The 116,777-nt window shown below is 46.3% G+C and overlaps 6 protein-coding genes and 2 long non-coding RNA genes across 19 annotated transcripts; 4 read left to right on the top strand and 4 right to left on the bottom strand.

Annotated features, from left to right (window-relative positions):
- Positions 1–9,810: 9,810 nt before the first annotated feature.
- LOC308470015 (uncharacterized protein) lies at positions 9,811–19,389 on the bottom strand. Its single transcript, XM_080993226.1, has 5 exons — positions 19,183–19,389; positions 15,355–15,481; positions 14,898–14,975; positions 14,386–14,469; positions 9,811–11,830 (listed from the first exon to the last, which is right to left on the bottom strand). The coding sequence occupies exons 2-5, from the start codon at positions 15,425–15,427 to the stop codon at positions 11,157–11,159; spliced, it is 909 nt and encodes a 302-aa protein (XP_080849352.1). The 5' UTR covers positions 15,428–15,481; positions 19,183–19,389; the 3' UTR covers positions 9,811–11,156.
- Positions 19,390–22,101: 2,712 nt separating this feature from the next.
- On the bottom strand, positions 22,102–24,101 carry LOC308470201. The gene is made up of 2 exons (XR_013982252.1): positions 23,967–24,101; positions 22,102–22,607 (listed from the first exon to the last, which is right to left on the bottom strand). It is a non-coding gene; the product is annotated as an uncharacterized lncRNA (long non-coding RNA).
- Positions 24,102–24,318: 217 nt separating this feature from the next.
- LOC308470236 lies at positions 24,319–27,917 on the top strand. The gene is made up of 3 exons (XR_013982289.1): positions 24,319–24,418; positions 27,185–27,404; positions 27,878–27,917. It is a non-coding gene; the product is annotated as an uncharacterized lncRNA (long non-coding RNA).
- A 4,063-nt stretch (positions 27,918–31,980) lies between these two features.
- Positions 31,981–36,724, top strand: LOC308470056 (uncharacterized protein; the record flags this gene model as incomplete). Its single annotated transcript, XM_080993302.1, has 2 exons — positions 31,981–32,014; positions 34,676–36,724. The coding sequence occupies 2 exons, from the start codon at positions 31,981–31,983 to the stop codon at positions 35,533–35,535; spliced, it is 894 nt and encodes a 297-aa protein (XP_080849428.1). The 3' UTR covers positions 35,536–36,724.
- Positions 36,725–40,297: 3,573 nt separating this feature from the next.
- On the bottom strand, positions 40,298–54,548 carry LOC308469677 (vomeronasal type-2 receptor 26-like). 4 transcript variants are annotated; one of them, XM_080992476.1, is made up of 6 exons: positions 53,369–54,548; positions 49,619–49,858; positions 47,837–48,646; positions 45,015–45,242; positions 41,296–41,422; positions 40,298–40,657 (listed from the first exon to the last, which is right to left on the bottom strand). In XM_080992476.1, exons 2-6 carry the CDS (start codon positions 49,778–49,780, stop codon positions 40,332–40,334), a joined length of 1,653 nt encoding a protein of 550 aa, XP_080848602.1. In that variant the 5' UTR covers positions 49,781–49,858; positions 53,369–54,548; the 3' UTR covers positions 40,298–40,331. The 4 variants fall into 4 exon arrangements, with proteins under 4 accessions (XP_080848602.1, XP_080848601.1, XP_080848604.1 ...); XM_080992475.1 differs by lacking the exon at positions 53,369–54,548 and having other exon boundaries at positions 49,619–50,407; XM_080992478.1 differs by lacking the exon at positions 53,369–54,548 and having other exon boundaries at positions 47,837–48,088; positions 49,619–50,407.
- A 129-nt stretch (positions 54,549–54,677) lies between these two features.
- LOC308469377 (uncharacterized protein) lies at positions 54,678–109,641 on the bottom strand. 8 transcript variants are annotated; one of them, XM_080991728.1, is made up of 7 exons: positions 70,352–70,400; positions 69,949–70,049; positions 68,501–68,729; positions 67,584–67,776; positions 65,611–65,737; positions 63,691–63,762; positions 54,678–61,258 (listed from the first exon to the last, which is right to left on the bottom strand). In XM_080991728.1, the coding sequence occupies exons 4-7, from the start codon at positions 67,686–67,688 to the stop codon at positions 59,265–59,267; spliced, it is 2,298 nt and encodes a 765-aa protein (XP_080847854.1). In that variant the 5' UTR covers positions 67,689–67,776; positions 68,501–68,729; positions 69,949–70,049; positions 70,352–70,400; the 3' UTR covers positions 54,678–59,264. The 8 variants fall into 8 exon arrangements, with proteins under 8 accessions (XP_080847854.1, XP_080847850.1, XP_080847856.1 ...); XM_080991724.1 differs by lacking the exons at positions 65,611–65,737; positions 67,584–67,776; positions 68,501–68,729; positions 69,949–70,049; positions 70,352–70,400 and adding exons at positions 84,704–84,848; positions 86,051–86,231; positions 108,490–108,606; positions 109,389–109,641; XM_080991730.1 differs by lacking the exons at positions 69,949–70,049; positions 70,352–70,400 and adding an exon at positions 74,178–74,539.
- LOC308469863 (uncharacterized protein) lies at positions 92,063–99,483 on the top strand. The gene is made up of 3 exons (XM_080992909.1): positions 92,063–92,208; positions 95,722–95,857; positions 97,477–99,483. Exons 2-3 carry the CDS (start codon positions 95,794–95,796, stop codon positions 98,742–98,744), a joined length of 1,332 nt encoding a protein of 443 aa, XP_080849035.1. The 5' UTR covers positions 92,063–92,208; positions 95,722–95,793; the 3' UTR covers positions 98,745–99,483.
- Positions 109,642–110,217: 576 nt separating the features above from the next.
- LOC308469725 (uncharacterized protein) lies at positions 110,218–116,315 on the top strand. Of its 2 annotated transcripts, XR_013982139.1 has the most exons (4): positions 110,218–110,388; positions 112,424–112,524; positions 113,306–114,920; positions 114,988–116,315. XR_013982139.1 is itself a non-coding variant. In XM_080992598.1 (3 exons), the coding sequence occupies exons 1-3, from the start codon at positions 110,333–110,335 to the stop codon at positions 114,691–114,693; spliced, it is 1,545 nt and encodes a 514-aa protein (XP_080848724.1). In that variant the 5' UTR covers positions 110,218–110,332; the 3' UTR covers positions 114,694–116,315. The 2 variants fall into 2 exon arrangements, 1 of the variants encoding a protein (XP_080848724.1); XM_080992598.1 differs by having other exon boundaries at positions 113,306–116,315.
- Positions 116,316–116,777: the final 462 nt, after the last annotated feature.

Raw genomic sequence — 116,777 nt, 5'->3', positions numbered from 1 at the left:
TAGGGTCTCAGCCTGCGTACCAGGTGGAGTTGGTAGACAGCTGCCAAGAGGAAGATCTCCACACTCACTGCCCAGGCTTGTCCCCAGGAGGTGCTAACTTGACTTCACACACCCCCAAGGCACACTTCATTGTTTTTCGAGACAGATGATGCCAACAATGGTTCTCACATACTCATTTTCTTCAGCCTTTCCACTGAAGTGCTAACTTTTATTAAGAAGAACCTTAATAAAGTCCCATACGACCAGAGAATTTGCGCCTGTCCATTGGGAGATATAGGAAGCCCTGAACACATATTTTTTTGATGTCCCTTTTACGAAGTAGAGAAACCATTGACCCCCTGCTGGTGAGGCTTGCTGACCTCCAAATTCGATCTTCTCCTGTTAGGCAAAGACGACAAGACGACCAGGATTGTCGCCAGATTCTGCGCACAGATCTGTAGGCGCAGACACCCCCCCCCCCGATTCAATCTAGTTTGTTAAGAAAATTCCCAAACTCAGATCCATGGGCGACTCTGGGTCATTTCTCTTAAGGTTGTCTATCAAAGTTTTTATGTGTTTATATGCCTATCGCACTTTTAAACTTAAAATCCATTGTTGTATATTGTTTTAAATGTTTGTTTTGCTATTGGGATTGTAGGTCCATTTGTGTTTCTCAAGCTGGTCTCTGACCGTAATAAATTTCATGTTTCATAAGAAGAACCGCAACTAACTTGGGCTCTACATAAAAGCACAGCCCTCTGCTCTTTTCGTCATATGGCATTTCATTGGAGCTGCCTCTGATCTTTCACATATAAAACACACACAAACCTCAAGCAGGACATTACCGTATTTTTCGCCCTATAGGACGTACTTTTCCCCCTCCAAAAATGAAGGGGAAATGCGTGTGCGTCCTATGGGGCGAATGCCGGCTTCGCGCCCGGCTCCCGATGGCCGCGCAGAGCTGCCTGCAGTCCCGGGCTCAGCGCACTTCTCCCCATCGCCAGCCCCACAAGCTCGGGGGACAGCGGGGAGGCAGAGCGCGCCTTCCCGCTGTTCCCCGACCTGGTTCTTCCAGCACCGCACCTGGGGGGGAAATAATTTTTTTTTCTTTATTTCCCCCCCAAAAAACTAGGTGCGTCCTATGGGCCGGTGCGTCCTATGGGGCGCAAAATACGGTATATCTGAAGGGCACCCAAATGTAGAAATGTCTGCAATGTCCTTGACAAGAGGCTTTAACTGCAATGTTCCACTTTCCTCATTTTGTTCTTAAATGCACAGGATCTGAAGTATAGCAACAGATGAGAATTGGTAGTTTAATAAGTTAGACTGAATGTATATAATGGGTGAAAAATAAGTAATATAACAGCTTTATGCGGTAAGAAAAGAACAGCATGGAAGGTTGGATGGGAAGTCAGTGGACAGGAGAGATTTATTCTGAGTGTTGTCTAAAAGAATTTCTAAAATCTGAAAATTTAATGAAAAGGTTATGCCTCTTCATATCTCAGCTGGTTAGCTGCAGTAATAAATGAAAATCTGCCCTTATTCTCTTATGGGGGACACAAGAGCCCTTATAGAGTCCTTTGCAGGTTCTCCATCGGTCGGAGAAAATAACAGAGGCCAACCAGAGAATATTGAGAAGCAAAGCAGCTAGTAAGCCTGATCTTTATTGAACTGTTGCAACAGGGTGCCCCCTTGACACGCAGAAGAAGGAGGACCCCAAACCCAGGTCTGCCCGCCCTTATAGAGACATTTTAAATTGCCCGCCCTGGAGTCAAGACCACCGCCAGAAACATCATACATGCATCACAGAAAGGGTGGTCTACAACAGAAATCTGAGTGCGTTGTTTAATCTCCTGTCTGGCAGGTTACCTGTTAATGCTTACTTGATTGGATACCCTGGGGAGCCTGGCCAGTCTTTTGTAATGATAAATACTTAGTTCCTGAGCCGGGTCACAGGCTCACCCTATTCATACACAGACATACCCTTAATACAGGATTTGTGAAGGAAAAGACAATGGGGAGGCTTTTCCATTTTCTTTTGACTCTGCAGAGAAATCATTTGGTCAGTTTGGGAGCCAACATGGTTCCAGGGCTGTTTTCCTGTGCTGCTTCAGACATGTGGTTTATAGATTTATGTACCTGTTTGCTTGGTACATTTATGAACATTTATTATATATCTAAGACCTTAATTTTTTTATTTTACTGCTGATAACACCGAGGTTGCAGGTTCGATCCCCGTAAGGGGCAGCTGCAGATTCTTGCATTGCAGGGGGTTGGGCTGGATGACCCTCAGGGTCCCTTCCCAACACTATGATCTTGGCACCCCCACAAGGGCTGCTGCAGCTCCCTTTGGGGACCTCTGCTGAAGCCAGACCCCAAGCAAATGGGTGGTGGGTGGGTAAGGGGGGGGGAGTGAGGGGGGCGAACACCCAGCTGATGTCATTCAGCCCTCCAGGAAAGGAACCGAGCTCTGGTTTCCTAGAGAGGTAGGACGCTGCAATACGAAGGAGGGGAGAGAATTGGGGTGGGGTGGGGGTTCTCTGCATATTCCAAGAGGAGACACCGAATTGCAGAGAAGGATATCGGAGCGTGCAGAGACAAAGAGGTGCAATGCACAGAATTAAGAATTTGCTTTTTTGCAAGGGGGGGGGGGGAGAGAGAGATCTTGAAGGATAATGGAGGAGGGAACTTCAGCTTCCCCTCTCGGCTTTCTCCTAATCCATGTGCGTGTGTGCGCGCTGACCCATGCAACGCAGCCGCAGGATGCGTCCCGAACCGCTGCACCGTCTCCCTTGCAAAATGCTCTCTGAAGCCTCCCCAGGGAATGTGCAATTGGGGGAGGGGGGAAGGGGGGTTGCTGGAGGGGAAGATCAAAGCGCACATGCACACCCCGCCCACTGTTTATCTGGGGAGAGATTTTCTCTTCCCCCTGGTGCTGAACTGACTTCAAAGCAATCCATTGCAACCTAACAAATTCCCAATCAATCAATAAAGCCAACCGCTTTATGCCAGCTGCTCAGCCAGGAACAGCCTCCGGCGACCCAGGTGCAGTTGGACTACAACTCCCATCCAGTTCCAGCCACTTTGCGCAATGGCCAAGGATTATGGGAGGTTAGTCTGGGATGTTTGGCTGGCGCCAAGTTTCAGAAGGCTGGCTTAGGTCAACTGTGCCAATCTTGTGCCAATAACTCAGGGTCTTTGTGGTGTAGTGGTTAAGAGCGATAGACTCGTAATCTGGGGAACTGGGTTCGCGTCTCTGCTCCTCCACCTGCAGCTGCTGGGTGACCTTGGGCTAGTCACACTTCTCTGAAGTCTCTCAGCCTCATTTACATCACAGAGTGTTTGTTGTGGGGGAGGAAGGGAAAGGAGAATGTCAGCCGCTTTGAGACTCCTTCGGGTAGTGATAAAGCGGGATATCAAATCCAAACTCTTCTTCTTCTATTATAAATTATTTCGGGAAAGGGCTCAGTGGTAGATAATTCGCTCTGCAGGTCCAATCCCTGACAGCATCTTTTCACCATACTCGTTTTATTTGAATGCTGCTGTTCCATAGTTGAAACCATGCTCAGAGCAGAAGTTGGATGGCCCATCTGTCATGGACGCTTTAGTTGAGATTCCTGCATTGGGTGGGGGGTGGACTAGATGACCCTAGCGGGGGTTGGGGTCCCTTCCAGCCCTACGATTCTATGATGAAAAGATTTGCGTAATTGCAAACAGGAAAAGTAGTTGTGAGCAGTAAATAAAACACAAACAGTGCACCGCCAGATTGAAAAATTTCCATATGAATCATAATAAGAACTAAAAAAACAAAGATACAAAAAAAAATACAGTCAAATCTCATTTGTCGAACGTAACCCATTCCGGAAGACTGTTTGACTTCCGAAACCAGGGCCGGATTTAGGTTTGATGAGGCCCTAAGCTACTGAAAGTGATGGGGCCCTTTATATGTCCAGCTTTCCTTTGTCAACAACAAATTATCACTGTTTTTTGTGTTGAGTATGTGCTATATGGTAATTTGGGACTCAAAATTAAGAAAATGCACTATGCGCTATCCATGTATAAGACGACCCCTTGTTTTAAACTTCAAAAATTTAGGAAAAAATATAGTCTTATGGACCTAATAGGTATCTAAAGCCATTTGCACATAACAAAACATGTATTTTATCAACGTGATTGTTGAACTGAAATACAATTGAGAAGTATATTAATATTGGAAATGTACACCCAGTTTTTATTTCCTTTAAATTTGGGGGGGGCACCAAGAGAGTGGGGCCCTAAGCTATAATAGCTTGCTTAGCTTACCATATTTTTCGCTCTATAAGACGCACCAGACCACAAGACGCACCTAGTTTTTGGAGGAGGAAAACAAGAAAACTTACTCCTGTAACTTAATCGCTTCTTTGGGACACAGAGAGAGATCAGAAAACATTGCTTTTAGATTTCATGGCTAATTTCCTGTTTGGATCGTAGATCCCAAACACATGCATCTAAGACCACAGAAGCCTGCTCCCTAGAATTCCTCTCTGGGTTGCTAGTTATGTACTTCCGTTAAATTAAAATGCCACACACAACTGGGTATGCAGGAAGCTTTAAATAAGAGGACTCTTCAGAGTTTAGCTGGGGGAATGTATGCATTTATCAACTGTTAAATTTGCATGCTATAAAACTTTTGCATGCAATGCTGACTTTACCAGATGGTTTCATGTCGTTTGTTTTGCAGATTACAGTATGTTCTAATGTAATCAAGTCCTACTATGAGTAGACCCATTGGATTTAATGAATCTAGGTTAGTCAGGTAGACTGGCCATTCTTACGTTCTTATGAATATTACCCTCCTAATGCTTCTTACAGTGGTTCCCTAAGGTGTGATATTCCTTCCCCAGATATTTATCTTGTACCTTCCTTGTACAGTTTTGGGCGAACGCTGAAGACGCCCCTTTTTCCCCTGGCCTTTTGACACTTGAGATGTCTATTTTCAGCACCCATTCTATTCCCGTGACTGTAATATAACTTAATTTTTAATGCTGAATTTTAACTTGTTGTGCCCCTCCTTTGGACCTGCTGGCGCAAGGCAGGTAATAAATTTAGTAGTGTAGTAGTAACATGTGGTTTTGAATTTTCCTTTTGTGGCTGTAGCCATGGACATGCTATGTGAATAATAAGAGAACCCATATACGGTAAATATTACAAATTGATTTTAGCCTCTGGTCACAACCCTGGGAGGCAAATTTAGGACCTCACTAGTACTGAAAGCAATGTTCTGTACATTTTACTGGGAAATACTAGCATTGAACATTTCCAAGAACCACAACACTCTGCCTATGTTCACTGTCAAATGCTGCCCTGCTCCCCTGTCTCCCTCCTCTGAAAATCCATTTACAGGTTAGCTTTATAATAATCTCCTGGCTCAGTGACCCTCTTATTAGTGATGAAGAAGCAGGGAACGCTGGTCTAATCAGACGGGCACTGGAGAGAGCCAATGAAAGAGAGTGCTGAGAGGAGAGAGCCAATCAGGAAGCAGGGCCCCTAAGGCCCGTCCTCCGTGCTCTGAGGAGAATTTTTGGAGGGAAAATCCTGAGGGAAGGGTTCAGTTCTCCCTACACTGAGCTGGGCCTGGCCTGAAGGAACTGAACTGAATTGAACAGACAACAACTGTGTATTTTACTGTGAAATACCAACACTTTTAATACAAGACCTTGAAAAGAATGTCTTTCATGATCTTGAAAGAACATCTCCAGTGATCGTAACACAAGGAGATTGTATAGAAATGGCCTGCCCCCACCCCCACACGGACCAACTATTTCAATGTCTCCATGCCATGTCTGCTATTTGCACTCTAGGGTCCATGTCCAATTTGACAGGACTCGCTCTGGATTAGGCTGACAGAGGGAGTTGAGGGGGGGGCAGCTATGGAAAAGGTTAGCCCCTGGTGTGTGGTGGGTCTGGATGCTTTTGTGGCTGCTCTGGGGGATTCATTTCTCACTTCAGCAGGTATCACTGCCACATGAAAGTATGGGAATCTGTCCTTCTAGAAAAATGGACATATAAACAAGAGCTTCTGGGGTTCGAAAATGTTCGGCACGGGGCTTCTGGTCCCACCTGCCTTAATGGAGGCTGCCCCCATGACAGCGGGGGATCGTCAGTGAATGAAAGAAAAACAAGGATGACAGAGGGCAAATCATCATTGCAAATTCCTTCCAGGGACGGGGGTAACGGGCTTCACTCGCAGTTCATCCTGGTACCCGGCTCTCGCTCTGGCATGGAATTTGGCTGCTATTGGGGGTATATTGGAAAAGTAATTTTAAAAAATATTTTTTGAAAAAATCTTCAGTATGATTTTGTTGTTTATGTTAAAAATGCAGAACATAACCAATTCCCCGCTCCCTGGGCTGTAAATTCCTACAATAAAATAGGAAAACATGCACAGATTTGTGAGAGAAAGTTCAGTGGAAATGCAGCTATTCCCTCTGGAAATGGTGGTCTTGTATTTTTATAGTGAATGAGGCCATTGATATATCTGGCTCTGGACTCTCCACCCCTCAGGTATCTGGTTGGCCACTGTGAGAACAGGATGCTAGACAAGACGGGCCATTGGCCTAATCCAGAAGGCTGTTCTTGTGCTATTATGCTGTTAAATCTCTGAGAAATTATTATTAAATTTGTATACCACCCTTCATCTGTAGATCTCAGGACAGTAGATCTCAGAAAGAGCCTCTAAACGTACATTTGAATTCCTGTGTCCAGTGTTTTGTTTTTGGGGGGACATGAAATCAACCCATATTTTAGGGCTCTTCAAATATGAGGCTTAGGTCACTGAAATGTCTGGAGTTGGTATTATGGAAGGAGTGACCTTTCAGGAGAATCTCTTGGATTAACACTTCCAGAAAGCATGTGATATTCTTTTGTTTTGCTTCAAATTTACAAGTGATTGTAGAACTGTAGAGTTGGAAGGGACCCTGAGGGTCATCTAGTCCAGCCCCCTGCAATGCAGGAATATGCATGTAGCCTGTACAGGGATCAAACCCACAACCTTGCTGTTATCAACACCACGCTCTAAGCAACTGATCTGGGAAGAAATCCAGAAGGGAAGTTAGCATCAGTGAAGGAGTCAGCAGTCAATGGGCTTAGCAAGTGTTGTTGCAAAGTGGACCTTTTCCTTACCTTTCCGGACCCAAATGGAACTTCCTTTCTTCAGTGCAGGCTACCATTCTGATAGCAAAAGCTGTGTTTAAGAGGGGTGCTTCGTAACTCATGTTAAATGAAGCGTGATGGGTTTTTGTTTTCCTTTGAATGCATGATTTTGGATTTGTGCAAGCCTGAATTGTTTTATCATATTCTGGAGCACCTAGCAAACCACTGGCAACACTATCAGCAAAGACTTCAAGATTCAAATGTGAGTGGCAGCTGGAATTACCACTCACCATACAAAGTGATGAGCAGACTGAGTTTTTGTTTGTATGTACTTGATTGCACAAGTGGAGCCTCCAGCAAAAAGGTTGCAGTAGAGTGCTCCTCTTCCTGGTTCCAGACAGCCATGCCCCTTTCCAGTATGCTCCATTCCATTTCCCTCCCAATTACCCTAAACCACTCAGTGTTCTGTGGGCAGCAAGTGCATTCCTTGGCGCCAATTAGGACCTTTCCTTTACTTCTTTGTGTGTTTTACCCACAGAAAGATCACTTTCTGGCAAGAGTTCCCTTGGTACGCTGCATATTTTTTAGGACTCACCTTATTTCTGTCATTTTAAGTTGTTTCAAACTGTTTTTAATATTGTACCCCAGAGTTGTCCGCGACTGGACTTAACTGTTAGGGGTCATTTACCTGTACCTTAATATTGTATCTTAGTACAGTGGTAGCTCTGGATGCGAACGGGATCCATTCCGGAGCCCCGTTCGCATCCTGAAGCACACATAACACGTGACAGCGTATCTGCGCATGTTGCGTTTTGCCATTTCCGGGCATGCGTGACGTCATTTTGAGCGTCTGCACATGCGAGAGCGGTGAAACCCAGAAGCAACGCATTCCATATTTCCGGGTCGCCGCAGAGCGCAACCCGAAAACGCTCAACCTGAAGCATATTCATCCCAAGGTATGACTGTACAGTGTAACCTTGGTTCTCAAACTTAATCCGTTCCGGAAGTCCGTTCGACTCCCGAAACCCTTTGAAAAGCAAGGCGCAGTTTCCGATTGGCTGCAGGACCTTCCTGCACTCAAGCAGAAACTGCGTCGGACGTTTGGCTTCTGAAAAACGTTCAAACAGTGGAACACTTTTGGGTTTTCGGCATTCGGGAGCCGATCAACTAAGCCGTTCGAGAACCAAGGTACCACTGTATCAGTGTGGTGTTTTAATCGATGTTGCCTGCCCAGGAACCTTAGGGTGAAGGACAAGTTAAATAAACTGCAACAATGCAAGAAAAGATTACCTGTGATAGCAAACTTTTAAGGAAAACGTTTCCAGCAGTCGCTTCACCACCTCGTTTTCTAAAAGTGGTATGTGCCAGAACCTTGTTGTGGGTGAAACATGTGTAAACTGAAATGACCATCTTCCCAGAGTTTGAAAGGATTGCTGTTTCACAACCTCTGGCAAACAGGATTTACTGAAATCTTGAGAGCAGCTACTTGGCTTCTCCTAGTACCTTTGTTACACACAACCCGATGCGTCCTACAGAGAGTAGAAGTCTTGGGTTTAAAACGTTTGTCCATCATATATGGCCAGCTTGGGTGAGTCCCATTATTATAGCAGATTAATCTGCACATGATATTAATCTGCACATAATGACACTCTGGAACCCCATTTGCAAAATTTAACAGTTCTAAAATACAGATGCTCTTTCACTTTCGCAAGATTAAACATACAGCCTTCAGCTGTACTTGAGGGTCAACTGCAAAGAATTCTGCTGGAAAAACGGTTATGTATCTGTGAAGATGGAAGTATTGAGTCAGTGGCTTGCACTTTATAAAGATTTGAGGAGTGAGGTTATTATGCCTCTATTATTGTCCATGCTGGATTGCTCAACCACTGCTACTGTGTCCTTTCTTTTAGCAGATCAAGATGATCAAGTGACAGCAAAAACTGCAAGGATTTTAGCAGGAGCAATTAGAATAAGATCTATTATTTGATTATTGACATAAACCCCCAAAATGTATTTTCTATAGTTAAGCTTTTACCTCTATCTTCAGTACATTTTATCTTATTTTATTGCTATGGCTAGTGGCTGATGCAAATAAAGTTTCTTCTTCTGAGACAGAACTATTAGTCTTACCTGCAAAGGGGATTATCTGTGTGTATGTATCTCTGCTGTCATACTTCTCCCATTTTAATTTTTACCCGTCTGCCTACAGGTCCATTGTTAGGCCACACACAGTTCTTGTCATCCGAGTCTGTCATTGTTTTCCCTCCTGGCTTTCCCTTCTCTTTGTGTCGTGTCTTCCTTTAATGTCTCGACGTGCAATCCAACAAGTCCTTATGGGGGAGTGTGGCAAAAACCTTCAACTGAGCAGCAATTTTGTAAGTCCCACTGCTTTTTTGCCACAAAATTTGTCTTGAATGCTGCAGAGTGTTTGCAACAGAGGATGGTGACTAGAGAGAAATTTCAGGACCAGCTAATGGAATGGGGTGGGGGAAGCAATCTGCAAGGTTCTCAATCATGCAGGAAGCTGCCACAGATACACAAGGACCTTTTGTGTGGTGGCCCTTCCGTTACCTATTAGACAGGTACTACTGTCTCTGTTACAGTCTTCCCGGCATCTACCAAACACTTTCCATCGTAAACAAACCTTTTAAATTGGAGATTTTTATTCCCAGCCCGCCCCTGTATTGCAACTGTTAAAACTCTTTTTAATATATATTTATTTATTTTATTTACATCTCGCCTTTCTCCCAGTGCAGGACCCAAGGCGTCTCACAGCGGAAATTGAAACAGATACAACAAAAAGCACACTATATGGATATTTAAAAGCAATTCAGTAAGTGACCCGATTAAAAACAGCGATGAAAACCATTTAAAAGCATTGCTTTCCTCCAAAGGTCTGTTTCTTCTTAAAACATGGAATTGGTTTTAATTGTTTTATATATAACGTGTGTGTTTTTTACACTTTTCATGTTTGATAGTTGAAAACTTTTATATTGGTCTGTTTTATTGTTGTAATTATTGTTTTGTTGTTGTTTTCTGTAACCCTGCCTGGGAGCTTATGGTAAAAGGTGGGTAAGAAATCTAACGAATAAACAAATGAAACAAAGCCCCTCCCCCAACCTTGTAGAAGAAACCCCGTTACGTCCAAGAGGAGCTTTTGCCACGCTCCAGGCATTTACATCATTTGTCCTTTGCAGGCTCTTTGATGTGAAGCTCTTTTCATATTCTAGGCAATTTCAATCCCGACGTGAAATCCAGTTGTGGATTCTTTCATGGGAAGGAAGGTTGCAACTCCAAGACTTTTTCCACACTCCGTGCACTTAAAATGGCTTCTCCCCTGTGTGCCTTCTTTGGTGTACTATAAAGGCAGTCACTTACAGTACAACTCACACTGAAGCTTTTTCCCCACACTAAATACATTTAAAATGGTTCCACCCCTTTGTGAGTTCTTTGATGTACATTAAGGGCGGTGGTGCAGCTGAAGCTATTCTTGGGGTTGGTTCAGAGGATGCAGCCAACTTCAAGGTGTTGGTACTTAACATATAAGACCCAAACAATTCGGGACCAGGTTACTCAAGAGACCGCCTTATCCCTTACACACCCAGCAGATATTGCTGTGGTCTGCAGGAGTTTCTCCTGTCGAGTCCCAAAAATCTCAGAAGCCTGCTCTGCAATAACTCAGAGATGGGCTTTTAGTGTGGCTGCCTCCGTCCTGTGGAATAGCATTCCCGTTGAGATATGACAGGCACCCACAGTCTGCACTTTCTGAAAACAGCTGAAGACATTTTTGCTCCAATAGAGTTTTGCCAGCTGGATAAATGGGGTCCTTGCCACGACTGTCCAGTTGGTAAAGGTTTTAGTCTTGTTTTAAATGTATTTGGGTTTTTTTGGTGGTTTTAACTGTTTGCCATTATCTTATGTGTAAATTGCCTTGAGACGGTGGTTTAGAAAGCGATTAATAAATCAACAGTGGCAGCAGTAATAATAATACTAAGAAGAATAAGAAGAATAAGCGTAATTAAATGCTTTCTCCCCTGTGTGGATTCTTAGATGGCCAGTAAGGCCACCACTCTGGCTGAAGCTTTTTCGCTCTCCATGCATTTAAATGGTTTCTCTCCCGTGTGGGTTCTTTGATGTACTGTAAGGCTGCTGCGCACGCTGAAGCTCTTCCCACACTCCATACACTTGAACGGCTTCTCCCCCGTGTGGGTTCTTCGATGTTTGGTAAGGTGATGACTCCGCCTGAAGTTCTTCCCACACTCCAGGCATTTGAACGGTTTCTCCCCTGTGTGAGTTCTTTGATGAGAGGCAAGGTTACCGCACTGGCTAAAGCACATCCCGCACTCCATGCACTTGAACGGCTTCTCCCCTGTGTGAGTTCTCCGATGAGCAGTAAGGTTGCCGCTTTGACTGAAGGTCTTCCCGCATTCCATGCATTTAAAGGGCTTCTTGCCGGTGTGTGTCCTTTCGTGCAAAGCAAGGCTGCTGCTCACTCTAAACCCCTTTCCACACTGCATGCATTTAAAGGATTTCTCCCCACTGTGCGTTCTTTGATGCAAACCCTGAGAAGTAGAGGGTTTCTTCATCCCGTGCTTTGACAGGTTTCTTTCTGGCGTTTTTGGCCCCTCAGTTTCCCCACACATCTCTTTTTCTGCTTCACACTTGATAGTTGCTGCCATCTGTTGTTCCCTGTAAATTTCATTGGCCTGCCCGGCGTCTGCTGGGGGTGGGAAGGGGAAGGGAAACACATGTGAAAAGCAAAGCATCTCATCATTCATCAAGTCCAATTAGATGTTGCTTAAGATTTTTTGGCATCTCTGCAATTTTCCCTCTTTCTCTTCTTTTCCCCTGCTGAAATCAAGGCTGCTTTCCTTACATGCTACAGTCTCAGACAACCACTTCAATTCCTTTCTCATCCGAAGATCACTTGATGTCACTCATCTGCCTGCCCTCGACCCCTTCCGCACTGCAGGAGTGGTATACTGATACTCTGGATTTTGTGTAGTCCGGCAAAGCCAAATTTCAAACCCTCATAACTCAAAAAATGGGATAAGATAAAAAAATTGAAATTTCAGATTTAAACTTAGTTTTGATCATTCAACAAGTGTACAAAATATTAAGGAAACTGGATGACACGGGGTTAAAAAAATTGGATCACTTGATATTCATATAAAACATCAGAGTGGTTTACAATTGTACATAGGTAAAGGTAAAGGGACCCCTGACCGTTGGGTCCAGTCGTGACCGACTCTGGGGTTGCAGCGCTCATCTGCTTTATTGGATGAGGGAGCCGGCATACAGCTTCCAGCATGACTAAGTGAACCAGAGCAGCGCACGGAAATGCCATTTACCTTTCCGCTGGAGCGGTACCTATTTATCTACTTGCACTTTGACGTGCTTTCGAACTGCTACGTTGGCAGGAGCAGCGACCGAGCAATGGAAGCTCACACCGTCGCAGGGATTCGAACCACTGACCTTCTGATCGGCAAGCCCTAGGCTCTGTGGTTTAACCCACAGTGCTACCCATGTCCCTACAATTGTACATAAAATCAGGCAATTAAAAAGAAATAAATAAATTAAAAACAGACATCAATCATTTTGCGAAGATGTATTCTTAATCACTTGCCTAGGCCTGGTGGAATAGAAAAGTTTTCAGCAGGCATTTAAAAGCTGAAACAGAAGGCACCTGCTGAATCTCTATTGGCAGAGTATTTCACAATAAAGGCTCGGATTCTTTTTGTTGTCATGTGACCCTCGCTAATTTGAGGAATGACTAATGACACTTCTGTTGATGATCTCAGCGATCAAGGTGAGATACAAGGGTTCAAGTGGTCCCTGAGGTAACCGGGACTTAAGTTGTTTTGGGTTTTGTAAAATAATACAAGGACCTTGAACCTGGCTCAGCAGCAGATGGGCAGCCACTGCTGATGTTTTAACCATGGTGCCACATGTTAAAACTTCTAAACCACATGTTAAAATCTTCTAAACCAGTCTCAAAGCAAGCCCCATATAGGGCACATTGCAGTAATCTAGCCTTGAGGCTATCTAAGCACACACCACAGTGGTCAGACTACTCCTGTCCAAGACTGGCTGCAGTCGGCAAACCGGATGGATCTGGCAAAAGGCCCTCCTAGCCACAAAGGGCACTAGGGCGTCTAGTGACAGAAATACAATAAGAAGAGGATTTGAGGGGAAATATGAATTGCAGCAAGGCTGTGGAAGAGGCCATAGCGGGCACAGCTCACTGCTCCGTGGTTCCTATAAATTTCGGCTGCGGTCAAAACAGCTGGCCGGATACAAATAAAGGAACGCAGAAGCTGATTTGCATGGTCCAGGGAACTCAGTACAGTGATACCTCTAGTTGCAGACTTAATCCGTTTCGGGGTGCCGTTTGCACCCCGCAAAGTCCGCAACTAGTGCACGTCTTCTGCGCGTGCGCAAAGCGCACAGATCGCTTCTCTGCATGCATGGGCGGTGAACCCGGAAGTAAACACTTCCAGGTGTGCTGAATTCATAAGCTGAAAGTCCGTAACCAGAGCGGAACGCAACATGAGGTATGACTGTACTGTCTACCCTGACTGGCAGCTGCTCTGAAGGGTTTCAGACAAACACCCTTCCCAGCTCTACCTGAAGATTATAGGGATGAATCCTAGGAACATCATGCAAATATTCATGCTTTACCATTGAGATAGGGCCTTGCCCCCAGGGCAAGGATGGTCCAAGACAAACACTGCAGATTTACAATGTTGCTCTAAACCAGGCATAGGCAAACTCGGCCACCAGATGTTTTGGGACTACAACTCCCATGATCCCTAGCTAACAGAACCAGTGGTCAAGGATGATGGGAATTGTAGTCCCAAAACATCTGGAGGGCTGAGTTTGCCTATGCCTGCTCTAAACTACAGTGGTACCTCGGGTTAAGAACTTAATTCGTTCTGGAGGTCCGTTCTTAACCTAAAACTGTTCTTAACCTGAAGCACCACTTTAGCTAATGGGGCCTCCTGATGCTGCTGCTGCGCCGCTGCTGCGTGATTTCTGTTCTCATCCTGAAGCAAAGTTCTTAACCCGAGGTAATATTTCTGGGTTAGCGGAGTCTGTAACCTGAAACATCTGTAATCTGAAGCGTGTGTAACCCAAGGTACCACTGTATATGGGGAATTCCTCACTGGTTAACTAACAGCTGGCTTTGCATTTCACTGGCAACCTTTGAACTTAGCCACAGATATGGAATCACGGTTTTGTTCCCAAGATATCTCCTGTTTTCAAAATCCGTACCTGCAGACCTTTCCCCTTCATTAGAGCCCCGTCCGAGTGGATCTCGTCCTTGCAGCCAGGAGATGAAGTGCGGCTTGGAAATTTCTTTAAAATAAACAGACAGGCTTGTTGGTCCACCCCACACTTCTAACAGGTGCTCCCTATACATCCGTGGCACTGTGGAAGCCAATCTAGCTAGTTTAATTTTGGGAATATCTCAGCAGGTGGAGGGGAAACGTCAGCCTGGAGACTATCCCTTCTCCTTTATCCAAAGAGCCCTGCTGGATTAGACCAAAGGCCTATAGCCCAGCTTCCTCATCACCCCTCTGTAACTTTTGCTCCCTTGGTTCCAAAGACAGCGTATAGCCATCATGGCACCCTGGGAGAAAGGATGGGATTGAAATTTAATCAATGAACGGTAGCCGCCATTGAGAACTTTGTTCTTAAACCCCTTTTAAAGAAATCCACTTGGAGAACACGCAGCCTGATGGGACAATCTCTCCTGGATGATTATTACACAGCTAAGTATCTACCTGCTGATGTCTCCCTGTTTTTGGGATCCTGGATAAATGGATATTCTCCTCCTCCCCAACAGGAAGTGAAGTTTGGTTCTACCAAGGAAACAGACAAGACTAGTTAGTTTGGTTCGCACTCAGCCATTCCAGATCGAGCCTTCTGAAGGTTACGAAGGGTTATAATTCTTCACCACCTGAATTGAAGAGGCCTGCATGGTCCCAGCAGCACCGGTCAGGCACGGACTGTCTCAAGACAGACGGATGCCAACAAAATCACACTAGGATTAAATCACAGAGTATTGTTATGTTATCTAGGGCCCATCGGGCATGAATCAATAGCACCACCAGTTTAGAGGGGTCACTCAGATTCTGCAAGCTGAGATGATAACCGAAAAGAGAGCACGGGGACGAATGGAACAATAGTAAATTCGTACCTTCGCCATCAATGGGTCAAGAGGGAAAACGGTGCCCTTACCTAGAGAGGCCACCGTCTCATAATTCCTCTCCATGACTTCCCGCTGCAGAGCTCTTTGGCTGGGATCCATCATAGCCCATTCCCCCACCGTGAAGCACACAGCCACCTCCCTGAAGGTCGCCAGACCCTGGAGGAAGAGGAGGAAAAAATGTACAGCATTCGTCAACGTGCACAATTCTCCCAATTCAAATAGCAGTTTGGAAGGGGCTGCGGCTCATTAGAAACCTGCAGTTCCCCAAACCACGAGCAGGCATGGCAACTGGACTCTCAGCAGATGGATGTAGATGGAGGCATTTTACTGGTTAGTGCGGTGGGGGTGGGGGTGGAATTGCCAAACACCTAGAAATGCAAGGAAAAAGAAGGCACCTTTTATCATATGTGGTGGAAGTGTAAGGTAATAAAAGAATTTTGGGAAATGATATACAATGAGTTGAAAAGATGTTTAAAATAACCTTTTCTATAAAACTCCAAAGCCTCCCTTTTAGGTGCCAAAATCCCAAGGGAGCAGAAAAGACTATTTATGTATGCAACCACGGCTGGGCAGTTGTTATTGGCCCAAAGATGGAAGGAAGATAAATTCCCTACCAGAGAAGAATGGCAGATCAAATTGATGGATTATGCCGAAATGGCTAAAAAGACCGGAAGAATCAGAAATCAGGAAGACCAAAATGTTAACAAGGAATGGGGAAAATTTATAATCTATCTTAAAAACCATTGTAAACAGTTAAAACCATTACCAAGATTGGAATAACACTTGCTATAATGGTGAATTTTGGACACAATGGAGGGGTAAAAGATTTGGATTATTTAAAAAATATGCAGGAGGAAAGGACTAACAACAGGACCCACAAAGGGGAGGAAGGAGATTCTTTGGAATCTTGTTTCTATGTTGGATGTGTGACTTTAAAATTTTAATCTGAAAAACCAAATAAATAAATAAATCAGCAAACAGCCTTCTCACAGCGCACATTTAAAAGTATGGAAGATACTCCCCCAGGAGGCAGAGATGGGTACCAACTTGGACATCTTTAAAAGAGGATTAGATCAATTCATGGAGGTTAAAGTAGATAAAGTAGATGGCTATGGTCTGCCCCCTTCATGGAAGGCAGTAATGTTCTGAATAGCATTTGCTGGGAGCTGCAGGAGGGGAAAGAGAATGCTCATAGGAAGGCGTCCTACTTGCAGGTTTCCCACAGGCCTCTGATCGGCCACTGTGAGAAGAGGATGCCGGACTAGAGGGGCCACTGGGCAGATCCTGTTCCAGGGATCCTGGAAACTTACAGGTTCGATATTTCAAAACTCTGAAGGTGGGACTCAAAAGAGAAGACATCTTCTTGTGCTTAAGACATGTCATTTATAGGTTCAAAACTCTTTTAGATCCAGCCTCTATACTGTCAAGCTTTTAGGCTTTGTGACTGATTGATTATTATTTATTATTATTATTACAGTGGTACCTCTGGTTGCGAACGGGATCCGTTCTCAACATGAGCAGATCACAACCCACGTCTGTGCGTGCGCAGGTCACAATTCACATGAGCAGATCACAACCCACGTCTGTGCATGTGCGGGTCACAATTCACCGCTTCTGCGCATGACATCATTTTGCGCATCTGTGCATGCGCGAGCGGTAAAACCCGGAAGTAACCCTTTCCGGTACTTCCGGGTCGCTGCAGGACGCAACCTGAAGCAAACGTAACATGAGGTTTGACTGTATTATTAATTGAATTTATATACCACCCTATACCTGGGGGTCTCAGGGCAGTTCAAAGAATAAAATCCATATCTATGAAGTCATGTAAACCCTCATTTCTCATTATGTCAGCTAAGTCAATGTTTCCTAGATCCTACTCCTGGTGTGAAACTAGTTCTCTGACACCTGAATTTCATTTTTAAGCTATTTTACCTTATTCATCCCAGGAGGAAGATTTGTTCAGAACCAGACCCACTACAGCTCCTCTTGACTCTCCCCCCCCCCCTTTACCACCTGTTTGAAAACCACCTTTTTATTTTAAGTGCCAACCGTCTGGTTCAAGTGGATAATTCATGAAAACTGCTTAGAGGCTTTTACACAGCAATTCTGTTTTAAAAAATAAAATGGAATTGTTTCACCCAGGCCTGTGGTCTGACCCTCTCCCTCCACCAGTACCTTTTCCTTCACACGTCCATAAATGGGCCCAGATCACCGACAGATCTATTCCCAAAGCAGGGACACACACATTTAAGAGGCCCTCCTGCAAACATGGCTATGCCCAAAGGAGAGGCTGGCAGCACCAGCAGAGAAAGAAGCTCAGCCCCCCTCTGCTGGGCCAATCCTGCAAGAATAAGCCAAGGTCCACCCTGCGGCTTTGATCCCCCACCCCAAACAAATATCATAGTTGACACCTAGAAAAAATGCCCCTTCCCTCCACCAAATCCAACTGCGGAGGAGGCATTTCATAGATCACTGAATCGCACAGTTGGATGGGAAACCAAGGGCCATCTAGCCCAGGGGTCAGCAAACTTTTTCAGCAGGGGGCCGGTCCACTGTCCCTCAGACCTTGTCGGGGGCCGGACTATATGGGGGGGGGGGGAATGAATGAATTCCTGTGCCCCACAAATAACCCAGAGATGCATTTTAAATAAAAGCACACATTCTACTCATGTAAAAACACGCTGATTCCCAGACCGTGCGTGGACCGGATTTAGAAGTTGATTGGGCAGGATCCGGCCCCCAGGCCTTAGTTTGCCTACCCATGCTCTAGCCCAACCCATAGCTGTCAACTTTTCCCTTTTCTTGTGAGGAATCCTATTCGGAATAGGGGAATTTCCCTTATAAAAAGAGGAACGTTGACAGCTATGGCCCAGCCCCCTGCGATGCAAGTGTCCCAGCTAAATAATCCCAGGCAGACAGCTATCCAACCTCTGTTTAAAAACCTCCAGTGTGGCAGAGTCCACAACCTCTGGAGGGAGAATTTGATGTTGGAGGAGGATACAGAGAAATGCTGGAGCCACAGCTGTCAACCTTCCCTTTTTTTGCGGGAAATTCCCTCATTCCAGCGCTGTTTCCCGCTGCTATTCCGGATTGTTAGATATCCCGTAGACTGTCCCCGGGACAGGTGAGGCTGCTGATCCCTTATTTTCAAATCTGAAAGTCGACAGCTATAGCTGGAGCAGTTATTGCTGTCAGAAAGTCCTTCCCAATGTTATTTATCTACTTCCTCCAGCCTCCGCTGGGAAGAGCTAGTTTCAAATCCAGGCAGAGGGAAACAGACCAGGCACTTTTTCAGCTCTTGGGGGGGGGGGGAGCCGGAAGGCACCTCCCCCCCACCCTCTCCTCCTCTCTTTGGGGTGCAAACAAAACCAGCCCTGCCCTTCCCCTCAACCTGCAAACCTGCCCACCTCCTGAAAGGCTGTTTCCTAGGAAAAACAGGAAGCTGTTTGTTGGGCCATGGGTCCATTTTGCCCAGGGCTGTCAACAGCTGCAGCAGCCCCGGGTTTTAGGAAGCGAGTCTCCCCCACCCCTAAGGAGCCTCCTGAAAGCAAAAGTCTTGCCCCCCCCACGTCCCCTCATCCTTACCCTTTGAGGAATCTGGCGCCGCCGCCTTCCTCCCCCCGCTGCCTATCCTATCCGAACCTCCCCCGCCTTTTTAGCAACCTCCTTCCTCTCCCTAGGAGCCCATAGGCGTCTGCCTCTCCGCAGCTGGCAAAACCAGCACAGCAACACACACACACGCACGCACTGTGCACAACCCCACCCACCGCAAAGCTGCTTCCTCTGCACCAAGAGCTTCCCCGCCCCCGCCCGAAATAAAATAAAACAGCCCCGGCTGCACGTCCCCTTGTTTCGACCTGCAAGCTTGCAAAGGCGCTTTTGCAACCCGGCCAGATGCGCTTTTGCAAAGGGATCGACGCCGCGGATCCGGCCTGCCTGGCTGCCTGCGGGTTCCCGGGGAGGAGGAAGCGGGCAGGGCGGATCTCTTCCTCTCCTCGACGCCCCCGCACCCGAAAGCAGATCCCCACCCGCAGCAAGATAACCTGCCCCCCCCCCCCCAAGATTTTGCACCTCTTTGTCCTCCCGACTCTCCAGGACTGTTTCTCTTCCCGGAATATGCAAGGGAAATGGGGGTGCCCTCTTCCCCCTTCGAGGCTGCCTGTCCTCCTCCTCCTCCTTTTTTTTATATATATAAAAAATAATTTTTAAAAAAATCCCAACTTCCTGCCTCTCTAGGAAGCACAGCGCGACTCGTTTTTACCGTTTGGAGGACTGAGTGGCAGAAGGCGCCTCCCTCCCCCTTCCCTTCCCTCCCCCGCCAGTTCTTGCAAGGGAAGGGGGTGCCCAAAGGTTTCTTTCTCCGCACCCCATTGTTAAACGCATAGAATCACAGAACTGGAAGGGTTCCCTGAGGATCATGTGGTCCAACCCCCTGCAATGCAAAAAGATGCAGCTTTCTCATATGGGGTTCAAACCCAGGACCCTGGTGTTGTCAGCACCAGGCGCTAACCAGCTGAGCTATCCAGCAGGCACCCTTATCTGTGCTGCTGTTGTTTCTGTTTTTTTTAAAAAATATATCTATATGAAGCCGCTGAGAGAGATCATCAAGGGGATTGGGCTGGGTGTTCATCAGTATGCGGATGATACCCAGCTCTGCCTCTCTTTTAAATCAGAACCAGTGAAGGTCCTATGTGAGTGCCTGGAGGCAGTTGGAGGATGGATGGCAGCTAACAGATTGAGGTTGAATCCTGACAAGACAGAAGCACTGTTTTGGGGGGACAGGGGGCAGGCGGGTGTGGGGGATTCCCTGGTTCTGAATGGGGTAACTGTGCCCCTGAAGGACCAGGTGCGCAGCCTGGGAGTCATTTTGGACTCACAGCTGTCCATGGAGGTACAGCTTAATTCTGTGTCCAGGGCGGCTGTCTACCAGCTCCCTCTGGTACGCAGGCTAGGACCCTACCTGCCCGCAGACTGTCTCGCCAGTGGTGCATGCTCTGTTTATCTCCTGCTTGGACTACTGTAACGTGCTCTACGTGGGGCTGCCTTTGAAGGTAACCCAGAAACTACAACTGATCCAGAATGCAGCAGCTAGACTTGTGGCTGGGGGCGGCCGCCAGGACCACATAACACCGGTCCTGAGAGATCTGCATTGGCTCCCAGTACGTTTCCGAGCACAATTCAAAGTGTTGGTGCTGACCTTTAAAGCCCTAAACGGACTCAGTCCTGTATACCTGAAGGAGCATCTCCACCCCCATCGTTCAGCCCGGACACTGAGGTGCAGCGCCGAGGGTCTTCTGGCGGTTACAGGGAACCAGACAGAGGGCCTTCTCGGTAGTGGCACCCGCCCTGTGGAATGCCCTCCCTTCAGATGTGAAGGAAATAAGTAGCTATCTTGTCTTTAAAAGACATCTGAAGGAAGCCCTGTTTAGGGAAGTTTTTAATATTTAATGCTGTACAGTGGTGCCTCGCAAGACGAAATTAATTCGTTCCGCAAGTTTTTTCTTCTTGCGAGTTTTTCGTCTTGCGAAGCACGGTTTCCCATAGGAATGCATTGAAAATCAATCAATGCGTTCCTATGGAAACCGCCTTCAGACCAGGTCCGGGGACAGTCTGTCCCCCGACCTCTTCTGAAGGCTGGGGGGGGGGGGGGACAAGGGCTTTTCTTCCCACCGCCAGCCTTCAGAAGGCTGTTCTGAAGGCTGGCGGTGGGAAGAAAAGCCCTTCTCCCCACCTCCCGCCCCGCAAGCTCCGGGGACAGGAGGGCTTTGCTGCCGACCGCCAGCATTTTAAAAGCCCCCGCTGTCCCGGGGCGATTTTAAAATGCTGGCAGGCGGCAGCGAAGCCCCCGCTGTCCCGGGGCGATTTTAAAATGCTGGCGGGCGGCAGCGAAGCCTCCACTGTCCAGGGGCGATTTTAAAATGCTGGCGGGCGGCAGCGAAGGGTTCGCTGCCGCCTGCCAGCATTTTAAAAGCCCCCGGGGCAGCGGAGACTTCTCCGCTGTCCCGGGCGATACTATTATTATTATTATTATTAAAATACCCCCCCCAAATGGTTTTCAGTTTGTCCCACGATTCCTTGGCATCGGTCCGAGTGGCTTTGCCCTTGCCCTTCCACTTTCCCCAGGAAAACCTGCTCTTTAGTGGTAAATCGGAACAACAAATATCCATCATGATTGACATTGGCTCCAATTCAGCAGTAAAGATTAGGTTTCCCCAGGGGGAAGGCAAGTCTGGAGATGAGTAACCAGGGTTTCCCAAACTTGGGTCTCCAGCTGTTTTGGGACTACAATTCCCATCATCCCTTACCACTGGTCCTGCTAGCTAGGGATGATGGGAGTTGTAGTCCAAAAAAGCAGCAGAAGTGTAAAAATACTGAGCTAGATGGACCAAAGTTATAAGGCAGCTCCCTAAGTCCGTTGAAGTCAAATAAACAATAAATAAAGCAACTATATACTGTAATATGGATCCTCCCCAAATCCAGCGTGGGTAGTTGGGAGGCTGCGAACTGAGCAGATGTGATGTGGCCCCCCCACTTTCCACATACTGTGCATTACAGTGGTACCTCGGGTTAAGAACTTAATTCGTTCTGGAGGTCCGTTCTTAGCCTGAAACTGTGCTTAACCTGAAGCACCACTTTAGCTAATGCCGCCCCCCCCAAAAAAAACTTTTTCCAGCCTCCAGCTATTGACCTGGCTCCAACCAAGAGGAAATTAATAAGACCTTTCTTTACGGAGGAGTTTTTGGGCGAGTGAAAACAGAGAGAAGAACTAAGGGGTCTACTTTTGGGAATGATGCGGTTATTTATTTATATTTAAATTTGCATAATTTTGCCCCTTCATCCGCAGATCTCGGGGCAGTTTGCAGCGTGAAAATACACAGCATAAACCACAAAATACAGGAACAAACCAATAACCCCGCTCCCCACACCCCATCGTATTTTAGAAACGCAACCAAAGTTCAAATCCCAAACGCTAGCGACGCGTGGAAGTGGGAACATCGTTCTGAGCTTCTCTTTGGGGCCTCTGGAAGCTGGGGCCCCTCCCACAAATTTGGCCATACCTGATCAGTCTGGCATTTCCAGCTTTTCCTGTTCTGGGGGTCCCCCATGCAAACCCCTTTCCCTGGGGAAAGAGGGGCTCTGGCAAGGGGTCCTAAGAAGAGCCTTGTAGATCAATCCAATGGCCCATTTTGTCTAGCATCCTGTGTCACAGCTGTCAACCGGATTCCCCAAAGGGAATCCCATGAGCAGGACATGCTATCTCTTCTCCTTTGGTTTCCAGCATCTGAAATAGGGAAGCATGAGTATCAACAAGGTTGGCAGCCATTGCTAGGCCTCTCCTCCACGTATCTCTCCAATCCTCTTTTAAAGCCCACCATTTTCACCTCCTGCCAAAGCGAGTTCCACCATTAAACCACGCACTGCATGAAACAGTCCTTTATATTTTTATCTGTCCTCCATCTGGCTCCCAGTACGTTTCCGAGCACAATTCAAAGTGTTGGTGCTAACCTTTAAAGCCCTGAACGGCCTTGCTCCTGTATACCTGAAGGAGCGTCTCCACGCCCATCATTCTGCCCGGACACTGAGGTCCAGTGCTGAGGGCCTTCTGGTGGTTCCCTCACTGCGAGAAGCCAAGTTACAGGGAACCAGGCAGAGGGCCTTCTCTGGTGCCTGCCCTGTGGAACGCCCTCCCACCAGATGTCAAAGAGCACAACAACAACCAGACTTTTAGAAGACATCTGAAGGCAGCCCTGTTTAGGGAAGCTTTTAATATTTGATGCATTACACTGGTACCTCTGGTTGCGAACAGGATCCGTTCCGGAGCCCCGTTCACAACGTGAGCAGAACGCAACCTGCGTTTGCACGTGCGCGGGTCGCGATTCGCCGCTTCTGCACATGACATCATTTTGAGCATCTGCGCATGCGCAAGCGGCAAAACCCGGAAGTAACACTTTCCGGTACTTCTGGATCGCCGCAGGATGCAACCTGAAAAGATTTAACCTGAAGCAAACATAATAAGAGGTATGACTGTACAGTGGTACCTCGGGTTAAGTACTTAATTCGTTCTGGAGGTCCGTTCTTAACCTGAAACTGTTCTTAACCTGAAGCACCACTTCAGCTAATGGGGCCTCCTGCTGCCGCCGCGCCGCCAGAGCATGATTTCTGTTCTCATCCTGAAGCAAAGTTCTTAACCTGAAGCACCATTTCTGGGTTAGCAGTCTGTAACCTGAAGCGTATGTAACCCGAGGTACCACTGTACTGTATTTTAATATTTTGTTGGAAGCCGCCCAGAGTGGCTGGGGAAGCCCAGCCAGATGGGTGGGGTATAAATAAATTATTATTATTATTATTATTATTATTATTATTATCTCCCAGCATCCAGCTTCGTTGGTGGTCCACGAATCATGGAATTGGAAGGGACCTTACAGGTCATCTAGTCCAACCCCCTGCGACGCAGGAATCTTTTGCCCGACACGGGGCTCGCACCCACGACCCTGAGATTAAGAGTCTCCTTGCTTGACCCGCGGATCTCTCTAGTGTTAGGAAGAAGAGGGCAGGGAAACGGTGCTGCGCCTTGCACCCACTTTCCCCGCGCCACGACGCGTGATTCTGCAAACTTCCACCCAGTCGCCTCTTCACTCACCTTTCCTCTGAACTGCAAAGTCCCAAGCGTTGCAAACCTTTCTTCGCAGGGGAGTCCCGCGTCTGCAAAAGCTCGGCCTGCCCTCCGCGCAGCGGCTGGGGGAGAGAGAGGGGTGTCCCCCCTTGCAGAAGGGAATAAAGAGGGTGGGAATCCGGGAGACCCCGGCCCCACAAATCCCGCAGCCCCTTCCCTGGAGCTGAGGACCAAGCGGAGGAAAAGCTTGCAAAAGGAGGAGGAGGAGGAGGAGAAACCTTCAGGCTTGCAGAGGGTGGCGGCTCAGCTCCTGCCACTCAGTCCTCCGGGGTGGGGGGCAAAGGAACCGAGCCCTGGTTCCTAGAGAGGCAGGAAGCTGTCGTCAAAGTCAGGGAGGGTGGCATTCCCTCCATGTTCCCCGGAAGAGATAGGCAATAGGCGAGGAGAGGAGGAGGCTGGACCGGGCAGAGGTCAAAGAGGTGACTACAGGGCGGGGTGGGTGTGCTCAGCATAGGGAGAAAGAGTTGCTGGGGCGGGGGGAGGATCGATAGGGGAAAGTCCCCCACCTCCTGCTCCAAAATAGGATGCTGGATCCACATATATATTGGACTATTCCAACCTCTTTTCCTTAATGGCTCCTGTTGATGCTCAGGCTCCACAGAAAAAGCAATTTGGCTCCAGAAATTCATTTTGGTTCTGCAGATAAGATATAATTATTATAATTATAATTATTATTATTATTATATTTATACCCTGCCCTCCCCGGCCAGAGCCGGGCTCAGGGCGGCTAACACCAGTAAAATTACAGTAAAATCATAATGGGGGGGGGGGGGAACCAATTTAAAATACAATGGTACCTCGGGTTAAGAACTTAATTCGTTCCGGAGGTCTGTTCTTAACCTGAAACTGTTCTTAACCTGAAGCACCACTTTAGCTAATGGGGCCTCGTGCTGCCACTGCACAATTTCTGTTCTCGTCCTGAAGCAAAGTTCTTAACCTGAGGTACTATTTCTGGGTTAGTGGAGTCTGTAACCTGAAGCATCTGTAACCTGAAGCGTATGTAACCTGAAGCATATGTAACCCGAGGTACCACTGTACAATGCAGCCTCATTTAAAAAGTAGCCCATAGATCAAAGGGGAGGGAAACATAAAGGTCAGGCTGAGTCCAAACCAAAGACCAGGCGGAACAGCTCCATCTTGCAGGCCCTGCAGACAGATGTCAAGTCCCGCAGGGCCCTAGTCTCTAGTGACAGAGCGTTCCACCAAGTCGGGGCCAGTACTGAAAAGGCCCTGGCCCTAGTTGAGACCAATCTAACCACCTTGCAACCTGGGACCTCCAAAATGCTGTCATTTGTGGACCTTAAGGTCCTCCGCGGGGCATACCAGGAGTGCTGGAAAGAAGATAAAGTCCCTACCAGAGAAGATTGGCAGATCAAATTGATGGATTAGGCCAAAATGGCTAAAATGACCAGAAGACTCAGAAATCAGGAAGACCAAAATGTTAACAAGGAATGGGGGAAATTGATAACTTATCTTAAAAACCATTGTAAACAGTTAAAATCCATTAGTAGGATTGGAAAAACACTTGTAGTTGCGAGCAATCTAACTGATAGAATTCTACAAGATGCGGTGTTTGTGTGTGAAAACAGCCCAGATCCATTGATTCCCAGATGGAGACGTCAGGCGCCAATCTGGCACCAAAGTATCTTCACTTTGCGCCATCCTTGGTGCCAGGATGGCACTCTCCACTTGGTCGCAAGTGGTTGAAAGCCAGGTGCAAAGTGTGCCTGGCACCTGGTTAATTTCAAACACTGGGAAGGGGCAGTCTCTCCTCCCCTGCCTCTGGTACACTGTTTTCCAGATCCCCCAGAGCGGATTTGGGCAGAGCACAAGGACAATGTGGGGAGAAGGTGAGAGAAGCCCCCTTGCGCCTGTGCTGGGTTTTACTAGCGCAACTGGACAATAGATTGCCTCCCATATTTTTTAAAGTTATGTCCTAGACTTGACAAAAAGGGTTCACTTACAAAGCCTTAAATTGTTGACAAGCTGGAGGAGAAGGAAAGGCTTTGTGGAAGCAGGAAGTGGAGATGAGATGGAAGGGGAATTGAGATGGTTGGACTTTGCTGCGTTGGCGAAGAAGGAAGGACATTCCCAAGAATGCAGGACAGTCTAGAACTACTGTTTGATCGCGGGCCGTCCCTGGTCAATCTTAGGACCCTTAGCAATTTCTAAGCATAAAATAAAATAAAGTTCAACAACTCTGGCTCCCTAAAAAAAGCCCAACAACTCTGGTCAATCACAGTCTCTGGTATTATCTGAAGAAGTGTGCATGCACACAAAAGCTCACACCAATAACTAACTTAAAGGTAAAGGGATCCCTGATCATTAGGTCCAGTCGTGACCAACTCTGGGGTTGCGACGCTCATCTCGCTTTATTGGCCGAGGGAGCTGGCGTACAGCTTCTGGGTCATGTGGCCACCATGACTAAGCTGCTTCTGCCGAACCAGAGCAGCGCACGGAAACGCCGTTTACCTTCCCGCAGAAGCAGTACCTATTTATCTACTTACACTTTGACGTGCTTTTGAACTGCTAGGTTGGCAGGAGCAGGGACCGAGCAACGGGAGCTCACCCCGTCGCGGGGATTTGAACCGCCAACCTTCTGATCGGCAAGTCCTAGGCTCTGTGGTTTAACCCACAGCACCACCCGCGTCCCATAATACAGTGGTACCTCGGGTTAAGTACTTAATTCTTTCCGGAGGTCCATACTTAACCTGAAACTGTTCTTAATCTGAAGCACCACTTTAGCTAATGGGGCATCCTGCTGCCGCCGTGCCGCCAGAGCACGATTTCTGTTCTCATCCTGAAGCAAAGTTCTTAACCTAAAGCACTATTTCTGGGTTAGCGGAGTCTGTAACTTGAAGCGTACGTAACCTGAAACGTATGTAACCTGAGGTACCACTGTAACTAACTTAGTTGGTCTCTAAGGTGCTACTGGAAGGAATTTTAAAATTTATTTTATTTTATTTAGTCTCTTGGGAGTTGGACATGCCTAGCCTAGAATAAACAGGGGAGGGGTATGAAAGAGATTTAGGTCGTAGATGTTAAGGGAGGTCAACCACCCTGAAGTCACATGCCATCTATTTATTTAAAGCAGTTACCCCAAAAATTGAGGCAGGTTTTGATATTTAAACTCCTGGAACCCCAAGCTGAACGAATTCTTCCCATGCCCTTTCTGCCCTCTGCAGGCAGTGCAGTGACCCCGCTTGAGAGCTACCCCTGCTTTCAAGTTCATTGTGAGAACCCCAGATGTAGCTGAGATTACATTTCCTTGTTCCGAAGCTGGCACAATGGCCTCAGAGGCAATACCTGGGTCTTCTCTTCTCTTGGGTGGAGTAGAAACACCTGCCAGGCATCTGCCTCAAGAAAGAGGCGGAGAATCAGTCTGCATACCTCCCTCTCTGTTAGGTGATTACTTGTTTTGCATTTGGCCTTGCAAGATGTCAAAATCATCTAATACAGTGGTGCCTCGCAAGACGAAAAGAATCCGTTCTGTGATTCTCTTCGTCTAGTGGTTTTTTTGTCTTGCGAAGCAAGCCCATTGACGGATTAGCGGATTAGCGCTATTAGCGGCTTTTAGCGGCTTATCGGATCAGCTGATAAGCGGCTTAGCGGCTTAGAAAAAGGGGGGGGGGAAGGGGAAAAAACCCGCAGGAACTCACAAGACATTTTCGTCTTGCGAAGCAAGCCCATAGGAGATTCGTTTTGCGAAGCACCTCCAAAACAGAAAACTCCTTCGTCTAGCGAGTTTTCCGTCTTGTGAGGCATTCGTCTTGCGGGGCACCACTGTAAATGAAACCACACATATGACTACCCTGCTATTCTGCTTTCAAATCGGGAGAATCACACATTTTGGATAAATCGTTTTCTTCTTCTTCCAGGATCTGTTGACCGTCCAGGTTCTCTTGACCTTTGAGGAGGAAGTCATTGTTGGAATTCTGCCTGGGTCAGAGGAATGTGCCACAAGCGTAGGCACCGGCAGATATTCCTGTCGACCTCCCCGCGTCTCCCAACCTCTGCTGATAAGCAGGCGAGGTCCGGCGATTCTTCTCAGATGTATGAGAGGAACACACCGTTCTTCCTCTCTCCCCTTTGGTGTCCCCAGGGAGGGGAAAGAAGCAGACAGAAAACTATTTACATCATTTATTTCTGCCTCTTACATCAGTACAGAGAATCATGTCTGCACTTAACAACAGCAAGGAGAAAACTCCTCCCAAGTACATCCAGTACGGGTCATATGACACACACACACTGAGCTAACATCCGGTGCTCAGTACAGAATGGACTGCCCCCTTTGTTCCCATGGCAACAGTCACAAACATCCTGTCTGGCTTTCCAGCCACAAGCAGCTGGCTGAGCTGCTAGAACCTTTGCTTGCTGCAGCATTGGTGCTTTATGGTAACATACTCCCCCTAAAGTATCAATGTGTGCTGCGAGCAAAGCGTCATCCAGAGAAGAAAACAAACAGTTGTTATATTTATAACATTCCCCTGTTGTTTCAGTTCCACCCTTGGAACTCCCCGCCACTGGTTTAACCAATGTACCTCTCTGGTTGTGTGACTTCGCATTACCTCGGTTAACAACTCTCTGTTGTGCCTTTGTCTCTGACTCAGACACAGCTTCAATCTGTCCTTGGTCGTTTACAATAGCAACATATGCAAGGTTAGCAAACTCCTTTGAATACCTCTTGGGTGGTACACCCTTCGTTGCTCTCTCAGACCTGCGTATGAGGTTCTGATCCTCTGTGCTCACCGGTTCAACCTTTGAACTCTCTGGAGAACCAGTACTAAGCTTAATCAATGGTTCATCCTCCTCTTCTGAGGGTCTAGTCATTATGTGAGATTTCCTCTCAATGACTGTGACAACTGAGCTGTCTGAGCTATCGCTGTCATCATCAGTACTACTGAACTCAATAAGATCAAACTCATCATCATCATCATCCTCTGAATCGTTTCCTGTGGGAAATGTCTGTTCTACAACCCGCTCTTGCTTTGGAGCACTCTCTAGGAACTTTGTGAGAATCACCTGACCAGATTCAGACAAAATTACTCTGTAGAGACCCTTTTCATAACCCACAAAAATGCCTCTGGCATTCTTTACTCCACCTGGAGCTTCTGTTCTCACATGAGACCCGAAAACCTTAAAATAGACAACAGAAGGTTTTCTATTGAACAGCTTCTCAAAAGGAGAACATCCCAACTCTGTTGAGACCTTTCTCAACCACACATGAAGATAGGACGCTAGCGATTCGGCCCAATATTCATGTGGCAAATGTGAACTCAGCAATTGCGCATTCATCCCCTTTTGCAATTCTTTGTTCACTTTTACACAAACCCCCCTGTTCCACGCTTCTTGCGAGACTGCCACTTTGTGGTCTATCCCTTTTCCATCCAGGAACTTCTGAAACTTCTGCAACAGAAAAATTTGCTTCTCATCTGTGAAAAGACAATCAATGTTAGCATCATGCATATTTTTAACCTTGTCACAAAACTCCTGAAACTTTTCTAAAGTTTCTTGCGGTTTCTCCATCATATAAACCCAAGAATAATTAGTGAAACAATCCACACACAAAAGGTAAAATCGTGCACCGCCTCTAGATGGTTCTAGAGGACCAATCACATCAGCATACACCCGCTGAAATGCTCTGTCGACCTTCTTGGTCTTAGTGCTCACACTGGTCATGCCTGCAAGAGAGATTTCGTTAAAAACAGAGGAATTACATTTCATGTAATCACTTTGATCAAAAGTCAACAAATACAGTCCATCTTTCTCTTTGGCAGTAAGAAACAGTTCTCCATCTTTGTAGATCTTGCAGCTTTTAGCATCATAGGACAGTTTCAGTCCTTTCTTTGCAATCTGCGACACGCTCAGCAGATTAAATCTCAGTTCTGGAACCAGGTAAACATTGCTTATAGTCAGGTTCAGACTCTCAAGATACACAGTTCCAATTCCAGTTGCTTCCAACTCCTGACCGTTGGCCTGTTTCACAGTGAAGCTTTGCTTCTTCAACGTCGAAAATAGTCCTCTGTGCGGGCACAAATGTTTTGTACAGCCCGTGTCGATTATGAATGCGTTCCCAACATCTGGCGTGGTTCCTTTCGCCATCATAGCCTTTGCAGGTTTCACCTGGCACTTGGTACGGCTTTTGCCTGACGCCTCAGGCTTCGTAGAGCTGCTCTTTGCTCCTCTTGACTGGCGCGGCTTCTTACAGTTTCGCTGTAGATGCCCAGTCTGTCCACAATTGTAGCATCGGACAGCACTCAATGCTACACCATGCTCTCCAGTAGCATCAGCAGTGGGGGAATTAGAACTCTGTTCTTCCCTCCCTCTGTCTTTTTCTTCCAGTGCAGCAAGTCTGTCGTGTTCATTCAGGACCACAGCACAAACTCTCTCCGCGGTCAGCTGCGCGGCCGGTAGGGAACCAAGCTGACTGGCAACAACCTTGTAGGTGCGGCTAAGGCTGTTTATCATCATGAAGCAAAACACTTCCTCCTGAAGACGGAAATTGCGTTCCACCATCTGTTGACGCAGAAACTTCATTTCTGTCAGGTGCGCTTGAACATCTCCATCAGGCGCAAGTCTCAGATTGGTCAATTTCTCAAAATACAGCAACGCTGAAGAACCAGCATCTCTCTGATGCGTTGTACGCAGCGTGTCCCATACCTCTTTCGCATTTTCTAAATGCTGAACATGCACCAACTGATCATCTGAGACACACAGAATTATAGCAGTCCTGGCCCTTACATTCTGTGACTCCCAACCTCTGGTTGGTGCTGCAGGGATGGGGTTTTCAATTACATCAAAAAGCCTCTGATTCTGCAGCAGGGCCTTCATCTTTACAGACCAAGATGAATAATTGTCATTGGTTAAGCAAGGAGGGCAAGGCAAACCTCCCCCTTTCTTGGCATCCATCTTGAAGCCAAGCCTCTTTCACGCTGTCAAACAAACTGTAAAATCCAACAGTCGTTTTTTTCTTTCTCACGCAGCAAACTGCAAATTGTTTACGCTCTTTGCACCTGGCAGCTAAACTCAGGCTGCTATTGAAAAGTCCCTTCCAAGAGCTCGTAAACCTTGTAGCCAAAACATTCTCTGGTTTTGTTTCGCTTTCCCACGCTTACACTCAGAGTCCAGCCCCTTTGCCAGTAACTTTCCAGGACCGTTACCTAGCAACAATGCATTCCAATAGGACTTCTTATCTACCACAAAAATTTGTGGAATGCAGGCTGAGCTTCCAAGCTGCAGGCCTCTTCCTCCGGAGCTTTTGTTTTCTTTGAAACGCAGCTCCGTGAACCAGGGAATTAATCTTCCTGCGTTCACACTTTTAGCCCGAAATGCAGCATACCTTGAACTTTGTTGCTCTGGAAAACACCTCTTCTTTCCATCAGCTGTCTGTGGAGCCTCTGGCTGCTTTCAGACGCTTCTCTTCCTCCTTGGAGTAGAGGAGGACAATCCACCAGCCTCTCATGCAGATGTCCGATGAATCGCAACCATCCGAAGGCTGCCACTGTTGGAATTCTGCCTGGGTCAGAGGAATGTGCCACAAGCGTAGGCACCGGCAGATATTCCTGTCGACCTCCCCGCGTCTCCCAACCTCTGCTGATAAGCAGGCGAGGTCCGGCGATTCTTCTCAGATGTATGAGAGGAACACACCGTTCTTCCTCTCTCCCCTTTGGTGTCCCCAGGGAGGGGAAAGAAGCAGACAGAAAACTATTTACATCATTTATTTCTGCCTCTTACATCAGTACAGAGAATCATGTCTGCACTTAACAACAGCAAGGAGAAAACTCCTCCCAAGTACATCCAGTACGGGTCATATGACACACACACACTGAGCTAACATCCGGTGCTCAGTACAGAATGGACTGCCCCCTTTGTTCCCATGGCAACAGTCACAAACATCCTGTCTGGCTTTCCAGCCACAAGCAGCTGGCTGAGCTGCTAGAACCTTTGCTTGCTGCAGCATTGGTGCTTTATGGTAACAGTCATGGAGGAAAATTATGAGACCGTTGCCTCTCTTGGTAAGGACATACTGGTATTTGTTTGACTGGTAAATGTCAAAGGTATGAATTTAGTGCAGGTGACTCCCCACTTCTATGGGGGTTTATATTCCCTGGTACCACACATATATGTGAAATCGTGTATAGCGTTGGGTTCAAAGAGACTGATTTGGAATGGAAATGTTTTATTGAATATATGAAAACTGATCGTATACATTTATAATTAGCAGGATTGAAGTAAAAATGCAGTGAGTTAAGCTATACAGTGGTACCTCGGGTTACAGACGCTACAGGTTACAGACGCTTCAGGTTACAAACTCCGCTAACCCAGAATTAGTACCTTGGGTTAAGAACTTTGCTTCAGGATGAGAACAGAAATCGTGCGGCGGCAGTGGGAGGCCCCATTAGCTGAAGTGGTGCTTCAGGTTAAGAACAGTTTCAGGTTAAGAACGGACCTCTGGAACGGATTAAGTTCTTAACCCGAGGTACCACTGTATAGAATTATAATAGAATTATAATATAATTATCTTATTGACTTGGAGAGGATCTGCAAAGAGGAGTGGAACAAAATACCTCCTGAGATGTGTACAAACCTGGTGGCCACCTACAAGAAACGTCTGACCTCTGCAATTGCCAACAAGGGTTTTGCCACCAAGTACTAAGTCATCTTTTGCAAAGGGATCAAATACTTATTTCACTCATTATAATGCACATCAATCTCTGACTTTTGTCTTCTGGGTTTCTGGGGGTTTTCCTGTTGTTATTTTGTCTCTCACAGCTACAATAAACCTACCATTAAAATTATGGACTGGTCGGTTCTTCGTCAGAGAGCAAACGGGCAAATTTAGCAAATACTTCCCCCCCCCCTCACTGTAAGTTCTGCAGTATAACCCCCAGGAGATGGTTCAAGCCAAGCTCCATATCCAGTGAGTGGGCTCATATTTACAAGTACAAGGCTAAACCTCCTTGGGGCCACAGAGCTGTCTCCTTTTTCTCTGGTGCAGAAGTTTACAAAATCAGAACAACTCTACTCATTATCCTTGAGGTCATAGAAATGACTCAGTCTGAAGAGGCTGAATATTTTGTGGTCAAAAGTAGCCAGGCTTGTCTGTTTCCTTCAAAGAATCCGCCCTGAATTACTGTTCAGAAAATCCCAAAGAAGCAGAAAGTGCAGCAGATAAATGCTTAGCTGTGTTGTGGAGCTCCTTTTGGTCTGGGAGTAGTAAGAATTTGTCCATTCCTGTGTAAAATCATCTGGGGCAAGGGGTGGGTGGGATTTGACCCATCAGGATGCAAGTTCTCCTGGTTGACATCTTCAAGGGTTTATAAAAGAGAATGGACAAATTCATGTAAGATCTGAATGCAAGTACAGTGGTACCGTAGTTCTCAAACTTAATCCGTTCTGGAATTCTGTTCCAAAACCAAAGCGTTCCAAAACCAAGGCGTGCTTTCCCATAGAAAGTAATGCAAAATAGATTAATCCGTTCCAGACTTTTAAAAACAACCCCTAAAACAGCAATTTAACTACCAACATTAGAAGAATGGAGGATGAAATTGATGGACTACGCAGAATTAGACAAACTAACAGGAAGAATCCGAGACCGGCAGGACCAGAGGTTTACCGAAAACTGGACTAAATTTGCTGAGTATCTGAAAAGTATTTGTGATGATCAGGTTATGTTTGTAGGACTACAAGAAGTTCTGTGAGGAGTAATTTAAGAAATATTGTAAAAATGGAAAGGGAGAAATGATTTGTTAGAAAAGGTAAAGGCAATATTAAGAATTGCAAGAGAAATAATCAAGATGGAAGGCTATCAGAGATGCTGAAGGAAGTCTAAACAAGGACATATGTATAATAATTTGTGTGGTATGTCTTAAAAAAATTGTATGCTAAAAAGAATAAAAAATATTATATAAAAAAATAAAACAGCAATTTAACATGAATTTTGCTATCTAACGAGACCATTGATCCATAAAATGAAAGCAATAAACAATGTACTGCAGTCACACACTCAATCAATCAATCAATCAATCCATCAGTAGCTGAACTGGGTTCCACACAGTCACAAAAACAAAACAAAAAAGAACTGCAAAAACGCAAAATAAATAGCAAAGACAGACAGACCTCAACGTAACACTCAAAACAGGCGTGGCACTCAAATCGGAAACGTAACGCTCAAATCGGAAGCATAACACTCAAATCGTCAGCGTAACACTCAAAACGGAGCACGTTCAGCTTCTGAAAAAAGTTCGCAAACCAGGACACACACTTCCGGGTTTGCAGTGTTTGGGTTCCAAGGCGTTTGAGAACCAAGGTACCACTGTAGTTCTGGTTGACATCTTCAGGAGTTTATAAAAGAAATTGGACAAAATCATGTAAGATCTTAATGGCTATTAGTTATGATGACTATGTGCTAAGCTCTGGAATCAAGGGAGCAGAAGAAGTCGTCTCCTGCTTTTATGTTCTGCTAGCAGGGTAGGCTACTGTGGGGATCCTGCACTTGGTCTGATCCAGATGGGCTTTTGTTAAAAAGAGGAGGGATGGCTTCCACGTTCAACATTTCCCTTCAATGTGGTAAGGTATACCCTAAATTAAAATAGCTCACTAGGCATCCAAAGTGCCCCTGAACTTGACTTAATATACATTGAGTTCATTATTTTCTTCTCCCTCCCCTCTACCAGATGATGAGCAGAACACCGGGAATTATAGAGTGCCACCTGTGGTGTCGTTGGAAACATCTGTGCGTGAAGCAGGAAGAGAAATGTTTGGGAAGCTAAGAGGACAAAAAAGGGACGAAGGAAAACAATCACAGAATGGGAAGAAGAAATCTGCAGGTTCTCAGGGTATTGATGTCTGTAAATTCCTGATCCTACAAAAAGATCCCAAAGGAAACAACGCAGGGGGAAATAGCTATAAATCAACATTAAAGACATGTAGCAGAATCCACACAGGGACAAAGCCATTTAAATGCATGAAGTGTGGAAAGAGCTTCAGTAGGAGCTATAGCCTTACTTTGCATCGAAGAACCCACACAGGGGAGAAGCCCTTTAAATGCAAGGAGTGCGGAAAGAGCTTCAGTCAGAGCAGTAGCCTTAATACACATCAGAGAACACACACAGGAGAAAAACCATTCAAATGCATGGAATGTGGAAAGAGCTTCAGTGTTAGCAATAGGCTTTCTTTGCATCAAAGAACACACACAGGGGAGAAGCCATATACATGCACCGAGTGCGGAAAGAGCTTCAGTGACAGCTGTAGCCTTAGTAGACATCAGAGAACACACACAGGGGAGAAACCATTCAAATGCATGGAATGTGGAAAGAGCTTCAGTGATAGCAATAGTCTTTCCTTACATCAAAGAACACATACAGGAGAGAAAGCATTTAAATGTAAGGAGTGTGGAAAGAGCTTCAGTGAGAACAGGACTCGTATTGTGCATGAAAGAATACACACGGGGGAGAAACCACTTAAATGCAAGGAGTGTGGAAAGCGCTTTCGGTCTCACAGTAACCTTACTGTACATCGAAGAACCCATATGTGAGAGAGGCCGTTCTGGATATAGCCTCCATAAAAGCTCAACAACGCCCTTTTTTTTGGTGCGATTTTGCCAAAAACTTTGGCCAAAAAGGAAAAAGGAAAGCTCAACAATGTTGCCCAAAAAAATCTCAACAACTTTTCTGTTCAGATTTTCACAGTTTGAAATATGGCAACCCTAGAGGGGCACAAACATCAGAGAGGTTTAAATGTATGCAATGTGGAAAGAGCTTTAATGTGAAGTGTTAACTTCACATTTAATTGCAGCTTAATAGAAAAGCTCAATTAATGCATGGAGTTTGGAAAGAGCTTCAGTTACAGTGGACTACTTACTGAATTTCAGATAACTCACATAAGGCAATTTGAGGGGTGATGTTAGAGTGGGTTTTAGGGTGTCACTTGAAGGAGGGGAGAGATCTGCGGGCAGGAGGCAATGTGCTCAGGGAAAGGAGGGATAGTGAGAACAAGTAAGTCTCCTCTCAGTAACTTTATAGAGTTCTTTGAAAGCTTCAGTAAACAAATGCAGGAAATAGAATACCTGGAAGTTAGGACAATTAGGACAGCCGGGAATGTAGGAAGCTTTAACTAAAGGGTTTGTGGAAGCCAATCAAGGATTTGGCAATGGGAAAGTATCGTACTTACTTTTAATCTTTCTATGTCATTGGGTCCTTGCCAGATATTTTCATACAGCTTCACAATTTATTTTCCCATACAAATCAATAAATCCCAATGTTATTTATGTATAAAGTGCTTTTGATTTTCCTTTCAAATTCTCTGTGGATTATGCCTTCCTCTTCAATAAATTAAAATGAGTTCACTGTCTTCAGCTCCTGCATTTTAAATAAATGATCAAAATAGGCTTCAGCCTCCAGTCATATCTAGCTGCAACCTTCTTGCTCCTCTGGGGCAAATTGAGGACCACGCTTACATTTGGTAGGCAGGAGGGGAATGAGAACCAGGTTTTGCTAGCGGCCAGATAGCAAGTCTGGCTTCTCCAGGAAGCAGAGGGGTTTTGGGGAAAAGAGGCAGGACATTTGGGGAGTCACTGCTTGCAGAATGGACCGTCCTGGGCCAGACATGCCAGTGGCCTGATTCACAAGAAGGCAACTTTGGACAAGCATGTTTTTCAGAAGCAACCAATCCATGTTGCATGATTGTTAATTATTCTCTTTCCTAGTGTCAAATTTTGTGCCCTTTGCTGACTTGGGGGTCAGTGAAATGGATGTCATGCACAGAAGCACACAGATCACACACAGGGTTCTTTAAGAGTAATTTTTTTAATGTTGCTGCATTCCTAGATCCAAATGCGGGGCAGAATACTCTCCAGGAAGAGAGAGCCTCAGCAGAGGTTTTAAAAAACAAAACATGAAGCAAAGTGTAGTGTGAGAATAAAGGCTGTTAGACCTTTTAAATATCCCAGTGAGTCGCTTACATCAACTTCCCCTTTCTACCCCTGTAGCACACAGTTTGGTAAGTTTTGTTGAAAAATTACTTACAAACTTCAAAGATCAGATTCACGTGCTTTTTCATGCAGCAGCAAGGAAAACACAGGTGGAAAGACTTAGTTACAGAACTTGGTAAAAAATGTTTCTGAACATTCTCCTTTCCCTTCCTCCCCCACAACAAACACTCTGTGAGGTGAGTAGGGCTGAGAGACTTCAAAGAAGTGTGACTAGCTCAAGGTCACCCAGGAGCTGCATGTGGAGGAGCGGAGATGCGAACCCGGTTCACCAGATTACGAGTCTACCGCTCTTAACCACTACACCACACTGGCTCTCTGAAAGAGGATGAACAGTGGAAAGAAGGTGAACAAAAGAACTTTCCTTAACTGTCCGTCACCAGAAGTGAGGAGGTGTGACCTGGTCAAGTCTAGGAACGACGACTTACTCTATGGTCTTAACCCCTTCATGCATTAACTAGAGCTACTCATGCTGGTTATATGAGACTGCATTTCCCGCAGTGCCATCTTTAGTTTTTGTTGAGAGGTGTTCCTTTGTATTCAGATCAGGCCTCAGTACAAGAATGTAGCATTTGGGGATGAAGATGCAGCCCAGAAGCCCAGCACTGGAGGCCAACATAGAGAAGACCTGCACGGCTACCATGTATTTCCCCTTGGTGCTCAGGTAGGTGGGCACAAAGGACACCCAAACACTGCAGAAGACCAGCATGCTGAAAGTGATCAGCTTGGCCTCATTGAAGGCCCCAGGTAGCTTCTTGGCCAGGAAAGCCACTGTGAAGCAGATGGCAGCCAGGAAGCCCATGTAGCCAAGGGCAGCATAAAACATGGCCACAGACCCTTCATTGCACTGCAGGATGATTTCTCCAGGATCAACATGCATGTTAAAGTCTGGGAATGGTGGGGAGATCAACAACCAGGCAGTGCAGAGGAGAACTTGGACACTGGAGCAGGAAAGGACAATAGAGGTGGCCAGATTCCTCCCTAGCCATCTGCTCACCCTGTTCCCTGGCTTTGTGGCCAGGAAGGCCAGCACCACAGTGATGGTTTTTGCCAAGACGGAAGAGACGGCAACCGAGAAGATGATGCTGAATGATGTTCGTTGGAGAAGGCAGGTCACTTTCCCTGGCCGGCCAATGAACAGGAAGGAGCACAAAAAGGAGAACAGAAGAGAGAGGAGGAGAATGTAGGAGAGATCCCGGTTGTTGGCTTTGACTATTGGAGTTTTCAGGAATCTTATGAAAAGTCCTAACACAAAGCATGTGGTTAAAGACAAGAAGAGGGCAAAGGAAGCCAGGAGGATTCCCAAGGGTTCTTCATAAGCGAGGAAGGTAATAATCTTGGGGACACATTTGTCTCTGGCCTCGTTTGGATGCTGATCTTCTGGGCATCTGGTGCAAAGGTTTGCATCTGAGAAGGAGAATGGTGTTAGTATCATTCACACCTATAACTGTCCATATTCCAATATATTAGGGAAAATATGGGAGAGGCTAAAGGCAAGGATGTATAGTAGGGATGGAGAGAGGAAAAAGTTCATCTGAAGAGGTCGTGCTTTGCATACAGAAGCTTACATGCAGAGAGCCAGTGTCGTGCAGTGGTTAAGAGCGGTAGACTCGTAATCTGGTGAACTGGGTTCGCGTTTCCGCTCCTCCACATGCAGCTGCTGGGTGACCTTGAGCTAGTCACACTTCTCTGAAGTCTCTCAGCTCCACTCACCTCACAGAGTGTTTGTTGTGGGGGCAGAAGGGAAAGGAGAATGTTAGCCGCTTTGAGACTCCTTAGGGTAGTGATAAAGCGGAATATCAAATCCAAACTCTTCTTCTTACATCCTACAGAGACTTAGGCACAATTACATCCCTCTGAAATTCTGTACCCTGAACTTTGCATTATCTGATTTTCTGCCCAGGAACCTACACACATCCGTTACAGAATCGTGGCATATTACAGTGGAGTCTCTTGTATCGTGAGGGTTAGCACATGCCTTTGAAAGCAGGAACATTCGAAGAAAGAGCATGATATAAGCCACAAAAAGGGTGGATTGTGGGCAGAATATGCAAAGCCCTCCCCCTGCTCTCTGCAAGGTACCCCAAAGATTGCTTCCCCAAGGTCATTTATTTCAAATCAAAATAAACCGAGTTAATGATAGGGAGTAAAAAAAATTTTTTTACAGAAGCTTCAAGTTAAAAAAAACCACCTTCTTTGCAGCAAATGCCGGAATGAAAATTTAATTTATTTAAATACATATTTTTTAAAAACTTGCCTATCAATAAAACTGTCAGGGCAACATAGAAAACAGAATAAAGGTAAAAAAAACTCCAATGAGAAGAAGATACAGAGAAATATCATCAACATTCAGGAGAGTCAATAAAACTATCGTGAAAACGAGGGTGCTGATTTGGTGCTGACCCAAAAGAATGGTCCCCCCACCCCAAATTTTTTTTTTGCGTGTAGGAAGTTTTTAAACTGTAACTTATTTTATATATTTTTTTATTGTGATTTATCCGGAAGAGAGCCTTTGATTATGAATATACTGGTAGGAACGTACGTATTTGCCTTATTCCCCTGACAACTGGTGGTGCTTGGAGATTTCCAAAAGGAGCGTCTGAAAAGACAGGATGCTGAACGAGATGGACTTTTAGCCGATCCAGCAGCCAGCCTCTTGATCAGGGGCTGATCCACTGTCCCTTAGACCTTGTGGGGGGCCAGACTATATTTTCTGGGGGATGAATGAATTCCTATGTCCCACAAATAACCCACAGATGCATTTCAAATAAAAGGGCACATTCTACTCATGTAAAAACATGCTGATTTGCGGACAGTCCGTGGGCCGGTTTTAGAAGGCAATTGGGCCAGATCCGGCCTCCGGGCCTTAATTTGCCTACCCATGCTCTTTATTATTATTTCTTTATTTGTTGGCCTCCATCTTTTTCACAAGACACTGGGGGATAGGGCGTCTTTGGAGGTGAAGTCCAACTGTTGGAAGGCTGCCGCGCCTCCTGTGGCTGTAGCGACTGACAGGGGAGAGACATCTTTTGTTGCAGCTGGGGCAGAGGAAGGTGTGAGGCTGTGGTCGTGCAGACGCACCATGGGGTTTCTCCTCTCGGCGGTCATTCCTCCTCTGGTCATTGCAATGGATACAAAACACGACTGTTTCCAGGCACTATGGTATTCTAAAATAGATACCCACAGGGCAGTGTTGATGTCCAAAGGGAGGATGGACGCGTGCGGAGCAATGAGCCAAAGAAAAATTATTTGTTGTTTAGTCGTCTAGTCGTGTCCGACTCTTCATGACCCCATGTACCAGAGCGCACTCCTGGCTTCCACTGCCTCCCGCAGTTTGGTCAGACTCATGTTGGTAGCTTCGAGAACGCTGTCCCACCATCTTGTCCTCTGTCATCCCCTTCTCCTTGTGCCCTCCATCTTTCCCAACACCAGGGGTTTTTTTCCAGGGAGTCTTCTCTTCTCATGAGGTGACCAAAGTATTGGAGCCTCAGCTTCAGGATCTGTCCTTCCAGTGAGCACTCAGGGCTGATTTCCTTAAGAATGGATAGGTTTGATCTTCTTGCCGTCCATGGGACTCTCAAGAGTCTCCTCCAGCACCATAATTCAAAAGCATCAATTCTCTGGTGATCAGCCTTCTTTATGGTCCAGCTCTCACTTCCATACATCACTACTGGGAAAACCATAGCTTTAACTATATGGACCTTTGTCAGCAAGGTGGTGTCTCTGCTTTTTAAGATGCTGTCTAGGTTTGTCATTGCTTTTCTCCCAAGAAGCAGGTGTCTTTTAATTTCGTGGCTGCTGTCACCATCTGCAGTGATCATGGAGCCCAAGAAAGTAAAATCTCTCACTGCCTCCATTTCTTCCCCTTCTATTTGCCAGGAGGTGATGGGACAAGTGGCCATGATACCCACAGGGCAGTGTTGATGTCGCCAGCCTTTGTGTCATCTTTGTAACACAGAGTTGAGCCAGCTTCCCGAAGAGCACATCTTTCTGGATTCAGCCAGCTTCCATGCTGTGGATGTGACTGAGCCAGCGTAGACATCGCTGAGAAAGGAGTGCAAACTTACATTTGTGTCCCCCCCTTTTTTCCAGCAGCTGAAGGTGGCATTACATGGGTTCTTCCCCTCTTCATTTAATCCCCACAACAACCCTATATGTAAGGTAGGTTAGGAAGAGAGGCAGTGAATAGCCCACAGTCACCCAGTGAGCCTTATTTTTAGTGACGATCTGAACCCTTGTGTCCCAGGTTTGAATCCAGCATTCTAACCTCTACACCACACAGACTCTTCTTCTTAAGAGTTCACCCACCTTCCTGAGTGGAGATGGTCCCCTCTGTACATTGAACACAAGTGTAACAGCAGACCGGCTGCCCTTCCTGGATCTCCTTGGCAAACCCAGGGTAGCAGCTTTCAGTGCACCTGGAAATGGGCACAGTCTAAAGAGAGAGAGAAAAGGAGCGTTAAGCGGGAAGCCTAAGAAGTATTTGTGTCCATAGGATTTGTTAATGTGGTTTAAAAATGTGTATACCTGAAGGAGCATCTCCACCCCGATCATTCAGCCCAGACACTGAGGTCCAGCGCCGAGGGCCTTCTGATGCTTCCCTCGCTGCGAGAAGTGAGGTTACAGGGAACCAGGCAGAGGGCCTTCTCAGTAGTGGCACCCGCCCTGTGGAACGCCCTCCCACCAGATGTCAAGGGAATAAACAACTATTTTACTTTTAAAATACAACTGAAGGCAGCCCTGTTTAGGGAAGTTTTTAATGTCTGACGCTGTACAGTGGTACCTCAGGTTAAGAACTTAATTCGTTCCGGAGTTCCGTTCTTAACCTGAAACTGTTCTTAACTTGAGGTACCACTTTAGCTAATGGGGCCTTCCGCTGCCGCCAAGCGATTTCTGTTCTCATCCTGAAGCAAAGTTCTTAACCTGAGGTACTATTTCTGGGTTAGCGGTGTCTGTAATCTGAAGCGTCTGTAACCCGAGGTATCACTGTATTGTTTTTAATATTCGGCTGGAATATTAAATATCCTAACTGTACATAATATACATAATGGGATGCAGGTGGTGCTGTGGGTTAAACCACAGAGCCTAGGACTTGCCAATCAGAAGGTCGCTGGTTTGAATCCCCGCGATGGGGTGAGCTCCCGTTGCTCAGTCCCTGCTCCTGCCAACCTAACAGTTCGAAAGCTGACAAGTAGTGCAAGTAGATAAATAGGTACCGCTCCGGCAGGAAGGTAAACCGTATTTCCGTTTGCTGCTCTGGTTTGCCAGAAGGAGCTTAGTCATGCTGGCCACATGACCCGGAAGCTGTACGCCGGCTCCCTTGACCAATAAAGCGAGATGAGCGCCGCAACCCCAGAGTCGGCCACGACTGGACCTAATGGCCAGGGGTTCCTTTACCCTTTACCTTTAACTATACATAATATCAGGTGTGCTAACTCTATGGGGCTGAGGCCTCTACAGGGCCCTCCCCAATGTCTTCTGGGGTGGGGCTCAGCTCCTCCAATCTTGAAGGAGTAGAGGAGGCTTGGCGACATGTTGCCCTGACATGGCATGGCCGGGCAGGAAGTCGCCCCGGGCTGACAAGTGCAGCCACGCGTACAAATGTCACATCAGAAAGATGCCAGACTCTCCAAAGGCCCCTATTTTCCAGGGATGTCCCTGATTTAGAGAAGCTGTCCCGGCTTCAAATTTGATCCCGGGATGTCCTGCTTTTCCTTAGGACGTCCCTATTTTCATTGGATGTTGGTGGTTCTCAGACCCCCGAGTCATCTGAAGGTAATCCTGCATAGGGAAGGTTTTGTTTTTTTAATTGTTTAATGTTTTATTATGTTTTTATATATGTTGGAAGCTGCCCAGAGTGGCTGGGGCAACCCAGTCAGATGTGTGGGGTATAAATAGTAAAATTATCATTATGAAATGGGACGTCCCGATTCTCATCGGATAAATGCTGGAGGGTATGGGAGGCGTCTCCCAATGCAACAGTCATCAGAGGCAATGTGCATGACATCACACCCAGCCGCCCCCCCCCCCCCGGATGTTGGGCGCAACTCTGTGTTTGTGTATAATACCAAAGGCAGAGTGCAAGACTGAAAGAAACCAGACATGATAGCAAAAATAAGCAAAATTTAAGTTCTAGAATAACAGTAATAACAAACAGTAACTGTGAAAAATCAACCTAGAAATGCACAGATTATCAGCAGAAATTAAACATATCAGCAGAAGGTCCTGAACAAAAAACACCCCTAAGGTAAAAGGTAAAGGACCCCTGGACGGTTAAGTCCAGTCAAAGGCGACGATGGGTTGCAGTGCTCATCTCACTTCAAGGCGAGGGAGTCGCCGTTTGTCCACAGACAGCTTTCTGGGTCTTGTGGCCAGCATGACTAAACTGCTTCTGGCGCAATGGGACGGAAGCCGTAGAGCGTACGGAAATGCCATTTACCTTCCCATCACAGTTGTACCTATTTATCTACTTGCACCGGCATGCTTTTGAACTGCTAGGTTGGCAGGAGCTGGGACAGAGCAACAGGAGCTCACTCCGTCGCAGGGATTCGAACTGCCGACCTTCCAACTGGCAAGCCCAAGAGGCTCTGTGATTTAGACCACAGCGCTACCCACGTCCCACCTATATATTGTGGTTTGTGGTGGCTGTGTGGTATAAATGGAGAGGGCAAGGAAATGAGCAGTGTCAAAATCACTAAAGAGGAAGTGGGGAGCTCACCCACCAAAGGTTAGGGTTAGTAGGGGCCCAAAACTCAGAGACAGGGAATTATCAGAACTTAACCAAGTCACACCAAGGGAACGATGCAAAGCATTTCCTGTAGCTCAGTGGAAGAGCAGGTGCCTTGCATGCAGAAGGTCACGGGTTCAATCCCTGCAGGAAGCATTGCCTGGAATTTTGCAGAGTCACTGCCAGTTAGTGTATAATAGATAATACTGTGTTTGAGGGACTTGACTCAGCATAAGGCAGGTTCTTAGGAAAGCTTCTAGCTTGTTAGACTCCCATGGAAGCATGGAAACGATTGTGGAATATGGATATAAAATTTACAGCATGCTATGGTTTAAAGGGAAATTACCGTATTTTTCGCTCTATAAGACGCAACAGACCACAAGACGCACCTAGTTTTTGGAGGAGGAAAACAAGAAAAAAAATATATTCTGAATCTCAGAAGCCAGAACAGCAAGAGGGGTCACTGCGCAGTGAAAGCAGCAATCCCTCTTGCTGTTCTGGCTTCTGTGATAGCTGCGAAGCCTGCATTCACTCCATAAGACACACACACATTTCCCCTTACTTTTTAGGAGGGAAAAAGTGAGTCTTATAGAGCAAAAAATGTGGTATATTAAAAAATGTTATAATGATGGTATCTAACACCGAGTAAATTGGCAAAAATGTATAAATCAAAATCAAACAAGTGTTGGAAATGTAAAGAGAAAGAATGTTCTTTTTATCATATGTGGTAGTCTTGAAGTAAGATTAAAGCTTACTGGGAAATGATACAGAATGAATTGAAAAAGATGTTTGGAATAAAGTTTGTTAAAAAAAAAACCCCAGAAGCTTTCCTTTAGGGAATTATAGGGACAGAACAACCCAAACTGTATAGAAATTTATTCGTGTATGCGACTACAACAGCAAGAATGTTACTTGCCCAAAAATGGAAAGAAGAAGTAGTCCCAGCGAAAGAAGAATGGCTACAAAAACTTTCGGAATATGCAGAAATGGCGAAACTTGCCACGGGGAAAAAGATAACAATCTTTTAATAAAAGAGTGGAAATGGCTTATTTAATAAACAGTAAACAGATAAGAACATAGGCGGGATTATTGTAATAACCTGCAGTTTTATACGAGTTTATATTTACAGTAGATGAATAAATGAGCAAATTAAGTCAATTTGGAATATCCAGAAAATATTAAAAAATAGATTTAAGGAATAGCAGAAAGAGAGGAAAGGAAGTCGAGTTTCAAAATGTTAAGACAATTGTAAAATTATTGAAATGTATAAAACTGAAAATCTTTTTTTTTTTTTTAATACCTTGTTAAACTGCAACGGCCACACAATGGCTTCTGGGTTGATGGTAAACTTGACATTGGAGGATGCCTGCCGCTCGACGCTCCCAATTTTCACTCTGGCGCGAGTTTGATTGGGGAACAGGACCCAGTTCACGAGGTTGAAGTTGGCCAGAATCTCCCCGTTCTCATCAAAATAAAACTCTCCCATGGAAGAATTTGAAGGCTGGGTTTTTTTCAAGAAAGCGTGGAACTGGAATGGCAGAGAAAGCGCCAGCGTTCAGAAAGCACGACAACTCCATATGATAACGGTGGGATTGTGTGCAAACTTCCTAATAGTGCTTGTGCGTAGTGTGTGTTTGAGCAAATTACACCCAAAGGGAGGATTGACGCGTGTGGAGCAATGAGCCAAAGAAAAATTATTTGTTGTTTAGTTGTTTAGTCGTGTCCGACTCTTCATGACCCCATGTACCAGAGCGCACTCCTGTCTTCCACTGCCTCCCGCAGTTTGGTCAAACTCATGCTGGTAGCTTCGAGAACACTGTCCAACCATCTCGTCCTCTGTCGTCCCCTTCTCCTTGTGCCCTCCATCTTTCCCAACATCAGGGTCTTTTCCAGGGAGTCTTCTCTTCTCACGAGGTGGCCAAAGTATTGGAGCCTCAGCTTCAGGATCTGTCCTTCCAGTGAGCACTCAGGGCTGATTTCCTTCAGAATGGATAGGTTTGATCTTCTTGCAGTCCATGGGACTCTCAAGAGTCTCCTCCAGCACCATAATTCAAAAGCATCAATTCTCTGGCGATCAGCCTTCTTTAGGGTCCAGCTCTCACTTCCATACATCACTACTGGGAAACTATGGCTTTTACTATACAGACCTTTGTTGGCAAGGTGATGTCTTTACTTTTTAAGATGCTGTCTAGGTTTGTCATTGCTTTTCTCCCAAGAAGCAGGTGTCTTTTAAGTTCGTGGCTGCTGTCACCATCTGCAGTGATCATGGAGCCCAAGAAAGTAAAATCTCTCACTGCCTCCATTTCTTCTCTTTCTATTTGCCAGGAGGTGATGGGCCCAGTGGCCACGATCTTAGTTTTTTTTGATGTTGAGCTTCAGACCATATTTTGCGCTCTCCTCTTTCACCCTCATTAAAAGGTTCTTTAATTCCTCCTCACTTTCTGCTATCAAGGCTGTGTCATCTGCATATCTGAGGTTGTTGCATTTATACCCCATCTTTTCCTCCAGGGAGTCTACATGGTCCTCGTTTAATTCCCCTGCACAACAACCTTGAGAAGTAGGCTAAGGCTGAGCCCTGGTTCACCCACTGAGCTTCATCATGGCTGGACGGAGATTCGAACCCAGGTCTCTCGGTCCTAGTCTGATACTTTAAGCACGACACCACATTGAAATACATTTTAAAGTATTTTTAATCTTTGTTGGAAGCCACCCAGAGTGGCTGGGGAAACCCAGCCAGATGGGTGGGTACAAATAATAAATTATTATTATTATTATTATTATTATTATTATTATTTATTTATTTATTTATTTGTGGAGTCATAGAGTTGGAAGGGACCCCCAAGGGTCATCTAGTCCAACCCTCTGCAATGCAAGAATATATGTGATTGTTCCCAAACGAGGGTCCAACCTGCAATCTTGGCGTTATTCCAGGACTTGGTGACGTTTGAGGAGGTGGCTGTGCAATTCACCCAGGAGGAATGGGCTCTGCTGGATCCAGGCCAAAGAGCTCTGCACAGGGAGGTCATGGAGGAGAATTATGAGACGGTGACTTCTCTGGGTAAGGATGCTCCCACCCCTCCCCCGCCTCCAGACACATCTACGGGGCGTGGGGCGCGTGGGAAGAGAGAAATCGGGGAGTCTCCTTTTCCTGTCTCCTAGGCATGCTGGGAAATCCCAGGGATTGCTTTAATTAATTCAAAGATTTGTTGCATTTGTTGTTGTTGTTTAGTTGTGTCAGACTCTTCGTGACCCCCTGGACAGAGCACACCAGGCACTCCTGTCTTCCACTGCCTCCCGCAGTTTGGTCAAACTCATGCTGGTAGCTTCGAGAACACTGTCCAACCATCTTGTCCTCTGTCGTCCCATTCTCCTTGTGCCCTCAATCTTTCCCAACACCAGAGTCTTTTCCAGGGAGTCTTCTCTTCTCATGAGGTGGCCAAAGTATTGGAGCCTCAGCTTCAGGATCTGTCCTTCCAGTGAGCACTCAGGGCTGATTTCCTTAAGAATGGATGTGTTTGATCTTCTTGCAGTCCATGGGACTCTCAAGAGTCTCCTCCAGCACCATAATTCAAAAGCATCAATTCTCTGGTGATCAGCCTTCTTTATGGTCCAGCTCTCACTTCCATACATTATAAAGGTAAAGGTACCCCTGACCGTTAGGTCCAGGTGCGGACGACTCTGGGGTTGCGGCGCTCATCTCACTCTATAGGCCGAGGGAGCTGGTGTTTGTCCTCAGGCAGCTTCCAAGTCATGTGGCCAGCATGACTAAGCTGCTTCTGGTGAACCAGAGCAGCGCATGGAAACGCCATTTACCTTCCCGCCAGAGCGGTACCTATTTATCTAACTGCACTTTGACGTGCTTTCAAAATGCTAGGTTGTCAGGAGCAGGGACCGAGCAACGGGAGCTCACCCCTTCGCAGGGATTCCAAACATTATAACACCTACTAAACTCAGGAATTTAGGTGGGTCTAGCACCTACAAATTCATGGCAATATGATTACACATCTTTATGGAGGAGGAGGAGGAGGAGGAGGAGGAGGCTAAGCACAACTATAATTCTGGATCAGGACTCCAGGACTGGACAATGGATTGCAATTTGTAGCAAAAGGAGAATGGAAATACCTGCCATGGTTGTAGCCTTTGAAGGCTCCACTTGTCTCCTCCACCAACCACTGACCACTTGGATCTGAATGAATATGCGGTGTCTAAGGCCTGAGCCAAGGCTTGGACGCTGTAATAAATGCTGTAGCTCTCACGAGACATGGTTTCATCGGGATCCTTTTTGAGCAGAGTCTCCAGTTCCTCCTTCTCCGTGCATCTTGTCCAGCCTCTCACAGGCAACTCATCCGTTGAACACGAACAGTTGAACGCTTTCTGCCAAAACCGCAGAGAAGCAAATAGGTCTGGTTGATAGTGCTTGTGCGCCCCCCTTTGTTTGGTCTTCATTACAAAGGACAAAGCACCATGGATGAGCAGGAAGTCCTGGGTATCAGAAAACAATATTGAACTGATGCCCTGGATATCTGTTGTGATCCAGGTTTTCGCCCCTGCGTACTCCTTTCCAAGAATGCGCTGTATCATGAGGATGGGACCAAACTGGTGTTCGGCATCCCCATAGTAAACAAATACGTTGGCTCGTCTCCACATGGCAGGTAGTTCACTCTGTGACAACATTTCGGATAGGGTCACGTAAAGGACTCTTTCCGAGAAGGCCACACAAATCCCACTACTGGTCATCAGCGGCCTGACGGCGTTCATAAAAGTCTCTCCATTGTCGTTGTCTGGAGCGAAGAGGCCAACCCACGTCCATCCGAAATGCAGGAGCAACTTGACAATCCCCCAGTACTGAGTTTCCTCATTTGGGGCCATTGTGTAGACGAAAGGGAACTGGGTTTTGTCGCTAAGGACATGAGTGGCGAAGCCAACACTGACCTAGTAAGAAAAGGATTTGTGTTTTATTTTCAGGAAAACATAAAAGGAGCCTTGGCTATGTGGATCACTCTCATCTCTATCTCAGCTTGGATCCACATTCTCTCATTCTTCCTTTCGCACAGCACCTAAATCAGACTCATTTGCTAGGTGGGAAAGAGTGGGATTATATGAACACAGAGACCTCTACACTAATCGGTTTTGGAGAAGAATTAGAGGAATAACCCTGGGAACAAATTTGGAATAAACGACCATTTGGATCCATCTCAGTTAGGAAATGGTTTATAGATAAACTGGAACGTGTCCAGAGGAGGGCAACCAAAATGGTCAAAGGCCTGGAAACGATGCCTTATGAGGAACGGCTAAGGGAGCTGGGCATGTTTAGCCTGGAGAAGAGGAGGTTAAGGGGTGATATGATAGCCATGTTCAAATATAGAAAAGGATGTCACATAGAGGAGGGAGAAAGGTTGTTTTCTGCTGCTCCAGAGAAGCGGACACGGAGCAATGGATCCAAACTACAAGAAAGAAGATTCCACCTAAACATTAGGAAGAACTTCCTGACAGTAAGAGCTGTTCGACAGTGGAATTTGCTGCCAAGGAGTGTGGTGGAGTCTCCTTTTTTGGAGTTCTTTAAGCAGAGGCTTGACATCCATATGTCAGGAGTGCTCTGATGGTGTTTCCTGCTTGGCAGGGGGTTGGACTCCATGGCCCTTGTGGTCTCTTCCAACTCTATGATTCTATGATAGCATAGCACAGCACTGGTACATGTGGCCCATGTGGCCAACCAGGTTATATAGAATTTAACATAACAAAAGGGAGAAAAAGGAAGAGGTCTTTTTCAAATCAGATCCAAATTGCTTTAAAGGCTACTGCCGTCCATTGGTCTTTTTTTGGATTCCCCCCCCCCCCGCCTTTTTTGCCAGAAGTGACCACAAATAAGAATTTTATTTAGCTGGCCTCCCATCTCAAATCTACCTGTGGGATTTTGTAGATGCTCAGCATGGTTGAAATCAGTTTGGAGATTTCAGAATAAGCCGCTTCAACAACTGCCAGCAGGTTATTCTGCCCTCTGCAATTGTAGTTCGGAATATGGCTTTCTCCACCAGCCAGCAGGTCAAGCGTGGCATCGGTGGTCATACTCTTGTTGAAATAGGTCTCGTAGATGTTGTAGCCCAGGCTGACGTTGGGTAAGAGCCCGGGGTCCTGGTTGATCTCCTGGGTGGCAAACAAAAACGACAGGATCTGCCACAATTTCCAGCTGCAAGCAAAGAGTGGTCTCAGGCAGCCATTCTCCTTCCCCTTATTTCTAAGAGCACAAGGCGAATTCTGTGCCAGCAGTGCAGGTGCCCCAAAGATAAGCTCACAAGCACGCAATAAAGGAGATTCAGAATCCTTAATTGTTACTTGAAGCCATTGGTTCGAGTCCTACCACATAGATGTGACTGTGGTATCTCCCTTTCTCAACACTCTCAGCTTCCCTCTGACTTTTGTCCTTCTCACTATCTGTGAGTTGGGGAAGGGTGAGTTGAGGGAGAGACCCCACCCATTTACTGTCTCCCACAGAGCCCTTCGTTTGTCCTCCTTACACTTCAAATATTAAAAGCCTTGATTCGATTTGAACACTTGCTGATTCCAAGGATTAGAGGAGCCTTGACTGAATTCTAACACTTGCTGAATCTAAGAATTACAGGGATCTGGCACCCACAAGCTCATAGCACTACCCCACCCCAGAACCAGAAACCTGTCCCCATATGTGCAACCAAACAGCAAAATGCGGCTTCCTTCTAGAAAGACAAGACAGTGAAGTAGAACACAATTAGACTTTTAACCCAACTTAGCTTCAAGCATAGAATCATAGAATAATAGAGTTGGAAGAGACCACAAGGGCCATAGAGTCCAACTCCCTGCCAAGCAGGCTCTTTCTCACTGGCGAACACTCCCTAGCTACAGTTCTGCATCACAGAGCAGCTTACCCACTCACATTGGGCAGCCCAAATATGATGAGTTCCTGACATGTTTCAGCCAGGATGCAAACCTCGGCACCTGAGCTGCGTTAACCAAAGGCCTTGCTCATTCTTGTGCTCCTGCAGCACAGAGCAGCTTTCAAACACACACACACACACAGTTATCTGAACAGTTCCTAAAAACCATCAACCCATTCCCACAAAAACATGCAGAAAGCACAAATCAACAGCATTTCATACACCATGGCCAAAACTTGCAGGAAGGATCCCTGCATAAAGTAAATAAACAGATGCCAAAAGCACAAACCCCAACACCATGGCAGTTTGTTGCTTGCATGGCTCTTTGTCTTGGCATTTCACAGGGTTCTCAGTTCAAGTAGATCAACAGTGATTTCAGGGCTAAAATCATAGGTTCAATCTTTTGGGAGCCCTTCAATATCCCGTTGGCCTGCCATGTGGTTGTGGAACAGAGGCATCAAAATCACATTCCAGTCCGAGTGAGTCTCTCTGGCACACTGGTGGTTGCCTTCACCTTTCCCCCTCTTACTGCCCCAGAGCCAGTCCACTTCACCCCCTTCCCCAAACTCCAAATCAAAGTACTTCCACAGGTCTTCATCTGGCGGAGACCATCTTCAAGATCAGCTGGCCCAGTCCACCCAAGTTACTAGCCAGAAATTCCACTCTTGGCTTACTCCCAATGTCTCTTTGATAGAGGTAGATAATCTCCCCAATGGCTCTTGGTCCCCAAACTTATGGAATCCTGGATGACCCTGGCTGCTGGGGCTTGCTTAAGACCTGCACCCAGTACAGGGACTGGTCCTCACCCCACAAGGTTATCTTGGAGAAACCCAAGGGGAAAAATCATTGAAGGGTTTTCTCTCACCCAAATCAGCAGGAGCCAGCTGTTCCCCTGACCCCACCCACATGAAGAGATCTAGCAGCAGCAGCAGCAGCTCTTCTCCGTCCTGCTGTTTGCCCTCCACTGAGGCACTTTCCTCCTGCACCACTTTTCCCACAACAGGGTCCGTCTGTGACATCTGTATTCATGATGTTGTTAGATTATTTATGTGATGCTTATTTTTATTTGGACGCCAGATTCCCTTCCCCCCCTATCTTTCTCATTTGGGGGGAGGGGAGAGGTCAACAGTGACACTACTCAGTTATTGTTGCAACTGGGTGGTTATTCTTTACTCTACTGATGAGGAATTTTGCTAGCACCAGGATATTGCACACAGCACCTAGTAGACATGAGTCTACTAGATATCTGGTGAATATGTCCTTCCCAAATCACCCACTATGGTTGACCTGACATTTGAACTGAGTCTCCCAAGGACCAGTTGGACCACATTGGCTTTTGTGAGTCTGTATCACAAATGTGTGGGTCTGGTGGGACTCTACCACCTCACAAATATTGCTCGTCTCTCTACTTCTCCTCCCCCTGCAAAACTCCCCATACCTCAAAATTAGTTTAGAAGGCTTTGAGTCTGAACCTTTTCATGACATGTTCTCTTTCCAATTGAAGGAGGGCTTTTTTGGGGTCTGGCAGCACTTTCACACAAACAGTCCCTATGTACATTTGATGTTCTGTGAAGATTGTATGAAGCGTTTCCCTAATCTACACCATGGCTTAGCAGAAATGTGTTGGCTGCTAGGGAGGAGATCACAACTGCTTTGCTCCTCCGTGGTCTTTTTGGTTCATTGCAGTGTGGCAGCTATGTGAAGGTTTGGCGTAGTGTGTTGTCTGAACCTGGGACTGACATTGAGTTCTCTCCACCATAACCATGATCTGCAGTCAAGATATGTTCATGGCTACAGACTGGGATTGAGGAGGAGAGATCTTAACTACTATTAAAACAACACACTAAACCAAACCTTGGACTGGGAAGGAGCAATGAGGGTGTGAGTTTCTCTTTGGGAGCCAACATTTTTGGTGGTCCCAGTAAGAACCTTCAGGTCCTACAGAAGTGCTTTTAAGAAATCAACTAGCAGACGTTCCTCAGCTCCTGCCTGTCTGCCTTCTCTTTGCTGTCCAAGCCCCTCAGCTGCCCAGCCACACTCTGGATTTCTCTGGCGACCCCTATCATCTAGGTGCCTTGCAGCGGGGCTCCTGGCTGACGTCAATTCTCCCTGTAGCTCATCTCATCCAGCAGGGCCCTTATCTTGCAGGGAGTCGAGCTTTCCTCCCCACTGAGACTTCTCACCCACTCCACCAGCAGCGGGTCTGCTCTCTCAAGCTGCTGGCTGCACTCCCCCTCCATTTCAACTCTGGCACACCTCACTCACTGGCTCTCCTCTAGGAAACACATCTTCAGCTATGTGAGATTTTAGGGGTTACCCAGGGTTCGTCTTTCCTTTTGGGAATGAACTACTGCAGGGACTGTGGTGTCTTTAGGATAAAGGGTTTATTTACACAAATATAGAACCTTAGCCTACGATGGAGGGCTTCACAGCATTAACACCCCAAAGCCACAGCCTTGGATTCAAGCAGAGATCCAACATGGCTCTCTTTCTCTGCTTGCTCTTAGGTCACATTGCAGCCCCAAAGCTCTCAGCTGTCCTCTGGATTTTGGCTTTCTCGCTATTGTTGCTGGAAATCACAGTAGGGGAGCATGCTGTTGTGCGCCAATCCTGCCAGCATGGCCACTGTGGGGTGAAGATGCTGGGCTGGAGGGACCATTGGCCTGATCCAGCGGGCTCTTCTCAAGTTCTAAATCTCCCTCCCAACAGAGGGACAAAGGAAGGAGATGGGCAGGTCACTTACCTCCCAATCTTAGTTGTGGGTGGCCAGGAAAGTACATATGGTTCGAATTTAGCAATTTTCGGAGCGATGATGCCACTAATGAGGTGGTCTCCTGGCCTGTAATAATTCAGTGCATCCTTTTGCCTGAAGACCTCCACTGGACATTTGGCTTTCAGCATCCCATTTGCTCCGCTGGGCATTAGTAGCAGCAGGAGCAGCAGCAGCAGCAAGATCATCTTGGCTCTGCCTGCAAAAGTTGCCTCCTGACTGCAGTGATTTCAGTACAGCAGCTGCTTTGAACGCAAGGATAACCATAAGTAGCCTCCCACTTCTTTCAGGCTTGTTACAAGAAGTAACCTCATCCCTGCCTGTGATTCTGATGTTTATGCTATTGGTCTCAAAGGCCATTTTGGGGGGAATCCCTGGAGCACGTAAACAAATCACCATTATTTTGATATAATTATTGAGGTTAAGGAGGTCCACCTCCTCTGAAATCTCCTGGACAATCTGGGTGACTCAAGGGACAGAGACAGAGAAAAACAGGTTTGCAATAACTCCCTGATCATAAGAATTGTAGAGTTGGATGGTCCCCCAAAGTTCATATAGTCCAACCCCCTGAAATGCAGGAATCTCAGCTAAATAATCCCTGGCAGGTGGCCATACAATCTCTGTTTAAAAACCTCTAGTGAAGAGTCTACCGCCTTATGAGGTCGTCTGTTCCACTGTCAAACAGTTCTTACTGCCAGAAAGTTCTTACTAATGCTGTCAGAATCTCCTTCCTTGTAATTTGAACCCATTGCTTTGCATCCTACTCTCCAAGGTATTTGAGCTTGTCGACATCCTCCTTAAATTGTGGTGCCCAGAGCTGGACACAGTACTCCAGGTGTGGTTTGAGCAAGGCACAAGAGAGCGTACTATCACTTACCTTGATCAGAACAGTAGACTTCTGTTGATGCAGCCTAGAATAGCATTAGATTTTTTTGCTCCTGCATCACACTGTTGACTCATGTTAAGCTTGTGCTCTAGTAATACTCCTAAATCCTTTCCCCTTGTACTCCTGGAAAGTGAGGTGTCCCCTGGCTCATATTTATGAAGCTGGTTATTTCTGCCTAAATGTAGAACCATACATTAGTCCCTACTGAAATTCATTTTGTTAGTTTGGGCCCAGTTCTCCCATCAGTTAAGGTCATTTACCGCTCCCACTTTGGTGTCATCGGAAATCTGATGAGCATTCCCTCCATTATTTCATTCAAGTCCTTTATGAAGACATTGAACAGAAAAAGGGCCAAGGACTGAACCCTGTGGCACCCCACCTATCATTTCCCCCCCCCCCCCAGGATGATGAGGAACCATTGATGAGCACATTTTGGGTTCGGTTAGTCAATTAGCTACAAATCCACCTAACAGTTACCAGTACCTTGTCCAACCCATATTTTACCAACTTCCTTGCAAGAATATCATGGGGGACTCTGTCAAAAGCCTTACTGAAATCAAGACACACTATGTCCACAGCGTTCCCCTGATCTACTAAGCTTGTAACTGTATAAAAAAGAAAGAAATGAGATTCACCAGGCATGGCTTTCTTTTGAGAAATTCATGCTAATGTTAGTAATATTCTTTTTTAAAAAAAAGACATTTTATTAAAAATACAGAATCTCGTGACTTCCCCCCATCCCGTCCACGGTCTTGTTTTGAAACATCTACAGCTAAATATTAGTCTGTGCTCCAGTTATTATATCAAACCATATTATCCACAATATTTTTTACACTAAAAGTGTGTCAAAATACTGCTCGTTTCTATCTTCTTACAGTGGTCTCCTAGATAACTGGTAATTTTCCCCCACTCTTTTATAAAGTTTTTATCCTCTTGGTTTCTGAGTTTTCCAGGTACCAATATTCTGAAGGAGCAGAAAAGACTTTTTATGTATGGAACAACAGCCGTGCGGATGTTATTGGCTCAGAGTTGGAAAGATGATAAAAGTCCCTACCGGAGAAGAATGGCAAGCCAAGTTGATAGACTACACTGAGATGGCAAAGCTGACTGGAAAACACAACATCCTATTCTAAGTGCTCACTGACAAGACTGCTGAATTATCTGTTCTAGGACTTTTCTGGGTATTGATGTCAAGCTGACTGCTCAGGCGTTGCCTGGGTCTTCTCCCCACCCCTCTGAAGATGGGGACAAATTTTGCCCGCCTCCAGACTGCCCTCCAAATCTTTCTATGCTCACTGAGTTAATACTCACCATGCCTTGCTTGGTGTCTATCACCACTCCCAGGTGCACTATGATCTGTGATAGGGCCAGCCGGCTTGTTTCCATGCTCACCATGAAAATGCGACTCTGCAGACAGTCTAGGGTCTCTGCTACGTTGCTCTTGACCTATTGGAGTCTTAGTGGATCATGATATTGTCCAGGTATGGGGGGGGGGGAATAGGTGAATTGCCTTCTTCCTTAGATGGGCCACCACAGCTACTAGCACATTTGAGAATGTCCTGGGGTTTAGAGCCAATCCACAGGGGAGGCGTTTGTACAGAAAAGGCCTGCCCTGGTATGCAAAACACAGAAATATGTGATGGGCTGGGTGAACTAGGATGTGGAGGGACGCCTCGGTCAGATCCAAGGAGGCAAAGTTACAGGCCTGAGACCCTCTGGGATAGTCTTCAAGGAATCCATTTGGTTCAGGTACGAATTGACGATCTTAGGACCTCAGATAGCCCTCCATTTCCCCAACATTTGGAACCATAAAGAGAATAAGGTAGCAGCCAGATCCACTCTGTGGTTCTGGCCTGTTGCTGTTGGCTGCCTCTTGCCTCCCTTGTAGTTACTACCCTGAGGCTGCTTGAAGAACTGGTCATGTTGTGCGGATGTCTGGTTATTGTCTTCCAAAGCAACTACTCTATTCCGAACTTAAAAATGGAAAGCAGTCAACAAAAGAGGTTTAAAGACTCTCTCAAGGCAAATCTAAAAAAATGTAGTATAAACACTGACAACGGGGAAACACTTGCCTGCGAGCACCCCAGTTGGAGAACAGCCTTTACCAAAGTTGTCATGGGCTTTGAAGACATGCTAAGAGGAAGGCACGTTTGGCAAACCCTCATTGAGATCAGAACTCCTGCCCGGAAACCTATGTCCCCACTGTGGAAGGATGTGTGGATCCAGAACTGGCCTCCACAGTCACTTACAGACTCACTCCTAAAACTGTGTTCATGGAAGACAATCTGACTCAGCTACGAGTGATCACCAAAGAAGAGGAGGATGCTTGAAGATGGAGTTCTGGCTACACTTGTTTCTGTTTGAGATACCTTGCCTCATTCCCAGGAAAGCTTATAGCCCTTTGAATCTGTGTTGTGGAAGGATCCTTGTAGGGATGAAAGGAGGAACCAGAGCCCCTTCTGACTCAATCCTTTTATGTGGGACCATCTTTTTGTCTCTGGTCTCTACCAGCGGGTCTTTCAGTTCCTCCCCGAATAGCGTGCCCTCTTTGAAAGGGTCACTGGTTGAGCTGGCTTTGGAACAAGTTAAATTTATTTCTGTTTCTTCAGAACTGGTGTGCTTAAAAAAAGAATCATTTTTTCCCCTTAAGCTCCTTACAGGAAAACCTACAGAATCGGCAAATTTAACCGAATGTCTCTACAGCTTTATCTCATTTATGCTTTTGCGATGTTATATATCATTCTGAACCCTTGCTATGGGAGGTCTTCTGCTTAGTTTTTTTAATCTAAGCTGTAATAGTTGCTATGAAGCAAAACCTTGTGTGACCTACCTGCTTCCATTCATAGGCTCAAAAAAAGTATTTTGAAGAAAAAACGGATTAAACACTTTTGAAAGAGATTTATATATGTGAAAGGCAGAGCCAGCCTCATCTGAACAATTGCATTCCATCGTTGTGAAGCCGCTACAGAAAAGGCCCTGCTATGTCCATTTACCTGTCCAATCATGTTTATTGACAGACCCTGAAACAGTCCTGGGAGCTGGATTGCAAGTTGCAGGCGAGAATATGTGGCTGCAGGTGATCCTTTGATCAATCTGGTCCCTCTGCCATGCAGGGCTTTATACAGTGATTGAGGATGTATTTGAACTGTTGGACAACTTGGGGAATCATTTCCCCCACCCCCAGTATGTAGAAACCCCTTCCTGGTGTAGGATATGGATGCCCCTATTAGACTGACTTCCCACTTAGCATAAGACCGCCATGTGTGACTGTACAATGGAGGAACAAAACAAAAAAATTCCTTCCAGTAGAGAGACCAACTAAGTTTGTTATTGGTATGAGCTTTCGTGTGCATGCACACTTCTTCAGATACACACAATGTACAATGGAGGGTAATTGACAATCTGGCAAAATGGATTTGCTATCCCTAGAAATTCCGCACACTGGAAGTTGCCTTCCAGTGAGTCACACCATTGATATGTCTGGCCAAGGACTGTTTACCTCGGATGATGCTGTGGTTGAAACCACTGAGCCTCTTGGGCTTGCCAATCAGAAGGTTGATGGTTCAAATCCCTGCGATGGAGTGAGCTCCCGTTACTCTGTCCCAGCTCCTGCCAACCTAGCAGTTTGAAAGCACGCCAGTGCAAGTAGATAAATAGGTACCGCTGCGACGGGAAGGTAAACAGCGTTTCCATGCACTCTGGTTTCCGTCACTGTGTTCTGTTGCGCCAGAAGCAGTTTAGTCCTGGCTGGCCACATGACCCAGAAAGCTGCCTGTGGACAAACACCGGCTCCCTCCCTTAAGTACATCATCAGAAGACCAGAGAATGCATTTGTTTATGAAAGGAGCAAACATAGTCCATCAAGAATATCAATAGTAAATCAAAAGTGCACTGTACATAAAAAAGTTAAGACTACAACTCTATGAGTAAACAATATTGCACACAAGAATTTTAGCATGCAAGATTAAAAATAACTATAGACTTAACCATGCCTTAAACCTACCTTGGTGCATGTAAACTCAAAAAGCTCCTTAGTTAAAGCTTCCTGCTTTTCCAGCTGTCCTAACAGTATCACGTTCTAGGGAACAAGCTGCTACAGGTTAGGAGAAATCACATCCATGATAATCTAAGATAAAACACTGTGTGTGTGAAGTCTGAGCTCAGTCAGGGATCAGTCTAGAATCCCAACCCAGTGTAAAATCATGAAGAACGTCAAGATGAAAAAAGGGGCTTTTTTGCTCTCTTCAAAATCTCATACCTTTCCCCATACAATATACTGACACCTTAGTCCTCCCTTTCTTAACACAGACTTGCAGGGTGCCGTAGGATGCCAGAGGCTACCATAATGATGGGGTGCTAGGAAAGAGGTGAAGTTCATCACTGAAGGCTGCCGGGTCCCCTGCGCCTCGCCATCCCTCAATTGCAGCCCAGGCGGTCTTGCCCAGTCTTTACCCAAACTCTGTTGCCAACCACCAAATTAGGCCACAGCTCCTAACTCTATGCATCCACTTTCAAGGATCTGTTAAGTCACTGGCAGGAAACCTACGGCTTTCTGAATGTCAAAATTCCCATCAGCCTCAGTCCTTATGGCCAATGGTTTGTCGTCTGGTAATATCTGGTGAACCACACACTCCTCACGCTTGCCTTAAGCAATGTGATAAATCAAATGAAATCACGAGGAACAGTCCTTTAAAAATGATCATCTCCAGGATCACTGTTCATGTTAAGATGACTGAGTGGCGCTTATTGTCTCCGTGTTAAGCATTCCATTCATATGTTGGAGCTGTTGGTGTGTTTGTACCACGTGTGTCAGCCACTACATGTATGATCACCCTCCACACACTTGCAATTCTCCCATCACCGCAAGAGAGGCTGGAGGAGGGCAGTGATGCCCCGTAGATGTCTGGCAAAACTTTCCCATAACCCAGAAGTGTTAAACACCTATCCCCCACTGGCATATATCCCTTGATATATCAGCTGAAGCTATTTTAAATGCCTCCCTGCCATCACTCTGGTGTGTGTCCTATAATGTCTCGTAAGGTTGCTGCTCCGGCTGAAATTCTTTCCACACTCCATGCATTTGAATGGTTTCTCCCCTGTGTGGCTTCTCTGATGCTTAGTAAGGATACTCTTTGCACTGAAGCGCTTTCCGCACTCCGTGCATTTAAAGGGTTTCTCTCCTGTGTGTGTTCTCTGATGTGTACTAAGCTGACTGCTCTGACTGAAGCTCTTTCCACACTCCATGCAGGGAAACGGTTTCTCCCCCGAGTGCGTTCGAAGATGTCGAGTAAGGTGGCTGCTGGAGCTGAACCTCTTCCCACACTCCATGCACTGAAATGGTTTCTCCCCGGTGTGTGTTATCTTATGTGCATGAAGGCCAGCAAGGTGGCTAAAGCTCTTTCCACACTCCGTGCATCGAAATGGCTTCTCGCCAGTGTGGATTCTCTTATGTGTAGCAAGGCTATTGCTGTGACTAAAACTCTTTCCACACTCCGTGCATTTCAACGGTTTCTCCCCTGTGTGGGTTCTCAGATGTACAGTAAGGTTAATACTCTCACTGAAGCTCTTTCCACACTCCATGCATTGAAATGGCTTCTCTCCGGTGTGGGTTCGATGATGTCGAGTAAGGTGACTGCTAAAACTGAAGCTCTTTCCACACTCTGCACATTGGAATGGTTTCTCCCCTGAGTGGGTTCTTAGATGTTGAGTAAGGTGACTGCTGAAGCAGAAACTCTTTCCACACTCCACACACTGAAATGGTTTCTCTCCTGTGTGTGTTCTTTGATGACGGATAAGTTGAGAATGCCGAGTAAAGGTACTGCCACACTCCACACATTTAAATGGTTTTTCTCTGGAATGTGTTATCTGATGCCGAATAAGGTGACCACTCTGACTGAAGCTCTTCCCGCACTCCAGACATTTAAATGATTTCTGTCCTGTGTGGGTCCTTTCATGTAAAGTAAGGCAAGATCTCACAGTGAAGCGCTTTTCACACCCGGTACATTTAAATGGCTTCTCCCCTGTGTGAGCTCTCTGATGTAAAGTCAAGAGACTGCTCCAACGGAAATTCTTTCCACACACTACGCACTGAAAAGGTTTCTCCCCTGTGTGGGTTCTGTGATGTGCAGTAAGGTGGCTGCTCTGGCTGAATTTCTTTCCACACACCATGCAGTTAAACGGTTTCTCTCCAGAATGTGTTATCTGATGACGAATAAGGTTACTGCTCTGACTGAAGCTCTTCCCGCACTCCATGCATTTAAATGATTTCTGCCCTGTGTGGGCTCTTTCATGTAACGTGAGGCACGATCTCACAATGAAGCTCTTCCCACACGCCATGCATTTAAACGGTTTCTCCCCTGTGTGCGTTCTGTGATGTAAAGTAAGGAGACTGCTCAACCGGAAGCTCTTCCCGCACTCCATGCATTTAAATGGCTTCTCCCCGGTGTGTGTTCTGTGATGTGCAGTAAGGTGACTGCTCTGACTGAACCTCTTCCCACACTCTCTGCATTCAAATGGTTTCTCTCCTGAATGTGTCATATGATGACGAATAAGGTTACCTCTTTGACTGAAGCTCTTTCCACACTCCATGCACTTAAATGCTTTGTCTGCTGTGTGGGTATTTTGATATTTTGGTAAGCTACTGAGCACGGTCTTTTCACACTCTATTGGTTTAAATGTGTTCACCCCTGTGTGGATTTTGTAATGTATATTTAATTGTGATTCATATCGAAATATCTCTCCACACAGTGGACGTAATTTCCTGCTGTTTTCATTGTGATCCTCCTGTGAGATTGGGGGTTCATGGGCATCAATGACCAGAGAAGTACAGCATTTCTTTTCTTCGTTCTTCGACAGGTTTCCTTCATCCTTTTTGAGTTCTCTAAGATCTAAAAACATCTCTTTCTGTGATTCACTCTTTGCTCTTTCCAACGGCACCTCAGAGAGCTCTGTATAATTCCAGTTGTTCTGCCCATAATCTGTTTGTGTGGAGATAGACAAAAGGAAACAGCATTTGAATTTCAAGGCAGAAACAAAGGACTTCCTTTGGAATCAATGGCTTTTTAATGTGCAATGTTTCGTTTTTATATACATTGGAAGCCGCACAGAGTGGCTGGGGCAACCCAGTCAGATGGGCGGGGTACAAATAATAAAATCATCACCACCATAATAAAACCCAAGTAGCTGCTTCTCCAATTTTAGCATCTTCACACATGGACAACCCCTCCTTTGACTATCCAAAGCTGAAACCGAGGTTGCCTTCTGAATATGTTAGTCTAAGGCAGGGATGTCCAACAGGTTGATCGTAATCTACTTGCCGAGTCCTGGGAGGTTTTGGTAGATCATGGTCAATCACGGGCTCCCTTTCATTTGTGGTGTCAAAAGAGCACCTGGCCCCACCCTCCATTCGCACATGATTGCTATAACAGAAGACGGCGTTTTCACTGAGGCTGATTGTTTCCTCAGCGATCTTTTGGTGAGTGAATTTCCCCCTTTCTCCAAGTTCAACATTTTCAAATCCCCTCCATAAAAAAAGCTCAACAACTTAGACCTAAAACCTGACCCCCCCCAAAAGTGGTAGATCACTGCCAGTTTTTTATTCTGTGAGTAAAGAATCATAAACACCGAGAGTCAACAGGACTGCTCAAGGTGCCCCAACTATAAAATTGGAGAAATCAAGAGAGATATAGCCACACCAGCAGCATATCTCTTCTTTCTCGTATCCAAAAATGCAAGAAGGGCTTTTACACTCGCCAGAAGCTCGGCTCTGCCCTCGCCGGTCCTGGAAGGATCCTTTAAAAAAGTCCCTTATGCTCAGAGACTTTGCGCCTGTTCATTGGGGGATATAGGAAGCCCAGAGCACTTGTTCCTTAGATGACCCTTTTATGAAGAGGCACGTAGTGAGACCATTGATCCCCTGCTGGTGAGGTTCGCTGACCTCCCGAAAAGCAAAAATTTGACCTTTTCCTGTTAGGCAAAGATCATAAGATGACCCAGATGGTCGCCAGATTCTGTGTATACAGACCTGTAGGCGCAGACCATCTCCCGACTCAAACTAATTCGTTAAGAAAATCCCCAAACTCGGTTCCATGGGTGACTCTGGGTCATCTCTCTGTGGCAGCTTATCTTAAAGTTTTAAGTGTTGATACGCTTATCGCATTTATAAATTTTAAATTTATTGTTGTACATTGTTTTAAATGTTTGTTTTCCTTCTAGGATTGTACCCCCAAGTATGTTTTATAAGCTGGTCTCCAACCGTAATAAATTATCTATCTATCTATTCTCTGAGTAGATTGCAGTCTCTTGGGTGTTGGACATCCCTGATCTAAGGCAATCAAATAAAATTTCTTTTAGGGTTCATATCCCACTTTTTGTCACCAGGCACAGAAGTCTCTTTTTCCACCATTTCCCTTTCAATTCCCCATTCAGAAACTCAACAGTAACAAAGGTGCCAACTTTACACTGGTACTTTAGTGCCAGTTTCTACTTCTGTCGCTTACTTCCAGGTCAATCACATTTCCCATAGGTATATTATTCCCTAAGTTTGTAATATTTACCGTATTTTTCGCCTTATAGGGCGCACCTAGTTTTTTCTTTGGGGGGGGGGATAAAGAAAAAAAAAATTTCCCCCCCAGGTGCGGGGCTGGGGTGGGGGAAGCCCGAGCTTCCCCCGACCCCAGCCCCCAGAACAGGCTGCTATCCGCAAGCCTTGGGAGCCCGGCGGGAATTCCCGCTGGGCACCCCAGGCTTGTGGATATCTGCCCGAAGCCTGGGGCGCGCTCCTCAGCACGCCCCAGGCTTTGGGATGCAGGCTGCTATTCGCAAGCCTAGGGAGCCCGGCGGGAACTCCCACCGGGCTCCCTAGGCTTGCGGATAGCTTCCTGAAGCCTGGAGAGCGAGAGGGGTTGGTGGGCACCGATGCCTCTCGCTCTCCAGGCTTCAGCGAAAGCCTGCATTCACCCCATAGGACGCACACACATTTCCCCTTCATTTTTGGAGGGGGAAAAGTGCATCCTATAGGGCGAAAAATACAGTATTTTAAGCCAGCAGAAAATGCTTGCCATCAGTGCACTTTCAATGGGTCCCGTGCAACATATTGATTAAAAATGGCAAGTGACATTTTCGTGATGGCCTGTAGAGACAATGGGGTTCCTTGAGAGGTGACGGGACCTGGGAAGAGTTTCAAGGGCCATATGGCTTTCCCCGTTTCAAGATGTAGCACCTAGCCGACATAGGTAGTAGCCACTGACAGTCTTATCCTCAATGAATCTGTCAAATCCCCCTGGAAAGATGTCCAGGAGGAGGCATCACAGCTTGCTGGGTCAATTTGCCTGGGATATTACTCCAAAATGGGGAATTCCTTCAGTTCACAGACCAAAAAGGGCCCCACAACACATCTAGGCAGAGCTACCTGTTGATGTCTCTCCTTCTTTGAGATCCTGGATAAATGGATATTCTCCCCAGCAGGAGCGGAGGTCTGATTCTTTCAAGGGAACAAAAAATACTAGTTACTTTTCAACCACAAAACATCCACCTGTTCCAAGTCAAACAACTGAAAAGGTGCTTTATATACTGGTTCCTTGCCTGCACTTCATCATAATGTTCCAGGCTCAGTTACAACAATATAATATGCTCAAAAACAGGTTGTTGTGGTTTAGTCATTTAGTCGTGCCCGACTCTTCATGACCCCCTGGACCAGAGCACGCCAGGCACTCCTGTCTTCCACTGCCTCCCGCAGTTTGGTCAAACTCATGCTGGTAGCTTCGAGAACACAGGTAGGCAGCTACAATTCTAAACCGAGCTCAACCATTCCAAATGGAACAGAACCATATCAGGTCATAAAGGGAGTGGAGTTCTACAAAAGACAAAGGGTGAAAACTCTACACTAAAGATGATAGAGGCATGACTTGTGGGGAGAGCGTTCCACAACTGCCACAAAGAAAGTCTTCTTTCCACAATACCGATGGCAGCAGAAATACCAGGAGGACCCCCTTTGCAAATCTTAACACCTGACATGGCCCTTATGGAAGGACACCAACTTTCAAATATTTTAGGCTCAAGTTACTTAGGGCTTTAAACACTAATGTAAGCACCTTGACCTGGGCCCAGAAATGAACTGGCAACACCCGGTGCAGCTGCTTTGAAACAGGGATTATGCATGTTCCAAATGAAAAAGAAGAGGAGGAGTTTGGATTTGATATCCCACTTTATCACTACAATAAGGAGTCTCAAAGTGGCCAACAATCTCCTTTCCCTTCCTCCCCCACAACAAACACTCTGTGAGGTGAGTGGGGCTGAGAGACTTCAGAGAAGTGTGACTAGCCCAAGGTCACCCAGCAGCTGCATGTGGAGGAGCAGGGAAGCGAACCCGGTTCACCAGATCACGAGTCCACCGTTCTTAACCACTACACCACACTGGAAGCCAGCCAATTATTGGGTTGTTGCATTTTGAACTGGCTAAAGTATTCCAATGGTCTCATAACAGGCAGTTCCAGGTAATGTACATTGAAATAGTTCAATCTGGAGGCTACTAGAAAATGGAGCACAGCAAGAAATTCACCTCTATGAAAGAGGGACTGAAGTTGGCGAACCAGCCAAAGCTGCAAATATTAAGTTTTTAAACAAAATTAGTCTACAGTCGTACCTCAGCTCCCGAACACCTTGGGAGTCGGACGTTCCGGCTCCCGAACGATCAAAAACTGGGAGTGTTCCAGTTTTCGAATGTTCTTTTGGAAGCTGAATATCTGACGGGGCTTCCGCGGCTTCCAATTGGCTGCAGGAGCTTCCAGCAGTCAATCAGAAGCCATGCTTTGGAAGTTGAACGTTTCAGAAGTTGAACAGAGTGTTCGACTTCCAAGTTAAAACTGTAGTATGTGATTGTAAATAAAATCTCTAAGCAGTTAGATAGATAAAACTCTATTCGCATTAGCCAATGGCCATAGCAACGGTAAAACATTACAGTATACGCAGAAAAGGAAATAAAATAGGCTGCTGCCTGTGACTGTGAAAAAGTCCCTCCTCTGTTTATGTGAGAGAACCCGATAAAACCATTCCCCTGTCCGAGGAGACGAGATAGGAAAGGCTGCCTGGGCTGGGAAGGAGGGTCTTCAGCTCTAAGGCTCATTTGAAGGCAAGTTTTTGCTCTGTAACCAACTTGTTTTTATCCCTTTCCTCCGTTTTACTTTTTAAGTTCTTTTAGTGCTTCCTCTAGTGCTGCGTCCTGTTGTTTTATCTCGGTATTTTACTGCTCTAACTCCCCCATATTGTGAGGCTGCAAGAAGCACAATGAATTCATACCTTCAACATCTATCCATGAAGGAAGTGCCCTTACCTAGAGAGGCCACCATCTCATAATTCTCCACCATGACATCCCTGTGCAGAGCTCTTTGGTCGGGATCCAGCAGAGCCCACTCCTCCTCCGTGAAAAACACAGCCACCTCCTCAAACGCCAAGAATGCCTGGAATAAAAATGAAACACAAATGACCAAAACTGCACAATTATCCCAGTTTGAAAAGAGGAAAGAGTTAATGTTGCTCTATGTGTGGTTCCATTTACTGACCACTAGGTGACTTTGAGATTTTGCAGTGCAAACATAGAGAGAAAAAGGAGTATTAATTCAGAGTCCCTTGTGAGGTTCTGGGTTTTTGTACATAATATTTTATGCACAGGCATTAATACTCATTAAGGTAAAAGCAGAGGGAAGTACATTAATAATAATTATTATTTGTTTATGCCACGTCCATTGGGCTGGATTTCAGCAGCCACTCTGGGAGGCTTCCAATACATTAGAGGAATCAAACAAAATGTTAGGGAGATGTAATAATAATAATAATAATAATAATAATAATAGTAGTAGTAGTAACAATAATTTATTACTTATACCCCGCCCATCTGGCCAGGCCTTCCAATCCACTCCCAACTGATTATTAAAAACACAATAAAACATCAAACATTAAAAACTTCGCTAAACAGATAGGGGAAGTGAGTGAGTTTGGAATATTGGTAGTGAAGATTCCACCTAAACATTAGGAAGAACTTCCTGACAGTGAGAGCTGTTCGACAGTGGAATTTGCTGCCAAGGAGTGTGGTGGAGTCTCCTTCTTTGGAGGTCTTTAAGCAGAGGCTTGACAACCATATGTCAGGAGTGCTCTGATGGTGTTTCCTGCTTGGCAGGGGGTTGGACTCGATGGCCCTTGTGGTCTCTTCCAACTCTAGGATTCTATGATTCTATGACTGGCAATTGGATATGAGTTTGAAAGGGAGTTTGAGCGCTGATGGTGAGACTGTCTGCAGTTCAGTTCAGAGTCAAGCAGAGAGTTGTTGAGAGTGGAGTTTGGGAGCTGGTGTTGAGAGACTTGCTGGTGCATGTGAAGCAGAGCTAATTTATCAGTAAGGCTTCAGCATTTTAGTAGTTGCATCTGCATTAAGATAGCAAAAGTCTGAAACAAAGCTGTACAGTGGTGCCCCGCAAGACGAATGCCTCGCAAGACGAAAAACTCGCTAGACGAAAAGGTTTTTCAGTTTTGCGTTGCTTCGCTAGACGAATTTCCCTATGGGCTTGCTTCGCAAGACAAAAACGTCTTGCGCTTTTTTTTTAAAGCCGCTTGAAGAGGCGCAGTTGCGACGGACCGTGCTTCGCAAGACGAAAAATATCGCAAGGCGAAAAGACTCGCGGAACGAATTCTTTTCGTCTTGCGAGGCACCACTGTAGTAGCTACTTGCCCCAAAGTGGAAAGAAGTAGAAGTCCCAGCAAAGGAAGGATGGATAATGACGAAACATACCGGAAGAATAGGAAATCAAGATAACAAACTTTTTATATAAGAATGGAAATGGCTTACTGAATATTTACAGATAAAATGCAAACAGATAAAACACATTGGCAGGATTATTGCAATAACCTGCAGTTTCATAAGAGTATATGTGTAAAGTAGATAAGTAAATGAGCAAATTAATGAATTTAGATATGCAGGAGATATTTACAAAATAAATTTAAGGAACCGCAGAAAGAGGGAGAAGGAAGTCAAACTTTGAAATGTTAAATTGATTGTGAAACTAATGAAACGTATAAACTGGAAAAGTATAAATAAAAACTTCAAACAACAACAACACGGTCTGAAGCAAAGCGCTCATAATCATGCAACCATTGTTATTCATTTGTATTCAGTAAATTATTTGTATTCCACCACATGCATAATATTTCATTATGCTGGGAATGGAGTATTCAGATAGGGTATGTGGTGGCAGGAGGAATGGAAGAAAGGTTATAGAAATTCCCACCAAAACCCAACTCTCCTTCCCTTACCTGAGGTGGCTGCCCAGCAGCTCTTTCCATTCCGGCCCAAAGAAGAGACAACCAAGACGCCCCTGAGGCCATCGCGCTGCCTTTGGGGTGTGAAGGAGGAGGCATAAACCAAGCCAACTTTGGCCTCTCACAATGATGCCACAATACACTTTTAAAGCAGAGAGAAAGATCTCATGTTGGGCGATTCCAGTGCCTGCAGAAGACACAAAAGGGATAGGAACAATTAAAACCTTTATACAAATGTGGGTTTCATGGATTAAAATATTATAGAATACATTTGGGGAGCCTTAACTGCTCGGAATAAACCCATTGCAATTGTCTTTCTCACATTGTTCTCTGCCGAGTTTGCTTCAGTATGGCTGACCTGCCAGGGCCTTCTCAGTGATGGCTCCGACCTGGTGGAATGCTCTGTCCCATGAGACCAGGGCCCTGCAGGATTTAACTTCCTTCTGCAGGGCCTGTAAGACAGAGCTATTCCACCTGACTTTCAATTTGAACTTAGCCTGATCTTTTATTCCCCTTCCTTCTCTCCCCCTCCCCTTTTTATGAAGATTACCTGCTCTGGGATCCCACAGCTAATTCTCCCCGGTCTCCTCGCTGGCCCAAATAGGACTAATTTAGCCAGCTAGACCTGGTGATCATCTAATGCTTATTGGATGGATTTCCCCCTTAAATTGATTTTGAATTCTGAATTTATTGTTATTCACATTTTATAGTGAATTTTATGCTGTTTTTTGTTGCATCAATTAAGTATTTTAAATTTGTTGTTAGCCGCCCTGAGCCCAGTTTTCTGAACCGGGAAGGGCGGAGGCAGGGTATAAATAAAAAAATATTATTATTATTATATTAACGTTTATTCCCTAGATCTCTGTCCCCCACCAATCTCATCCACACTCCTGCCTTTTCTTTCTGCTTACCGGAGAGTCTCTCCTCCAACCTCTGAATGATTTCAGGCTTTGTAGCTGGGTCCTTTTCATCACATATAGTGCATCAAATTAAAAAATAAGTCCTCATGCACACCCACCAAATGTCATATCCTGGATAGCATAAAATTCTCTTTGTACATATTGTAAATAAACGATGCTTCAGGACTTCCCAAAGCTGCATTTGCAATCTCCCTACAGCTGTTCTGTTGATTCCAAAATCCTGGGGAAAAGAGAAGAAATTGGAAGTCAAAAGCAGGCTCCTTTGCCCATGGTGAGAAACTGCCACACAACTACAAAAGCAGACACCCAAATCAGTCACAGTCCTCCACGTCAAAGTCCTCAGGAAAGCAACTCAGCCTCACTAGAACCTGATAGACCCCTCGGCCAAAGAAGAAGACCCACTAAAGGAACATTCCTAGGGGGAATCCCAGAATCTACCAGACACCATCCCTTCCTTGAACTGGCCAGAGGAAGAAAAATCCAGCAGAAGAGGCTGAGGAGGAGGAGAATGAAGCAGGGCAAGCAGCTAAAATGTCTGGACAGAAAAAGGGGAACTCGAGCAACAGAAGATGCTTAAATAGACCCTGCTTTCCCTGAATGGCCACAAAGGAGGCAGGTGTCAGAAATGAGGGAGATGATGTCTATTGAATACAGATTTGGTCACAAATACGGCTACTAGCCGGCTCAGAAGGTCCAAGACAGGACCTTCCCCTGGGAATCAAACAACAAGTGCCAACTGATCTGTAGAAAGCACAAGCTGAACAGAAAAGAGACAATGCACGCACTTTTGCAAGCCAATAAAATATTTAATTAAAAGCTACTTTTTTAATAAATTGGGGAGAGTGCTGTAGCACTCGGGTCCTCTTTGCAGGCTTCCCGCCAGGGTAGGCATTCGGCCCCTGGGAGTCTCTGAGGAAAGGCCAGGGGCCAGCAAACCTCTGTAAATGGGAGAGCACCAGCCTGGCAACCCAAATTCACCTTTTTATTTTTTTTAATATTAATTTTTATTGAATTTTTCAAGAAAACAAAACAAAAAACAATACATAACACTGTAAACACATTTAAATACGTTTTCCAAAATGCAAACTAAAAAAGTAAATACTTTTCACAACCAATATTACCAAATTCATGCTTCAAACATTACAATATCTAAATCTTAGTTAAAATATTATAAAAGACTTCTACCGCATTCACCGCACGTCTCTTCGTTATCTTGCTCGCCTTTACATCTAATCTTCAATCATTTCCCTTCCTTAAGATTCTTTCATATTCAGTCAAATCTTTATGTTCTCTATATTCTTCACAAGATTAGTCTAGGCACAACCAAACTTTCCTATTTGAGCCCTGCTTGTATAAATATTCGTTTAAGCATTCCCACTGCTTCTGAATTATAATTTTTGATTTATGCCTGATTAAATCCGTCAGTTTTGCAAATTCACCTTTTAATTTAATTTAATTTGTAAGGTCGCTGGATTAGAAGGCTGCATCCTCGGGTTGCTGCCTTGGCTCCCGAGCACCGCCTTCACCCTCTTCTGCCTCCCTTCAAGACAGAATAGTGGGATCACAGAGTTGGGTGGGACTCCTGAGGGTCATCTAGTCCAACCCCCCAACTCACCCTTCCCCCCCCCAACCCAGGAACCTCAGCTCAAGCCTCCAGGGCCGTTTGAGGGAAAATATCATTTATGTTTCAGTTTATTGAGGAAGAGAAATTTTGGGAATCTCTCTCTGCTGAGCAGAGATGCAAAGACACCCCCAGCCCAATTAGGCAGGGAGGGCCCCTCCCCCTCGGGCAAAGGGGATGAGGAAGCCCCGCCGGCCTCCTGGGACCTCCCTGCCGCCCACCTCGGAGCAGGTACCGGCCCTTCCGCTCCCTTCGCCGCCGCCTCCGTACGCCAAACAGGAAGTGACGACCATAGAGAGGGAGGGGAAGTGGCCGCCTAGAGACGGCCCCAAGCTTGATTGCGCGCAGCGCCACCTGGCGGCCGCCGGTGCCTCCGCATCACCGGAGAGGAAGGGCGAGGAAGCCGCTCTCTGCCCTGTCTGGCTGCCTCGTGTGGGTCTCATGCAATTGAGAAATATATATATGTGTGTGTGTGTGTATAGGTGTGTGTGTGTATATATATATATATATATGTGTGTGTGTGTGTGTGTGTGTGTGTGTGTATATGTGTGTGTGTGTGTGTGTGTGTGTGTGTGTGTGTGTGTATATATATATATATATATATATGTGTGTATGTGTGTGTGTATATATATATATATATATATGGGGGGAGGCAGTCTCTGCCCCACATAATCAATCATTGCGGCAATTACCTATTTTTTGGGGGGGGGGCAGCCTCCTCAAAGATTTTATGGGAATGGGAATGAAGGCATGGGAGTAGCCAGGATTTATTGGGGGGCAAGTTTTATGTTGTGGGGCGGCAGAACAAACTTATCTGCAACGCAATTGGTCAGTTAGCATGGGCATAAGCCAGGATTATTGGGGGGGGCAGCCAAAGGTTGTTTTTTTTTTTAAGTAATCAAATGTTTTTCTTCAGAAATCACAGATAAAAAATACCCTGTAGATAAGACATTGCGTAAGGGCTGGCTTCTACTGGGAGCGGGGGGCAGAACCTCAGATAATTGGGTACTTTCAATGCTTTCCACTGATATTTGTGGATCCTGCCCCCCCCCCCCAGTTGGCTACACCCAGTTAAGTGTTTTTATTTATTTGATTTAGGGCAGGCATCCCCAAACTCGGCCCTCCAGCTGTTTTGGAACTACAACTCCCATCATCCCTAGCTAACAGGACCAGTGGTCAGGGATGATGGGAATTGTAGTTCCAAAACAGCTGGAGGGCCGAGTTTGGGGGTGCCTGATTTAGGGGGTACAGCTGCAAACTGCCCCCCTGCTACGCCCATGGCCAAAGGGACCTCAGCCGGTAGGAGTTGGCTCTATTTGTGTGTTGTCAGATGGGCTGGAGGTGGACTTAGGGGGAGCACGACTGCTTCGCCCAGCTGAGAGGGCACTGCAACAATGGCTTGGAACGGAAGTGGTGGTGGTGCCGAATTTTAGTGTTGTATAGGGCTCCAGTGGCATTGCGTCCTTTGCTGGCACCCGGGGCGCCCGGGCATACTCACACACCATGTGGGAGAGCGGTAGGACACGGAGGATGAACAAAACTTACTGCGACATTGCAGCCTTCACTGCCGGCCACCTGCAGGGCACAGAGGGTTCACGGAGCCGTGTTGCAGCACCTGCCCACCCACCTGCGCTGGGGAGCAGCCCAGCTGGCCAACCCGACCCTTGGCAGGCACATCCGTCCCCACACTGGCTGGGCTGCCATTCAGCGAGGGGGCTATGTATCAAGCAGCAAAGCCAGGCTCTAGGGCCCAGAGATACCCCCGAAGGGCAGGAAGGGAATCCCTGCGTGGGGCATCTGGTTCGCGCCCCCCTCAGAATCATGCGCCCAAGGCTATGCCCTTCCGACCCACCCTGCAGAGTGCTGCTGAAATTTGAAAGGCCAAAGGCTACTGCTGGATTTTCTGCTTGCTTAAACAGTAAATTTGATGTGTAGAGCAGCAATGCTCTACAGTAGTATCTCGGTTTACGAACTTTATCCATTCTTAAACTGAAACCGTTCTTATACCGAAGCGCACTTTTCCTAATGAGGCCTCTGGCTGCCGGTGCCCTTCCATCGTTCAGATTCCGTTCTTGGAACGAGGTAAAAGTTCGCAAATGGGGACACTATTTCCGGTTTTGCGGAGTTCGTAAACCAAATCGTTCATAAACAGAACTGTTCTTAAACCAAGGTACCACTGTATTCTATCATTTTCGTTTCATATAACAGACCAAGCTTTCTTTATTGCTTTTGTGTAATAACTTCTTGTGGATAAAGGTAAAGGACCCCTGGATGATTAATCCAGTCGAATTAGACTATGGGGTGCGGCACTTATCTTACTTTTCAGACTTGAGGGAGCCGGTGTTTGTCCGCAGAAAGCTTTCCTGGTCATGTGGCCAGCAGGACCAAACTGCTTCTGGCACAACAGGACACTGTGATGAGTGCCAGAGCACACGGAAATGCCATTTACCTTCCCGCCATAGCGGTACCTATTTATCTGCTTGCACTGGTATGCTTTCAAACTGCTAGGTTGGCAGGAGCTGGCACAAAGCAACAGGAGGTCACCCCGTCGTGCAGATTCGAACCGCCGACCTTGCGATCAGCAAGCCCAAGGCTGAATCTACACATATACAAAAGACACCCTGAAAATGCTTTTTTTTAAAAAAGTTTTTTAAAAATATGGAATTTGCCATTAGCTCACCAGCGCCATAGAAGGGGAAGAAATGGAGGCAGTGAGAGATTTTACTTTCTTGGGCTCCATGATCACTGCAGATGGTGACAGCAGTCACGAAATTAAAAGACACCTGCTTCTTGGGAGAAAAGCAATGACAAACCTAGACAGCATCTTAAAAAGCAGAGACATCAAGACATCACCTTGCCAACAAAGGTCCGTATAGTTAATGGAAGTGAGAGCTGGACCATAAAGAAGGCTGATCGCCGAAGAATGGATTCTTTTTAATTATGGTGCCGGAGGAGACTCTTGAGAGTCCCATGGACTGCAAGAAGATCAAACCTCTCCATTCTGAAGGAAATCCGCCCTGAGTGCTCACTGGAAGGAGAGGTCCTGAAGCTGAGACTCCAAGACTTTACCCACCTCATGAGAAGAGAAGACTCCCTGGAAAAGACTCTGGTGTTGGGAAAGATGGAGGGCACAAGGAGAAGGGGACGACGGAGGATGAGATGATTAGACAGTGTTCTCGAAGCTACCAGTGTGAGTTTGACCAAACTGTGGGAGGCAGTGGAAGACAGGAGTGCCTGGTGTGCTCTGGTCCAGGGGGTCACGAAGAGTCCGACACAATTAAACGACTAAACAACAACAACAACACCAGCGCTATCTAGTGTCCCATTTGTATAATGCACTTAAAATGTTATATTTGCAGCTGTATAGCTGAGTCCCAAGAGGCTTTGGTGGTTTAGACCACAGCGCCTTTGCTTTTTTACTTTTACTTCTTGTGGACATGGGGTTGAGGGCAAACACATAAACCGACGCACGTCATAACTCTAGCAAAATATCCAATGTGTGTATGAATACATGTGAGTGCTGGACATGCATGTTCAGACATATACTTGCAACTCTTTAATGGATGTGATTTAAAAACAATCATTTCCCTCTTAAATGTTTTATACAAAAATCCACAGAAAAGCAAAGTTTAACAGAATGTCTACTGCTTAGTTCATTCATTTATGCTTTTATCATTAAAAATTTGAGCCTCAATTTAAAGAAAAAATTAAAAATTGACAAAGCTGTTTACATATGTGAGACGCAGGGTCAGCCATTATCTGTACAGGAATTGTGGAGCCACCACTGAGAAGTCCCTGTTGTGTCTGCTTACTAGTCCAGTTGTATTTATTGACGGGCACTGAAAAAGCCTACTAGCTGGGTTGCAAGATCCAGGCAGGATTATACGGGCATACACCCTACCAATCTGATTGGGTTTCCCCAGCCACTCTGGGCAGTTTCCAATATATATAAAAGCATTAAAAACCATTATTAATTATTATTATTATTATTATATTTGTATACAGAGCTGCCTTTAAATGTCTTTTAAAGGTTGTATAGTTACTTACTTCTTTGGCTCCAAGGTCGCATAAATCCAGTGTGGTCTGAGATAAAAAGGAATTGTGGAGCAGAATGAACCTTTCGCTACTAGGAAAAATAGCAGTGATAAAAATGAATGTATTGCCAAAAATGCTCTTTCTTTTTCAGATAGTCCCACTGATCCTGCAAGTACTTCGAAGACCAGAATAAACAACTGCAGTGATGGCAGGCATCCTTGTCTAGTTCCTTTTTGTATCTTGCATTCATCTGTTATCACCTGATTTGCAATTAACTCGGCATTTTGTTCTGAATTTATTGCTTGTATTTCTTTTAAAAATTTAGGTCCACAATTAATTCTTCTGGAGGGGGGGGACGACACCTATGGGGTTCATCTGGGCAGACGCTGCTGCCACCCCAGTCTCTGAGCTGCCCCCCACCACCACCACAAAGAGAGGGCAGTGTTCGCACTGGCACTAGTGGCGTAGCGTGGGGGGTGCAGGGGGGGCCAGCCGCACCGGGCGCAACATCTGGGGGGGGGGCGCTCGCACTCTCAGCTCTCTGCCCCTACCTGGCTCACTCTCTCTCACTGCAGTGCTGGCTGTGCGAATCCGATCCGAGCCACCGGGTCGCCGCCCACTGTGAAGGGGGTGGGTGCCAGGCGTGTGCAGCGGAGAGAGAGCGAGGGACTATCTGGGGGAGGGACAGTGCAGCGGCTGCTCAGCGCAGCGCTGAGTGTGGGAGAGAACCACACCAGACCAGACCAGGCAGCAGCAAGAAGAAGCTGGCAGCGGCGGCAGGTTAGGGGGCACAAATTACTTGCCTTGCCCCGCGTGCTGACAACCCACGCTACGCCACTGACTGGCGCATCCCTTTTATGAAGAATGGAGTAGACCCACAGAGACCAAAGGGATTCTGGGCAGGAAGCCAAGTGGTGAGTCTTGCCAAAGTAGACCGTTTAAAAACATAGACAACAGGAATCCTGTAAAAAGGAGGGTCCCTCTCCCCTCCGGTCGGGACTTAGGGTCCTACCCATTGGACTCAGAAATAAGCGAATGTGCTGTGACTTGGAGGAATCCTTAAAAGGGAGTCTGAGAGTTGGGCATTACTTCACTGGGTGTATTTACTTCAAAATGTGGCATGCCATTCCTACTCCTGCTCGTTCAACTGAATGAGCTGTGGACAACCTGCCCAAACTTTGTCTCACTCTGCTAGGACCATAGCGGTCAACTTTTCCCTTTTCTTGCGAGGAATCCTATTCGGAATAAGGGAATTTCCCTTTAAAAAAGGGAAACGTTGACAGCTATGGCTAGGACTGGTCCTAGCTGCTGCTAGCAAATGCATGAGGTCCAAGAGGAAGGTTGGATTCTGGGTCTCTCAGACAGATGTGCTCTCAGGAAGATCAGGAACAGATTCTCCTACCTGTTCTCCCCTTTGGCTTTAATCCTGGGCTGGGACCATATCCTGGGGGAGAATCCTGAGCTGTGGGGATCCTCATTCCCTGTCTTTCTGGTCAAGTAGAGATAGAACAGCCTGCAACTCACATGACAGATACTGACCAGGTTCTTTGTTCCCTCATAAACACTCTGCAGATGATGTCACAGTTCGCCATGGCAACAATGTGAAATATCACCTGGGACCACTCAAGTGACCCTGAACCAGGCTGAGCTCTTGCATTTACTAAGAATGGGCTCAGAAATAAGCCTAAGTGTTCTCCAAAATATTAGGAAATGTCCGTGGCATATTTTTGAGCCTATCTGAACCCAATTAGAATTTCATGAACTTCCTCCATCCTCAATATCAGAGGTGAAGAACTGTGTTGCCATTATCCTCTTTCACCATCTCTGTTTCTCATCTTTACGTTACAGTGGTACCTCGGGTTACATACGCTTCAGGTTATAGACGCTTCAGGTTACAGACTCCGCTAACTCAGAAATAGTACCTCGGATTAAGAACTTTGCTTCAGGATGAGAACAGAAATCGTGCTCCGACCCCATTAGCTAAAGTGGTGCTTCAGGTTAAGAACAGTTTCAGGTTAAGAACAGACCTCCGGAATGAATTAAGTACTTAACCCGAGGTACCACTGTATTTTTTATTTGTTTCTCATTAGCTTCTAGTCTGTTGGTGGCACCAACTGTGACTCATAACCTTTCATTGTCGCTGCGAGAAGCCAAGTTACAGGGAACCAGGCAGAGGGCCTTCTCGGTAGTGGCACCCGCCCTGTGGAACGCCCTCCCACCAGATGTCAAAGAGAAAAATAACTACCAAACTTTTAGAAGGCATCTGAAGGCAGCCCTGTTTAGGGAAGCTTTTAATGTATAATAGGTTATCGTATTTTAGTGTTTTGTTGGAAGCCGCCCAGAGTGGCTGGGGAAACCCAGCCAGAAGGGCGGGGTATAAATAATAAATTATTATAATTATAATTATATTTATTCATTAACAAAGCAGGAACAGGCAACTTCTGGTTTTTGTGACTATCTATGCCTAAGACTACGCAAAAGCCTTTGACTGCTTGGACCACAGCAAAGTATGGGCGGTTCTTAAAGAAATGGGAGTGCCTGACCACCTTATCTGTCTCCTGAGAAATCTCTATGTGGGACAAGAAGCTACAGTTAGAACTGGGTATGGAACAACTGATTGGTTCAAAATTGGGAAAGGAGTACGACAAGGCTGTATATTGTCCCCCTGCTTATTCAACTTATATGCAGAATACATCATGCGAAAGGCTGGACTGGATGAATCCCAAGCCGGTATTAAGATTGCCGGAAGAAATATCAACAGCCTCAGATATGCAGATGACACAACTTTGTTGGCAGAAAGTGAGGAGGAATTAAAGAACCTCTTAATGAGAGTCAAAGAGGAGAGCGCAAAATATGGAATCTTTTATACAGTGGTACCTCTGGTTGCGAACGGGAGCCGTTCCGGAGGCCTGTTCGCAACATGAGCGGAACGCAACCCGCAGCGGCATGTCTGCGCATGTGTGGATTGCGATTCGCCGCTTCTGTTCATGCACGTGACGTCATTTTGCGCTTCTGCTCATGCGCGAGCAACCAAACCCAGAAGTAACCCTTTCCGGTACTTCTGGGTCGCTGCGGGATGCGACCTGAAAAAACGTATCATGAAGCAAAAGTAACACAAGGTATGACTGTATTGGCAAAGGATTTCCCCCAATTTATGGGGGGGGGGGAGAGAAACATGTTAATGGTTTCAGAACTCACAGAGTTAAAGAGTTCTGGTGACGTCTCTTTCCTGAGGCGTGGTTAGAAACACTTAAGGGAGGGGTTTGACTCCGTGTGTTTCAGTCTGACTCTCGGACGCCATGCGAAAGGGAGAATGTGTCAGTTCTCGCCAGGTCTGAATTTATGGTGTTATTCTTCATGATTAAAGAACAAGGGGAGATAAGGACTGCCTTGTGTCTGCTCTGATTTATTCCACACGTGCTGCACTTTGCTTCTCACCGCTGTGTTTCGCTCTGCTACCGGCAAGAGAAAGAGGCCTGAGGAGGACTTTTGCAGGAGGCACGGATAGCTTGCAGAGTTTTGCAACAGAAGTGTGCCAGGCTCCATGTTCAGTCTCTGTGTACACTCTTGTCCGGTGTAATCCGAAGAGGTTATGGATGCTCGCCAAAGCTTTGAAGCATTGCAGGAACGTCCCACGTGTGGGGGAAGCCAGCAGGAAAGTTGCTGGGGTCCAGCTGGAGCTCTGGAGCTGTGTCTTTGAAGCTGGAAGGAGCTCGCTGGGAGGAGAAGCCGATCTGCCGGAGGCCGGAGGAAGCTACTGCCGAGTCGTGAGTAAGCTCAGCCCCCGGGGAGGAGGAGATGGCTCAGTCCCAGGAACACGGCTTTGAGCTTAAGCTGCCGTGTGCGAAACTAACTCTTAACTCGTGGTTAGAGTGGAGTTATTTAGCAGAGTTGTCCCTAGTTGGAGCCAAGCTCTGGGAAACAGTCACGCCGATGTCTACGTCAGCTGGGGCTGGTGCAAGCCAACGTGAAGCTGAGGAGCGTGTGCTTACTTTTCTGGCTGAGAACGTAAGTGCTGATTTGAGGCCTATTGTTCTGAATGCAAGGAAGCCTGAGGTCGCTTGGGTGGCTCTCCAGGAAGCGTGTGAAGCTGGGGGCACAGGCAAGGGCCGGGAGATGGCTGCATCAGGTCAGAAAAAAAGGCAAGAAAGCACGGAAAGCCGGTGCACAGCTGGGAAAGGCTGTGGGACCCCTGAGGGGGGCGAAGGGACTATTGCCACTGCTGCTGCTGCTGCTGGTTTAGCAGAGTCTAAAAGCTGCGTGGGTGATGCAACATGTCTGCATGAGGAGCTTGGAGAGAGGCAAGCTGCTGGGGGCCCTTTACCCATCACTGGGGGTGCAGGAAAGCGTCCTGGGAGCCCTGGGAGCAGTGGGGGGGCGGTGAGCGGTAAAAGCTCAGAAAAGCCTCTTTTTCCAAAGGCTGCCAAGAGTTGTTTGCGTCGTGAGTTGAAGCCTGGGAAACAGGACAGTGCTGAAAGCTTCAAGGCCAGCCATCTGCTGCAGAGGGAGATACGTGCTGCAGAGCTGTCTGGGAACTTTGAGATAAGTCCAGTCTTCAGAGGAACGCAGGAAGTTGTGGTTACGGACGCTGCCAAGGACAGGTGCAGCCAGACGTTTGTTGGCATGGCAACGCTACAGAGCAATGCCAGCAGGGACACAACTGTGAAGTGGGTGTTGGACTCAGGAGCGAGTCATCACCTGATAACGCCATCTGCTGGGGAGCTGCGGAATTGCAGAGCTGTTTTGACTGGGATGACTTGTAAATTAGCTGACGGGACAAAACGAAATGTTTCTAAAGCTGCAAATGTCTATGTTTCTGTTTTGCAGGCAGAGCTGGAGTGCTTCATTGTACCAGGGATGAAGTGTTGCCTGTTATCGATTTCTGCTCTGGCGAAGCAGGGATACAAAATTTGTTTTGAAAATAATACCTGTTCCATTTTCAGAGGGGGGAGGCAACTTGTCAACGTGGAGAGCAAGGACAATCTCTTTGTTCTGGAAACACCTCTGGAGGGTGGTGGGAATGCAGGGAAAGCACAGGCGCAGTGTGCTAGTGTTCCCAGCCATGATTCATGTGTTCATGTATGGCACAAGAGAATGTCTCATGCTTGTCTGGAAGATGTTAAGAGGTTGCCAGGCTGCACCAAAGGTTGTAAAATCACGCCATGTGAGGGATCCCTAGTGTGCAGGGCATGCAGCAAGGTAAAAAGGTGCAGGTTTCCCGGGGTAAAGAGGGTAACCACAAAACCTTTTGAGTTGATTCACACAGACCTTACAGGACCAATGAAGTGTGAGAGTCTGGGTGGGGCCAGTTATCTGCTATTAATATCGGATGATTTTACTCAGAATTTATGGTCTTTTTCTCTCAGGTCACAGAGAGAGGCGGCGCAACTCATCCAGGATTGGGTTGCGGAGGTGGAACTAAGGTTCTCCACCAAGGTGCAAGAGTTCAGGAGCGACCGTGGGTCACAGTTCACTGGGTCTGCTCTGAAGGAGTTCTTCAAGGAAAAGGGAATTCGTCACCAGGTGACGGGTGCAAAGTCTCCTCAAGAGAGAGGCGTGGCAGAGCACAGGAGTGAAGCACTGGCTGAAGCTGTCAGGATTTTACTGTGTGACTCTGGGCTGCCTCAGAGCTTTTGGAGTGAGGCTTCGAAGTTTGCCAGCTTTGTTTTTAACAGGTCCTACAATCACGATGTAGGTGACACACCGTATTTTCTGTTGCACAAGAGGAAGCCACAGGTGCATTTCTTCCGTTCGTTTGGTTCCAAGGCTTCAGTGCCAATACCAACAGCGCAACGGAAGGAGGGTGGTCCTAGGTACCAGGACATGATTTTCTGTGGGTATGATCCTGCAACAAATGGGTGGAAGTTTGCATACCCAGAGGGTGATCAGACCAAGCTGCTGGTCAGCAAGCATGCTGAGTTCTTTGAGCAGGGTGGTTGGTCACAACCTAGGTATGGTCCTGATTTTCTCTCAGACTGCTTGTCCGATTCTGAGGGGGAGGAAAGGGAGGAAGAAAGGGAGGAAGGAGAGGCAGAGGCGGAGCCTGTTGCTGAAGACCAGGTTGCCGATGATGGTCAAGCACAGGGGTGGGTTTCTCCACAGGTTAAGAGAGAACCCAAGAGTGAGCCTTCATCTCCTGTTAGCCAAGTGCGGGAGGCCCGAAGACGCAGCAAGTCAGAGGGGGAGTCTTCTGAGCTTGCTGGAGACACACTTGCTGACCCCAGTGGGTCAGGAGGAGCGCCCGAGTTTGTGCTCCGGCGGTCAACTCGGACCACAAAGGGGATTCCACCGGAGAGGTTTCAGGTCACCAGTGCGTGGGTTGGTTTCGCACAGTGTGATTCTGGGAGTGTGGAAGGGATTCAACAATTGCCTGGGATAGATGCCAGTGGGAGGCAAAAGGCAATGGGAGGTGAGTTGAACTCAAAGAGGTCTGTAAATAGGGGTTCACAGTTTCCCTCAGGATTCGTGACGAGAGGGGGTGTTAATGGTTTCAGAACTCACAGAGTTAAAGAGTTCTGGTGACGTCTCTTTCCTGAGGCGTGGTTAGAAACACTTAAGGGAGGGGTTTGACTCCGTGTGTTTCAGTCTGACTCTCGGACGCCATGCGAAAGGGAGAATGTGTCAGTTCTCGCCAGGTCTGAATTTATGGTGTTATTCTTCATGATTAAAGAACAAGGGGAGATAAGGACTGCCTTGTGTCTGCTCTGATTTATTCCACACGTGCTGCACTTTGCTTCTCACCGCTGTGTTTCGCTCTGCTACCGGCAAGAGAAAGAGGCCTGAGGAGGACTTTTGCAGGAGGCACGGATAGCTTGCAGAGTTTTGCAACGGAAGTGTGCCAGGCTCCATGTTCAATCTCTGTGTACACTCTTGTCCGGTGTAATCCGGTGTAAACTGGGCAGAATTAAACCCATTTCAGCAGGCTGCTCTGGAGTGAGATGGTGATGGAGGAAAATGTTTCTGTTTCATCATGGCTGTTAAGATAAATCACACTGCCCCCACACGGGCCTTGGACTTGTCTGTTCATTCCCAACAGCAAGGGCTGGTGGACTGGGCTCCCTTGCCTGCTTCCTTGCTTACCCCAAGGCCACCTCAGCTCCTGGCACCTAGCACCCCCTAGCCAGCCCCAGAGGCCCCATTCGCCTGCAGAGCTTGTACCCATGGCTGCTGTAATGAACAGCCATGTGAGCCTTGGGGAGGTAGACGTGAGAGGGCATGAGAGGACAGAGGGAAGGAAAGAGGGACAGAGGCAGGTGTTGCCCATAGCACCCCTGACCTTCAGTCAAGGCACCCCAGGGTGCCACGCCACACTGGTTGAAAACCACTGCTCCATGCAATTAAAAGGTTTCTCCCCTGTGAGTTATTTGGTGCAAAGTAAGGTGAATATTCTGAATGAAGCTCTTTCCACACTCCTTGCATTTAAAAGGTTTCTCCCCGGTGTGGATTCTCTGATGATTAATAAGGTGGTTGTGCTGTCTGAAGCTCTTTCCACACTCCCGGCACTGGAACGGTTTCTCTCCTGTGTGGGTTCTTTCATGTGAAGTAAGGCTACTTCTGTCGGTGAAGCTCTTTCCACATTCCATGCACTGAAATGGCTTTTTACCAGTATGGGTTCTTCGATGTATGGTAAGACTACTGCTGTGCCTGAAACGCTTCCCACATTCCTTGCATTTAAATGGCGTTTCCCCTGTGTGGGTTCTTTGATGTTCAGTAAGGCTACTACTGAAACTGAAGCTCTTCCCGCACTCTGTGCATGGAAATGGCTTCTCACCTGTATGTGTTCTCTGATGACGAATAAGGTGAGAATGCCGTATAAAGGTCTTCCCACACTCGGTGCATTTAAATGGTTTCTCTCCTGTATGAATTCTGCGATGCCTATTCAAATACGATTCATATCTAAATGTTTTCCCACAGTCTGGACACGTTTTCTTGTTTTTGTCTTTTGGATCTTCTTGTAGTATCAGGAGTTCTTGGACGTTGATACCCTGAAAAATCAAGGATTTCTTCCTCCCATTCTTTGACTTGTTTCCTTCATGTGTTTCGGGTTCCTTTTGTGTTTCGAACTTATTTTTTCCTGCTTCATGCATAATTGTTTCTGAAGACACCACAGATGAGTCCCTGTAATTCCCATCGTTCTGCCAATCATCTGGTGGGGGGGGGGGGAGGCAGAGAAAGAATTTCATGTGTGAATTTCAAGGGATAAAAAATGGCAGAGAAAGGCGTGTTCTTAGATCTTCTGCCAATGCATAGGGCAGGGCTTGTAGATCTAGCAGGATCCACCTGGTATTTGTGAACAGTCATGGTGGAAACCAAGTCATATTTCTAAATATGGGGAATATCTCAACATGTGGAAGGGAAACCGCAAGCTGAAAGACATCTTTATAAGAAGAGTCCCACAGGATCAAGCCAAAAACCTATCTAGTAGAGTAGTGGTGGCCAAACTTGGCCCTCCAGCTGTTTTTGGACTACAACTCCCATCATCCCTAGTTAACAGGACCAGTGGCCAGAGATGATGGGAATTGTAGTCCCAAAACAGCTGGAGGGCCAAGTTTGACCACTACCGTAGTATAGCTAACAGTCTTCTGCTGTTGTCCTGATTCAAGAGGTATCAAGCACATGGTCATCATAACAAGTAGCCTTTAGGAGCTTTCTCATCCATGAATTTGTCTGATCCCCCTCTAAGTCCCACTGGGTCTATCTGCCCTGGATGATATTCCACAGGAATGGAAAAATCCTTCCCCCAAAATGCCCCGTAAGACATCTAAGATACCTATTGATATCATCACTTCTTTGGGATCATGAATGAACGGACCTTCTCCTTCTTCCCAACAGGAACTGAGGTCCAATTCTGCAAAGGAGACAGAAGAGACTAGTTACTTTGGAACTCAAACTATTCAGCCAATCCAAACTGAGCCATTGCTTATGACCTCAAGCCGAAAAAAGAGGGATAATTTTGATATTCTAATTCCTGCGCCACAGATAGGACAGGGCTGTATGGTCATAGCAGGATCAGTCTGGCACTTGTGGAAATGGGATCACTGGATCTGAAGCTCAGTGTGATCTACCTTTTGGAAATGATACTGGAGAATTTAACAAACCCCAATGCTTTCCTTCATTTTATCACACAATATTTTTTAAAAATCACCCTTCTCCTCCAAAAGTGATTCAGTGGTATATCCCCCCAAAATTACACTTTTCAGTGTTGTGAGAATGGATTTGCAATTGATTCATGGTGGCAGCAGGTGGAAAAAGATATCTCTAATATCACAGCTCTGAAACGGAAATAATGGTACACTGCACATTAATGCTCCCATTGTAAACATGTCCCCCCCTCCGAAGAATGTATTTTTCATTTCTTCAGAGACAACATTCAAATGAGCATTGTGGGATTGCAAGCCTCATTTTAATTTCCAGTTTATGACTGTGTTATAATTCATATATTGAAAGGAGTGGGGCAGGTTGATTGAAAGATGTTTTTGCACCGGTTATGCAACGGATAAATTGGGAAGGAGTTTTTTTTATATCCCACCTTTTCCAGACCTAAAAAATACAACTCATTAAAAGGGTTTGACAGTTGTTTTCCAAATTAGTATGCCCTGTAACATACAACAATGTATTTAGGGGTGATGCAGTGAGAGCCAGTGTGGTGTAGTGGTTAAGAGCGGTGGTCTCGTAATCTGGTGAACCGGGTTTGCTTCCCCGCTCCTCCACATGCAGCTGCTGGGTGACCTTGGGCCAGTCACATTTCTCTGAAGTCTCTCAGCCCCACTCACCTCACAGAGTGTTTGTTGTGGGGGAGGAAGGGAAAGGAGAATGTTAGCCGCTTTGAGACTCCTTCGGCTAGTGATAAAGCAGGATATCAAATCCAAACTCTTCCTCATCTTGATCTTAAATTTGTTGGCGTTGAAAGGCGCCGAAATAAGACGTTAAGTGTAGACATTTTAAGTGTTGGCATCCAATGTTCCAAAAACCCTCTAAGGCTACAGGAAGTTGCATGTCAGACTCTTTGTCTTTTGAGGCCCAGCACTGACCACTCAAACTAGGAGTGGATCTCCAGGATATTGGGCAGAGAAATGTCTTCTTTCCTATCAGTTGCTTCCTGATCCTTTACCCTTCTAGTACATGGGTAGGCAAACTAAGGCCCGGGGGCCAGATCCAGCCCAATCGCCTTCTAAATCTGGCCTGCGGATGGTCTGGGAATCTGCGTGTTTTTACATGAGTTGAATGTGTCCTTTTATTTAAAATGCACCTCTGGGTTATTTGTGGGGCATAGGAATTCATTCTTTTTATTTTTTATTTTTCCAAAATATAGTCCGGCCCCCCCACAAGGTCTGAGGGAGAGTGGACCGGCCCCCTGCTAAAAAATGTTTGCTGACCCCTGCTCTAGCATCTTCTGCATATAAATCAAGGGCCTCCCCAAACATCCAGAGCGCACGGTCCAGACCCCCATCTCCATAACAGCCTCCCAAATGTGCCCAAATAATGATTTCAAACCTTCCAGCACTAGCAGTCATGGAAATAAAACACATGGTGTTTACCTAGAGAGGCCACCATCTCATAATTCTCCTCCATGACTTCCCTGTGCAGAGCTCTTTGGCCTGGATCCAGCAGAGCCCACTCCTCCTCCGTGAAAAACACAGCCACCTCCTCAAAGGTCAAGATGGCCTGGAAGCTCGACAAACCCTGGAGAGAGAGAATAAAATATGGTTTCTTCAACATCTTGGGTGGGTGTGTGTGTGGAGTGGGGATCCTGGAAATGATAGGCCAGTTAGTTTAACCAATATTCTGGGGAAGCTAGTGGGAGACATTCCAGCATGTCTTGTGCAATGTTCAGCCTTGTCTTAACAAGCATGTAGAGGCGATTCAGTTGACATAGACTTTCTTTTTTAAAAATAAAAAATATTTTTTTTATTGAGTTTTACAAATAATTTCTGAAAATCATATCCCATACTTTTTTATTTTATACAATGTTTTTGGACTTCCATCCACCGCATCTGAAGATTTTTCAATCTTTATCACTTAATCTACATTTCTTAATTTCTCTATTACTTTTAATTGTCCTTAACCAATAACTCTCTTCATAATCTTCCCTGCAACATTTCGCATAATCCTCCTTACAAAACGTCTTGCAGTCCTACTAGTGTAATCTGTTTTTTACAATTGCTTTTCAAATAGTTCAAATATTTACTCCAGTCCTCTGAGAATCTCTGGTCCCGTGACATAGCAGACTTTCAAACGGGTTTTGACGAACCAGCTCACTAACAATTACTGAGACATTGTGTTCTTGTTTTGTATTTTTATGTTGTGAGCTGTGCCCTGTGATCGTCGGATGATGGGTGCTAAAAGGTAAAGGGACCCCTGACCATTAGGTCCAGTCATGGCCGACTCTGGGGTTGCAGCGCTCATCTCTAGAGCCAGGGCCTTCTCGGCTGCGGCTCCAATCTGGTGGAATGCTCTGTCACAAGAGACTAGGGCCCTGCGGGACCTGACATCTTTCCGCAGGGCCTGCAAGACAGAGTTGTTCCGCCAGGCCTTTGGTCAGGGCGCAGCCTGACTCCCTCCTCTGGCAACCTGCACAGAATTTTGCTTAATCGGTTGCCATCAATTTGATTTTAATTAATTTTTATAATGAAATATTTTTAGATTGTGTGATTATTTGACTGTTTGATTATTTGATTGTTGTTAGCCGCCCTGAGCCCGGCTTCGGCTGGGGAGGGCAGGATATAAATAAAATTTATTATTATTATTATTATTATTATTATTATTATTATTATTATTATCTCGCTTTATTGGCCAAGGGAGCCGGCGTACAGCTTCCGGGTCATGTGACAGGGGGAAGCATCTGCACTGCCTGCTTTGCGTATCCCCAATTATCTTTCCCTTACCTGAGATGGCTGCTTGGAAGCTGTTTCTAGTCCTCCCCAAAGAAAAGAGGGTTCGGGTGGTGCCTCTGAAGCCATTGTGCTGGGTGGAGGGAGAGACATAAAGTGGGCCACCTCTGGGACTCTCACAGCAGTTGCCACGATCCACAGGTGCGCTTCAAAAGAGGTAGAAGCTATCCAGTACCTGGGGGAGAGATGGACCAAGGGAGGGTCATCCTTTACAGTGGTACCTGGGTTACAGACGCTTCAGGTTACAGACTCCGCTAACCCAGAAATAGTACCTTGGGTTAAGGACTTTGCCCCATTAGCTAAAGTGGTACCTCAGGTTAAGAACAGTTTCAGGTTAAGAACGGACCTCCGGAACGAATTAAGCTCTTAACCCAAGGTACCACTGTATATAAATTTGGGTTTCATTGCTTTAAAAACTATAAAGCTGCTGAAGACAACTGTCGCTTTGCACCTGTGGGAGGCTGTGGGGGAATCCTTTTGGCTCCTAATGATGATGATACTAATACTAATAATAATTTTCTTTATACCCTGCCCATCTGACTGGTTTTCTCCAGTCATTCTGGGCAGCTTACAGAATATATAAAACATAATAAAGCACCAAACATTAAAAACTTCCTGATACAAGGCTGCCTTCAGATGTCTTCTAAAAGGTGTATAGTTCTTTATCTCCTTGACATCTGAAGGGAGGGCGTTCCACAGGGAGGGTGCCACCACCGAGAAGGCCCTGTGCCTGGTTCCCTGTAACTTCACTTCTCGCAGGGAGGGAACCAGCAAAAGACCCTTGGAGCAGGACCTCAGTGTCGGGGGTTGAGCGATGCGGGTGGAGACGCTCTTTCAGATATACTGGGCCGAGGCTGTTTAGGGCTTTAAAGCTCAGCACCAACACTTTGTGAATTGTGCTCAGAAACTTACTAGGAGCCAATATACATCCTTTAAGACCAGTGTTATATGGTCTTGGCGGCCGCTCCCAGTCACCAGTTCAGCTGCCGCATTCTGGATTAGTTGTAGTTTCCGAGTCACCTTCAAAAGTAGCCCCACGTAGAGCACATTGCAGTAGTCCAAGCGGGATGGCCTGATCTGTATCAGGATTTGCCAAAATCTCTTAAGAGACTCCCAATCAACTGTAGGAAGAATGAGAAAAAGTGATACATTCAGGCGACGGCTTTCTTCTCTCTCTTCCACACATTTAGGAAAGCTTTTAATGTTTGATGCATTATTGTATTTTAATATTTTGTTGGAAGCCACCCAGAGTGGCTGGGGAAGCCCAGCCAGATGGGTGGGGTATAAATAAATAAATTATTATTATTATTATTATTATTATTATTATTATTATTATTATTACAGGCGGAGGAAGGAGAGAAAGGAAGCAGAATGGAAATAATGAAGCCAGCAGAGAAAGGTTTCGGAAAGCTCAATCTAGCTGCAGTTTCAAAGAGGGAGCAAGAGGGACGCAAAGGCTTTCCCCCACATTTGAGAGTCTCTCCCTGGGCCCCCACCCTTCACCTTTCAGCAGAGAGAAGGTCCAGGGTGCTTTAACTGAGTTTCTTTAGCTGAAATTCCTGCACTGCAATAATAATGGGTTGGAACAGATGACCTTTGGCGTCCCCTTCCAACTTTGCAATGCTACGAAATCCAAAAGGTGTTTTGCCCTTGTTAAGGAAAAATATAGGTGCAAGGCTGCTCAGTCACCCAGCTCATTGGGCAAAGCCCGCGGGTCCCTGCAGAATAAAGGAAGGAGTCCAGCCACCAACCGGAGCAAATAGCTGTAGACCAAAGTTTATTGCGCAAGAGGTTCAAAGAATAATTTTGAATCCTGAGGATGGGGTGACAAGGACTTTTAAAACTTCCCCACCATATCCCAGAATACAGCATCATTGATACAGCATTGCTACATCACTGACATGTCACAAAAGGGGAGGGGTAGGCAGGGGTTAGGGACGCGGGTGGCGCTGTGGGTTAAACCACAGAGCCTAGGACTTGCCAATCAGAAGGTCGGCGGTTTGAATCCCCGCGACGGGGTGAGCTGCCGTTGCTCGGTCCCAGCTCCTGCCAACCTAGCAGTTTGAAAGCACATCAAAGTGCAAGTAGATAAACAGATACCGCTCCAGCGGGAAGGTAAATGGCGTTTCCGTGCACTGCTCTGGCTCGCCAGAAGCGGCTTAGTCATGCTGGCCGCATGACCCGGAAGCTGTACGCCGGCTCCCTCGGTCAGTGAAGCGAGATGAGCGCTGAAAGCCCAGAGTCGTCCGCGACTGGACCTAATGTTCAGGGGTCCCTTTACCTTTACCCAGACAGGGGTTACATTAATTTAACCTTGGCAAACATGTCCAGACCAGTCCTTGGTACAAGATTAGCATAAGCAGACATGTCAGGACAAGACCCAGGTATAAGATGAGCAAAGGCAAACACCTCTGAAGTCCCACCACCCAAATTACTTCCTTTGCATGTCTGGACCCCTTGGCAAGTCTGGTGATGGGATTAGGCTTTCCTTGGCCAACAACCAGCTCAGCGATTGTCACCTCTGGGCACTTCCTGGGGTAGGATGTGTGCTTGGGGAGGTGGCAGGGAAAAAGAGTCCTTTTTTTCCAAGGGCAAAATTAGTGTTGAAATGGCGGAAACTGGCAAAGGAGTTGATTTTATAGGATGGTTAAAGCTAGGTAACTTCCCTGAGCTGTCAAGTCGAAAGGATACATTTATGCATAATATTGGTAATATTTAACAACTTTAAAGATGTGCCCCCCCCCTGTAATTCCCATAACAGTCCTCCAGCTCTGGAGCCCGAAAGCAGCATGTAGCCATTGCGCCCCCCTCCCCACACAATGTGCATCCTTGCCTGCTAGGAAAGCATCCTTTCCCCCCTCCTCTGCAAAAAAATCAACATTTCCTCCATCACCCCAATTATTGCACCTTTTCCCTCCTCTGCAGCCTCCTCCTTAAGCAAGCCTGTTTCTCCTCTCAGGCTGTGAGCGGGGTGCCTCTCTCTCCCCCCCCCATACTCTCTTCCCTCCCCCCCTCCTTTTGATGGGCAACTTCCTGCCTCTCTAAGAACCAGAGCTCAGTTCCTTCGCCCAGGAAGAGGACTGAGTGGCAGGAACACCTCCCCTTGTGCAAGCCTTAAGATTTCCCACCGCTGCTTAGTAATGACTTATCAGGCTTGGAAAAGTTGGGCCACCGTTTTTGCTGAGTTAAACTAAATCGTTTTGATTGGATTTTTGCACAAGTGTGCAATTCACTTGCTGTTTTGAATTTATCTTTGTTAGCGGGTCGTGCAAAGCGTCCCTATTTTCCAGGGACGGTCCCGGATTTACACAAGCTGCCCCAGTTTCTTGACTTTATAGAATCAGAGAATCGTAGAGTCGGAAGGGACCTGAGGGTCATCTAGTCCAACCCCCTGTGATGATGATGATGATGATAATAATGATATAATAATAATAATAATAATAATAATAATAATAATAATAAATAATAATAATAATAATTTTTATTTATACTCCACCCTCCCTGGCCAGAGCCGGGCTCAGGGCGGCTAACACCAGTAAAATTACAATAGAAACATAATGGGGGGAGGGACCAATTTAAAATACAGGTTAAAATGCAGTTTAAAAAGCAGCCTCATTTTAAAAGTAGCCCATAAATCAAAACCGTAAGGGGAGGGAAGACATAAGGGTCCCACTGAGTTCAAACCAAAGGCCAGGCGGAACAGCTCTGTCTTGCAGGCCCTGCAGAAATATGCAGGACCACGCTGCTGTCCCGTGTGGGGATCGAACCTGCACCCTTGACATCCCTATTTCCATAGGGTTCGGGTTTCCGAGTGGCTAGGGAAACCAAGCTGGATGGGGAGGGGAAGCTACCAGCATGAGTCTGACCAAACTGCGGGAAGCAGTGGAAGACAGGAGTGCCTGGCGTGCTCTGGTCCAGGGGGTCACGAAGAGTCGGGCACGAATAAACGACAAAACAACAACAACAACAACAATAATAATAATGTATGAAGTTACATTGAAAGACCTACGTTGGCTCCCTGTATGTTTCTGAGCACAATTAAAAGTGTCGGTGCTGACCTTTAAAGCCCTAAACGGCCTCGGTCCAGTATACCTGAAGGAGCGTCTCCACCCCCATCGTTCTGCCCGGACACTGAGGTCCAGCGCCGAGGGCCTTCTGGTGGTTCCCTCACTGCAAGAAGCTAAGTTACTGGGAACCAGGCAGAGGGCCTTCTCAGTAGTGGCACCTGCCCTGCGGAACGCCCTCCCACCAGATGTCAAAGAGAAGAACAACTACCAGACTTTTAGAAGACATCCGAAGGCAGCCCTGTTTAGGGAAGCTTTTAATGTTTGACGTATTAATATTTTTTTGGAAGCCACCCAGAGTGGCTGGGGAAGCCCAGCCAGATGGGCAGGGTATAAATAATTTATTTTTATTTTTATTAGACACCCCCCAAGCGAAGGAGATAAGTAACTCTACAACTTCAGAAGACATCTGAAGGGAAGTTTTTTTAAATGTTTCATGTTTTATTATATTTTTATCCAAGGTGATAAGGGGCAGCCCAGGCAAATGGGAAGGGTATAAATAAAAAAATTATTACTATTATTATTATGGAATAGGGCGTCCCTATTTTCTTTGATGAAATGTTGCAGGGTATTCCGATTAATGTTTTTTATAGGATATTGGACAAGGTGGGAGTTTATGGCCTGAAAGGAAGCGCAGCTGGCTTCATGGAACCGCCCGAGGATGGAGCTTGCAAGTGTTAGAATGCAAAACGTATAAAGGTGTATAACTTGCTGTTGAAATGGAATACTCAGGATGAAACGGTCAAATCTGCTATGATTAAATGGGCACAAGACGTTGGACATAATATTATGTTCGCTGACTGGGAACAGTTGTGGACCACCGGTATGAAATTTACGGCATGCAATGCCTTAAGGGAGAATATTATGAAAATGATATATAGGTGGTACATGACCCCAGTCAAGCTTGCAAAAATTTATCATTTGCCCGATAACAAATGTTGGAAATGTAAAGAAACTGAAGGTACATTCTTTCACCTTTGGTGGACGTGCCCAAAGATTAAGGCTTTCTGGGAAATGATATATAATGAACTGAAAAAGGTATTTAAATATACCTTCCTGAAGAAACCAGAGGCCTTTCTCCTGGGCATGGTCAGCCAATTGGTGCCAAAGAAGGACAGAACTTTTTTTATGTACGCAACAACGGCAGCAAGAATACTTATTGCAAAGTACTGGAGGACACAAGATCTACCCGCCTTGGAAGAATGGCAGATGAAGGTGATAGACTACATGGGACTGGCAGAAATGACTGGCAGAATCCGAAACCAGGGAAGAGAGACGGCGGAAGAAGATTGGAAGAAATTTAAGGACTATCTTGGGAAATATTATAAAATTAGTGAATGTTAGATTGATGTTGGACTGAATAAGTGGTTACCAGCTGTAATGATTAAGATAATTGGGGGGGAAAGAAGAAAGGTGTAAATTTAAGTGAAAATTAAGGGTGAGGATTTGCTGAATGAATAATTTGAATTGGAATACAAAAAGGGGAGGTATGAGGAGGTCCGAGAAATAAGTTAAAAGAAAACAAGTGAATGAAATTATATGTGTTTTTAATTTTTGTATTTTTGTTTTTTGTCTTTTTTTGTATAAACTTTGAAAAGTTAATAAATATATTTTAAAAAAAAAAAAAAATAGAATGCAAAACGTGGACAGGTTCAGGCGCGCAAGAAGGTTGGGGAAAGGGGAGCCCGGATGGCTCAGTTAAGAGCACGGCGCTGATAAGGCAGGCCAAGGTTGCAGGTTCGATCCCTTGTACGAGGGCAGCGGCATATTACTGCATAGCAGCAGGTTGGACTAGATGACCCTCGGGTCCCTTCCAGCTCGACAGATTCTATGAAAGCGCAGGGAGCGCGGAAGTTGCATTGCAGTAGTAGGCAAAGGGGGGGGGGCGCAAGGGTTGCAGAGAGAGAGAGGGAGGGGGGAACTCGGTCCTCCGCTGGACAACTGACCCGGCCGGGCTTTGTTTCCCAGGGAAGCAGGAAGTTGCAATCCGAAGGCGGCGGCGCTGGGGGCGTTGGAGAAGCGCCCTGCTCCCTCTTCCGCGGAGGGAAACGCTCCTGCGGAGGCGAGAGGCAGCGAGGAGGCGACGAGGTGAGGCTTTTGTGGGGTAGGGAGAGGAAAGACGGGGGAGGGAACCCAAGGAGGATTTGCACGAGGGGGAATGAAGGGGAAACGCGCCTCCCACGCGGAGCACTTTCCCCCGGGAAATGCACGGGGCGGGGTCCTGGGTGACCCGCGCTGTGCGCTCGCTTCGTGCGGCCCAAAGTGCTGCAGGATCGCCAATGCAAGACCCCCTTTTTAAACCTCTCCCCCCCCCCCAGCTCTGAAAAAAACGGGGGAAGGGGGAACATGCAGCCCAGAGAGAGGGAGGAACCCGCTATGGGGGGAAGCAGCCTCGCTGGGGTGGATTAACATAAATCAAATATCCTTTATTAGGCATAGCAAACCACACATTATCAAACAGTATGCAAATTGTGCAAAATACGAGCTCAGCTCGTCCCAATGAGATCTTTAACTCCAGAGAAAATCAATCTGCATAAATAATACAGCACAACACTACCACTATATATACTGTATATTTCTTAATGCACCAACTTGAACAAGTTAGTATTTCCAAGCAGCGAGCTCAGGTAAGGGAAGGAGGATTGGGGTCGGCAGAGCAGGCGGCCTGGGTTCAGTCTTGACTGCTGAATATGATTTTTTTTTCCCCTTGGTCTTTGCTGACCTAGTTATAGGGCCTAGTAGTGATTTGGTGGAAGGCTGTTATCACCTCCCCTTGGAGCTGGGAGGATGGAGCAGGAAACACAAAAAAATCCTGCTGGGTTGACCAGTTTCAGCTTAAAAATACGCAAAATGATGAAGGATCATTTCCGACAGATTTTCAAACTTCTCTCCATCCCTTTCTGTTTTAGCCACCCTGAAGAATTGTGCAGCCCCAGCTCATGTGTTCTCATTGCTCACCCTGAACTCTAAGTCATTCTTGATCCGTTTTAAAAGCACAGATTCCGAATATTTGTCCCTCAAAAGAACAGATATGCTCCTCTAAATCCTTGCTGTCTTTTTCGCAATGTTCCCAGTATATTGTTGTTGTTGTTTAGTCGTGTCCGACTCTTCGTGACCCCATGGACCAGAGCACGCCAGGCACTCCTGTCTTCCCCAGCATATTGGTTAAGCTCATTAGCCTGTAATTTCATTTATATATATATATGCAGTGGTACCTCATCCTGAAGCAAAGTTCTTAACCCGAGGTACTATTTCTGGGTTAACAGAGTCTGCAACCTGAAGCTTATGTAACCTGAAGTGTATGTAACCCGAGGTACCACTATATATAAATTTATTTGTTTGTTTTTTCAGATTAAAATTTTACAATCAGATATACAACATAGAAACAAGATTCCAAAGAATCTCCTGGGCTTCCCTCCTCCCCTTTGTGGGTCCTATTGTTAGTCCTTTCCTCCTGCATATTTTATAATAATCCAAATATTTTACCTCTCCATTGTGTCCAAAATTCACCATGAAACTACAAGTGTTTTTCCAATCCTACTAACGGATTTTAACTGTTTACAATGGTTTTTAAGATAAGTTATAAATTTTCCCCATTCCTTGTTAACATTTTGGTCTTCCTGATTTCTGAGTCTTCCGGTCATTTTAGCCATTTTGGCATAATCCATCAATTTGTGTTTTTTTTTTATAAAATTTTTATTGGTTTTTCAACATTTATATAAACACAAACCATAGACAATACAAACAAACAAAGACATAAACACACAAGTATAATTTCAGACCCTTTTTTTCCTTAACCCTACTTCACCGACTTCCCCATACCTCCCCTTTCTGCATCCCTGTTTCCAAAATTGTTTCAGCAAATCCTCCCTCTTAAAATTATGTAATTTTCTCTTATTCTTCTCTATTACTTATCTTTTACAGCTGTAATCCCCTTTTTCCTATAACCTCAACATTTTAGCACTCATTAATTTTATAATATTTCTTAAGATAAATTTTAAATTTCTTCCAATCTTCTTCCACCGCCTCTTTTCCTTGGTCTCGGATTCTGCCGGTCATTTCAGCCAGTCCCAACATAATCCATCAATTTGATCTGCCAATCTTCTCTGGTAGGGACTTTATCTTCTTTCCAGCACTCCTGGTATGCCCCGCGGAGGACCTTAAGGTCCACAAATGACAGCATTTTGGAGGTCCCAGGTCGCAAGGTGGTTAGATTGGTCGCAACTAGGGCCAGGGCCTTTTCAGTACTGGCCCCGACTTGGTGGAACACTCCGTCACAAGAGACTAGGGCCCTGCGGGACTTGACATCTTTCCGCAGGGCCTGCAAGACAGAGCTGTTCCGCCCAGCCTTTGGTTTGGACTCAGTCTGACCCTTATGTTTCCCTCCCCTTATGGTTTTGATCTAGAGCCTACTTTTAAAATAAACTTTGTATACAGTGGTACCTCGGGTTACATACGCTTCAGGTTACAGATGCTTCAGGTTATAGACTCCGCTAACCCAGAAATATTACTTCGGGTTAAGAACTTTGCTTCAGGATGAGAACAGAAATCGTGCTCCGACCCCATTAGCTAAAGTGGTGCTTCAGGTTAAGAACAGTTTCAGGTTAAGAACAGACCTCCGGAACGAATTAAGTTCTTAACCCGAGGTACCACTGTATAAATTATGTATACATGCTGAAAATTATATTATAATAAGCCTCGTGATGTAATATGATAATGTTTACCGATGTAACATAAGAATGTTAATAAATACTTAAAACTCAAAAAGAAAAATCAAGAGGAGGTGATGGCAGGTAACCCAAGGCCCAGCTAAGGAACCTCTCCTGGCTCTCCAGCCAGTAAGTATCAGTCTGCATCTTCTCATCAGTGGGAATGATGTGCAGAGAGAGAATTTTACCATTGGAGCTGCCTTTTAGTCCAGAAGGGACGTGGGTGGCACTGTGGGTTAAACCATAGAGCCTAGAACTTGCCGATCAGAAGGTTGGTGGTTCGAATCCCCGTGATGGGGTAAGCTCTCGTTGCTCAGTCCCTGCTCCTGCCAACCTAGCAGTTCGAAAGCACATCAAAGTGCAAGTAGATAAATAGGTACCACTCTGTCGGGAAGGTAAATGGCGTTTCCGTGCGCTGCTCTGGTTCGCCAGAAGCGGCTTAGTCATGCTGGCCACATGACCCGGAAGCTGTACGCCTGCTCCCTCGGCCAATAAAGCGAGATGAGCACCGCAACCCCAGAGTCGTCCACGACTGGACCTAATGGTCAGGGGTCCCTTTACCTTTAGTCCAGAACCCCTAATGCAGCTTCCTAGTGCAGTTTATGAGCAGTGCTGGGAGCAGCTGGGTCCTAGCTACAAGTCCTGGACTCAGAATCACTGTCAAGGCTCATGGCATGCCTAATGGGGGACAGAAATTCTGGAAAAACAACAACAACATTGTTGTATTCCGCTGGAAAAGGAAGATTCTCTTTTCCAAATTCACACATGTTCAGGTTCATAATTTGCATCACTTAATCCAGATGAGGTTCTTTTTTTGAGGGGGGGGACATTCTGCCTAGCACAATTTTTATTCTACCTGTGCCTCCATTTCTCAATCCCTCTTCATATACAGATTAAGAAGATCCCTGGATATTTTGTTCCCAGAAAGATCTAGCCTTGGAAAGAAATTCTCCCAGTGGACTTGATGTCTTTGTTGGAAGGAAAAGAACCAGTTTGCCAAGTCTCTAAGGAAGGAGAGAGAATGGCAGGTACAGATTTTTCAAAACCCATAATGGGAAAGGTTCTAGTGGGAATAACACAAACCTGCAAACCTGGGTTGCATTGACCTTGGGCCAACCCTGCCTTACTGGCATAGCTGTCACCGTTTCCCCTTTTTAAAGGGAAATTCCCTTATTCCGAATGGGATTCCTCACAAGAAAAGTTGACAGCTATGCTTGGTGGTGGTGGTGGAGAACCCAGAGATCAGTGTTAGAACTGTTAGCTTTTCCTCACATTAGTTTGGCTGCAGAAGGCGTGCTGGGGAGACCACACCAAGTAACTTTTGCTTGGTTTAATAACAAAAACAAAAACTCATTTTACACTAAATTACATTATATCAATAAGTGTAACCAGCGTACTGAGAGAGCTTCATGCTGCTCTTAATATACTGTACCCAAGAGCTTAATTAACATAACCTAACAGCACCTGCTATATTGCTTCACAGCTGTAAAACTAGGTCATGTTATTTGCTCCTGCCCTTAAAGATATACAGTGCTACCTCGGGTTAAGTACTTAATTCTTTCCGGAGGTCCATTCTTAACCTGAAACTGTTCTTAACCTAAAGCACCACTTTAGCTAATGGGGCCTCCTACTGCTGCCGTGCTGCCGTAGCACAGTTTCTGTTCTCATCCTGAAGCAAAGTTCTTAACCCGAGGTACTATTTCTGGGTTAGCGGAGTCTGTAACCTGAAGCGTATGTAACCTGAAGGGTATGTAACCCGAGGTACCACTGTACACATCTTGTGAAACAATAATGAAACCTAAAATTTAAAGAAACCATTCAACAGGAACACAGTCTTTGGATGTAGAAATCCGAAGGCTCAGTCCTGTCCTTGCAATCAACAGAGTCCCAGTCTGAAAGCCTGCAGAGCAGTGGTTTCCAATCAGTGTGCTGTGGCACCCTGGGGTGCCTTGAAGGATGCTCAGGGGCTCCCCAGGTAACATTAGCCCCTGTTCCTCTTCCCTCCCTCCTCGGATGCCCTCTTGCGTCTCTGTGTCCCAAAGGCTTGCACAGCTGTTTGTGGCAGCAGCCCTGGCTACCAGCTCGCCAGGTGACTGGTCCTCTGGGGCTGGCCAGAGGGTGCTTCCCAGGCCCCTGTGGGGCAGTGTGAGGAGGCAGTGCAAGGAGGTGGGGCAGCTCAGAGACCTGGCCGGGCAACAGCAGCTGCCCAGAGGTCTCCCAAGGAGAGGAGAGAGGAGAGGAGGCTGAGGGAACACTCCACAAGGGATGGTGTTCAAAAAAGGGTGAGGGGCTGCCAGCTCTGCAGACAAGGGGTGGCATAACTGAGCTCCTGAGCCCCACAGGGGTGCTGCAGAATGATTGCAGTTGGTTGAGGGAGCCATCGGCCCAAAAAAGGTTGGAAACCTCTGCCGCAGAGGGATCTGAAGGCAAGGGAACAGACATATCTGTGCCTGCTGAGGTCAAGTGGGATATTGGCCAGGATGGAGTTTATATTGTCCTCCTGGAGGGCTGCATATTCAGAAGGTAAACCCAGCCTTTGGTGTCTTCAAATAACATTAAATAATGCACCCATATACACAAAGTTTGAAATCCTTTGTTTTCTGCTGGAAATTCAAAAAAGTTTCCTTTTTTTCAACCCCAACCCCAGATGATGAGAATTCTATGCTATTGTCAGAAACTCCTGGAGCTGAAGAAGGAAAAGAGATGGTTGCAGATGAAAGTGAACTTCAGAAGCACGGAGAAGAGAAATCCTCACCTTCTATGGAGGTTAATGCCCGTGACCCCCAAATCCTGCAGGAAGATGGACAAGGAAACAGCCAGAAAATATGCCCTGTGTGTGGGAAGATATTTAGATACGAGTCAAAGTTAAATAGGCATTGCAGAAGCCACACGGGGGAGAAGCCATTTAAGTGCACTGAGTGTGGAAAGAGCTTGAGCTCCAGCTGCAGCCTTCTTAAACATCTAAGAAGCCACACCGGGCTGAAACCGTTTAAATGCATGGAGTGTGGAAAAAGTTTCCGTGAGAGCAGTACCCTCCTTACGCATACGAGAACACACACTGGGGAGAAACCATTTAAATGCACGGAATGTGGGAAAACCTTCAGTAGGAACACGCAACTTACTTTGCATCAGAGAACACACACAAGGGAGAAGCCATTTAAGTGCTTTGAGTGTGGACGGACCTTCAATCAGCTCATTAATCTGACTTCACATAGCATTATCCACACAGAGGAGAAGCTATTTAAATGCATGGAATGTGGGAAGTGCTTTGGCGACAGCAGCGGCCTTACTCAACATCAGAGAACCCACACAGGGGAGAAACCATTTAAATGTACAGAGTGTGGAAAGGGTTTCAAGCAGCCCAACCACCTTACTATACATTACAGAACGCACACTGGGGAGAAGCCATTCAAATGCATGGAATGCGGGAAGAACTTCAGCCAGCTGGTTAACCTTACTTCCCATCAGAGAATACACACCGGGGAGAAACCCTTTAAATGCATGGAATGCGGGAAGAGCTTCACTGATAGTAGTGGCCTTGCTCAACATCAGAGAACCCACACAGGGGAGAAACCCTTTAAATGCACGGAGTGCGGAAAGAGCTTCCAACAGCCCAGCCGCCTTACTCTACATTATAGAATCCACACCGGGGAGAAGCCATTTAAATGCCTGGACTGTGGGAAGAGCTTCAGGCAGCTCATTAACCTTGCTTCCCATCGCAGGACCCACACAGGGGAGAAACCCTTTGAGTGCAGGGAGTGTGGGAAGAGGTTTTGTAACAGCAGCAACCTCATTTCTCATAGCAGAACACACACTGGGGAGAAACCGTTTAAATGTGCAGAATGTGGGAGGAGCTTCGCAAAGAAGAAAAGCCTTACTTTACACCACAAAAAACACACAGAAGGAACCATTTAGATGTGTTGGATGTGGGAAAAAGCTTCTGTAAGCTCAGCTTACTTTGCATCATGGGACACAGCTTTCTGGGCGGAAAGCTTTTACATGCAGAGAATGTGAAAGGTTTAGTGTGAACAGTTGCCTTCCTTTAAATCGAAGAAGACACACAGAGGATAATGAGCACATAAAGAAGTGTCTTGGTGGATCAGGCCCATAGTCTATTTAGTCCAGCGTCTGATTTTCACAACCAGTAAACACATTTGAATGTAGAGTGAAGAAAGAGTTTAGTGTTAGCAATGTCCTTCCTTTACATCAAAGAATGCCCAGTGTGGAGTTTTCTTGAGGGTACACGCCTTACTGTAGAAAGTACTCCTCTTTCTCTTCCTCAAAGGACCCACAAAGAGAAGGAAACCTATAAGTGTATGAAATGGGGAAAGCGCTTCAGGGACAGGAGTTACCTTCCACGAAAGAATGCACCTAGCAGGAATCCCAACAAATTAATTGAACCTCAAAAGAGCATCAGTGACACAGCACTCTTGTTTCACATGGAAGAAGCTACCCCAGGAACACCGTAAGAATGAAAGGAAGTTAGAAAGAGGTCATTCGACACCTGGAAATCTAAGCACACTTTCATTTCCTACAATCAATTAGATGCTGGACCAGCGGTTCTGTAAACAGTTAACATTTGAGAGAAATGAACGGCAATGTAATACATGCAAAAGTATTATGAACTGTAGAAAATAGAATGTTTGACCATTTTGTTACTAGCGTTCCTATGTCAATTATAGGTGTAGTGGAATAGCGAACTGTGATCACAATTGATTGCAAAAGAACTGCTTGACAAGTTCTTATCAGGGTCAGCCCCAGTCATCCTGCAACTTAAGGAAAAGGTGGTGGTCGCTCCCCGTTCCCTGGAGAGAACTCAACAGGACTGACTTTAATCTTTCTTCTGCACTAGGGAGGTAATAGCATCTTGCACTTCTCTGGAGCCTGCAGGCTGGGAATTTGGACCCTAGGATATTTATACCCTGCCCTTCCCAGTTCAAAAACCGGGCCCAGGGCAGCTAAACAAATTTAAAACACTTTACAACACTTAATTATAAAAGCAGCATAAAATACAGTATAAAAACATGAATAACAATAAAATTCAAAAATCAATTAGATAATCTCCAGGGCTAGCTGGCTGAATTGGTCCTACTTGGGCCAGCGAGGAGGCCAGGGGAGAATTAGCTGTGGGGTCTCAGAGCGGGTTATCTTCATAAAAGGGGAGGGGGAGGGAAGGGAAATAAAAGATCAGGCTAAGTTCAAATTGAAAGCCAGGCAGAATAGCTCTGTCTTACAGGCCCAACGGAAGGAGGTTAAATCCTGCAGGGCCCTAGTCTCATGGGACAGAGCATTCCACCAGGTCGGAGCCATCACTGAGAAGGCCCTGGCCCTGGTGGAGGATAATCTGATTTCCTTAGGGCCCGGGACCTCTAAATTATGTTTATTCATGGACCTTAAGGTCCTCTGCGGGGCATACCAGGAGAGGCAGTCCCATAGTAATGAAGTGAGCAGACATTGTAGGGTCTTCAGCTTATTTTAGAAGGGATGGTCAAGGATCTGGAAGCTGAGCCTTGTGAGGAATGGTTGAAGGAGCTAGGTATGTTTAGCCTGGAAAAGAGGAGACTGAGAGGAGGCATGATAGCCATCTTCAAATATCTGAAGGGCTGTCACATGGGAGATGGAGCAAGCTTGTTTTCTCCTGCTCTGGAAGGTAGGACTCTTAACCAATGGCTTCCAGTTACAAGAAAGGAGATTCTGACTAAACATATGGAAAAACTTTCTGACAGTAAGCTCTTCAACAGTGGAACAGTTTCCCTCGGGAGGTTGTGGCGGTTTTTAAGCAGAGGCTGGATAACCATCTGTCTGGTGCTTTATCCAAAATTCCAACATTGCAGGGAGTTGAGATGCTATGATTCTATGAAAACATTGGGGAGAGGAAGGTTAACTAGGGTTTGGGAGTGATGAGTTTGTAAATGAAGAACAAGCACAGGGATGAAAGCTTTCTCAGGCACTTCAGCAGGAAGTTTCAAGGAAGCTGACATTTCCCTGTAGCCAGCAAAACTTGGCAAAGCATACAATAAAACCTAGCAGAACTTCTGGGGCAGGAAATGAAGATTTAGTTGGGATGGGGATATACCTCTCCTTTGTATGATGTGAATTGTTGCAGGAAGGAGGGAGGGAGGGAGGGAGGGAAGGAAGGTAAAGTAAGTAAGTATTGGAGAGAGTAGAAACTAACTTTCAGGAAGTGATGGGAAGGACGGCAGAGGTGAAGAGGCAAAGTTTGGGACCACATGAGTTTTTTTGAGAATGTAAATAAGAAAAATGGGAGGCAATCCATGACCTTCATTCCTGGACACCAGACTGCTTCCTGCTATCCTGCGTGTAAAACCCCCAGAAGCCTGTTCCCTTCTAATACTTTGCAGTCAGGGGAAAATGGAAATGTAGGAAGCTTTACCTAAAGGGCCGTGGAAATTTAGAAGGGCCAATGTAGGATTTAGCAGTGGATAAGACTTTTTTTTCTTTTAAGTTGCTTGATGTAGCACGTATGTATAACAGCCTATTTACCTGATACTTGAATATAGTTTCATTTTCTCACATAATCTTGGCATCCTAATAGTTTCTACGGTGGTGCCTTGCAAGACGAAATTAATTCGTTCTGCGAGTTTTTTCGTCTTGCGAATTTTTCGTCTTGCGAAGCACGGTTTCCCACAGGAATGCATTGAACGGTTTTAAGAAAAAGGACGTTTTCGTTTTTCGTCTTGCGAAGCAACTCAAAATACGAAAAACTCTTTCGTCTTGCGAGTTTTTCGTCTTGCGAGTTTTTCGTCTTGCGAGGTACCACTGTATGTAAATGCACCTTTGATTTTCCTTGATACTTTGTGGGTTAAACTTATGTCTTTCATAAACTAAAATGCGTTCATTGGTCTTTTGTTGATGTGTTTTAAATAAAGCAGATTTCAGATACCACAGAAAAAGAATACTGTTTTTAAGGATGCTGTACAGGACACAGCCGGTGTTCCAGGAGGTCCTAATCTGTCACTCCATATTGGCTTTGATTATTAGATACTCCATACCATTTGTGCAAATGGCTGCCCACAAAGTGGAACACATTTGGTTAAGACTCAAAAAGTGTTTTCCAAGTCCTAATTGTGCCAAGAAAGCCTTGAGGGTTCCCCATTCCACCCTGTCAGATGCCATAAAAGTGTCCAGTAACATTAGAGCCACTGGGAGCTTATGTACATTAATTGTGGGTATGGTATTTAGTTGGCATCCATCTGTTTCGGGAGGTGTGCATCTTTGGGGGTGAAATCCGCTGTTGGAAGGTTAGAAAACCTACAGTGGCTGCAGAGATTGATAGGGGAGAGATATATTCCATTGCAGCTTGGGCAGATAAAGCTGTTCAGTTGCGCTGTTGCAGATGAACCATGGCGTCTCTTCTCTCTGCACTTCTCCCAGAGATCATTCCTCCTGTGGTCGCTGCAATGGATGCACAACCTGACTGTCCGCAGGCACTGCGGTTGTCTGAAAGGGATTCTCACATGGAGGGACTGGTGTTGCAGGTCTGCATGCGGCGCTTGCAGACATCTTTGTAACGTAGAGTTGGTCTGCCCACGGGTCTGGTGCCTGAAGCCAGCTCTCCTTGGGATCCTGCCATTACGGTCCTGCTTGGACTACTGCAATGCGATCTACGTGGGGCTACCTTTGAAGGCGACCTGGAAACTACAACTAATCCAGAATGCGGCAGCTAGACTGGTGACTGGGAGCGGCCGCCAAGACCATAGAACACCAGTCCTGAAAGACCTACGTTGGCTCCCAGTACGTTTCCGAGCACAAATCAAAGTGTTGGTGCTGACCTTTAAAGCCCTAAACGGCCTCAGCCCAGTATACCTGAAGGAGCGTCTCCACCCCCATCGTTCTGCCTGGACACAGGTCCAGCGCCGAGGGCGTTCTTGCAGTTCCCTCACTGCGACAAGCAAAGCCACAGGGAACCAGGCAGAGGACCTTTTCAGTAGTGGCGCCCTCCCTGTGGAACGCCCTCCCACCAGATGTCAAAGAGAACAACAACTACCAGACTTTTAGAAGACATCTGAAGGCAGCCCTGTTTAGGGAAGTTTTTAATGTGTGACATTTTAATGTATTTTTAATCTTTGTTGGAAGCCGCCCAGAGTGGCTGGGGAAGCCCAGCCAGATGGGCGGGGTACAAATAAATTATTATTATTGTTGTTGTTGTTATTGTTATTATTACCGATGACAAGATTTTTACATCCTGGTTAGTTGGGCAGTAAGAGCTTACCAGCTGAAGGCCCCTTCCCCAGCCGCTCTGGGCGGCTCCCAACAGAATATTATTATTAATAAAGCGATAAAGTATCAAATGTTAAAAACTTCCCTAAACAGCCTTCAGGTGTCTTCTAAAATTCAGATAGCTGTTTATTTCTTTGACATCTGGTGGGAGGGCGTTCCACAGGGTGGGTGCCACTACCAAGAAGGCCCTTTGCCTGGCTCCTTGTAACCTCACTTCTTGCAGGGACGGAACCGCCAGAAGGCCCTCGGAGCTGGACCTCAGTGTCTGGGCAGAACGATGGGGGTGGAGACGCTCCTTCAGGTATACTGGGCCAAGGACCTTTAGGGCTTTAAAGGTCAGCACCAGCACTTTGAAATGTGCTTGGTAACGTACCGGGAGCCAATGTACGTCTTTCAGGACCAGTGTTATATGGCCTCGGCGGCTGCTCCTCAGTCACAAGTCTAGCTGCCACATTAGCACGCTCCAAAGTGCTGTTATATGACCAGGTGAGCCACAGTGCTGGTTCAGTTTTAAATGCTTGATTAAACATGTAACTGGTTGTCCCAACCATCAGTGGAGCTGGACCCTGGGACCTTGGGAGCAAATCACAGGCTTCACTTAGACCAGGATTCCTCAACCTCGGCCCTCCAGATGTTTTGAGACTACAGTTTCCCATCATCCCTGACCACTGGTCCTGCTAGGTAGGGTTCATGGGAGTTGTAGGCCAAAAACATCTGGAGGGCCGAGGTTGAGGAAGTCTGACTTAGATGAAGTGGCTCAATCACTGTAGCAGAGCTAGAGGAGGAGCTCCACTATAGGCCTGCTGGGAGACACCAGAGGCATAGCAAAGTAGTTAATATATGCTGTAAGCTACCTAGAGTGGCTGGGGAAACCCAGCCAGATGGGTGGGGTATTATTAATAATAATAATAATAGCAATTGCACATAGCAGTGCGTGCCAGAGACTAAACCTTTGAAGTCGCTGCAAGCGAGGAACCCTGTGTAGTTGTGTAGGCTACTCAAACTAAGAATTTTGTGGGAACCCTAAGCATACTCCTGCAGACGGTGGTGGTTTCTGCTCCTGAGACTGCAAACATAAAGAGTCCTTATTGCTGGGTTTAGATGCAGAGATCCGTGAGTGTAATTTCTTTCACACAAGCACTTGTACATATGTAGAGAAATTGTGACCATTCTCTTTTCTTTCTTTTATTAATATTTTATTGAAAATAAAGTGATGCAAAGAAAAAGAGAAGAGAAAAAGGCACAAAAATGGGTAGGGACCCCCCCCCCAAATATACAATATACAAAAAGCGCCCTAACCCACACATTCTTTTATAAATTTGATATTACTATCCTAATACGTATGTAAATATTAATAGGCAACTACATGTTGTATAAACTCCTTCCAAATACTGTTGTTATTTATCCAAAGGAAGTCTACGTCCAAGACCTAGGGCAGAGCTTTCCTAACTTTTCACGTTGGCGACACACTTTTTGGACATGCATCAGTTCGCAACACAGTGATTCAGTTTTGCAAGCAAACCCCTTTAGTTTGGAAAGTTCAGATCTAGGGTTTCTATCTCCTTTGTAGGTCAAGCATCCTGAAGCAAACTTTGCATAAAGGGAACCCTCAAAACAGCCTAGTTTCCACCTCTTTCTCAGTCTCCTGCAAAAGTACTTCTACACAACCCACAGGCACCCCCCATTGCCTTGTCACATTGCAGGGGAGTCCAAAATCCGAAAGCTGGGGAAGTGAAGTGTTGGGATTTGGGAAGGAGGTGAGAGGCTCTGGCAGGGTGTGGTGTAGTGGTTAAGAGCACTGGACTCGTAATCTGGTGAACCGGGTTCGCTTCCCCGCTCCTCCACATGCAGCTGCTGGGTGACCTTGGGCTAGTCACACTTCTCTGAAGTCTCTCAGCCTCATTCACTTCACAGAGTGTTTGTTGTGGGGTAGGAAGGGAAAGGAGATTGTGACTCCTTCGGATAGTGATAAAACGGGATATCAAATTCAAACTCTTCTCCTCCTCCTCCTCCTCTTCTTACCTAAGCTGTGGAAATGCTTACTAGAGTTTGGGAAGGAGATGGTGTGAGGGGCTGGGCTGAGGAGGAGTGGTGGAGGCCCCATCCTGACCCTTTCAGGGAGGAGGAAGACAGTACAGTGGTACCTCGGGTTAAGTACTTAATTTGTTCCGGAGGTCCGTTCTTAACCTGAAACTGTTCTTAACCTGAAGCACCACTTTAGCTAATGGGGCCTCCTGCTGCTGCCGCGCTGCCGGAGCCAGATTTCTGTTCTGATCCTGAAGCAAAGTTCTTAACCTGAAGCGCTATTTCTGGGTTAGCGGAGTGTGTAACCTGAAGCGTATGTAACCTGAGGTACCATTGTACAGATTTACAACGGGTTTGAGGTTACAACGGCTTAGAGGCAGATGAGGGGGAAAGTTGGGAAATGATGGGAGAAGCAGAGCAGCAGCAGGCTGATCAGTTGCTACTAGAAAGCATTCCAGACCCACCATCTCCCAGAACCCGGCGAGCCTTAAAGGTAGGAGAGCAAAGAGCTCAAAGACAGAGGGTACTTAGCAGCACCTGTAGAGGAGGTGATGATGATGACGAGTAAGGAAGTGGGAGAGACTGGGGGTGAAGATTCACTCGGGACAACGCCATTATCCAAGAGGCTGGGTTCTATGGCCTCTCTCTGTAAGCTTGGGGGGGGGGAGGGGAAAAGACTGTAAGAAACTTTTCCTTGTCTTTATACTTTCCTGGGCCAAGAGCTGCTGACAGCACCCTGACAGGTGGGAAGACTTTAGGACCCTCTCAGAGCCTTCATGCCTCCTTCCCACAGCCCAGCACCTTGTTTACCTGGCTTTGGGAAGGCAGCAAGAGGGATGGGCGGGGGGACGTTGAATGTTGCCAAGGGCAAAAAAAAGGCCTTAAGGAATGAGACTGATGCTGTCACAAAAGTTCTTTCCACACTGAAGCATTTAAAGGGTTCCTCTCCAGTGTGTGTTATTGTAGGCATAGTCTATTCCTGTAAATAAACTTTCTCCCACATTCCCCGTTTCCAAATGGTTTCTGCCCAGTGTGTTCTCTAATGTAATGTAAGGTAAGCTGGGTGAGCTTACAGTAGTTTTTCGCACTTTCCATGCAACTAAATGGTTCCTCCTGTGTGCGTCTGGTGATGCAAAGCAAGGCTTCCATTCTTCCTGAAGCGCTTCCCACATTTCGTACACTCAAATGGTTTCTCCTGTGTGTGTGTTGTCTGATGTAGAGTAAGGTGACCGGGCTGGCTGAAGCTTTTCCCACATTCCAGGCATTTAAATGGCTTCTCCCCGGTGTGGGTTCTGAAATGTAGAGTAAGGCGACTGGGACGTTGGAAGCTTTTCCCGCACTCGGTACATTTAAAGGGTTTCTCCCCTGTGTGAGTTCTCTGATGTTGAGCAAGGCCGCTACTATCAGTGAAGCTCTTCCCACATTCCATGCACTGAAAGGGTTTATCCCCTGTGTGTATTCTCTGATGTGAAGTCAGGTTAATGAGCTGGCTGAATCTCTTCCCGCATTCCATGCATTTCAATGGCTTCTCCCCAGTGTGTGTTCTGTAATGTATAGTAAGGTGGCTGGGCTGCTTGAAACCCTTTCCGCACTCTGTACATTTAAATGGTTTTTCTCCTGTGTGGGTTCTTTGATGTTGAGTAAGGCCACTACTAACAGTATAGCTCTTTCCACACTCCATGCATTTAAAAGGTTTCTCCCCCGTGTGAGTTCTCTGATGGGAAGTAAGGTGAGTGTTCCTACTGAAGGTTTTCCCACATTCCGTGCATTTAAATGGTTTCTCCCCAGTGTGTGTTCTCGTATGTGTAAGGAGGGTACTGCTCTCGCTGAAACTCTTTCCACAGTCCACACATTTAAACGGTTTCACCCCTGTGTGGGTTCTTAGATGTGTAAGAAGGCTCCAACTTGAGCTCAAGCTCTTTCCACACTCAGTGCACTTAAATGGCTTCTCCCCTGTGTGGCTTCTGCAATGCCTTTTAAAGTTTGATTCATATCTAAATATCTTCCCACACACCGGACATATTTTCTGGCTGTTTCCTTGTCCATCTTCCTGCAGGATTTGGGGTTCATGGGCATTAACCTCCAGAGACGGTGAGGATTTCTCTTCTCCGTGCTTTTTAAGTTCACTTTCATCTGCAACCATCTCTTTTCCTTCTTCAGCTGCAGGAGTTTCTGATGATAGCATAGATGTCTCCCTAGAATTCCCATTGTACCGCCCATCATCTGGGGTGAATTTTGAGAAAAAGAAAACTTTTTTGAATTTCCAACAGAAAACAAAGGATTTCAAACTTTGTGTATATGGGTGCATTATTTAATGTTATTCGCAGACACCAAAAGCTGGATTTACCTTCTGAATATGCTGCCCTCCAGGAGGACAATATGAAGTCTATCCTGGTCAATGTCCCACTTTACATCAGCAGTCTGTTCCCTTGCCTTCAGATCCTTCTGCAGCAGAGGTTTTCAACCTTTTTGGGGCCCAGAATTCTCCCAACCAAATGCAATCTTTCTGCAGCACCCCTGTGGGGCTCAGGAGCCCAGTTATGCCACCCCTTGTCTGCAGAGCTGGCAGCCCCTCACCCTTTTTTGAACACCCTCCTTTGCTCTCCCTTCTTTTTGGGAGACCTCTGGGCAGCTGATGTTGCCTGGCCAGGTCTCTGAGCTACCCCACTTCCTTGCATTGCCTCCTCACACTGCCCCACAGGGGCCTGGGAAGCACCCCCTGGCCAGCCCCAGAGGGACCATTCACCTGGGGAGCTTGTAGCCAGGGCTGCTGCCACAAACAGCTGTGCACGCCTTTGGGAGGGAGGGAGGGAAGGAAGGAAGGAAGAAAGGAAGGAAAGAAAGAAAGAAAGAAAGAAAAAGAATGAGGTGGGTGTTGCCCAAGGCACCCAGGGTGCCAGGGCACACTGGTTGAAAACCACTGCTCTGCACAAAGGCAGGACTGAACCTTAGAATTTCTACATCCAAAGACTGTGTTCTAACACTGATCTCTGGGTTTTCCCCAAAGGGAGGGAGTGGCTCAAGATTAACGCTACCCAAGTTTGCTACTTTGTGCTCTTCCCTTTTCTGTATAGCCCAGGGGTCTGCAACCTTTAAGAGAAAAAGAGCCACTTGGACCCGTTTCCGAAGAAAAAAAACCTGGGAGCCGCAAAACCGGGAAGGTGACGTCGGGACGGTGCGAGACTAACGCACGCACCGCGCCCCCATGCGACGTCACAGCCAGTACAGCGCCCGCCACAGTGGGGAGTGTCGGGGCACACAATGCGCCTCCTCCCCTCACTAGTATCTGCCCCGGAGCCGCGGCAAAGGTATAAAAGAGCCACATGCGGCTCCGGAGCCACGGGTTGCAGACCCCTGGTATAGCCTTTTCCCTTGACGGTTCAAAAATCTGTACCTGCCAATCTCTCTCCTTCCCAAGAGGCCGGGAGAACTGGTTCTTCTCTTTCCAGCGAAGACATCAAGTCTGCTTTGAGAATGTCTTTCCAGGAAACACAGCAGGCCGAGTCTTTTCCTGAGAACAAAAAACCCAGGGATCCAAAGTAAACCCATTGCATTGCTCTATGAAACCATCCCGGAAGCCGACCTCAGTTTTAAACACGCGGCCCCGTCCCGCCCCCTATTTAAACCCGTCAGGCTTTCTGATGACCTCGGACATTCAAAGCTCCGGGGGCGCAAAAGTCTCACGCAAACCCCCCACCTGCCCCCACCCCCAGCAGCAATTCTAATACCCCCTCCCCAGCAAGGATGTTTTCCCCATAGCGAGTTTCCCCTGTCCGGGCTGCATGTTCCCCCCTTCCATCAGAAGGCTGCGCCTTTCTTTTCCGAGCTGGGGGGGGGGTTGGTTTTAAAAGGGGGGTCCTTGCATTGGGCGATCCTGCAGCACGCTGGGCCGCACGACGCAAGTGCACAGCGCGGATCATCCACGACCCCACCCCGTGCATTTCCCGGGGGAAAGTGCTCCGCGTGGGAGGCGGTGGCTAGGGGGGAGGTGTTTCTCCTTCATTACCCCTCAAACAAATCCTCCTTAGGTCTCCTCCCCCGTCTTTCCTTTCACTGCCCCACAAAAGTCGCACCTCGGCGCTTTGCAGCCTCTCCTTTGCGCGCGCGCTTCCCCAGGGCGCTTCTGCAACGCCCCCAGCGCCGCCGCCGCCGCCTTTGGATGGCAATTTCCTGCTTCTCCGGGAAGCAGAGCCCGGCCGGGTCAGTCGCCCAGTGGAGGACCGAGTGCCCCCCCCCTTTGCCTACTACTGGTTGCAACTTCCCCCCATTTAATGTGGGGAAGAAGAAAAATACATCTCCTCTCGCGTCCATCTGGCGCTCGGTTCCTCCATGAAGGCTTGCTGAGGATTCATCCAGCCCCCACACATCCTGGTGTTGTATTTTAGCGCAGAGAGCTTGAGGGGAGGGAGAGTTAAGGGTGCGGGGGGGCACGTTCCCCAAATGGGGGAGAAAGAGCTGGAAATGCCCCTGTGCAAAGGATCATAGGGGATCTTCAAAGTGGCGCAGCGTTTGCATTGCAAGATCACCTTTGGGTCCCTGTCCCCTGCACAGGGATCAGCTCAGTCTCCCCGGGGTGGGGGTGGGAGGGGTGTTATTCAGCTTGGGAGGGAAAGGGCACATTCCTGAAAGAGAAGCAGCCTCGGGGAGGAGGCGGAGTCACCTGCGTTTTGCTCCCCTGTGCTGTTTTTAAGCGCTGCAGCTGGAGAGTCCTTTTGCAGGCTCCCCAAATCTCCCGAGAAGGAAGAGAGCTGGAAACGTCGCATGATCGTATAATTGCAGAGTTGGAAGGGACACCGAGGGCCATCTAGTCCAACCCCCTGCAGTTCAGAGGAATCTCAGCGCAGGATGGGGAAAGCCTGGCCAGATGTGTCCCCCCCACCAGCGTTGCTTTCTGCAGCCTCCAGCACATGGATAGGCAAACTAAGGCATGAATAGAATGTGTCCTTTTATTTAAAATGCATCTCTGGGTTATTTGTGGGGCATAGGAATTTGTTCATTCCCCTCTCCAAAATAGTCTGGGCCCCCACAAGGTCTGAGGGACAGTGGACCGGCCCACGGCTGAAAAAGTTTGCTGATCCCTGCACAACGTCAAGGGAGTAGCAAGAGGAAAGGGGGTGCAAGTAGCTCCTGTCTCTCAGTCCTCCCACTGGACAGCTGAGCCGAGCTGTGGTTTCCTAGAGAGGCAGGAAGCTGCCGTGGCAAGGGGAGTGGGGCTGTTGGAAGCCCCTCCATATGCAATGGGAGAGGACGAGTCTTGGAGAGAGGGAGGCTGGAGCGCGCAGAGGACAAAGAGGTGCAATGCATGGGGGTGGCGTGGGGGTTAGGGGGAAGGAGGAAAGAGCCCCCCACTCCATGGGCATAGCCAGGAGGGGTTGCAGCTGCACCCCACCCTCCCTAAATCGAGTAAATAAATCAAAATACTTAAAGTAGAAATTGTAGATAGGTGGTTTTTTAAAAAAAAAAATATTAACAATTTCAACATAACAAATTATTTTAAAAATCATCTTCATTATTCCCCCCTTTCCCCCTCCCACCTCCCCAACAAACCCTCCCCCCCTCCCCCCAGACTTTCTTCAGCTCCTCTCTCTGATTTCTCAACTCATATTATTCTCTGCACACTGTAAAATTGTATACAGCCTTATCTGTCTACTATATTAACCCTCAATAAATTTGTGCATGTTTATTCAAAACCTGCCATGGAGTCCATTTTGCTGTCTTTTAAAATAATTTGTAAAAAGTTCCCTTTCATCTTTAAAGCCACAAAAATTGTAGATAGGTTTTGGAGCACTTGGGGTCAAAAGGAAGCAATTTGAAACAACACTGTTGGAGACTTTTCATTCCGAATCTGCTAGGCAATAGCCAGGCCGAGGATGATGACAGGGTGTGTGTGTGTGTGTGTGTGTGTGTGTCTGTCTCCTGCTCCCCACCCCCTCAACATAAATCCTGGCTACGCCCATGCCTCAGGGTGTGGGGTCTGATCTATGCAATTCGGCTGCAAGGTGTGGGACAAACTGCTGCAGAAATTGCACACGGCAAAATCCTCTTGGAAGCCACTCAATATCCCCAGGGGCATATTCAGCTTGGGTAGGGGGACCAGATTGAAATTGAAAACTGAAATACTTTACAGTGGTGCCTCGCAAGACGAAATTAATCCGTTCTGCGAGTCTCTTCGTCTAGCGGTTTTTTCGTCTTGCGAAGCAACCCTATTAGCGGATTAGCGCTATTAAAGGCTTAGCGGCTATTAAAGGCTTAGCGGATTAGCGGCCAAAAGGCTATTAGCGGCTTAGAAAAAGGGGGGAAGCGGAAAAAAATCGGAACACTCACAAGACGTTTTCGTCTTGCAAAGCAAGCCCATAGGGAAAATCGTCTTGCGAAGCAGCTCAAAAACGGAAAACCCTTTCGTCTAGCGGGTTTTCCGTCTTGCGAGGCATTCGCCTTGCAGGGCACCACTGTATTGTCACTTATACAACTTGTATACAGTGAGATTACACGAGCACCCCCCACTCAGCTCTCTTAGTCTTAATTCCCCTCGTTTACTGACGCACACCCACCGATGTGGGAAAATGATTGCTAAACCTGAAAGTCAGTTGCCCTGTTGTTATCTTTTCATTCAGCAGCCTAATAGCCCACGGATAGAAGCTGTTCTTTACCCTGTTGGTGCGACTAATCACCAGATGCATTGGTGAAGAGGAATTAGCATTTGGGAGTGGGGTGAGGACAACAAGAACAAGAACAATTTATTTATACCCCACCCATGTGGCTGGGTTTCCCTAGCCACTATGGGTGGCTCCCAACAGAATATTACTAAAAAAGCAATAAAAGATCAAACATTAAAAACTTCCCTAAGCAGAACTGCCTTCAGATGTCTTCTTGAAGTAAGGGTTGACATGCTGGCCTGTGCTGTTTTTAGAGAGCTCACATAGGCTTAGCCAGGGGGCTGCAACTGCTCCCCCTAAATCAAGTAAATAAATAAAAATGCTTAACTAACTGACCAATTGCATCACAGATAACTCACTTCTGGCCCCCTAACTTATTCCCTGCTTATTCCCCCTGAAATAAATCCTGGCTACGCCCATGCAAACTCATAGAGTGTTTACATGATACCTCCCATAATATTTAGTTTCATCAGACTCTTAAATAAAAAAGGGAGTTCCTGGCCATGTTCGCCTCCTGATGGGAGCAAGTTCCATAGTTTGACTCTGTGCTTCATGAAGAAGTGCTTCCTTTCTTTTCCCTAAATCTTCCAACGTTCAGCTTCATGGGGTGCTCATGAGCCCTAGTGTTGGGAGAGAGGGAGAAGAAAAATTCTGTATATTCTCTTTTTTCAGGGTCAAAGAGGTGGCTGTGCATTTCACCGAAGAGGTATTGGGTCCTGCTGGATCCAGACCAAAGATCATGGAGCCGAATTATGAGACACAGTCCTCTCTAGGTAAGGACACATTCCCCCCGCCCTACCCCCATTCCTTGATTGCAAGATGTTTGGGGCATATTCCCCATTTATTATTTGTACCCCGCCTATATTAAGAAACATTAAAAACTTCCCTGAACAGGGCTGCCTTCAGATGTCTTCTAAAAGTCTGGTAGTTGTTTTTCTCTTTGACATCTGGTGGGAGGGCGTTCCACAGGGCGGGTGCCACTACTGAGAAGGCCCTCTGCCTGGTCCCATGTAACTTGACTTCTCGCTAGGGAACCGTCAGAAGGCCCTCGGCGCTGGACCTGGCGCTCTATGTGGGGCTACCTTTGAAGGTGACCTGGAAACTACAACTAATCCAGAATGCGGCAGCTAGACTGGTGACTGGGGGCGGCCGCCGAGACCACATAACACCGGTCCTGAAAGACCTACATTGGCTCCCAGTACGTTTCCGAGCACAATTCAAAGTTTGGTGCCAACTTTAAAGCCCTAAATGGCTTCAGCTTTGTATACCTGAAGAAGTGTCTCCACCCCCATCATACAAACTGGACATTGATAACTGACTCCAATGGCCTTCTGGCTGTTCCCTCACTGTTTAATAGGTTATTGTATTTTGGTGTTCTGTTGGAAGCCGCCCAGAGTGGCTGGGGAAACCCAGCCAGATGGGCGGGGTATTAATAATAATAATAATAATAATAATAATAATATCAGAGAAGCAGCAAATTGGGGTCAACCTGTGATAATATCCCATGTTTCTACCTTGAAGTTCATACGTATATTTTTTTTCCTCAACCCCCAGGAAATGATGCATTGAGCAGTGAGAAATATATGGAAAAATATTTGGTGTCACTGGAAAAAGCCGAGCATGAATCAGGAAAAAAGATGCTTGGAAATCAAAGAGGACCAAAAAGGGATGAGAGAAACCACTCAGAGGATAGGAGGAAGGAGGTCCCTGCTTCCCAGAGTACTGTTGTCCAGGAAACCCTGATCCAACAGGAAGATAACAAAAGGAACAGCAGAAAAACATGCCTGGTGTGTGGGAAAACATTTAGACATCAATCGAACTTAAATATACATTGCAGAATCCACACAGGAGAGAAACCTTATACATGCACCGAGTGTGGGAAGAGCTTCAATCTGAGAAGCAACCTTACTAGACATAAAAACACACATACAGGTGAGAAGCCGTATAAATGTATGGAGTGCGGGAAGTGCTTCAGTGACAGCAGTAGCCTCACTCGACATCAAGCCACCCATGCGGAGGAGAAACCGTATGCTTGCATGAATTGTGGAAAGAGCTTTTGTGTGAGGAGTAGCCTCCTTTTACACCAAAGAACACACACAGAGGAGAAACCATTTAAATGTGCCGAGTGTGGAAAGAGCTTCATTGAGGTCAGTAGCCTTACTAAACATCAGAGAATCCACAGAGGGGAAAAGCCATTTAAATGCAAGGAGTGTGGAAAGAGCTTCAGTCAGAGCGGTAACCTGATGTTACATCAAAGAACACACACGGGAGAAAAGCCATGTCAGTGTACCGAGTGCGGAAAGTGCTTCCGTAGCAGCAGCAGCCTTACTTTACATCAGAGAATCCACACGGGGGAGAAACCGTATACATGCATTGAGTGTGGGAAAAGCTTCAGTGCTCGTAGTAGCTTTACTTCACATCAGAGAACGCACACCGAGGAGAAGCCGTTTAAGTGTGTGGAGTGTGGGAAAAGCTTTAGTCAGAGCAGTAGCCTGACGACACATCAGAGAACACACACAGGGGAGAAGCCGTACAAATGTGTCAGCTGTGGGAAGTGCTTCAACGACAGCAGTGGCCTTACTTTACATCAAAGGACCCACACAGGGGAGAGACCCTTTAAATGCACGGTGTGCGGGAAAAGCTTCAGTCTGAGTAGTAACCTTAGCAGACATCAAAAAACACACACGGGAAAGAAGCCGTATAAATGTATGGAGTGTGGAAAGTGCTTTATTGACAGCAGTGCTCTTACTTTACATCAGAGAACGCACACAGGCGAGAAACCATTTAAATGCACAGTGTGTGGAAAGAGCTTCAGTGCAAATAGTCGGCTTGCTAGACATCAGAGAATACATACGGGAGAGAAAAAATGGTGTGGGAAAAGCTTCGGTGACAAAGCAAACCTTTCAGGACATCAGAAAACCCACACAGGTGAAAACCCGTAAAACTGCATGGAGTGTGGACATTGGAAGACTTCCTAAACACTAAAGCACACAGTGGCGAAGTTATGGAAAGGTATGAAGTGTGGAAAAAGCCATGTGAGCACCAGCCTTCTTCAACATCTGAGAACCCTTGGAGGAAAGAAACCCTATACATGTAAAGAATATGGCTAATTTCTATGTTACAAGAGGAGTGATTTGGCCACAGTGACATATGCTTTAGTTACACCCAGGTTCAATTACTGGAATGGGCACTGCCTTTGAAAAGTGCTCCAAAACTTCAACTGACTCAAATATCAGCAGCCAGATTTTCAGCTGGTAACCAAACAGTTAAACCCCTGTGTTGCAAACAATTATCGTAATATCCAAGGCAACACGATGACCAAGTACAATGAAATGTCAATATAAACCCTTTATATAATCTATACAGAACACTGAACAGTATGAAATATATGAAATGCACTCTCTGCAAAACCAAATAAACAGAAATCTTATACATCTCTGAAAGTCACAAAATATGCACTCTTGATGGATTCTCTTGAAAACATAGAACCAAATGACAGTCTTATAAGTCTCTGAAAGTCTTTGTAGACTATGCAAGTTTCTGAAAGAAGCAATGGGTCAGATTCTTATCTGGTGAAAACAAGCCGCAAAGCTTTGTTTTATGACGTCCAACGCTGCCAAAGTAGTCCACAAACAGACGTAGTGAACAGTGATTCCGGATATACCCACTGTTACGTGGAATTCTTCTTCAGCACAGCAGAAGGATACAGAAATGCTTCATAAACCGATCTACAGTGGTACCTCAGGTTACATACGCTTCAGGTTACATATGCTTCAGGTTACAGACTCCGCTAACCCAGAAATAGTGCTTCAGGTTAAGAACTTTGCTTCAGGATGAGAACAGAAATTGTGCAGCGGCATCAGGGCGTCAGCAGGAGGCCCCATTAGCTAAAGTGGTCCCTCAGATTAAGAACAGTTTCAGGTTAAGAACGGGCCTCCGGAACGAATTAAGTACTTAACCCGAGGTACCACTGTATATGGTGAATGGAATTGTATAACAACAACTGCTATGGAGTAGTGGTCATAAAGTTATGTAACCACTGCTACTGACTGCATGTTGCAAGAAACCATCAAGAGAGCATATTTTGTGACTTTCAGAGATTTATAAGATTTTCAGCTGGGGCTGGTTATAGCCTGGGGAACATACGACTCCCTCGTTACAACAGCTCCATCAGGAGTACCAGTCTGTTTTGGGCACAAGTGCTGGTTTTGAACTATATATGACTCATGTCCAAGCTATCTGAATGACTGTGTTCCCTCATTTGAAACTGCCCAGGTTCTGAGGTCTTCAAGGGATGCCCTTCTCTTGGCCCCACCAGCCTCACAGGCATGCTTGGAGAGGGCCTTCTCAGTGGTTGCTCCCCATCTTTGGAACTCCCTTCCTGGAGAAGTTAGACTGGCTCCCTCCTCCTTGTCCTTCTGCAGGCAGGCAAAGACTTTCCAGCAGGCTTTTGGGAAGTGCTGTTTTAATGAAAAGCTGTCGCCATGCTGTTTTTATTGCAATTATTTGTTTCGTTTTAATGGATGTGCTAGATGTACACACACTATCAGTGTTGTTGTTTTTTTTTAAAAAATTGTTTTTTCCTATGTTTTTAGTGATTCTTATTATTACATGTAAACTGCCTTGACTCCCATCAAGGTAATAATAATAATTATGATGATGATGATTTCACTTCTGGAAATGCAGCAGAATGTAGTGAAAGTTTACGGCGGGACTGCCCAAAGGTATTTAAATTGTGGGAAATGGTTTGTGAAGAAATTGCCAAAAATACTCAAATACAGTGGTACCTTGGTTTACAGCCATAATCCGTTCTGGAGGTCCGGTTGTAAACTAAAACAGGTTGTAACCCAAGGCACGCTTTCACCAATGGGGTCTCCAAAAAAAAAGGGGGGGGGGATGTAATTTTAAAAAAAGGTTGTAATCCAAAAAAAGGGACACACACTTCCGGGTTTGACGTGGTTGTAATCCTAAATGGTTGTAATCCAAAACGGTTACAAACCAAAGTACCACTGTATCCCATCCCAAC

The sequence above is a fragment of the Podarcis pityusensis genome, assembly GCF_964106645.2.
Source record: "Podarcis pityusensis genome assembly, chromosome: 2".
NCBI classification, from domain to species: Eukaryota; Metazoa; Chordata; class Lepidosauria; order Squamata; family Lacertidae; genus Podarcis; species Podarcis pityusensis.
This window is presented reverse-complemented; position numbering and strand designations above follow the sequence as displayed.

Bases quoted from the DNA above. Each gene is read 5' to 3' on its own strand.
- LOC308470015 (XM_080993226.1), bottom strand. From the start codon at position 15,427: ATGATGGATCCCAGCCAAAGAGCTCTGCAGCGGGAAGTCATGGAGAGG. The intron at 14,976-15,354 runs GTAAGGGCACCG...TTTCCTTGGTAG, and splicing joins TGAGACGGTGGCCTCTCTAG to AACCAAACTTCACTTCCTGT. The intron at 14,470-14,897 runs GTAGATACTTAG...TTTATTTTAAAG, and splicing joins AAACAGGGAGACATCAGCAG to AAATTTCCAAGCCGCACTTC.
- LOC308469677 (XM_080992476.1), bottom strand. From the start codon at position 49,780: ATGACCACCGATGCCACGCTTGACCTGCTGGCTGGTGGAGAAAGCCAT. The intron at 48,647-49,618 runs GTAGATTTGAGA...TTTTCTTACTAG, and splicing joins GCATCTACAAAATCCCACAG to GTCAGTGTTGGCTTCGCCAC. The intron at 41,423-45,014 runs GTATTAAAAAAA...CTCTCTCTTTAG, and splicing joins GGCCGTTGCAGTTTAACAAG to ACTGTGCCCATTTCCAGGTG.
- LOC308469863 (XM_080992909.1), top strand. From the start codon at position 95,794: ATGTCTTTGTTGGAAGGAAAAGAACCAGTTTGCCAAGTCTCTAAGGAA. The intron at 95,858-97,476 runs GTACAGATTTTT...CCCCAACCCCAG, and splicing joins GGAAGGAGAGAGAATGGCAG to ATGATGAGAATTCTATGCTA.
- LOC308469377 (XM_080991724.1), bottom strand. From the start codon at position 109,462: ATGTGTGGGGGCTGGATGAATCCTCAGCAAGCCTTCATGGAGGAACCG. The intron at 84,849-86,050 runs GTAAGGGAAAGA...CTCTCTCTCCAG, and splicing joins CTTCCAAGCAGCCATCTCAG to GGTTTGTCGAGCTTCCAGGC. The intron at 63,763-84,703 runs GTAAACACCATG...TTCCCTTGAAAG, and splicing joins TGAGATGGTGGCCTCTCTAG to AATCAGACCTCCGCTCCTGC.
- LOC308469725 (XM_080992598.1), top strand. From the start codon at position 110,333: ATGGGAGAGGACGAGTCTTGGAGAGAGGGAGGCTGGAGCGCGCAGAGG. The intron at 110,389-112,423 runs GTGCAATGCATG...CTCTTTTTTCAG, and splicing joins AGCGCGCAGAGGACAAAGAG to GGTCAAAGAGGTGGCTGTGC. The intron at 112,525-113,305 runs GTAAGGACACAT...CTCAACCCCCAG, and splicing joins TGAGACACAGTCCTCTCTAG to GAAATGATGCATTGAGCAGT.